This window comes from Megalobrama amblycephala, linkage group LG17 (genome assembly GCF_018812025.1).
Source record: "Megalobrama amblycephala isolate DHTTF-2021 linkage group LG17, ASM1881202v1, whole genome shotgun sequence".
In the NCBI taxonomy this organism is placed as follows: domain Eukaryota; kingdom Metazoa; phylum Chordata; class Actinopteri; order Cypriniformes; family Xenocyprididae; genus Megalobrama; species Megalobrama amblycephala.
This window is the reverse complement of record NC_063060.1, coordinates 8861933-9006111: the sequence shown is the minus strand read 5'-3', so window position 1 is coordinate 9006111 and position 144179 is coordinate 8861933. Positions and strand designations below refer to the sequence as shown.

Sequence of the window (144179 nt, the reverse complement as noted above, 5' to 3'; positions counted from 1 at the left end):
TTACTACTAGGAAAGTGGGTGGCCTTGTGGATTAATGAATCTTTAAATGAACTCATGGGACAGGTTAGTTGGTCAGGTATCATGAACTGAGAGTCTGTCATGTGTTCAGGTCCAATGAGGTGCTGTACCAAGTATTCATCGCAGCCTTTTCCTGTTCACCGGCTGAAAGACTTCACACTGCAGGACTCCACCATGACCTGCAACATAGAGGCTGTCATGTGAGTAACAACTCTGGTTCTGTCTTAAATATATTAAAATTACATGTCTGGGATATTAATGTTCTAATGTGAAAGAACAATTTGTGATATCTCTAATACTTAATCTAGAACATTCTCTCTCCTGCAGATTTGACTACAATAAAGGACAGACTGATGAGCATTACACACACATTTATGTTTCTTAAAAACAGTGTATATATTGAATGGCAGTGAGCACAAAACGTAACCTTAGTTGTGATTAAACGGGCAAACATAGTACTGACCCAGTTCAAAGTTTTGTAATGTAATTATTTTTTAATGTCTTTATCTCCTCATGCTGAATATACTGGCTGTTTCGCACAGGGAAAAGAATTGAAAGTCAACCTAATGTCTAAACTGCCCTAAGCTGAACAAAGCAAGTGTAACATAATTGATAATAACACATTGTTTACAATTTATTTTTGTAATTAATAAATTAATATGTTGTTCAACAACAATGTGTCTTTTTGTTTTGTCTGCTATTGTTTCATCTGCAACATTTCTAATAAAGGTTTGAAGTGTTTTCTCAATACTTGATGTGCACAAGGTTTCTCTGGCATTACAACACTCTAAATAAATCTATACAGCAGTACACCTGGGGAAGATAGAAATATGTTTAACCTTTAGGTGAAAGTGAAAAAAATCTTTTAAGTGGAGTTACATATGAATGTTTGAGAGGACACACACAGACAATAGGTGGCAGTATGTATCCACTTGCCAGTAGGTCAAAACCCAACAGCCCCAAAAAATGCTTTTAACCTTTAAAGTTTTTGAATTATTGGAAAATTGTTTAGTGCTTGCAAAAGCATCAATGTGGAGCTTAGTAGTAATTACTTTGGACTTTTTAACCAACTGCTTCCAGAATGTAATACTAGGAAAGTACACTTCATCAGTCTTACCCTGATGTTCCACAGGGATGCGTGTTGTGTCCCCTGCTTTGTGCACTCTTTAGTCATGTCTGTCAACCTGCCCATGTAACAAACACCATTGTAAAATTTGCTGATGATATAACAATCATTGGCTTGATCACGAACAATGATAAGTATACATACAGGGACGAATTACAAAATCTGACAGCCTGTTGCATAACAATAATGTCATCTTTAACACCAAGAAGACAAAGGAGATAGTGGTGGATTTTAGGAAGACAAGGAAAATTGCTTATAAATGAAGTGGCTCTGGAGATATAGTTCTCTGTTTTAAATTCTTGGGGTTGAACATTACAGAGGATTTTTCTTCAACTACACACACCTCCACGGTCATAGGAAAAGCACAACAATGTCTTTATTTTTTTGAGAAGATTAAAGAAGGTAAGATTGCCTCGGACACTTCTTGTGAACTTTGTGCAGTGTAGAGTGTATCTTGCATCACATCCTTTTATGGTAATTGTACAAGAGAGGAACAGAGGGCTCTGCAACGAGTTACCAAAATGGCAAAGATATCATCGGCACACGGTTACCATCAGTTGAGGACATTTACTTGTCCAGATGTTGGAGCTGAACTCACTAACCCTGCACACTTCCTCTTTGATCTCCGCCCTTCTGCTAGGAGATACAGACAATTTACTGTCCTACTACAAGACTGAAAAATAGCTTTTTATTTACCAGAGCCGTACAACTACTTCCTGACTGGTTTCCTTCTGTAAATTATATGGAATTGCATATAATGGAATGTCCGTGGTGGCTTGACAAAGTTTGATTTAATCAGATCAACATAATATTTGTTCAGTCTAATCTTAAGGCCTTAGTGAGGTTACATTGCAAAGATCTTGAGTTTTCATTAAATAGCGTGTCCGTGGCGTCCTGACAAAGTCTGATGTTTCGCCATGAAACAGGAAGTTGTTGTAACTCAGCCATACTATCTCCGATCTGCTCCAAACTTGACATGTTTGAGAAGAGTCCTGCCCTGAACACATCTATATGACAATATTCAGTTATAGTAATAGCGCCACCCACTGGCAACAGGAAGTGATGTGTTTAATACTGTGATGCACTACTAGCAACATACTAAAATATGCAATTGAGTGTTAAACATGCTACAAACAGTCTAAAACATGCTACCAACACTTAGCTGAGTGCTGAAGCATGCTATTATCGTCATGAAACAGGAAGTTGTTGTAACTTGAGCATACAATGTCCAACATGTCTCAAACTTCACATGTTTGATAAGTGCCCTGGCCTGAAGACATCTACTCACCAAAATTTAGTTATAGTCATATTGCTACCAGCTGGTAGCAGGAAATGTGGCAAATACAAATTACTGATGATGTCCTCCGATATTTATATACCTAAATGCATATTGCCCACCGTGCTCTGTTTTCCTAAAGCCACCGGGTGGTGTTGGCAAGGGTGCGAGGGCCCTTTCATCACTGCTTGCAGCTATCTTTCTTTTTTTTTTTTTTTTTTTTTTAGTTTCCATGGTTAAAAAAGGAAAAAGGAATGGACGCAAAAGACTTTTTCTGCATTTGTCATCAAGGTTTTGTATTGTCAAGTACTGTTCTTATGACTTTCTGTTATTTCGTATCTCTTGTGGTTTTGGAAATTTGCCTGTCATTTGGATTTCTCTTTTGCCTTGCCCTTTGGATTATGTTTTGTGGATTTTGTTCTTACAAATAAAGCTGCACATGGATCTTTGTAAACCTAGTGTCTAAACAGTACCCAGCCGTGACACTTTGATACACAATACCACCACAAAGTAGCCAAAAAGGTACTTAAGTACAGTAACTAATTACATTTACTTACTCAAATATTTTACACCTCTGCATACAACTACTGAACACTTCCTTACTGGTTTCCATCTATAAATTATATGTAATTGCACTGCACACTTTAAACAGTCTGTTGCTTTTAACTGTACTAACTGTTTTATCATATGTATCTTTTTAAAACTTTTAATCTATATTGACATTTTTATATTTATTGTTGTGCATTTTATCTTTTTTTTAAAGCTGTTGTTTTATCTGAAAGTTTGAGAACGTGGGATACCAACAATGGGACAATAACTTGTGGCCTTGAAACAGAGTAAGTCTTTAGCTTTTACTCTGTTCTTCCACCAGATGTTGCGTAATTGGTTAGCATGATCACAACCTGCAGGGTGACAGGTCCAAACTGGAGAGCTGTTGTCAGCATTTTCATAAAACATCCTTGTTTTATGAAAGAGGTTCTTACAAGTTCCTATTACATAAAAAAGGATCAGCATGTAAAAATACACTGAATGATTTGTAAGGGATTCGTCCAGTCAGCAGGTCCTTATTGCAAAATAACCCAGTCAGGGTAATAAGGACGCAGCCACAATGGTGGAACTTTTGCAGAGGCCTTTGTGCAAAGTCTTGGCCTTACTTGACCAACCTGATGCCAATGTTGAGCATGCTCAGCACTGGTGGTGACATGATTCTGTAGCTGGATCCTCAGGAGGAGAAAGTCCTGGTTCTTGCTGGACACCCTGGGGTGTCCTGAAGCCTTCTTCACCACAGTTGAACCTCTCTCCTTGAAGTTCTTGATGATCCAATAAATGGTTCTTTCAGGTACAGTATTCTTTGAAGCAATTTCCTTGCATTTGAGGTCATTTTAATGCAATGCAATGATGGCTGCAGGTCTTACTTTGGAGGTAACCCTTTTGTAGCAATCAGTCTGCTCTTATAATCCATGTGATATGGTTAGTAAATGATGTTAGCTGGTCATTTTGTGCCAGGGTCAAAAACAGTGAAATTTGGGGGGGTTTTGGCCAATGAAGTTTATTGCAAAATGCATCTTATGACTATTTTCACAATAGAAATCTAGAAAATAATCTAGAAATAATGTGAATCAATACCACAACAACTGAGGCAGCAAACTTTGCAAAACACAACATTTGTCACAAAATTGCATTTCTTTTTCTATCCTCTCACATTTTTAACCACGAAAATGTGTTCTGTGTGAATGGCCTTAGGAACTCCCCCCATACTTACGGTGAAGCTTTGAAACATATGCAAAACTTTAGGTTCAAATTGAACCAATAATTCAGAGTGCCTACACATCAAATGCCTACATATGTGAATTTTGATGGGTTGATCATGAACCATGCCTTCCTTTTTTCTTGTCCAAATCATTTGCTCTTTCTTGAAGTGACAGCCACATACATACAACATATAGAAAGCAATTCACCTCCCAAGATGAACAGCAATGTTTTATTGTTCATTTTACTAATATGGCTTTATAACAAAAGAGATTCCTACTATCTAAGGAAATAAAAACATAGGCTATATATAATGAATGAAAGTCAGTGACCTCTCAGATTCTGGGGGTCAGTTCATTTTACCATAGCCTATGTGGCTGATACATTTCAAAGAACAAATGACATATTTTGAAACAATAATATAAGCATGAGGTGTGAGGCTGTGAGGCACTGTGCATAAACAGTGGTTTAATTCTGTGAAGGTACTAAAGGGCATGGAAGAAGATGAGAGTGATGTGGTGTCTCAGGATCATAACATCATACAACATGAGTGTTACATTTTGGCTTAGCACTTTGTTTCCGTGTGGGATTATGCTAATCACACTTCTCTGTCTGAGAAAGAAGTTACCTGTAAGTTGTCCAATATACCACCTCTGAGTGTTGGACAAGTTAAGTCTAGACTACACAAAGTGAATGCAGCAAAGGCTCCTGATGGCATCCCTCCTTGTGTTTGAAAGACCTTTCTTGAGGAGCTGTTGCCGGTGTTATGTGATATCTTCAACTCATGCATGCAACATAATATTTATCCAAAACAATGGAAGGAGGCTATAGTCAAGGCTGTTCCTAAAAAAGAAAAGACCAGTTTTCCAGCAGATTATTACAAGATTTCATTACTCAGCTGTGTTGGAAAGGAATCCTCAGAGATGCCATTCTGGAGGACCACCACAACATGGGTTTATGGCGAACAGATTTACAGACACTGCTCTGATTCAAATTTTACAACACTGGCATGAAGCACTCAACAGCAACCCTAAATTGGATAGCTTCTAATGGGACCTGGGCTGACTCAGAAGGCCTTGGATTCAGTGGCGGAATGGAGACAGGAATTTACATTGTAAATTAATGGAGCTAAGACAGTGGACATGGTCATCAGTGCCAGGAATGAGGAAAATATTCCCTGCCCTTCTTCTCCTGTTATTTCAGGACATGTAATTAGCAAAGTTTACACCTTTAAACTGCTTGGAGTTCAAATTTCTTCTGACCTGTCATGGGAGTACATGATTATGAAAGTACGTCCTAGAATCTACTATCTTTGTGTTGATAAAAAAACAGGTCTCCCTTGTGATGTTTTAACACAAATATATTTGACTTTAATATGGCCAGTTCTTGAGTACGCTAGCCCAGTATGGGGTGGACTACCTAAAGGTCTCTCTGATGAGTTAGAGAGGGTTCAAAAACATTGTTGGATAATAGGTATTCCAACATACTCCCATCACTGATTGAGAGGTTTAACGAGGCCAATATATATACTTTTACTAAATTTATTAAAGGGGACCTATTATGCCCCCTTTTACAAGATGTAAAATAAGACTCTTATGACCCCAGAGTGTGTATGTGAAGTTTTTTTTTATAGCATGTTAAAATTGCGCCATTGAGCAAAAATGCACAAAAAAAGCAAAAGCAAAATGAGCAAAAATGTGCCATTTCAGCTGTGTGCCCTTTAAATGCAAATGAGCTGCTGCACTCGGCCTAACTGGGACACACTTAACGACTAGCTGAAACATTCTAAGACTGAACTCAACACACTATATGATTTTAAATGCTGACTATAAACACCGACTGAATGCAACCAGTTCTGACTCAGTGCGTTTGGGCATGATCAGTTGTAAGTCAAATTACATTCATAATCGGCCTTACAATCGTTAAGTGTGTCCTCGGCTTAAGAGGGCGGAGCTTCAAGAGCTCATTCTCCAGTGTCAGGATTCAGACAGGACACACTATAATGTCAGAAACTGCAAGATGGGTATAAACAGAGGTCAGAGCCAGCTCCAAATGGGCAAGTCAGCTCCAAATGGGTGGGACTTCAAGTGGGCTGCTCCAAGTGCTCCAAGCTCCAAGTGGGCTGCACAATCTTCCAGAGGCTTTCGATTGGTTTACAATAGGCACAAACCCCACACCACTAGTGTATTATATGCACGCCATAAAAAGAATATCATATGCAAGACAAAATTGATTGATATATATTCTACGAGAGTTACACCCGTGTACTATATGACGTTTCTTCAATGCTGAAATTGAACAGCATTAGTCACATGATGATGACAAATAATTGTTATAAATGACATTTTAACTATGGAAAACATTAAATCTGCATTTTTCATTAGCGTGATTTTTTCCCCAAACCACTTCAGTGGAAATCCCACCCTGGAGACGATTCTAAAGATTTAATGGGCCGTGTCAATAACGATTGCCTACACCCAACCCTGATCCCTAAACCTACCCATCACTGTAACCTCAGCCAATGAATTTAGTTGCAGAGCGGGATCCTGTTTGTGAATTCCAACCCACTTGCGGCAAAAGCTCCTCCTACTTGGAGGTGAGGCCCTCCCTCTTGGAGGTCTCCGGGATGCAGCGATACCTACTTGGAAACTGCAAATATATGCTGCATGGAGATAGAACAAGTATAGTTTAGTTCAATTATGGTTATAACTTATATTGTCTTCTTGTTTTTATCAACTGAGTTTTATAACGTTTATTGTACTTCACACAAAAGATGAAGCGTCCGTTTTCACTCTAGAGAATCATTGTAAGAGCTTAATAAAACACAGTGCAAGTGTGCATTAATATATTATTCATAAACTCTCTCTCCCCCTTGCATTATCATCAACATACACAGCGAATTACACAGAAAAACTCGTTACAACTAACAGTAAACGAATATATAAAGACCTTATGCCTTTTCAGGTGGTGCTTAATAAACTGGTAAACTTTATATAGAAGAAGAAGAAGTTTTATTTTTATAGCGCCTTTCCATAGCTCAAGGTCGCTTCACATAGTGCTAAACAATACATTTGCACATCCACATACACAATACAAACACATAAGGCCACATATATCTGTAAATCAACTCTGATGAACTGTAATAAAGTGCTCTCACCTTCATTACTGCCGTATCTAGTATCACTATGGAGGCTGTAAGCTGGATCACAAACAGTTTACTGATTTATCCTTGAGTAACACATTTTTAGCACAGTCTCTGTTTTGTATTGTCCCTTTGTATTGACATTCATTCACAAAGAAGTCCGGTGTGAAATGATTCGCGCAGACATTAACACATTTCGGTAGAGTTGAGGGAGTGTTTTCTTCGCAAACAAAATTGAATCCACCTCGTCTTCAGTGGCTCAGATTTCGGGATTAAATGGAGAGAGCTATGTGGATTAATCCATCCAGCTACAGAACACCAAAAACTCTCATCAGTGCAGCAATGGCGGACTGTGTACAAACTCACTCAGGGCAGTTCTATGTTAAAACGGCAGTGTCTGTCAACATTCGTGGGCGGGGCCTGTGGCTAATGTGACATCACATTGCCAGGGATCTGGAAATGGCTTGTTCTGAGACACTGCTTATGATTTATAGGGATTAAAAAAAAGGGGTGGGTGGGTGGATTTTTATCACTATAGGGTGGTTGTGTAAACACATTGCCATCACACATCTATGTCCAAACACCATGCAAAAGTGAATTTTGCATAATAGGTCCCCTTTAAGGACAGTTCATCACCACTTCATTGTTTCCTGTCTGTGGCCTCCAACACCTACTGCAGTGCAGGAAATTTGCCATGCCCAGGAGTAAAACAAAAGACATGAACTTTCTTTTGTCCTCAACGTGCTCTTAAATTGCTTTACAAATAAATTTTAGGTGTTTGTATGAACACTATTTCTGATTTTTTCCCCCTGTGTATTTGTGCTGTATTACCTCACATAAATTAATGATATTATTATTATGTCTGAATTATTTTATTTTACTTGCTTTTTAATTTGTTTTAAACCAGTTATATAGTGGTTGTTTTTGAGTATGTGTTGTGTTTGACATATTTCAGGGTTTGTGCTGCAATATCCTGCCTTGACAAACCTTAAATAAAACTAAATTTTATTAACAACAAATTAACAGTGATTATCAGCTAGGACACTTTAATAAATTGACACATGATCATTATTTTTGTCAAGATATTTATTTCGTTCTTCATGGGTTAAACATAACCTGCAGGGTGAAGGGTCAGTGTCCATATGGCTGGCGAGCAGCTAGTTGTGGTTTTGTTCAAAATAAATTTAATTAATAAAAATCATAAAAATCAAAAAAGATCATTCTACTCTTCAAAGCTCTTCATTAACTGAATGTGTAATGCTTTTGCTATGAACATTTGTGTGAAGATGTGTTTTTGTGTGTGTGGTGGTGTGATAGTTTCCTTTCATGGAAAGTTGAAGTTTTTAGAATCAACTGCATCAAAATGAAACTGAATCGCTGCATCAAAGAATAAACCAGCTATTCTTACCAGAACAGAAAGCTGCTAAAATGTTGTTTTGTCACCATGGACTAATGGAGAAATTAATGACTGATATCTGTAACTAAAAATAACTGTATAACTGTATATTTTTTTAATTGTAATGCAAAATATTACAATATTATATTGTTTCAGTAAGAATAAGTAAGAATATTATAGAATTAAGTAAACATAAAATCTACTTAAAACTAAAATTGTCAGAATATTACATGCAAGCAATTAACAAAATGAACACAGGATTATCAGATAAACTCTACAGTATAGTGAGTGCAGCTAAGTTACTAAATAATATGCAGAAACTGTGTTGTATTATATAACAAACTGACACCTATTCATTTCAGTCACATGACTTTTCCTGCTCATCCACCACATTTATGACCATCAGAGAGGCAAAATACTGTAATGATGCTAAATACAAAAATAATTTCAAAGTCATTTGTTTGATGAACAAATATTGCAATTAATAAACTGTATAGATGTATCCCCTTTATAACATGTGGAACAATGGAATTTACAAAATCATTTAAAACCAACATATAAAACCACTGCTAGAGAAAATACAGTTATTCACCTTTGGATTTTTACTTTTGTCTAATATCAAAACAAGGACACAGACTCAACTCATTTTCATTTGAGATGCATTTTAATAGATAAGCTGTATAAAACAAGCAAAGAAAGGCTATGTCACATTACTGTTCAATAAAATGTAATATTTTATAATAATGTAAATGGCAAGATTACTGTTAATATTTTACATCATTTAGAATAATTATTTTGTTAATAACAAATTAAGATACAGTATATTAGAGAGATCTGTGATTAACAGTGTAATGTTAGAATAATGTAATAATTGTCATTCTTATCAGGACACAGATAGCAGATTGTTACAAATCATAACATATAAGATTGGATTAGCTCAGACTGTTAGAATGATATATGTCATAATCTGATTTATTAATAGTGAGTTTTTATCCACTCTTCCAGGGCTCAGTTTCCACTAATTTTTTATCATAGCTCTTGTCCATCAGGAAACGGACCTGTACTCCGGGTGCAATAGCCAATTCAGATTTGAACTGATAAACATCAAAATTTTCGGTACCATCCCCCATCTTTTCAAAATTCACAGCATATTGATATGTGCTGTAATATTTATGTGCTTCTTGTGAACTAGTGTAAAACCCCACCCATGAGTAGTAGAAGGTAGTGTCCCAGTCTGTGAAAGTCTTCTTGATATAAAGCCGAGCACAGGCTTTACCGTCTTTGGTGAAGAGCTGCAGACCGGCATCATACATCTGTATTTTTATAGGGAGGACATTGTTAGCATCATAGAACTCTGGTTCATAAAAGAATTCTGGATCAGACCAGGTTGATGAGGGTTTAGGCCAAAGATTCCCTTTGTCACAAACTGATGTCACTTGTTGATTTCTCTCCCAGGGCGTAGTTTGTGCTAAAACATTGTTATATTTTTTGTCCAGCAAGAAGCGGATTTGAACTCCAGGAGCAATAGTCAAACTGGAATTGTACTGGTAAACATCATAATTGTCTGTGATATAGTTATTAATCTTTGGAAACTTCACGGCATATTGATATGTGTAATAGTCATCATTTTCATCTTGTGAACTTTTGTAGAACCCAACCCACGAATAATAAAGAACATCCTCCCATTTACTGAAGGTTTTCTCGATGTAGAGTCGAGCACAGGCTTTTCCGTGTCCAGCATAGAGTTGCAGGCTGGCGTCAAGCCCTTTTATTCTAGTGGGGATCACTTTGTTTGCTCCATCAAACTCTGGTCCATACCAAAATAATGCATTGCTAATATATGATGTGTAAAGTCGCAGTCGGGGTTGGAGACCAGCATTCAGGGAGACAGAAGTGTCTAAAGCCCCAGATGATTTATGAATATCAAAATATTCTTTCCCGACCTGTGTAGGATCTTCATTAGGATCACTGGAATAAGTGTTTTGGCAAATATCAATGTATATATAGTTATTGTTTTTCATTATGTCAGCAGGTATATTCTCCCATATAAGTTTTGCATAACCTTGTGTAGTTGTTTTAATCTCTAGTTTAATTCCCTCATATGCATTGCACTGGGGATAGGGTGAGCGTTTCATTCGGCGTTTGTTCAGTGTTGTACAGACGTTGCTGCTATACCCTGTTTCTGTCAAAAACTGACGGCATCTTTTCTCTTCTTCTTCATCGTCATCATCATAATGTTGTGTTGTTCTGAAAATAACATTGTCATTGCAATAGGATTCTCTTATCTGCAAGATCAACTCAAGATTGATCTCATAAGTCTCATTAGGATTAAAGTCATTCGAGCCAGGGTTATGTGCTGTAATAAACACCCTGAATATCCTGCGTTTTGTCTTATTGTCCAAAGAGACCATAAGCCTGTCCATGTTTCTTTCTTGTTTCTCTGTGATGGTGTTATATCTCTGCAGATAATAATTCAGCACATACCTCGGGAATGTATTGACACTAGGACCACTTAGTTTACCAAAAGAATAGTAAGTCTGCCCAGGGTTCAAAGGGGGAAGAAGTTCCTCTCCATTTCCAAAATAATGGAATCCATAGGCGTTTTGATTAGGAGTAAAATTCAAATGGAATTGATTGTTTTGATCAACATCTACTCTTTGGGCAAACCAGAACAATAACTGGAGTCCATGACGTGGACTAGCACTTCCATAGCCACATTTTTTCAATTCATTAATATTGTTAATTTGGTCTTTCACAGAAGAGACGCTCGCCAAGAAGAGGCAGAAGAGCAGAGCTTTCCTCATGGCACCCATGGCAAAACCTTAATCAAAAACAAAACATTGTAAATCAAATATATAATCTGTAAATATAACTGGATCACAAGCCGTTTAATGATGGCAAAATGTTGTATTTTTATATTGAATTTAAGATTTGAATACAATCTGAACAGGAAAAAATGCTATTTTAATGCTTATACTAATCAATATTAACAATAGAACTTCATCACATTATTAAATTTTTATGAAGGTTCTTATAGATGCATATTGCATTTTTATGGAGAGCCAATTTGGGACTCTCATCAAAAATAGATAGAGCCACTCTGTTTATACTTTTTGGGGCATCAACTTACAACTACAACACAACTTTAATTTTAAATGTCGAAAACACATTAACATGGTATCCTGTCATTGGCAGTATAAAGACAATAGTTTAATAACTTTATTTTGGCCACCATTTAATATTTTAGAATATAATATTTCAGTTATTTCAGTAATATTTCAGTAAATGTAATTCATAATTACATTTTTTCTCAAATTCTTTTAAGATATTTGTAATATTCAGCAGACTTAAATTTAAAATGATCCTACCTCAGATGGACAGTCCTCAGTGGAAGAGCCTCTGCATCTTTCACATCTCTTGTGTTTTTATTTATACAGTATGGAGGAGGAGGGTGTTTACAGCAGGGCCAGGGTGTGTCTGCAACGGACCTAGCCTGTAAAAATGTCCCTAATAGTAGAGTCATTTTCACCATAATGAAAAATTCTGTTCTGAATTCCAAGGAGTTCTTCTTTACTATAGAGACAACATGTCAGTATAGAATATGCTTGAAATATGAGACATGCTGTGTGCAGAAAACAAAGAAAAATCAAGGTAAATCACTTGTGAACAGAATATGGCTATGTATTGTGTCATTTCTCAAGTTGTTTATTGTGCTGTAATTTTGACTTTTAAAAGAATTTAGTTCACAGGGACACAAATGCCTACAGAAACCCAAACCCACCTAAAAACCCAATAATTCTATACAATAGTAAATGTTATTCCTCGCATAGGCTATTACTGTTTTCTTTTACTGCTTTGTTTATCTCATATTAATATAAAGAAGTATTTTGATTTACTATAGATTTATTTACCACGAAAAGCATAAGAACGCTAAATTACAAAGAAATAGAAAAAAATCAAAGCAAAGACCTTCACGTAGCATCAGTGCGAATTGTTTGATAGTAGTTCTGATGAGCACCGCTGGGGGGCGCGCATGCTGCAGCTCCCTCCTCCGCCCCGGATGACAGCGCTGTCCACAGTGTGCGCGTCCTTCCGGTTATGGGATAAATTGCCTTGGTGCGGTGTTTTTGATTCTTTGAGTGTGTTTCAACGACCTCAGAGTTATGGCATGCAAATGCAAGGAGGATTAAACTGGATTTAGATGCATTTCTTTGCCTCGATCTGGCTGTGTCATTTAAAACAGCCACTGGCTATGTCTAACGTGTTAATAACCCAGCTGAGCTGCTGAAGGTACGTCTGAATGATTTATGATTAGGCTAATGCTGACTCTGATGTTAGATATCTAAGCATGTTTGTCACTAAATCAGTTTTTGAAGAGACGATATTCCCATTAAAAGCCGTCTTTAATACCACTGTCGTAACTTTAAACTGGAAAACAGCTTGTCATTTAAGGACTAATTCGTTTTTAGGTTCATGTTTTCTATTTATATACTGCTTTAAGTAGCCTATCATTTATACTGTATGCAGGAACAAGCAAAGGCAATGAAGCTATGATAATGGTCAGTCTTTTGATGACTTTTAGTCTTTAAACGCAAAGATTATGACAGGTGTGATTGTTACAGCATGCGTTTCTTAGTATCAGCAGTGAAGTCGATCTGGTTGCCATGGAGACGGAGACTGAGCACCATTCACTGTTTGTGGACCCGGACTTTCCTGCTGATGACTCCTCAATCTTTAGTGACTACATCACGCCTCTCTCCAAATTGTTAGGTGATGTCACGTGGCTCCGCCCACAGGTAACATACTATAGTCATTCTTTCATTCGTTTCCAGTGAGCACACATGAAGACCTTCTTTAAGAACTGACTTTCATTTAGCTTGGTGTCTGTCACAATTATAAAGACTCAAATTCATCAAAATAAAAGTTTTGTGGCTTTAAGTGGTTTAGCTTTAAAGGGAATTTTCAAAAATGAAAATTCTGTCATAATTTAATCACCCTCAGGTTGTTCCAAACCTGTATAAATTTCTTTGTTCTGTTGAACACAAAGGAAGATATTTTGAAGAAAGTTTGTAACTAGGCTGCTTTGGGGCACCATTGACTTCCATAGTAGAAAAAAATACTATGGAAGTCAATGGTGCCCCCAAAACAGTTTCCCACATTCTTCAAAATATCCTCCTTTGAGTTCAGCAGAACAAAGAAATTCGTACAGGTTTGGAACAACCTGAGGGTGATTAAATGATGACAGAATTTTCATTTTTGGGTGAACTATCCCTTTAAGACTATCTGTGCTAGAGTACCCCAAAAAATATTCTATTTCAATAGGAAATGCTTAAGCATATGGGAAAATGCACTCATTAAGTGAATTCACTGGGTTTGTAACACTATAGATTGTCACAAACTGGCTTAACAGTGTGTGTGTGTGTGTATCTCCCAGGACATCTGCAAGCAGCCTCAACTCTTCCCCAATGACCCTGTGGAGGCCCACCCAAAGCAAGGCATTCTGGGAGACTGTTGGTTGCTCTGTGCCTGCTCCATGTTACTCAAGAACCAGCATCTTCTGAACAAGGTGAACACTGTCATGTTTAATGTGTGAGACGTTTTACCATAAGTAGAAATAAATCCCACACTCAGCACTGCTCCCCTCAGTCTGCTGGACTAGTTCACTTTAAAATGAAAATTACCCCAAGTTTTAATCACCCTCAAGACATACTAGGTGTATATGACTTTCTTCTTTCTGATGAACACAATCGGAGATATATTAATAAATAAATTGTCGCTGTGTGTCACTAGTCTCTGTACTGTGAAGATGATTGTGAGTTTTCCCAGCGCTGTTGCTCTAATGCTATTGGTAGACTGCACAGCTGGCCATATCTTTAGAAAATGCGATTCACAAGTGATATGTAAAACTAAGATATCATTCTAATTTGACTAGGAATTAGAATTAAAATTAAATTCTGCATTAAATCTTTAACCAGATTAACGATCGATCAATCTACGAATTAAACTCGCTTATACTGTCAAAAATTAAACGTCATTCGAATTTGACATGATCAATTTTCTTGTCCCTAATAATCAACATAATGCAGGGGAAACTGTAATATGAACTGCAGCAGTAATTATAAACATCATATAATTAAAGGGGGAATCAAATCCAGTGTTTGGAAGTTAGTCGGGCCGAGTCCAACAACAATGTCAGTTTCTTTTTCATGCATCATTTATCATATATGTGGTTACAGTCGAATCATATAAAACAGTGAAATCACTCCTGAACTTTGTCCTGTTTTGCCTGCTGCACTCGAGACTGTGTCATGAGCTCCACAGACAGTCTTCACTCCTATTGGTTGTTGCTTGTGAGATTTGCTTCTCATTTGCATAAAGTTGAAATTTCTAAACTTATGTCATGTGCTTGTGTTTGTTATCAGGTATTTCCACCGGAACAGCCATTGTGGGATGAGAGTGCTTATCATGGTGAGTTCAGGTTCCGGTTCTGGCGTAACGGGCACTGGATAGAGGTACGGGTGGATGACCGGCTGCCCTGTATCAATGATACTCTCTGCTTCTCACGATGCCAGAGCCCCAGGGCATTCTGGGTAGCACTTTTGGAGAAAGCATATGCCAAGTATGTGCTGGTACAGAGACATCTGTGAAATATAAAATATCATTTTGTTTTGATGTTTGAACTAAGACCAAGTCATAATAATTGAAGCATTATTAACTCTTCTTCATACTAGGCTACATGGCTCATATGAGCGTTTGTGGGCAGGCCAAGTATGTGAGGCAGTGGTGGACTTGAGCGGAACCATAGTGGTACGATGGAGTCTAAAAGGGGCGGAGTCACCACAACAGCCCAACGACACCCAGACTCAACACACAGTTAATGGGACGAGTCTTTCTCAACTTTCACTGGAGCTGAAGGAGCGATGTGCCATCAGCTGCTGTGTCCACAGCGCCTCCACAGGTGAGAGAGAAAAGTAACCTCTGAATTTTTTCTCACCTAATTCCCCATAATCCCAATCTCCAAGCAGAAAAAGCGGAAATGAAAATTTTGAATAATATCAGTCCATGAATAATGACACTATTGCCTTCTGTAGAGCTTCTTTACAGCTGAAATTTAATTCATTTAATAATTGATTAATTTTGCAACATTAACACTGTTATTTACCTGTTTATTACTGTGAAGGTGCTTTGATATAAATGATTGGTTTGATATGCACTTTATAAATAAATGTGACTTGATGTGATAAATAAGTAACTGTTGTTTGACACAGCCAGGCAGTGTTGTTTTAATATTATTACTGTAATATACAATTATAGTTTTTTATAATATTTGGAATTAGATTTTATTTTTATATTTTCAGTTTTCATTTTAATGTTAACATTTTAATAATTTTGTCATTTTTATTCCTCTTTTTTTCTTTTTCTTTTTTTTTTAAATATTTCTAATTATTTTTATTTATTTTTATTTCAGTTTTAATAATTTTAGTACTTCAATTTAAGATTATTTTATTTCAGGTTGTTGCCAAGGCAACATATCTAATTTTAGTATTTTTTTAAAAAATATTTTATTTCAGCTAATGTTTGTTTTATTTCAATCAGCAAAACTTTTGTATAATAGTTTTAGTTAACAATAACACTATTTGGGAATGATTATAGATTTTTCACAGCAATAGTTAATAGTTAGGGTTAGATTTTAGAATGTCCCTGTTTTATACCTTGAATTTTTTGCTGGTAACTTTACAATTCACAGAAAATCTTTTACAAAATACCACAGGAAGTATTAGAGGAAGGTGCTTCTTCCTTATGGAAGTTTCACATAGAAGTATTTTTGCTAACATGCCTCAATGTTTTAATGAGTAAAATGTTGAGAAATATTGCAGTATTCATTTATGCAATGACAATGTAAGAAATGATCTGCTAGTACATTATAAGGTGTTTTATAAAGAGTTACTTTTGCCTCATTTTCCTAGCTCAGTCAGGTATGATGTACTGTATTAGCTGTAGTAATGGGTTTGTTCTTTTGCCCTCTCTGCAGGGGTCCCAGAGCTTGGCCAGTTCCACGCCATGAGTGTGATGGAGTGGACAAATGTGACAACGACTACAGGTGAACAAGTGGAGCTGATCAGGATACGAAACCCCTGGGGGAGGAAGAGCTGGGCCGGGTTCTGGAGGGAGAGGTATGGAGGGAAATACATGCAGAATGATCAGATACTGGTCCATTTTTTGGTTTATTTTGTGTACAAAGTACCTTATATTCCATATATGTATTATAAATAGATGTTTTTTTTTTAACAATTTATTATAATTGTAAATTTTCATATCTGTTTAGATTGATTTAAATATATCTAACACAATAATAAGGGTCTTCATAGCAATTTTTTTTTTTAATCTATTTTACTTTTATTAGTAACTTCAGTGCTGTGTGTAGCCGGAAGTCATTCTTTTATAATGGTGAACAGTACTATTTGAGCTTTGTATGCGTTGACTTATTTGAACTTCTGCGGTTAGACTGAATGCAACTGCCAGACCTAATCAAAATTATGATGTTATTGAAGAACAAAGTGATAATTAACAATATTTTTCCACTAAAATTTTATTCTTTAAACTCTACTTCTGTAAAATGAGTGGTTATGAATAATTATGTTTGAAATAATTATTATACCTTGATTGTCTCTAGAAACTAGAGGCTACAGTGTTTTTCTTTCAAAATTTTTGGTGGTCATTTGTTTTGTGTGGATGGATAACATTATTCTTTTTACCATATGAATAAATATAGGAGAAAATGCTTCACAGCCTATTTGAAAGTTCCATGCGACAATCACACTCAAATGCAGTGTTGGGGGTAATGCATTACAAGTAACTTGTGATTTGATTTGTAATAAGTAACTTGTAATAAGTTACGTAATTAGATTACTTTTTCAAGTAACTAGTAAAGTAACGCATTACTTTTTCCGTTTACAACAAAATATCTGTTACTTTTTTAAATAACTAACGCAAGTTACTTTTTCACATTTATTGACTGACAGCTCTCCTGTCCCCATGTTGAGAGAAACCGAGTAAGTGCAGTGTAATTCTAGACTAAATGTGAACATGCAACATCTTACTTGCACAAAAACATTCAGTATTCCTCGAAATGAATAAAAACAGTGAAATGCAATCTCAGAATTTTACACAAACCTGTAATAATTAAATATATTAAAATACACAAATATACTTTGTTTTTAATCTCACTTTATTAATTAACCAATATCTTTGCTGCTGACCTTCAATGATACAATTTAACCATACTAATAAGAAGGAACTACTTTAGATTTAGAAATAAGAGTGTTGAACTTCCGTCTCCTGTATCCTGTTCTTCTTTAATCCAGAATGAAAGCACAACTGAAAGGTTAGTTTGAGCTGCGCCCTATACTGTACAGGTGTAAATATGCATTTCCTTCAGCCTGAGGCTTATTCATTTCACCTTTGGTTTGAAAGGACCTTAACTTTTGCCAAAATTAGAACTTTTTTGTTATTAAAAAACAAACAAGCAAGCCCAGCCCAGGTGAGAAAAAGTAATGCAAAAGTAATGTAACACATTACTTTTAATAAAAAGTAACGCAATTAGTTACTTTATTAGGGAGTAACACAATATTGTAATGCATTACGTTTAAAAGTAACTTTCCCCAACACTGCTCAAATGTTGGCGATAATGGAAATGCAGCTTCTGTCTGAGAGGTTCTGTCTGTCTCTCTCTACAGCGGATCAGGATGGGATTCTCTGGAGGCCTCCTGTGCTCAGGCTCTACTGGGCCGCACGGCAGCGGGGGAATTCTGGATGGACCTGACAGAATTCCAGCAGGAATTTGATGAGGTCACTGTGGGCTATCCCATCAGTGATGCAGGACACCTCCAAAGCATCTACACAGGTACTGGCTATACATTCTTAGAGCATTTACATCACCAGACCTTTTCTGTTTTATAAATTATATATCTAGTGAATAATTTGAAAGTTTAAAAATAATAATTTTTTATATTATAAAATAATATTTATATTAATGTGTCATTTCCCTTCATGTAGGAAGCTTTCTAATCCACAGCCACCAGATTGGAGGCCGCTGGGTCAAAGGTCACTCTGCAGGCGGTTGCCGAAACAACAGCACTTTTAGCAGCAACCCTAAGTTCTGGTTGAAAGTGTGCGAGAGAGGAGAAGTGTTGCTGTCTTTGCTTCAGTACGGACGCCCTGAACAACCAGCAGAGGGCGGCACTCGGCAGCATCCACACCTCCAGGCCATTGCACTACATGTGTGGAAGGTTAGAAAGTCACAAAACAATCATTTTTGAGTGATTGAACATATTACACTATGTCATATGTTGTATTTAATATATTTAGGTGGATAAGAAACACTTTAACTTGGTACGGACACTGAACAAGCCTCCGATTGTGTCACACACGCATGCGTATGATCGGGAAGTGGTTGTAGACACTCACCTGAATCCTGGTTTTTACCTGCTGGTGCCAAGTACATTCCTGCAGGGAGCAGAGGGCCGCTTCCTCTTGAGAATTCATTCATCCTGCTCTACCTCTCTCAGGTCATTGCACAAAGACATACTTACTGTACTGAACCTCTTGTACAGTTCAAAAGTTTGGTGTCAGTAAGATTTTTTTAATGTTTTTAAAAGAAGTCTCTTATAGTTACTATTTTAATATATTTTAAAATGTAATTTATTCCTGTGATTGTAAAGCTGAATTTTCAGCATCATTACTCCAGTCTTCAGTGTCACATGATCCTTCAGAAATCATTATAATGTGCTGATTTGGTGCTTAAGAAACTTCTTATTATCAATGTTGAAAACAGTTGTGCTGCATAATAGTTTTGTGGAAACTGTGTTTTTTTTTTTCTTCATGATTTTTTAATAGAACATTCAAAAGAGCAGCATTTATTAAAAATGAAATCTATTGTAACAATATAAATACTGTAATTTTTGATAAATTTAATGCATTCTTGCTAAATAAAAAATGTAATTTCTTTAAAAAAATCGTACTGACCCAAAACTTTTTAACGGTACTGTATAAATATACTGTATAGTAATGACACCAGTTATTAGTGGCCATATCAAACTGCATCTAGATATGCGATATGATGCAATAAACCATCTTATTGGCCTGCTTTTTTCTCTCCAGTGTGATGAAATCAACTCCTCCTCCTCTTCAGCACTGTTCAGAGGGTGAGTGGGAAACCATCAGCTCTCATGGCTCTTGGTCTGTTGGTTCTACTGCTGGAGGAAGTCGCAACTTCGCCACACATGGACACAACCCCCATATACCCCTTACTGTGACCTATGACCCTGGAGGTAACAACATAAGGGTCACTCTACGCCAAAACAGGCCAGAAAATGCCCTCCATGCCATCGGCTTTCATATATATAAGGTCAGTAATTATTCATTTCTAATAATTTTCGAGGCATTTATAATATGACTAAACTGCTAAAAAGCTGAGTTGTGTTTATTGTGCTAAAAGTGTTCAGTTTTAATCATAATTGTTCTAGTATTAGTTTGGTGAAGGTGTCTAACATTCAATATTGATTATTTTTTGGTATGCCTTCATGATATTTTAATGTGTCCAGGTACCTGACAGTGGTTCTGGCTTCCTGTTAACCCCTGGTTCCATCTGTCCTGTGGTTAGTTGTGTACCTCATGCCCACTCCCAGGAGGTCAGTGTGTTTTGCCATCTACAGCGGGGCGAGTATGTCGTAATTCCCTCTACCTACCAGCCGGAACTCAGCGCTCACTTCACTCTTACTCTTCTTCGTAGGATACATCGGTAAGCACTCTGCCTACACTCTGTAGTATGAAGCCTCTAAACAGACATGGTAATGAAAAAAATATTAGATGGGTGGAAAAACGCAAACGCAAAAAGAACACAAAAGCATTGAAAGCACAAAGCAAGAGCGGATGTCTCTTTATCATAGCTGAAGCAAAGCCAAATAAAGCTTAACAGAAAAAATAAAGTGAAGATGAAGAACGAACGACAAGGAAGAACAAAAAATGAACATACAGTACACAAATATATATACAAGCAAGAGTTGGTTGTTAGTCGCCAGCAGCACAGATGACACTCAAACCGCCCTGTTGCTATTGCTGGCATTACAACAACAGCATATCTTGGTTCTGTGAAACAGCAAAACCAATATTACTCATGTATGGAGCAGAAAATACACAACCTCTGTGTCCATTTTCAGGCCTTCCTGCTGAGGTCTCTTCAATGCTGGAAATCTTTTCTAATATTGACAGTCCTGAAGCTCTTTCCTGATCATAACCCTTCTTTTTCCAGTGATATTCATCTCACCTTTTCTCTTTTGTAATGCCTATCAACCTTCTCTTTTTCTTGCTCGCTGCTGATTGGCTACAAGTTGTGGTGTTCGGTCCAGTCCACTCTCAACAGCATTTCTCAGAAATCACTTGTTGCACCTTTAAAGGGCTTCTTACTACACAACATTCCTATTATGTACAAAACCTGGAAATGTTAGGGAGTTTTAAGTTTTTGATTAAGGTCATGAATGTTAATAAAACCTTGTGTATATAGCCATTCTTCAATAAATGATGTTAACTTGCTGTAATTAGAATTTAAAAAGACCAATGCTGTACAGTGACAAATTAAAAACAAAAAACGGGTACAATATTTTTTCATGTTATGAAATTTTTGCTGCTTGACATTGCTGGATGTGAATCTTTGGCTCTGATTGAGTAAAGTGCTAATGTTGTCAACCTCCTCAGGAAAGCAATGCAGAGTCAAGAGCTTCTGGGCCATGCCGTGCAGGAGGTAACAATCTTTCTCATCAATCTCATTTTCAGTTCACATTCAAGCCATGAGCTTTTAGCTACTAGGGCTAGTGCAGCTTTAAATAAAATTAGACTCTAAATAAGAAACTAAAACTGCTAGTAGGTGGCGGTAAATGTCTTAATGGTTAAGTCGTTCATTCATTCATTCGATTCATTCAAACGGCTGATTCATTCAGGAGTGAAATAAATGGTTCTTTTTAGGCTTGTTGGATTTGAAGCAGCGCTACACAGACTGATCAGTGTATGACATCGAAGTACCGTGAGAGCGATTAGAGAGCAGATGGCTGTGTTTGCTTTTGATTCGCTTTGGCTGTACTTTGATGTCATACACTGATCGGTCTGTGTAGCGCCGCTTCTAGTCCAAGTCTTTTATGAATGGTCCGCTGAATCATTGGTTTCACGGATTCAGAAATGAAAAACACTGCTGTGCATTGCGCAGAGATGAACAGTTCTGCTTTGTCTTTATATTTTTATTGGCAAAATTGAACAAAATTCACAATAAAATAACACAATATTAACTTCTTATTTACTGAACTGTTGTATAAAATCAGTATTGCATTTGTACTTTTTTTATATTGGCTATGGGACAAAAACAGCACTCGTCTAATAGTGCACTCGCTACTCGTGTGATATTGCTTAACACATATGATCTAAATATGAGACAAAAACTTGAAAGGGGCATTTTTGCCCCCATGTCTTGAATTTTAGTTACATTCTAACCATATTCTACTGGCTTCATCATGCAGTGAGTTGTTGCCCTGCTTCATATTCATCATCAATCAACTGTATGAAATGTTAGATGAACTACATAGGTCTGGGGCGGGGCAAGTGCGTTAAAGGTGGCCTAGAACTTTTTTTTAAAAGATGTAATATAAGTCTAAGGTGTCCCCTGAATGTGTCTGTGAAGTTTCAGCTCAAAATACCCCATAGATTTTTTTTTTTATTCATTTTTTTAACTGCCTATTTTGGGGCATAATTAGAAATGAGCCGATTCAGGGTGTGTGGCCCTTTAATTCTCGTGCTCCACGCGCCAAGAGCTCGCGTTTGCCTTAAACAACATAAAAAAAGTTCAAACAGCTAATATGACCCTCAAAATGGATCTTTACAAAGTGTTCGTCATGCAGCATGTCTAATCGCGTAAGTACAGTGTTTATTTTGATGTTTACAGTGATTCTGAATGAGTTTGAGGCTATGCTCCGTGGCTAACGGCTAATGCTACACTGTTGGAGAGGTTTATAAAGAATGAAGTTGTGTTTATGAATTATACAGACTGCAAGTGTTTAAAAATGAAAATAGCGACGGCTCTTGTCTCCATGAATACAGTAAGAAACGATGGTAACTTTAACCACATTTAACAGTACATTAGCAACATGCTAACGAAACATTTAGAAAGACAGTTTACAAATATCACTAAAAATATCACGATATCATGGATCATGTCAGTTATTATCGCTCCATCTGCCATTTTCCGCTATTGTCCTTGCTTGCTTACCTAGTCTGTTGATTCAGCTCTGCACAGATCCAGACGTTAATACTGGCTGCCCTTGTCTAATGCCTTTCATAATGTTGGGAACATGGGCTGGCATATGCAAATATTGGGGGTGTACACCCCGACTGTTATGTTGAGATTCACCTGTTCTTCGGAGGTCTTTTAAACAAATGAGATTTATATAAGAAGGAGGAAACAATGGAGTTTGAGACTCACTGTATGTCATTTCCATGTACTGAACTCTTGTTATTTAACAATGCCGAGGTAAATTCAATTTTTGAATCTAGGGCACCTTTAAATGCTTTAAAAATTTAAATGCATTATTTTTTACCATAATTAATTAATCAATCTAATTAATGCATTAATTTATGTTTATATGTTTTTTTCCCCAGCCTGCTAAATAACTACTTATTTGCTTATCTGTTTGTACCATTTCTGTAATTGACAGCTCTGTATTTTGTTGTACTTCCACTGCTCTCCACTGTAAGTAGTTTCATGGCAGTTAATGTACCATTAGTTTTGTAATATCTCTCTTCTTTCTTTCCCTTTCCTCTCACAGGTCTCCTGTATCTCTGTGATGAGATGATAGTCTGGGGAAATGGATCAGATGCTCATGTTGAGATGAAAGTACCTGAGAGGGTGTGTAGCATGTAGCCCGAGCATAGTCTTGTCCACTAGGAGCCGTTGGTGCAAATCACTCACCACAAACTCCCAAAAACCATCAGCAGTGGATAGATCATGGTATATAACTTGTAGGGATTTGTCACACTGGTCGACTATTCTTCCAATAACCACTCCCTTAGAAACAAGCCAGATCTGGGTCATGTGAATCTGAAACCAGCCTAATTATACAGGATTAGTGGACTAGTGGTTCAGGCAACTCTGTCGCAAGGTAACTTGGCACATTAATATAGCATTCACTGATGTGTGATTTTACTCAGAATATTGTGTTGGATTGATACATTTTATAAGATTATTATAAAAAACTTTTGTTTTAACTGTAATGTACTATAACTATGTATTGATGTCAGATTTATTTATTATGAATGATCACAGATTTATGATTAATGATCTTTTCTTTTGGTTTTTGTCCAAGCTGCAAAGCAAAGATGAAAATAATCAAATGAAAAGTACCTTTTATTTTTAAGTATTTTGTTTACTAGATTATCTAAAAACAGACATTACCATGTGGTTATTTACTTTGTTGAATTTCCAGCTAAAATTTGTACTACTTTATATTTAAGGTTACTGTGATAGATAGACCAGAAAGAGAGAAATGCAAAACAGAATCAGATTGTTAGAAAAAAAAGGATGCAGAGGATGAATAAATATGGGGGTGTTATTAGCAAAAGAAGGGTAGACACTGATTGAATAAAGAGTCCACGGCTCTTCTGAAGCTCCAGCTCTCTCTGAAGTGTGCTGCAGAGTTGGAGCGCCTCACGCAGGCACTGCCCCGTCGGCCTCCATGAGCGCTAATTGTTTGTGTGTGTGAGGATCCGCAGGCCTGTTAGTGCCGCGCTAGTGATGAACTTGCCGCCCTGGTCCAGCCCTTGGAGCCGCCACACAATGACTCGTTATATGAAGCAGATATACTGTTGTGTGTGTGTGTGACCCTTTCCTCCTCCTGTGCGTGTCTGTTATGTGTGTAGCAATATTCATTAAATTATTTTGAATTTAAATACTTGAATCTTACTTTATTTGTCATTCCTAAAACAAATAGGATTATTTACATGCATATAAATGAGAAGTCTATATACAACTTTCTTGTATAAACTATTCATACTTTATGTAAACAGTAATTTTATGTAATTTTATCATCTGTTCCCCAAAGACTTTGCTTACACAACATTACATGGCATTACTTGGCCTTATAAACAAAAAAGATGTTACTTTTTTTAATATGTATTGTCATTGTGGGGGAAATGCAAAATACTTCATTTAATAAATCATGGATAACCTTTAGCCTTTTTTTTTACATTATCTATTTACCAAAATGTTTATTAGATTAGGATAAGTTCCACTCTGCAACAAAATACAGATATTCACTAAGTGTACAGCGTGCGCGTCACCTACCACGGTGTTATGCGCGCGCCCGCCACCACCACTAGTGCGCGCCGCCGTTGCTGCGGAATTGACGGGGCTGCCGTCGGCGCGAGAGCGGATATAGACACTCACCTAGAAAATAATGAACAACAAATTTGACGCGTGAGTAATAAAAACAACGCAGCACGTTAGTGGGGTTTAGCCGTGCGTGAATGCAAACGCATGCGTTTCAAGTATCTCTTTAACACGGAGAGAGAGAGAGAAAAGAGAGAGGGGGAAAAGAGGTGTGTCTAGAAGCTTTGGCATGGGCTGGGAGGGTCACTATGTTTAGTTGCATGATTGGACTCCTACGTTTTGTGGGCAGATGGATTGTGTTTTAATGCATGCGGTGAATGCAGCATGCAAATAACCTCTTATAAAGCCAGATCTGCATGCACAGGGCCTCCAGGCCGAGTACGGATCACCGGGTTAGGCGTGTGTGTGAGCAGCGGGGGCAGGTGCTCTGCGACCCGGGCTCAAACTCTGCAGCCTGCTGGAATGACATGTGGGGCTGTAGGCTGCGTATAAACACGCGAGGGGTTGTGCATAAGCGAAGCACGCTATACATGGCGAGTGAATACGAAACTACAGTAGATAATCATCTGTTACATAACCAGCGTATTTTATTATGTTTGCAAACTTTTCATGCGTGACCACTGACCATTATAATTGCAGGGTCAAATAAGGTAGTTTATTCTGTCTCTGCAAACTCAGACAGGGCCTCTGTCCTCTGTGTAATAAAGCTGACGATTATAACAGAAAAGTACAGTGGGTGTTATAAAGGACGTTACAAAAAGTATGTATAAGTTTAAGCTTTAAGCGACATATTTATCCTTTATAACATACTTTTTATATAACATATTATTACCATTTAAAATATGTTTATATATATATATATATATATATATATATATATATATATATATATATATATAATTTATTCCTGTGATGTAAAAGCTGAATTTTCATTATCCCATTACTTCAGGCTTCAGTGTCACATGATCCTTCAGAAATCATTCTGATATTATGATTTGCTGCTCAACAAACATTTATTACTATTATCAATGTTGAAAACAGTTGTGTACAATTTTTTTTCAGGATTCTTTGATGAAAAGAAAGTTCAAAAGAACAGAATTTAACTGAAATAGAAAGCTTTTGTGACATACACTACTGTTTGGGGTCAGTAAGATTTTTTTTTTTTAAGAACTTTAAGAAATTAATACTTTTATTCAGCAAGGATGCATTCAGTTGATCAAAAGTGACAGTAAAGACATTTATAATGTTACAAAATATTCTATTTCAAATAAATGCTGTTCTTTTGAATTTTCTAGAATCCTGAAAAAAATGTAAACAACATTAATAACATTAACATTAATAATAATAATAATAATAAATGTTTGTTGAGCTCCAAATCAGCATATTAGAATGATTTCTGAGGCATCATATGACACTGAAGACTGGAGTAATGATGCTGAAAATTCAGCTTTGCATCACAGGAATAAATTACATTTTAACATATATTCACATAGAAAATTGTTCTTTTGAGTTCAGTTATATATGCTTTAGTTCCTTATTGAATTATGAATTATTGCTCTGTTTGATTGAAGCCACAGTGATAAATAACATTTTGTGGTTGAGTGGTATTGAGAGTTTTGTTTCCATTTAAGCCTGAAAGATGATGACAGTGGAGATCACGACCAGGACAACGGCTCACCGAAAGACGGGGAGAAGGAAAAAAATGACGAAGAGGAGAAGGACTCTAACACTACCAAAAGAAAGGTATATGGATGGATGGATGGATGGATGGATGGATAGATGGATGGATCAGGAGTGATAGATAACTGTGAACTGCTCTACTTCTGCAGGCCGTGGTCCCAGGGGCCGGAGAGCACCCTCTTCAGTACAACTACACGTTTTGGTATTCTCGTCGTACACCAGGACGGCCGGCCAGCACACAAAGCTACGAACAGAACATTAAACAGATCGGCAGCTTTGCTTCGGTAACCTCATGCAAGCAAACTCACATGAACATGTTAATTCAGACCAAAGTCCCTTTCAAGGAAAGTCTGTTCACTCTGCGGCCATATTTTACAACGCCTCGGGGCAGCTATTTCAGGCATCCAAGACCAAGTCCTATCTATTTGAATGGGGGAATCCTGAAATCTCTTGTAGAGGTCAGGTGAACTCACAATTAAATAACATATTTCAAATCAGCAACAAAACCTGACCTGAACCGTACCATAAATGTTGTTTCTTATGCTAAAATAGCATTAAAATCTCTTATTTTTCAGGCTAGAAGAGCCAATGCGCATGTGCAGTCCTAGTCTCAGGTTTCTATAGGAACCCGAGCCTGTAACGGCAGCTGCAGTGACGCAATGACTTTACCAATCAGCGATTGGCTCTTTTACTTAGTAAGCGGGACCTATTCCACCATATTGTGCGTTGCAATTTCTCCCATTAATAACTGATTGGAGTGAACAGTCTTTCTATATCTATAGTTTTTGTATAGACTAAGTCTAAATTCAACCCCCACAGGCCTTGCGGTAGGTCACATGATTGACAGTTCAACAGCTGTTTTATGTTTGTAGGTGGAGCAGTTCTGGCGTTTTTATAGTCACATGATCCGACCGGGTGATCTGACTGGTCACAGTGATTTCCACCTGTTTAAGGAAGGAATTAAACCCATGTGGGAGGTGAGTTTGGTCAGATTATATGTATGTAAGCAGCTTTTCTAATGGCAGCTAATAGAATTTCTATTGTATTGGATTGTATAGGATGATGCAAATAAGAGTGGAGGTAAATGGATCATTCGGCTGCGTAAAGGCCTGGCGTCACGCTGCTGGGAGAATCTGATCTTGGCAATGCTGGGCGAGCAGTTCATGGTGGGCGAGGAGATCTGTGGGGCCGTTGTGTCTGTTCGCTTCCAGGTAATGCAGTTTACTTTGTAGGACAGGAATTGATTTGATGGTTGGATCATTGTGGTTTGCTATTGCTCTGATGTCATGTGAGTGAGAGGTTTATCCCGCTCTCACGCTAATAAACACATCATCAGAGAATAGAAGAGATGACACTTCAAGAGGGAGGAGAAATTATTTCGATTAAAGATTATGAGGGCACATGCATTTAAAAAATAATGATGTGCACAGATGAATGATGTATAATGATTACTGCAATGTTCCATACAAAATTAAAAATTGTCAATTTTGATTTCATGGTGACTTTTAAAATCGAATGACTCCCAAATATATAGTATATTAGCATTTTACTAATTCTGTGTTTATGAGTGCAGCTGTTATATTGTAAATAATAACAGTGTTCTGTATTGAATAAATATTTGTGTTTGTGTTTGAAGGAGGATATCATTTCTATCTGGAATAAGACAGCCAGTGACCAGGCCACCACTGCTCGCATTAGAGACACTTTACGCAGAGTCCTCAACCTGCCTCCCAATACCATTATGGAGTACAAAACACACACAGACAGCATCAAGTGAGTTACTTTTATTCAGTAAGCAACAGTAAATACATTTATAATGTTACAAAAATTATAATTCTTAGATTCTAATTCTTTATAATTCTAAAAATTATAATTCTTATAATTCTAAATTATTGTTATTTTAAAATTTCTATTCATCAAAGAATCCAGAAAAAAATGTTTCATGGTTTCCACAAAAATAAATACAACTGTTTTCAACATTGATAATAAGAAGAAATGTTTATTAAGCAGCAAATCAGCATTTTAGAATGCTTTCATTCATGTGACACTGAAGACTGGAGTAATGATCCTGAAAATTCAGCTTTGCATCACAGATATAAATTACATTTTAAATTAGCTTTGTTGAGCAAAAGATACTCTTTTTCAAAAACATCAAAAAAATGTTACCTACCACAAACTTTTGAATGATAGTGTATGTGCATATATTATTAAATAGTAAAAACTGTTATAAGTCTATCAATTACAATAAATATAGAGTTAAATAGGTGAGAGAGCCTTAAACCAGCAAACTATGCATAAAGCTTGTCATGTGACCATCATACCATATATGACTGTGAGATGTATACATTTACTACATGTCAGACAATATGAGTTTTATGTCAAATTAAAGGGTTAGTTCACCCAAAAATAAAATTTTCCCATGATTTACTCACCCTCAAGCCATCCTAGGTGTATATGACGATCTTCTTTCAGACGAACACAATCGGAGATATATTTGCAACTCAAGACATCCAATGGTTATGAATGGGGGCCCATATTTTGAACAAAAAAAGCATCCATCCATAATCAAATTAATCCATACGGCTCCAGTGGGTTAATAAAGGCCTTTTGAAGCAAAGCGATTTTCCTAGGTGTATATGACAAAAAAATATATTTTTGTAAGAAAAAAATCTATTTTTAAAACTTTATAAATTCAAATAACTAGCTTCTGGCGGACGACCATATACATACTGCGCAAGTCGATTTGTGCGGAAGAGCAAACTTTGACCCGGACGCAATGACAAATGTGGAGGAGAGAGCAAAACAAAACACCGGTCATGAATTAGAAGTCTAAAACAAGAAATTTTAAAGAGAAATTTTGGAGGATTTCGATATAAGAGAAGAGGAGCTTAAGCTAGTTATTTGAATTTATAAAGTTTTAAATATGGATTTTTTTTTTTTACAAAAACGCATTGCTTCGCTTCAAAAGGCCTTTATTAAAACACTGGAGCTGTATGGATTACTTTGATTATGGATGGATGTTTTTTTTTTTTTTTTCAAAATATGGGCCCTCATTTACAACCATTATAAACCTTGGATGACTAAGGATATTTTTTAATATATCTCCAATTGTGTTCATCTGAAAGAAGATAATCAGAGACACCTAGGATGGCTTGAGGGTGAGTAAATCATGGGATAATTTTCATTTTTGGGTGAACTATCCCTTTAAGTCAAATGCATTAGTAAATAGTTTTTTTCTTGTTTTTATAGTTTTGATATACTTGCATAGTATTAATATATATATATATATATATGTTGTGTGTGTGATCTTTCAGAGCTTGGGAGGATTTCCATGGTCTAGTGAATGCAAGTGGAGGCCGCTAGTTTTTCATCCAGAGAGTGTGTGACGGGTATAAACTCACGACTGACTGACACATTATCACTCGCACTGGAGCTGCTCCATTCTCATTAGGAGATTCCCATCATGTTCGTCACTGTGTAAAAGTGTTACTTTTTTCTCCTCATCTAGATTATCAACTTAATTTTCCCAAGGAAGAGGACATTTCCGAGGATGATAACCCAAAATTGATCTGTTTTTAAAAGAAAAACAAAAGGGACGTCATGAAAAGGGTCAGCATGAGACATTTTTTATTATTGAAGACTTCTGGCTTGTGTTTTTATAATCATCCAAACACCACATCACCTGAAAACTCTCACAGAAGAAGAAGGAGCCAAATCATCACCATGCGAACGAATGTTTTCCAGTCATCCATTAGGCTGAGCTATCAGAGCGGGACCACATAGTTCAGCCACTGTGACATGAACTAATGGCTGGAAACTGCCACCGTTTTCCAAAAAAGAAAAACAACATGCCCTTGTGTAGTACGGTCACGTACTCACGTTTACCTGAGTTATCATCTGAATAATTAAGTCTCGTAAAGATGGCCCAAGCAGGAAGACAGAATTCATTTAGGTCACATTATTTACCAATGAGGGTGCAGGTTGATGGGATATTTTACTATAGTGCAGTATTTTAGCTACAGTGTTGAGTTGTTTTAACATAGAACTGTTGTACAAAAAAAAAAAAAGAATTATATTTCTAAGTGTATTTGGAGAGATCTATAATGGCAAACTTTTTATTTCTCCTGAGTTTGAGAGAGTGTAAACCCAAAGGACAGTGCCCTACCAGGGATGGGTGCCATGCTGCCTGATTCACTGTGCCTGGCCTTCGCCTCCGGCAAAACACTGATTTCCAAGAACGCTCAACATCCGCTGGAGTCGTCGACACTGGAGAAACGACTCTATTCATAGGACTTCAAGCCCTGTTTTAAAAAATCACTCGGACATTATTCAGATATCCTAACTAACAAACACTGATAGTTAAAGGGGGCTGTGGATCAACACTTTATACTGCCTGAAATTCAGTGCTGGTGCTGGACAGTTGTATTTGAGGTACATAAAAAAGTGGAAAGGAAAGGGTGTTTTTAATTATGATTGATCATAGCAATAAATGTTGATTATGCATCTGCTGCTAATTTTCAGCTCTGGTGTGACTCTGTTTTATTGGTAGTAAAGAACATTAATTACACGTACAGCCCTGCTGATGCTACCTGCTCTTAAAAAGTTCACATCTAGCTAGGATTTTGATCTCTGAAAATGTCTAATTCCTGTCACTCTTACTGAGGACTGAATCTGAGATTTTTTTAGCCCATGTCCTTATCTAAAATATTTTTTCAGTAAATTTTGTTGAAGAAAAAGGGCATTTTTATACATCAAAATATCTTATTTTTCAAAATATCAAGGGCCACTTCAGACTAAAAACTTTGTTAAAGGCTGGAAATCCTCCATATGCCTTTTACACAAGAGTCCAATATTTTCAAAACATTTTATGATTTTCACTCTTCTAAGAATCTTTACAACTTGGTTGATTCATTTGAAAAGATTTTAATGAAGTGAGACTTGATTTAGTTGTAGAATTTTTTAATCAAAGATAAACTTTACAAAGCTTTTTTTTTATGTTTTTTTTTTTATGTTATTAAAATATTTAGTTTTTTGTTTTTATATTTTAACCTAAGATTAAATTCTGACAGCTTGTAAATTAATGAGATTTTAATAATATAACAGACTACTTACATAATATACATAAAAATATCAGTTGTCACTCTATATCTCTCAATAATATAGTGTCTTAGTGAGATGTTATTTAAATGCTTGGTTTTATTATCAAAGCTCTGTAGATTTTATTGTAGTGGAAAAATAATGCAATGCAATACAATTATAATAAGAGATATACAAATAAGCATTCCTGAAAAGCCTGGTGCATCACCTTTGATACATAAGATTTTTCTAAAAAAGTTGCTTCAGTCCAGTTAGTGTTCATCTTGAAATATTACTAACAATATAAAAGTTATTCTTATATTTACTTTATTTAAATTAATAAAGATTTCAGAGCAAAAAAATATACATTTTAGAATTACACTAAAAGGCCTTTTACTTGCTAAAAAAGTGTGAACTAGCAGACGACAGAAGGCATGCAGTAGATCGCGTACAACAGGTTTTTCAGCAAAGTTTTCATCACGATAATTTAGAAGCCTTAGAAATGTGCATATTAAATATGATACTATAGGCTATATAGGGTAAATATGTTCTGTAGAAATTAATACTCAACCTTTAAATCCTACTTTAGTGTGTTTAGTTTGCAGAGAGGCCCTGTACAGGGATTCTTGATGTGCACTACACTGTACAGTTCAGAGCTTTAGAGAGTTCTATGTTTCTTGCAGTTTTCATAGAAACAATGCAGTGCTCCATCTTGATATGAGTCACCATAGTTTTATATTTGCTGGGTTCACACTTCACTTCAGAGGTGAAGCAGATGTCTTTTATGTCCCAGAAACTTTACCATTTCCACTTAGCTCATCTCAAAGAACATATGATTCTGCAAACAGAAAAAGATAAACGATAAAAATGTTACATATTAATAAAATACCAGCATCTGTGTGGTTAGCTTACCAGCAGGAAGGTAGCAGCTAGTAACAGCACTTTGGTGTTCAAATTCATTCCTTCGGGTACTGAGAGAGAAAGAGATGTTCTTAATCACTACTGAAGCTGTAGCTACTGAATTTGAAATAGTCACACTATTATCAAAAATAAACTGTAGTTGTAAAAGAATCCACAATTAATCCAGTAATTAGTCTAGTCTATCAGCTATGTATCTGGATGGTAGGCCTATACATGCTTCTCTGAGTAAGAATGCTGGTCTAATATTAGTAAAATTATACAGCTAGCAAGAATGCTCGTCTAATATTAGTAAAACTATACAGCTAGCTGGCTAGCTAGAATACTGGTCTAATATTAGTAAAACTATACAGCTAGCTGGCAAGCTAGAATAACTGGTCTAATATTAGTAAAACTATGTGGCTAGCTAGATGGTTAGCAAGACTGCTGGTCTAATATTAGTAAAGCTATACAGTTAGCTGGCTAGCTAGATGGTTAGCAAGACTGCTGGTCTAAAACTATACAGTTAGCTGATAGATAGATGTCAACTAATTCTTATTAATTTGTAACTACACGTAACTCTCATACTATTAGGAGATTGTTGGGTTAGTAGAATAAGTTGACATGTAGTTGCAAAGTTACTTACAGGTGCTGGTCATATAATTAGAATATCATCAAAAAGTTCGTTTTTTTATTGTAAATTATTTTTAAAAATGAAACTTTCATATATTCTAGATTCCCTACATGTAAAGTAAAACATTTCAAAAGTTTTTTTTTTTTGTTTTTTTTTTTTTAATTTTGATGATTAGAGCTTACAGCTCACGAAAGTCCAAAATCCAGTATCTCAAAATATTAGAATATTTCCTATGATCAATCAAAAAATGGATTTGCAAAACAGAAAAGTTCAAGTTCTTTAAAGTATGTTCATTTGTGCACTCAATACTTGGTCGGCAGCACATATTACAGCAAATGACTTGCTCCTAGCACAAATTACAGCATCAGTGAAGTGTGGCATGGAAGTGATCAGCCTGTGGCACTGCTGAGGCACTATTGAGCCTTCAGATCATCTGTATATTGTTGGATCGACTGTTTCTCATCTTTCTCTTGAAAATATCCCATAGATTCAGGGGTCAGGCATGTTGGCTGGCCAATAAAGCACAGTAATATCATGGTCAGCAAACCACTTGGAAGTGGTTTTTGCACTGTGGGCAGGTGCTAAAGTCCTGCTGGAAAAGGAAATCAGCTTCTCCATAAAGCTTGTCAGCAGATGGAAGCATAAAGTGCTCCAAAATCTCCTGGAAGATGGCTGCATTGACTTTGCACTTGATAAAACACAATGGACCAACACCAGCAGACGTCACAGCCCCCCCAAATCATTACTGACTTCAGAAACTTCACACTAGACTTCAAGCAGCTTGGAATCTGTGCCTCTCCAGTCTTCCTTCAGACTCTGGGACCATGATTTCAACATGAAATGCAAAATTTACTTTTATCTGAAAAGAGGACTTTCGACCACTGTTCACTGTCCAGTTCTTTTTCTCCTTAGCCCAGGTAAGATGCTTCTGACGTTGTTTCTGTTTGAGAAGTGGCTTGGTAGTCCTTTTCCTGAAGATGTCTGAGTGTGGTGACTCTTGATGCGCTGACTCCGGCTTCATTCTACTCATTGTGAAGCTCTCCCAAGTGTTTGAATCGGCTTTACTTGACAGTATTCTCAAGCTTGCAGTCATCCCTGTTGCTTGTACACCTTTGCCTACCCAATTTGTTCCTTCCAGTCAACTTTGCATTTAATATGCTTTGATGCATCACTCTGTAAACAGCCACCACATTCAGTAATGACCTTCTGAGACTTACTCTCTTTGTGGAGGGTGTCAGTGATTGTCTCCTGGACCATTGCCAAGTCAGCAGTCTTCCCCATTAGTGTGGTTTCAAAGAACAAGAGATACCCGGAATTTATACTGTAGGGATGGTCATTTAATGAAACTCAAATGTAAATATTCTAATATTTTAAGACACTGGATTTTGGACTTTCATTAGCTGTATGCTCTAATCAACAAATTAAAAAAAAATAATAATTGAAATGTTTTACTTTACATGTAGGGAATCTAGAATATATGAAAGTTTCATTTTTAAAAATAATTTACAATAAAAAAAATGATCTTTTTCACTATATTCTAATTATATGACCAGCACCTGTATAGTTAGAAGAATGTCTGAATATTAAACAGCACAACTGTTTTCAACAATGATAATATTTCACAATATTGCTGTTTTTACTGTATTATATGATACAAAAAAATATGCACAAGAGACTTCTTTCAAAAGCACTAAAATTCTTACAAACCCCAAACTCGTGAACGGTAGTGAATACAGAAACGTGATGATATATAATAAGGAAATATTTAAGATTCTGCTGTATTTCTAGGTCATTAATTGTCATGTTGATAACATAATGAGTGATGAAATAATTTTTAAATGTTAAAAAAAGGAAGAAAAAAAAAAAAGAAAAAAGAATGAAGTAGACCACATGATATGAATGTGGATATTAATCTTACCATCCAGTCCAAAATACTCATGATCCATGTTACATTCCTCATTATATCCAGGCCACCTCTTCCATATGCGCCCAACACTCTCACCAATAGTGGAAACCACCTGATGCCCTCAATAAATGAGAAAAGAGTATGGGAAGGGTATGTAAATGGTGTGCAATACAGATGGACTTCTGGACTGTTTCTGACCTGCAGCTCTTGTTCAGAAAGACATCGTGTGTTGCAGCAGGAACCCTGGATCCTCACGGCCGAGACGCCCTCGGAGTCACAGACCTCGAAATACGGTGTGAACATACTCCACCTGACAAACACCTCAGAACTTATACACACTCTTAATGCAGAGGATTTTGTTGTAGAAGAGAGTTTTCTCTGGACTGTTAGGCCTAGTGAATGTTCATGTGATTTTATAGTCTGATATAACCTGATGCTGAAAGGATCTAGTCAAACAAACATGGCATGGTCTTTGTTCATGGCTGCCCTGAGAAGGAGGTCATGTTGATGGTTTTGCACTACAAAGTTTAGCACATCTCTCCCTATTCAGTCTGAGAGAGGTTACCGGAGGGCTTTTTCTCTGACGCAGTAAATACACAATGGTGACCTTATCTGACCCTGCAGAATAGTTGGCATCATGATGAAACATGATGTGGATGGCTTTGTCTGCATAATAGATTTACAGGAGTACCTCATCCATTACACAACAGTTCGATCCGGTCGACTAATTTAATTGGACAAGCAGCATTCCAATATTGTTATCAAACACTGGGATGTTCATATCTGTATATCCTGTATAAACTGCAGTTAAATGCTTATCATGTCGATCGGATGGCTTTTTCCTGTCTAAAAGTAGGTGATTTTTTGCAGTGTGGATTCCTAACTTTTTTTCCCCAGCTGAACCCCTTTGACACAAAATATATTCTTTGAAATACCCCCTTAAATTTGAAGTTAATATTTCAATAATTTAACAGCACATCTGTGTGTTAATAATACTAATAATAAAGTATACTGTTATATTATATTATTTTTTTACTCTAATTAGTGTATAAAAATGAAGACAAAAAAATTACTATTGTAATAATGCAATTGTATTTTAAACATTAATATATCATAATTATAAAATAATTTTTATTTTACACAACAAACTACGTACAATAGTAATATCTCTCAAATTCTTCACTTTCAGATGTTAAACAAGTGTTATTTTAGTATTACTGACATACTATTATAGTTATTAGTATATATATATATATATATATATATATATATATATATATATATTATGAATTTGTTTTTAATTTTGTATTTTCTGTTTTCATTTTCATTTTAAAGTTTTAGTAATTTTGTTGTAATTTTGTAATTTTTATTAGTTGAGGTAACACTTTATAATAAGGTCCCATTAGTTGATGTTAGTTAATGCATTAACTAACTGTAACATTTGTCACAGTATTCATCTTTGTTTATGTTATTTAATAGAAATACATTAATACAACTTGTTAGTTCATGTCAGCTCAGATTTATTAAATATTAATAGATAGAACTTTTGACTTTAATAATGTATTTGTAAATGCTGAATTTATTAACTAAGATTAATAAATGCTTTAGAAGTATTTTTCATTGTTTTTGGTGTTAACCACTGTAGTTAACCAATGTTAAAAAATGGAACTTTATTTTAAACATGCCGAGCATCAGATTAAATCACTGCAATTTGATCATTTTATTTGAGTTAATTATGTCCTATATGATTATTTTAAGTTTACATTTTTGTGATTTAATGATTTAATTAATTATTAGCTTCTCATCAACTACATGTGACAAAGATCTGGTTTGCTGTTGATGAGTACCTTTGGTGAACTGTCCCAATAAACTCTCTCTCTGGTGTATAAGCACTTATTTCCATCAGGCAGCAGCCGAGCCAGCACATCTCCGCTCTCAGGGGCCTCTCAAACAGGAAGACACATTCTGCGTCCTTATCAAAGCCTTGTAGTGAACAGGATCGAGCTGGACCACAGCATTGCATACACATGCATGAGCTCTCTAACAGAGATGGGGAAACACAAAAAGAGTTTTTGTGGATGTATATCAGGTGTATATCAGTCTACATGTGGCTTGGAGACTGTAAATAAGAGTAAAATCATCTTAAAATGCCTCTATTATGTTTTTCGGACACAAACTTTTATGTAGTTGTGTAATAAATTAAGTTACTGTTTCCTAAAAGAAAAACTGCTTCTGAACTGCCTGAAGCGAGTGGCCAGTAATTCCGGTCTTACTTCCTGTTTGAACCTACGTAGGTTTTGCATAATGCCAGCCTATGGTCTTCATTGGCTCCCTACGAACAACGCCTACTTTGATCCTCAAACATTGTAGTTGGAGCTGAGGCCTGGAAGAGATTGGTTCATGCTGTTGACATATCAAGAAGATGCTTTCTACTGCAAATCCACTTTGCAATGACTTCCAAAGAATGAGGACTCAAATTGATTTGGTAAAACTGGCGCTATTGTTATTGTTCACATCACTTTGTATCAAGTGCTGAGGAAGCCTCTGGAGCTGAAATTCAGATATGGTAATGAGCGTTTCGTTTCCGACATACACTGTAAGCGGTAGATCAATCACAACACACTGGGCCATCTGACCAATCAGAGCAGAGGCTCTCGGTAAGGAGGAGTTAATTATACTAATATTTACCTTCCACAGCCACAAAGAGCTGATCACTGGTTTCTGTGGAGATGCTGTATGTTCTTCGGGCGACGCACTGTGGACCTGAGACATTACATAAATGTAAACCTCCATTAAACCTTTTTATATTTACACAGGAAATTGTATACTGTGAATACTCAAACTGTGTCCAAGCTATTCCACATCATCCAATAAAAATACATTAGTGACAAAAAGTAATGTACAGAGGGGGTGTTGGTTTTTTGACCCTACAAGCTCAGTTAAATGATCAAAATACAAGAGAAATATTTTATATTTTTTAAATATTTTAAATATGAAGGAAAAACAAAACACTAAACTTGGCTAAGGTATTATTTATCTGACAAAATTATTTGGCAAAAAAGGCCAACTACAGCTACGGACATCACTTTTAGTATATAATATTATATTTTATTATTATAATATGTCGATCATGTCTCATTAAAATTAATAAGAAAAAGCTTTTGAATCATTTTCTGTTTATAGAGATAATACAGGAACCTTATAAACTCACAACCTTTTAAAGGTGTTATTTTTTTATAAAAAAAAAAATAAATAAAAAAATAAAGTTTTATTGATTTTATGGATGTTTTATTCACCTTGTAGTTCTGGTCTGGCATTAATGTGGAGTCTTGTGACTGTTCTCAGAACAGACAATTTTCCCAGTTTTTTACCCTCACTGTCCATCTCTTTCCCTCCAGGTCCCTCGTCCTCTCCTCTCCTGCCTGTAGGCCGGAGCACAGGTGTGAGGTCCTGGCTGTCTGAAGTAGGTCTAATCTGCCTGTGGAAAGCTCTGAAGAGCATGTCAATATGTCTCTCCCTTTCCAGACCAAAGGGAAGAGGCTGAGCGGTCACAGATGGGAAGGCCTGATCGAGAGAGAGAGAATGCAGAGGTAGAAACATTGCATTTGAAATTTAAAAATAATAGTCAAATGTCACTGAAAATCTGTGAGAATTGCCATTTAGGACCTATTTTATTTTTTATAATACGATGCATTTCTTGTGTGTGTGTGTGTGTGTGGGGTGGGGGGTGCAGATCTGGTCCACTATGATTTGCTGTCAGAGAACCCTTTAAAATTTCAGTACCGACTAGGTAGTTGTTTTTAACATATTTTTTTTTAGATATTTAAGATTTTAAGATGTTTTTTTCTGTGCAGTAAGCATTTCATAACCAAGATTGTTTCATAAAACTTGCAAACAATAAACTATAAAAAATAGCAACAAATTTAAGAAATTTAATAACTATTATTTAATAACATTACTTATTAAATATTAAACATCAAATTATTTATTTTAATATTAATATTAGCTAAGCTGACTCCTTTTATACACTTAAGTTGACTGAGTTGACTGATTTTATACACTAAAAGACCAGAAAATAAATAAGGTCAAATGTATTTCTCTCTCTCTCTCTCTCTCTCTCTCTCTCTCTCTCTCTCTCTCTCTTTCTTTGCAAACAGCTTTTTAGGAAACATGAAATAATGAATAAATTAAATAATATTCAATCGTGAATCTTTTTGTTTCATTCACCTCTGTATTTCTAGATTTACATCTTTCCAGACAATCCTTGAAGATTCCATTTATTTTCCTTTTAATATAAAAGTTTGTGATTAAGCCATAATAGGGCATTTGTTGTGTAACTATGCTAAGACATTCGTCATTAAAGGGATAGTTCACCAAAAATGAAAATTCTGTCATCATTTACTCACCCCCAAGTTGTTCCACACCTGTATGAATTTCTTTCTTCTGCTGAACACAAAAGATGATATTTTGAAGAATGTCAGTAACCAAACGGTTGATGGGACCCATTGACTTCCATAGTATTTATTTCCATACTCTGGAAGTCAATGGGGTCCATCACCTGTTTGGCTACCCATATTTTCTGAAATATCTTATGTGTTCAGCAGAAGAAAGAAATTCATACAGGTTTAGAACAACTTGAGGGTGAGTAAATGATGACAGGATTTTCAATTGTGAACTATCCCCTCAAGACATTAACCAATACCAATAGAACAGAGATGAGAGATGAATTCTTACCATTTCAGGTTCTGAGCTTTTAGGGGCTGTTGGGCAGGTGCAGTATTGATGAAATGAGGGCTTCCTTTACTGAGAAACAGCTTCCAGACAAGCTTCAAATACTGTGTGTTAGTAGTTCAGAAGCTAGTCCTACACCACACACCCCCCTTCTGCCCCACTCTGTCCTTCCCGGATCTGGTCTTTGTCAGACAGAAAAGTAGCAGTCAGCCATGTAATTAAGATCCTCCTCAAGTTAGTGGGGGGTGGTGGAGTGATATTACATAAACTGAAACAATTCACATGATTCCATGCAGAACATCATCCTTTAGCTCTAAGAAAATGTTATCTTTTTTATTTTATTTTCAGAAAATCATCAACTGTTGAATCACTACACAATATTAAAGCTGACTGACAAGCAAATAATATCACATTCATAATTATGAACTGATCAAAGTCATTTTATGTCTCAGATGGCTTTAGATCCAACCAATTCTCTTCTCTGGAGACCTTGAATCACTTTCAGTAGGCCTGCAGCACAAACTGAGAGTTCCTTTGCCACAGTACAGCAAAACTGTTGGCTTTTTATCTCCGGAGTATCTTCAACAAAGTCCTCCAGCTTTTCAAAGCTGCGCTTTCTCTGAGTCTTGTGTTCAGCCTGTGATGTCTCCAGGTGAGATTTCAGGTAGGTATTTTTTGGGGTCTCCAGGGAAGGGCTGGGATGGCGCCTGGTTAAAATGTCCCATGAGGAAGATTCCGATGGTGCCCAGTATAAACAGCAGCGCCATGACGATGAAGCACATCCTGTCAATCACCCTGGCAACCAGAAACCATTCTTCATTTTCCTGCAGAGCGAGAAAAAGGATGTTGGGAATGCAGACGTCAACAGGTTTTTCTGGGATTGGAAAGTTAAACTCTAACACAAACAAACTGATGTTTATTTTGTAAATGAAAGACACATTCAGCCTCATGTTTAAAGAATTCTGGAAAAGTGACTCACACTTTGAAAGTCATTTCGATGCTTGGCAGTTTCTGCAATGTGTTTACAGGAAGACACACACTGCTGCACTTCTAATGAAGCCGAAGCCAAACTGGATTCCAGATCCTGTGCTGTGTTTCCTCCTAGACCATTTTCTGAGGTCAAACCACAAAACAGCAAATTAATGCCTGCAACCATTTGGGGTAAAAAAAACAGCAGAAAATGTTATTTAGTTGTATTTAATAGGAAACATTTTATTTAATAATATATCGTTATTTAAAATGTTCAACATTTAGTATTAATATTTTTTATATATTATTTATTATAAATATTTATATACTATTAAATACCAGTGTTATTTTAGTTTAGATTTATTACGGTTTATTAATATTTTGAATTAGCTTTTTTTTTTTTTTTTTTTGATTTTTAGTTAATTTTATTTTTATGTTTAGTATATCTGCATTTTAAATATTTCTCTTCAGGTTTAATTTATTTTTATTTCAGTTTATGTTTTTGTTTTATTATTATTAATATTATCATTTTCCATTTAATAACTTTAGTGCTTCAAGGTACACTTTTTTTCAGTTTATTGCCAAGGCAACATTTCTAAAAGTTTTCATTTCTCAAGTTTTTCATTTAATTATTTTATTTTATTTTATTATTTTATTTTATTTATCAATGTTTTAATAGTTTTAATTTGTTAATGATACTAACCTTATTGAATACAATAATTATTTTAAAGATATTAATATTAATATTAAATTAATTTTTTTTTTTAAAAAAGTATCTTATGCTAAGGCTAATTTATTTGGTCAACACTACAGTAAAAAAAAATTATTGTAAAAAAAAAAATAATAATAATTGTAAAATATTACTACAATTTAAAATAAAAGTTTTCTATTTTAATATATTTTAAAATGTAATTCATTCCTGTGATGCAAAGCTGAATTTTCAGCATCATTACTCCAGTCTTTAGTGTCACATGATTCTTCAGAAATCATTCTAATATGATGCTTTGCTGCTCAAGAAACATTAATATCAATGTTGAAATTATCAGTTGTGCTGCTTAATATTTTTGTGGAAACTACGATAAATTCAAAATTCTTTGATGAATAGAAAGTTCAAAAAAACAGCATTTATTTAAAATCAAAATCTTTTGTAACCTTGTCTTTACAGTTACTTTTAATCAATTTTATGAATCATTACAGAATAAAAGTATTAATTTCTTTAAAAAAGAGGAGGTAACCTTACCAACCACAAACTTTTAAATGGTAATGTATATAGTTTGTTCATAACTGTTCACTCACGTATTTTCTCCAAAGTGTTCTTGAGCAGCCCCTTCCTCTCCTTCAGTCGACTGAACATCAGCTCAGAGCGTGCTGTTCTGAACATGTATTCATCAGCCTTTGCTATTAACCCCAAAGAGCTGCGTCTCCTGCGGCGAAGCGGGGTGCCGTTACCCAGGGCAAACATTTTAAAATCCCCTTCCTCCTGCTCAGGTGTCCAGCGCTGCATCGTCATCCTCAGTAGACGGGGAAGGATGTTCAGCAGGACCTGAGTCACCCCAAAATGGAGGGGAAAGTGATTATAGACCTTAGCACTACATGTATGCATTTGGCAAATTTATGCTTTTAGCACAAAGTGATTGCATCAAGATGTACACACAGTACATTTCCTGGGAATCAAATCCAAGACCTTCACGTTCCCAGCATCATGTATAATAATAACTTACTCATTCTTTCCTTATGGATTGGACAAAAAGCACAAAGAGGTTAGACAGTTCTGTTGTACCTTTCTGATGGTGTTGCTCATGGGGTGGGTGTTTGGAGTTCGCAGAGAGACGTTCAACACAACCACACAGTTCATCACAGTTATTGTGGTCACGGACATCACAAACATCAGATACCTGCCAAAAAAAAACACATATTTCTCAATGGGGGCTGGAACAGCACGATTTCACTACCTGAATTAGCTCTTATGCTAACCTTTTCTATAAACCACAAACACACAGACAGTCTACATAGCACATCCACAGATCTCCCACAATCTGTTCACTAAAAAATGGCAAGCACTTTCTCAAACTGCCAAGCTCTAATCTGATTGGCTGGTTTGAAATATGAGCAAACTATCTACCCGTGTTGTGGGTAACGCATTTCAAGTAAAGTGAGTTACGTAATCAGATTACTTTTTTTTAAGTAATTAGTAAAGTAACACATTACTTTTAAATTTACAACAAAATATCTAGTTACTTTTCCAATTTATTGACTGACAGCTCTCCTGTTCCCGTGTTGAGAGAAATCGGGAGTAAGTGCAGAGGTGTTGTGTGTGCTGTGTAAACATGATGGTTATTCTAGACTAGTTCTAGACTAAATGTGAGCGTGCATTTACTCATTTACTTCTTCTCCTGCATCCATGTTCTTATGTATTCCAGAATGGTGGCATGCTGAAAGGCTTGTTTGTTTGAAATGTGCCCTCTATTGTACAGGCTTGAATTTGCATTTCCTTCAGCCTAAGGCTTATTCATTTCACTTTTTATATATATTTTAAAATGCAATTCATTGCTTTGATGGCAAAGCCGAATTTTTAGCATCATTACTTGTAGTGGAAATTTTAAAATGTGCATGTCTCCTCCAAAAACACTATCAAGGTTGAATTATGTATTCTGAAATTCTGAACCTCTGTTGTATGATTTGTGTGAAACTTTAAAGAAACCTTTCACCTTTGGGGTCGTTATTTTTTGGTTGGGAGGCAAGGCAACTGAAAAGGATGACATAAATAAGAAAGCAGGGGTTGTCACATGAAAGGTGGAACAGAGTTTTTTTTTTTTTCGTGGGCAGAATATGGGTGAGAATAAGGTTTCAACCTTAGAGATTAGGGGTATAAGAGCAACAGAGAAAAGCTGTTATCTATCTTTCACTCTACCAGCTCTCTTAGAGCTTGTATGACTGTCTGATCTTTCTTGCAAGAAATAAATTTTTAAAAGACATTTGGATTGAGTTTGTGTTTTACACAGTGAGTTTGGTGATTTGTTTATTTTTGCCACAACATTACTCCAGTCGTCAATGTCACTCAGAAACCATTCTATGATGATTTGATATTCAAGAGAAATTTCTTATTATTTTCAATGCTGAAAACACTTGTGCTGCCTAATATACTATTTTTCAGGATTCTGTAAAGAACAGGAATTTCAAAAGAACAGCATTTATTTGAAATAGAAAACTTTAGTCACAATGTAAATGACACTTTTGATAAATGTAATGCACCCTGGCTAAATAAATGTATTAATTATCTTACTGACCCCAAACTTTTGAACAATAGGCTACTGTAGGCGTATGTTTTATCTTTTATTACATACAGGCCACCTACACACTGTAAGTTTCAGGAGTGACAACCGCATTTAAATGCGGGAGTGAATCCCCTAAATTACATGTGTGTACGGAACACGACTCACTCTCGAAAATGCGATGATTGACAGCTTGGAAACCATAGTGACGTTCTGGCGTCTCTCGTGTTTGGTATCCGTTATCGTGACCAAAGTAATATTAAAGTGACAAAACACTCGTTATTTTCAGCAATTTAACTAAACGCACTAACACAGTCGACGGAGGCGTCGTGTTTTGTTTATGCTTGTATAGCCAGTTTCACACAGTGCGCCGCTTTCATTCTGTGTTGCCATGGTCACTCATTATAAGCTTGTTGTTTAAGCTCGTCTCATAAAGCAAACGGGTTTATTGAGTTATTAAAGTGAGCAGACATGAATCGCGATTTTCAGCATAAAGCATTTGGATAGGCTTGTGCTTTCCTTGTGAATCGCCGCGCATACACGAGAGACACACGTTACACTGGTGTCATTAACAACTAGTTGTTCAGTTCGGTTCCGTACACACTGCATAGAATTTCTGTAAATGCGGTTGTCACTACCTGTATTTATCGGGAGTTAATACGGTTGTAACTCCCGTATTTTACTGAACTGTGTGTGTACAGAACGAGATTAAGCACTAAAAGGTGAACTGACAACCGAATTTAGCTGCAGAGTGTACGTGGCCACATTGAATACAAGTTTACCTAAAACTGCTGAAAAAAGGTGTGATGAGTGAATAAAAGCACAGACTCACTTTCCAATGAGAGGAACAGCCTGGGAGGTTTCTGGCACTTTCTTGGCGATAAGGAACAGGAAGACAGTCTGACCGAGCAGGATTGCAATGGTCATTGTGCATTTCTGTCCTCCAGCTGACAAAAACAAATAATTGAATCATCAATAAACACGCAGATCATAACCCAGTCAGTCAATTGCCACTATGAACAGTCGTAGAGAATGAGGGATTCATTTCATAACTAAATGTCTCATCATTTGATTAAATAGATCTCTTACTGTAAAAGTTACTAATTCACTTCAGTTTGATTATCAAAATGCAAATGAATTAATGTTTATCATCAAATGGATGAAAACATTTATTCACAGGTTTCTCCATCCTGGTCAATGGCCCTGCATGACATCACTAGACCCACTTCATGTTTAGTTCATTTCTTCTGTAACTGTTGGATTTTGACCATGACATCTGTAGCATTTGCTATGGAGTCTGACCTTTGGCCGGCAGGAAGTAGACGAGTAGCCCAAGAGATGAGAAGAGGACACAGGGCACGATAATATTGATGACGTAGAACAGGGGTTTCCTCTGGATTATGAGGAAGAAGATGATCTCCTGGTGCTCCAACTCATCTGGGCTGTATCGATTATTCACTATCTTCTTAGCAGGACGGTGCTTAATAATCCATTCCCCATTCTCTGGCCAATCAGGGCACAGGACACAATTCATGTTAATGAGCATAATGATAATACTAATTATAGTTTGCTAAGGCAAACGCTACTGTAACTATTCCTACTTGTAATCAACTCTGAATCAGCTTACAAAACTGCCAGCTTTTCCATATATTTAAATAAATATATATAATATAAAATGAAAATAAAAATTTTAAAATAAAAAAAATTGCTGAAATTTCACTTTTTCACAGTGACTTGACTTTATATATACATATATATAGTCACTGTGAAATAAAGTGAAATTTAAGAAAAAAAAATGCTGTGACCACACTTTTAAAGGGATTCTTCACCCAAAAATGAAAATGATCCCATAATTTACTCACCCTCAAGCCATCCTAGGTGAATATGACTTCTTACAGACGAACACAATCAGAGTTATATCCTGGCTCTTCCAAGCTTTATAATAGTAGTCAATAGGGCTCAAGATTTTGAAGCCTGAAAGAGTGCATCCATAATAAAATAATCCATACGGCTCCAGGGGGTTAATAAAGGCCCTATGAAGTGAAGCAATGGGTTTTTGTAAGAAAAATATCCATATTTAAAACTTTATAAACTATAATATCTGGCTTCCAGCAACAGCCGTACACAAGTCTAGTTCCGGCGGAAAAGTGACCTCTGACCTGACGTATGACGAAGGATGAAGGAGTAGCATAAGCTTAGGTAAGAGAAGACACCTCTCACGGTTCAAGCAAAAAGGGCTGGGCAACAAACTCAAGCTCCTCTTCTCTTATATCGAAATCCTCAGACAATTCTCTTAATTCTTGTTTTAGACTTCTAATATGTGACTGGTGTTTTGTTTTGTTCTATCCTCTGTGTTTCTGGTGTCCGTCAATACGTCATGCTTCGGGTCAGAAGTCGCTCCTCCGATGGAACTAGACTCGTGTACAGCTGTTGCTGGAAGCCAGTTATTATAGTTTATAAAGTTTCAAATATGGATATTTTTCTTACAAAAACCCATCACTTTGCTTTAGAAGGACTTTATTAAACCCCTGGGACCTTATGAATTACGTTTATCATGTGCCCTAGATTATGTTTTTAAAAGATGTAATATAAGTCTAAGGTGTCCCCTGAATGTGTCTGTGAAGTTTCAGCTCAAAATACCCCATATATATTTTTTTTAATTTATTTTTTTAACTGCCTATTTTGGGGCATCATTATAAACGCACCGATTTATGCTGTGGCCCCTTTAAATCCCGTGCTCTCCGCCCACAAAGCTCGCGCTTGCCTTAAACAGTGCCAAAGTTTACACAGCTAATATAACCCTCAAAATGGATCTTTACAAAGTGTTCGTCATGTATGCGGCGGATTATGTGAGTATTGTATACTGTTATATTGTTTACATTGATTCTGAATGAGTTTGAGGCTATGCTGTGTGGCTAAAGCTAACATTACACACTGTTGGAGAGATTTATAAAGAATGAAGTTGTGTTTATGAATTATACAGACTGCAAGTGTTTAAAAATGAAAATAGTGACGGCTCTTGTCTCCGTGAATACAGTAATAACCGATGGTAACTTTAACCACATTTAACAGTACATTAGCAACATGCTAACGAAACATTTAGAAAGACAGTTTACAAATATCACTAAAAATATCATGATATCATGGATCATGTCAGTTATTATTGCTCCATCTGCCATTTTTCACTGTTGTTCTTGCTTGCTTACCTAGTTTGTTGATTCAGCTATGCACATCCAGACGTTCTGCCCTTGTCTAATGCCTTTCATAATGATAATGTTGGGAACATGGGCTGGCATATGCAAATATTGGAGGTGTACATATTTATGATCCCGACTGTTATGTAACAGTCAGTGTTATGTTGAGATTCGCCTGTTTTCCGGAGGTCTTTTAAACAAATGAGATTTATATAAGAAGGAGGAAACAATGGAGTTTGAGACTCACTGTATATCATTTCCATGTACTGAACTCTTGTTATTTAGCTATGCCAAGATAAATTCAATTTTTCATTCGAGGGCACCTTTAAAGCTTGGAAGAACCAGGATATTTTTTAATATGACTGTGTTCATCTGACAGAAGATCGTAATATACACCTAGAATGGCTTGAGGGTGAGTAAATCATGGGATAATTTTCATTTTTGGATGAACCATTCCTTTAACCAATTAGCAATGCTTTGGCAAACATCCACAACCCAACATCATTGTGGTGCCAAATTTATGGTAAACAGACACGATGCAACACAGCAGACGCATTTTTCTGACATGGACAGAAGTAGAATATAAATGTTAATTTTACTAAAGAGGCTTACAGGAAATTACTGACTTTCACAGCAGTTAACCGCAGTTAACACCCAACAACTGAATTTTACAGAAAGAGCAATGACTTGACGAAAAATAAGGCCCTACATGAGGTTTAGTACCAGTAAAAGCTTCTGGATCGATCTCAATCCATTCCATAGTGATGTTATCCTCATCTGACAGCATCAGTTTAATTTCATTGGAATTGTATGTCTGAGACCTGCCAAAGCAATCAGAGTGAAACCCAGCATAAAGCTACTCATCCTATTTTCATGTATTTCCACTAGTGCTATCAAATCGATTAATCGCGGTTAATTGCAATGAACCACATATAACATAATAGTTTGTAAATATACACACACACAAACTTTTATGTTAGGTGCGATTAATTGCGATTAATCTATTTGACAGCAATTTCCACCGGTCACCACTGTCGGACAGACGGATCAGCCGTACCTGAACACCATGCTGCAGTTCTGCCAGTCGAAGGGGAAGTAGTTGACTTTGATGCCACAGGAGCTTCGGTAGATGGCAGGGGGCAACCAGACCACGCTACCGTCTGGATCTATCAGAGCGTTAGTGTAAAGCGCCACCTCAAAACGCCCATCCACACTTTACACATAGTACACACACAAAAAAAAGGTGTGTCATATTGGATGGGCTAAAATACTCAGATTTGTGAAAAGGTTTCAAACATAACAACTAAAGATACAGTGAGATGATGATCATGATGATGATTTTTTTACTTTTATTAGTGATTTGGTTACATTTTGTGTATCTGCCTGTTGGATAATCTGCGCAATCAAAACAATCTTCAATAATTCAATCACTCACTTGTTCTCCAGGCCCACATCGGGCAGCCAGATGGCTTTAGAGGGAAGACGCATTCGGGTGATGTTCTCATAGGCCTCAAACCCTGTCCTGTTAGCCCAGCGGAGTCGATAATCACGCCATTGCTAGACAGAGAGAGAAAGAAAGAAAGAGATTTTGCTCTGAAATCACTATATACTGGACAAATACACAAATGCGATTTGTCTTACCATCTCAATCCAAACGCAAGTGGTGAGGGTCTCCTCTTTCTCATTCTGAACATGAAAAAAGATGATAAACCATAGTGTCACATATATTTACACATATATTTACCTTGTGTAAACACAGACAGAGCTTTACCAGAGAAATGAGGTTGGTGAGGGTCATCTTGATCTTCACATCAGTGATGTCACCGTAGTGCTCCATAGGTCGTATGTTTTTGTTGTATCCTACCATTAGATCTCTGTGCAGAGATCCCTCCAGATTACAGACCACATCTAAAACAGACAAAGGTACAGCATTATACTGTCAATCTAATCCATCATTTTATTATTCGTGAAAAAAAAAAAGAAGTTATTGTACCTTTGTTAAAAAAAATCAAAAACTTGTTCAATTAACTAAATTAAATTAAGCAAAAGTTGCAAAAAAATTATGTTTTGTTGAATAAACTAAATAAATCTAGGTTCCTGTGTCAGGTACTAACTAAAATTTCAAATCATGACAACTTTCAGAGTGTTTGGCATGGTAATGGGTATGACATTGTTGATAGGTTTGGTCTTGGCGGAATAGATCTGCTACGCTGCTGCTGCTGCTGCTGCTGCTGCTTTTATTCAAGTACGGGACACGACACGTTGCTGTGAGCAAGTAGACATGCTGCTGCTGTACAAAAGCGTACATGAATTACCAGTATCAGATCTACAGTATACAGGTGGAGTTGGGGAAGTTGGAGGGTTTCTGAAACGCACTGCTCTGCAAAGGCAATGCTACCAAAGTATTTTGAAGGCTGAGCACACAAGTTCATTGGCTACTGATACAGCATGAAACCAATCAGCTGTGCCCTATAGATAACGATGTGATTACGAGCAGGTTGAGTTAAAGGACCTATTAGTCTGCGCCATCTAGAGTTTCATGACAGAACTGTGTTAATACTAACAACTACAACTTTGATTGTTTTCATTCTGTAGTAAAGCTGAAGTACAGTAAAATGGTCTGATGTTAATGTTTTTTTTTATTATAGTTAAACACGACCTTTAATGTAAAATTGTTAAGAATTGCATAAAGCACAACATGTGTTTTGAACTTAAAGAGCTAAAGATGCAGCTATTATTTACATTTAAAGGGAAAGTTTAAAGGTGCCCTAGAATTAAAAATGGAATTTATCTTGGCATAGTTAAATAACAAGAGTTCAGTACATGGAAATGACATACAGTGAGTCTCAAACTCCATTGTTTCCTTCTTCTTATATAAATCTCAAGACCTCCAAAGAACAGGCGAATCTCAACACCGACTGTTACGTAACAGTCAGGATCATTAATATGTACGCCCCCCAATGTTTGCATATGCCAGCTCATGTTCAAGGCATTACACAAGGGCAGCCAGTATTAACGTCTGGATCTGTGCACAGCTGAATCATCAGACTAGGTAAGCAAGCAAGGACAATAGTGAAAAATGGCAGATGGAGCAATAATAACTGACATGATCCATGATAACATGATATTTTTAGTGATATTTGTAAATTGTCTTTCTAAATGTTTCGTTAGCATGTTGCTAATGTACTGTTAAATGTGGTTAAAGTTACCATCGTTTCTTACTGTATTCACGGAGACAAGAGCCGTCGTTATTTTCATTATTAAACACTTGCAGTCTGTATAATTCATAAACACAACTTCATTCTTTATAAATCTCTCCAACAGTGTAGCATTAGCCGTTAGCCACGGAGCATAGCCTCAAACTCATTCAGAATCAATGTAAACATCCAAATAAATACTATACTCACATAATCCGATGTATGCATGCAGCATGCATGACGAACACTTTGTAAAAATCCATTTTGAGGGTTATATTAGCTGTGTGAACTTTGTTTATGCAGTGATAGAGTCGAGCGCTCGGGAGGGGGCGGAGAATGCGAGCAATTAAAGGGGCCTCAGCCTGAATCGGCACATTTCTAATTATGCCCCAAAATAGGCAGTTAAAAAATTAATTTAAAAAATCTATGGGGTATTTTGAGCTGAAACTTCACAGACACATTCAGGGGACACCTTAGACTTATATTACATCTTGTAAAAAAACGTTCAATGGCACCTTTAACAAAAAATTAAAATTCTGTCATTTACTCAACCTCAAGTTCCAAGCCATTTATTCTTACCCATATTCTTCAGAATATATTCTTTTGTGTTCAGCAGAAGAATGATATTCATACAGGTTTGGAACTACTTGAGTAAATGATGACAAAAATTTTCATTTTTGGGTGAACTGTCCCTTTAAGGCACACTTAATAATGCCTGAATGCCTTTGCATTAAGTAACAAAATATAAAAAGCAAGTGGTATTTAAAGGATAATGCAAGCACAATTTCAAGATTGTAAATGATAAAAAGATATATTTTGTGCATAATAATTTGAAATAAAAATATGAAAATCTACACCAACAGCTGACATCATTCATCCACTAAAAATCTTGAGACCACTTTAAAAGTAAAAACTAATTGATCAGAAAAACGTTAGTTCTTGAGTTCTTTTGCATTTATATGCAACTTCCTTGAAATTTTTATAATGCAATGACATTCATACATATATGTGTCAAGTGTGACTTGTGTCCAAATAAAATTAATGGGTAATTAAAGGGCTTATTTATTCCTAGGGTTCAAAGTTTTTAGGTTTTTTTTTTTTTTCCTCAGAACAGTCTTCCTCTTGAACTTTAGTCTTATGTGTATATGCACGCATTACACCTTCAGAATTAAACGTTAAACAATCTCTTATAGTATTAACATTTATAGACATGACAAGTTTTATGCAATGCTTGTGTAGAGCAACAAAGATTTAACACCCTATTTAACACCCTGTTTGACAAGCTGACACTCACTAACTTTAACACTTAACATATAATAGCAGAATATGATCATGTGTATGAGAGACCAGTGATGCCATAAAGGATTTATTCTGCCAGAATTTAATTACTTTTCCATTTGCTTTCTACAACACATTTTTTGTGACAATCTGCATTGTCACAATCTGGATTAGTTCACTCAGTAGCTGGATTTTAAAATTAAGCTTTAGAACAAACCCATGAACTCAGAAAAACAAATCGTCTAACCTGAGAAGAAAAGAGATAGGAGGGACCATAACCAGACAGATTTTGATGGAGAGTTCTGATCCATGTCTGATATCCTCAAAGAAGCATTAGTGAAGAAAGGTTCTCCAGCATCTGTTCAGTATGTGAGGGAAACACAGTTGTTTAGGAACAGGAGGAGTTACGGGAAAAATAGGTGTGGTTCCAAACTTGAATCCTCATTGTTATTTTCAGAATGCCCACAGTCTGTGCCCATGCAATTCCTCACATTGTCAGCTGTCACTATACACACATGCACTCGCACACACACACACACACATATATCAAAGACCTCAAAGCGAGGTCACAGGAACTAGTTGTATTCTCTCTATCTGTCTCGATTTCTTTCTCTGATGTAAAGCTGAAAGATAGGGTAGGGTTACAGTATTTCCCATAGGTCAGTGCACAGATGGTGTCCCAGGAATGATTTGTGAATGGACGTGTGTCATCAGCTGTCCTGTGTTCATCACTGTCTAATGATCGTTGTCTGTGGAGACAAAGAGGATCATAACACCATACATTCCTTCATTTACAAACAGAAGTTGGTTTTACTTCCAATGAAGATCTTAAGATGTTTTAGTGAAGATATTATGCATGTTAGAAAACTAACAGTCTTCGGTTTTCTGGAATATTTGAGTGTGTGAGGAGATCTGTGAGCTGTACTGTGGATAATGAGGTGCTAATGGGGATCACATCCTCTAGTGTATTATTTTAAACCTAATGACATCTCTAATGGCATAAAATTATGGCAGCTGCACTTAGTCTAATGTATGTTTTAAAGGTGTCAAGAATTGAGAAATCAAATTTTCCTTGATCTTTTGACATGTAAGAGGTCATTGTAGTATAAAACATCTTGTAAGTTTCAGAACTCAAAAAAAATTCCTCGTTAGTCGAAAAAAGCTGGACAGAAAACAGGATAGAAAATAGCTTATTATTTCTAAATTCAGATGCTTTTTATGTAAAAATATTGATAACATTATAAGTGGACCCCAGAGAACATGCATAAAATAAAAAAATGCAGTTCATGACCCCTTTAAGATGAGATGGATTAATGATACCTGCCCATTTTTCTAGTAAAGTCTTTTACTCTCAACTGATTTGTTAAAAATATCATGTGTTGCCCCCTGCACCACTACAGTCCTCCACCGTTAAGTGTTGAGGTTTATTTTTAATACTTTGGAATTCTGGAATGATGGATTCTAGACTGCTTGTTTGTTTAAGGATCAGAGATACAGGCCTTATTCAATTAATTCAATTAATTAATTCAAAATTATTCCATGGAATAGAGTAGAGTAGAATAGAATACTTTGTTCCATCTGGTACTACTGTTGACTGAGATTGCCAAGAGATGGATTAAAATGGGATTCTAAAAAAAAGTGTGGGAGGAGCTAGTTCATCTAATCTTGTCAATCATTACTCAAGAAACAGCTGTTTGCATTACTAGTGTGCCAGTTCTTCTGGCATCCCTCTATCATCACATCTAATGCATCATTTCTATTCATTCATATGTCCAGGGGAGCTTTCAGTACTCAAATTGAGTCTCAAATCATACTCAAGGATTATATAAACATGCAAACCCATGAAACTGCAGTTGGTTGGCACTAAAAGTAGATTTATATTGCTCTGAATAAACTACTTAAGCATACTTCTTCAAGGGAACATAATAGGTGGGAACAAGGAGCTGCAACTGTCAACTACCAAATGACAATGCAGCATGGAGTATTTTAGTGTCCTTTAGGATCTTCTGAGTGCTCATTCTGAAAGCCCAAAGGATTGTCATCAGCTCCAAATAAAGAATCTGCATGACTTTGTCAGTAATTCAGAGACACCTGTCACAGAGCAGCACAATTAGCACAGTTCCCGTACACTATAACACCTCATAAATGCTCAGAAATTAAATCTGAGCCAAACAAAAAAAAGCCCCCCTGAGTTTTCCAGCGCTGCTTCCTGCTGACAGCGATGTTCAGCTGTCACAAGCTGCCAGTTCAGTGGAAGTAAACAAGCCTCTAAATAAGGCGATTTCTCACAGCAATTACTTCCCATCCCCAGCTAATAAATCTGAAATATGAATGTTATATGAAAGTTAGTGACAGTGCAAGGAGAAATATAACAGTAGCAAATAAAAGAAGGGATAACAAATACAACAGGATGAAAAAATGAGAATGAACGGCTGGAACGGTGTGAAATGCATGCCTGACAAGAACATAAATAATAAAAAGACAAAATGTATAGTTAAATCTTTAACTTCATTTCATTTTTAGAATTTTAATGATTTGTTTTAATATAAAAAAATACAAAGTGTTACAAATAAATATATAACAAACATCAAAAATAATATCTGTACAGTTTGCAGCTCGGACAGGAGGATCAACCTCTGTCCCTGCCAAATAATTTAAGTCAGGTTGAACATAGTGTCAGCATCATTCCAGTCTCAGGTCTAGTGTAGTGACCAACTGAGACCAGGAAAGTGTCAGCTGTCCCGTGATGACACTAGAAAGTATGTCCCATGCAATAATTTCCATAGCAGCACATGATGTCACATTAGAGTTTAGGATGTCACAATGCTCAGTGTCTGGGATTCCATTACAGCTCAAGTATCATTTCAGCAGAGTGTATGAGTGTGAGCGAGTTCATCTTATGTTTTGAGAGCATCAATGGCGACAGCAATGATGCGTGGCATGCTGCGGTAAAACGCCTCGTTCTCCAAACCCACCAAGCTGTAAAAGGTCAAAGGTCGTCCACCAACAGTGGCCTTGATCCGTGACTGGTACAAACCACGTTCATTCTTAGTATTCAGGTCAACCAGCACCTGAGATGAAAAACACACACGATGAGATATACGGAATGAATTAAAATACAACACCAAACATAAACTACATAGATAGAACATCACACAAACATTACCATTCAAAAAGTGTTTTTTTTTAAAAATGTATACTTTTTTTAAGCAAGGATGCATTAAATTGATCAAAAGAGACAGAAGATTATTATAACAAATATATGCTGTTTGAATTTTCTATTTTTAAAGAACCCTGAAAAAAGTATCGTAATTCCACAAATGCGGCAATGGAAGTGGCAAGTTTTGCGCGTGATCTGCTGATATGCAAAATAAAGAACACAGACGCAGTCAAATCATTTACATAATGACCAACACAATCTACCAAGAGCAGTGCAAATTAGCATTAATTATTTGCAAATTAGCGCAAATAAGCAGAGCTGATGCTCATTAGGTGTGGGTCGACACAGGCGCAACATGTTACATGTAATCTGACAAACACGTACATACACATATATAGGGCCAACATGGCTTGGCAAATATGTTCGGATAACGTCTTCCTCTGGTATTCCAAAGAAATTAATACGAGTGGAAAATATTTTATTCCTACCACACACTCTCTGTTCTCTGTGGCGTCTCTTCCTAGCAGCGACAATTGCAGCCATGTCGCAAAATGGGTTAAGTCATGATTTTTTGGCGTTAAATAATGGCGCAAATACCAGTAAATTGACGAAAGAAAACATCAGTAAATTGCGTTACGTGATTCATTTAAATACTGTCCTCCCATAAATTTTGCGTCTGAAAGGGAAAATCCTACAAATGCATATGCAATAAGGTCAGCCTCCAAAACAACTCAGTCCACGGCTTTTCAGCGCTAATTTTGCACTGCTTGTCTTTAGTAAATAACGACAATAGTTTTTTAACGCCAAAAGAGGGTTTGTGCTGGCACAAGCTTAAAATCATCGTAAAGGCTGTTGGCCTTTACGATGATTTTAAGCCTAAAGGATTAGTTCACTTTCAAATTAAAATTTCCTGATAATTTTCTCACCCCCATGTCATCCAAGATGTTCATGCCTTTCTTTCTTCAGTCGAAAAGAAATTAAGGTTTTTGATGAAAACATTCCAGGATTATTCTCCATATAGTGGACTTCAATGGCCTCCAAACGGTTGAAGGTCAAAATTACAGTTTCAAAGGGCTTTAAATTATACCAGACGAGGAATAAGAGTCTTATCTAGAGAAACCATCACTCATTTTCTAAAAAAAAAAATTCAAATTTTATACATTTTAACCATAAATGCTCTTCTTCTCTATTAGAATTCCAGCAGTGTAGACGCTGCTAAGTGTATTACTGCCCTCCACAGGTCAAAGTTTGAACTAAATTGTCATATACAATATGCTAGTGCAAGTATATAAAAATTAATTCAAACTTTGACCTGTGGAGGGCAGTAATACACTTAGCAGCATCTACACTGCCGGAATTCTAATAGAGAAGAAGAAGAAGAGAGCTAGTTCAAGATGAGCATTTATGGTTAAAAACGTATATCATTTTTAATTTTTTTAATGGTTTCTCTAGATAAGAGATAAGGAAATTTTAATTTGAAAGTGAACTAATCCTTTAAAGACCAAAAATGTCCCCACAAGGCCAAAGACCCAACCCCCCAAACACACACACACACACACCTCCTGGAAGATCATGTTTATGTTGTTGGATGGAACAGCCAGGATCCAGTTGTACATCTCTTTGGTGGTGCTGACCAGCTGAGCTGATTCAGTTACTCCTGAGCAAACTACAAAACACAGAGAACAAACCCTTAAAAACAGATTTAAAGCTTATATTCTTCAATATGAATATGAATATTAACCTAATATTCCTTTTCAGATTGCAGCTAAAGTGTTCCATAACAAAATAAGCTAGATAGAACTTGTTTTATTGCTTGAGAATATAAATAAAAAATCTGCTAAAGATTAATCAAAAGAGAAACTGTACCTTTGTCGTTGGCTCCTCGTATCAGTCGCTTGTGCAGGTCTCTCTTTCTCCTCTGCAGGAGCTCTGAAACAACAACAGAAGCGGATTTTGGTTTTTATTAGACTGGATATTCATGATTTAACATCATAATACTCAAATACTACTGCTACTAATAATAATGTCTTAATTTCTTTGCTTTTGAAAGTTGGTCTAAAACCACAGAGAAGTTTGTGAGACAGTTTGTGCAGTGCTGTGCTACAGTCTCCATGCATGAAATAAATATAGATTAATGTAACTGAAAATAAGTTTTTTTCTGTATAAAAAATCAGAAAAAAAAATCATACCACTGATAATGTCAATTACCACAGAAAATAGTCATCCCTTTAAAAAAATAAAAGGGGCGATTTGAGGGTTTGTATTTTTGTTAAATCACTTTCATAAATTCTTTATTTAAAATATGCATAATTTGAGATGTACAGTGGTCTAAATTGTCATTGTTGTGGTAGGATGACTGTTGTAGGTGAAAAAAATTCTAGTTATTTCAGAAAAACCTTCAGATTTTTCTTCCGTATATACTGCTACTAAATTTCTTGTTATTAAACATTATCCTGTTTTCCTCTTACTTTTAAAGAGTGGCTGTTGAAGCTGGGGCATCTGGGTAGGGACAGAGCGTTTTTCGAGGAGTGAGTCAGAAGTTTCCAGGGTCATTGGTTGTGCCGAAGGTTTTGTGGATCTGGATGTTGGATATTCTGTCATCACCGGAAGTCCTGTGACACTTTCTGTGCTGCTTCCTCTGAGAGCTTTATATATCAGAGAAGTCCAACTGCTAACTGACAATACAGGCTCCCTCGAATGGACGCTATTATCCTGTTGCTGTTTTTCAGTCGTGGGAATGGTGAAATCCCTCTGAAACAGTTGGTGGTCCAATTCTGGTATGACAGGAATGCGCAATGATTCTAGTTTGGAACGCAGGGCAGTAATGGAGGAGCGCAGCGCTCCGTCGAGCAGCTGAAGAGGTGCTTTTTCACTGTCCTCATCCTGAAACTTTCATCAAAAAAACTAATTTAGTAAAAGGATTGTTCATTATCTGAAATATGAAAAGAATCATGCCATATTCACACTACTGTTCAAAAGTTTGGGGTCAGTAATTTTCTTTAATGTCTCTCATGCTCACCAAGGCTATATTTATTTGATTAAATATACAGTAAAAACAGTAATATTATGAAATATTATTACAATTTAAAATAACTGTTTTCTATTTGAATATATTTTAAAATGTATTTTATTTTTTTGAGCACATCTGAATTTTCAGCATCATTACTCCATTCTTCATTGTCACATGATCCTTCAGAAATTTCTTAATATTATCGATGCTGAAAACAGTTGGATGAATATTTAAAATTATAAAGGTATTTACTGTCATTTCTAGTCAATTTAATGCATCTTTCTGACCCCATTTTTTGAATTGTAGTGTATTTTTAGTTTATTGTTAACTAACGTCTGTGTAAAACAAACAAAAAATCAAGCAAACATGTTGCTGTATCACAGATTTTATCTGAAATGAGAAAAGCTTACTGGTGTGAAGAGTTGTTGCTCCTGAGACAGGTTCTTTGAATTCTTTAGTTGTTTGTGTTGATCCAGATCTTCAGCAATGCCTCTGAGGTAGCTTTCCCAGTCGTCCACCAGGGGGCCCACTTGCTGGAATAGTGCTGGCAGGCCTACCTGCTCTTTGAGAATAATATGTTGGTTAGAATAACAATATGGAGAATGATGTATATGATGCATATGAATAACAATATAGAGAATGATAGGAATGATTTCCTGAAAAATACATTTTGGAAAGCATTGTATATCTTCTCCTGAGCCCTTACTGAATGTACATTTAGGGTGCTTTCAAACTTGGCTCGATGGCCTGGTCCGAACCCGAGTTTGATTGTTTCCCCCTCCCCTGCCCCAACTGGATTGTGTTCACATTTTATTATTTGGGTCTGAACCACAGTGCGTTTGCATCATCAAAGCTGCAGCTGTTTACCCCTGTTGCTTGGTAATGTCGATGCAGGAGAAGGTGGAAAAAAGTCATAATGTTGCGGGTTCAGAGTTCATAGAGTTCAGAAAACAGCGTTCACATCATCCAATTTTGCAGAATCTCATTGCAGAAAGTTTTAATGGCTCTACCTGTTTCAAGTGCATTTCTGCGTCTTCGTGGCATATGAGCAGAACTGTACACATTCTCCACCAACTGAGGAAGAGTCTGAGTGAAGAAGGTCAGATCGACTTTATCTCTGATATAGTCATCGGCCCTCTGAAGCAAGTCCAGAAGAGTCTGCAGAAAGGAATGTAACTCTGTAGAGAGAAAGACATTGATACTTTTATTCAGAAAGGATGCATTAAATTGATCAAAAGTGAAAGCAAAGGCTTTTAAATTGTTATTGTTAAAAGTTCTATTGGAAATAAATTCTGTTCTTTTGAACTTTAAATTCATCAAAGAATTATCATGATTTCTAACTGTTTTCAACATTGCACCAAATCAGTATGTTAAAATAATTTCTGAAGGATCATGTGATACTGAAAACTGAAGTAATGGATGCTGAAAATTCAGCATTGCCGTCAAAGGAATAAATGTAATTTTAGTATAGAAAAATAGACAACAGTTATTTTAAAATGTAATAATATTTCACTGTTTACCGTTTTACTGTATTTTTGATCACAAAAAAATGTAGCCTTGGTAAGCCAAATATACTTTCATCAAAAAAACTAATTTTGAACAATCCTTTTACTAAATTCAGCATTGCCGTCAAAGGAATAAATGTAATTTTAGTATAGAAAAATAGACAACAGTTATTTTAAATTGTAATAATATTTCACTGTTTACTGTTTTACTGTATTTTTGATCACAAAAAAATGTAGCCTTGGTAAGCCAAATATACTTCTTTAAAAGCATCTAAAAAAAAAAAAAAAAAATCTTACCAACTCCAAACTTGAATGGTAGTGTACACTGCAAGTCATAGTTTTGACATGAGTTAATGTATGATTAAAATTTCCATTAAAATTTAATTTCAAGGCTTAACTTTGAAAGAATTCTCTTATGCTCACTGAGGCAGCATTTATGTAATCAAAAATACAGTAAAAACAGTAAACGGTATAATATGAATTTTTGTACAATTTAATTTCATAATTTTTTTAATGAATAAATGTTATAAGCTATGTTTCCATCACCCTGTTATAATGCGCATTTTGAAGTAATGCATCAGAAATGCGAATTTTGAAGAAAAAAAAATCCCTAAATTCGCAAAAAAGTTTTTACGCTCACTTAAGGTGGTGTTTAACTTGTGTGAAAAAGAGTTAATGCGAATAACGGGAGCTGGAAATGCATTTGCAAATTAAATAATGATGTAGTGAACATTAAACCCACGTGACTAATTGGCTATTTCTGCTGATGGTGTTTTATTTACTGTTGGTTACTATGTTACCAATACCACCATCAACTGCATGAGCAACTTCGCACCAAATTCGCATTTGTGAATTTTTTTTTTCTTTTTTGGTGAAACTGGAAAAGATTCACTTCACGTTTGGATGGAAACCCAGCTATAGTAATGGATGAGAAGCCATTGAGTGCCCAGCATTCATGTGAACTCCTTAAATATGGTTTAAAAGCATCCCAGGATTCACCTTCTCATTGTGCAGAGCTAGAATCTAGAATATTAGGTAGTTTTTGATTTCTGATTTTTGGTGACTATATAATTCCCTTATTTCCATTGCTGTTATTTCATTGTTCGATGACTTTACTATTATTCCAAAATGTGGGAAATAGTAATAAGAATAAAAAAAGAGTATGCACATCCAAACTAGCAGTTCATTGAAGGTAAATTGTTGATATATATATATATATATATATATATATACACATATATATATATATATATATAAAAAGATGTCTGGATAACTTACGACACTTCTTAAATCGGCTTTGGCATTTGTCCTGAGCGAGACGCTGACAGGCAGAGGAGTCGAGGGTCGAAGAGCAGGACAGTGTGTAGAAGTGGCAGAGTGTGCTGAACTCTGACATCTGCTGTTCCTCAGACAGCTCAGTTGTCTTAAGCAGCTCAGGACATGTAGGCTCTCGACTCCCGAAAGACTCTGGAATTTGGACAATGGAATGTAAAATGCTTTTGCAGGCTTTTCACAGAGCAGAAAGTGTGGGAGGGTTTAAACCCATGGTGGTACAGATATTCTTTGTTTCATTAGTGTGTGCAACACGTTGAGTTACTCACTCTGTATCTCTGTCATGACCCAATCAGAGAAGGCGGTGACCCGTGTGTAAACGCCAGGCTTTCCCCTCTCTCCACAGCCATCACCCCAAGAGGTGATGCCAAACAGCTGAAATCGCCCTGATAAACGGTCCTGGAAGATCAACGGCCCTCCAGAATCACCCTGTACACATGCACACATGTACACATGACAAATTCAAGTCAGATTATTGTAAACCAGATGCAATGTTTATAAAGCAAATATCATCGCTGTCTGACAGAAATCTTTGTACCTCCATATTTAGTTTTTATTTTGTTCATAAATCATCCTTTTAATAAGATGCAAGTCACCCTTTACATCTGTCTGTGTGTTTTGAAAATATGTTACCAATGAAAAGTTGAGGTCTTGGACATACAAGGTTTCTGCCCCACAGCGACGATATTATGTTTAATGCAGGTTTGTATGATAATATGGACATACCTGGCATGAGTCAATGCCCCCAGACAGGTACCCAGCACAGAACATGGTATTAGTGAGCAGCTCCTTCCCCAGAGCACTGCGACAGGTGGTCTGAGAGAGGAGGGGCACCTTCGCCTCCATCACCACATCTGCAGCGGGACCATCTACACACGTACAGAAAATCAAGACAAACATAAATAGAAAACACTTTACAGCATTTTAAGCCAACATTGTGTGCTGTTTTGCTAATACATGAGTTCAGCAACATATTCTCTTACCCTCGTACAGAGAGCCCCAGCCGGCTACTAAACAGGGTGTGCCAGCCGGTGGATCGAGGTCAGAGGGCAAGCAGACAGGTGTGACCCGTTCAGACAGAATTACTGGAGAACTCAGCTCCACCAGAGCAATGTCGTTATTGAAAGTCTTTGGGTTAAACTACAACAGGAGATAAGGATGGGACATGGAAGAGACATTTAAAAATAATAAAACTCTGTATTAATTTATTTATTTAATTAAAAATGCATATATATATATATATATATATATATATATATATATATATATATATATATATATATATATATGTGCATAAAGCAGGGATTTTTTTGTTGCATTTACCTTCGGATGAGTGATGATGCGATTGACTTTCATGATCTGCTCATCAGGGTCAGTTTTTGTGAGGTCAAACTCTCCCACTACAGCTGTCCAGTAACTCTCACTGCGGCTCCTATTTGGGAAGTTGAATTATTTTTAAAAAAAACTGACACTATATTATTAGTTAATATTATGAGCAACTTACAAGTGTGTGTATTTCTGGTATTTTACAACAGCTTCAAAGGTTGCTCATCTATGTGTTTTATAAAAGTGCACAACAATTTCATGTTCTCAGTAGAAAAATTATTTTAAAACAAATGTATCTACAGTACATCACATAAAACTGATATCAATTCTACAATCAAAAAAGACATTAAAGATTGCAAAGATTTTGAAGTGGAAAGGCAACACACTATCTCACTTCACATGAGAATTCATGCTCTTACCCAGCAAAGCAGTGGGCAGCAGTGAGGACCCAAGAGCTGTCTACCAGCACGCCTCCACACATCAGAGCCCCGTTCAGCCGCAGGTTCACCAGCCATGGCCAGCTGCCCAGAGGGGCGGGAGATCCCCCCATGATACGAGTGCGAGGCTGTGTCAGGTTTTGTGTGACGGAGAAACGTTGGCCACACACAGCTACATCAAAATCACATCAAAGATGATTAGAATATAACATAATATTAACCTATAGATAATAGCCTATAGTGTCAGTTTTTTCTTTAATATAATTGTATTCATTTATTAATAATATGTATACTACTAGTCCAGTAAATCATTAGGATTATTAGGATACAGTAAAATGGCAAAATTACAAAATATTATTATCATTTAAAAGAACTGATTTCTATTTTAATAAACTTAATACTTAATATAGTGTAATTTATTCCTGTGATAGTTAAGCTGAATTTTTTAGCTGCCATTACTTCATTCTTCAGTGTCACATGATCCTTCAGAAATCATTCTAATATGTTGATTTGGTGCACAAGAAACATTTCTTATTATTATTATCAATGTTGATAACAGCTTTTGCTGCTTAATATTTTTGTTGAATCAATTATAAAAAAAATTCAGGATTCTTTGATGAATTGAAAGTTCAAAAGAACAGCATTTATTTGAAATAGAAATATTTTTGTAACATAAATTACATTGTTCAAACCAGAGTCAGACTTTAATGGAGAGACTCAGGAAGAAGTTACAACTTGAATGCAGCTGGATGCTTCTGAACAGTTCTCATTTGATACAACTCATCGACCAGCAGTCCGGTGTAAAATGACAGCATAGCAACAACACTCTTCTACAACAACTCTTCCTCTTCTCTAAAGCAGCCCAACATGGCCTCACCCCCTTTGTTGCGTGTTCTCGGGGGTAGGGTTTATGTAAATTTTAGGGTTAGTGATGCCCTATCCCGGGAAGAAGCTCACTGTAGTTCCTACCAGCCATTTGTTGTAGCCCTTAAACAGCGAATTGATTAAAAGAAATGACTTTGCAGATGTTTTTTATGCTCTAACAGCAACATTAAACACTAACTAAAGTTAAAAAAGTGAAATCATAATCAACCACCCCCTTAAAGCATCCTTGCTGAATAAAAGTATTCATTTAGGCTTTCCAGTAAAATATTAAGCAGCAAAAAGTTTGACTGGTAGTGTAGTTTTAAATAATCTACAAAAAATCTTCTGTTTTTAGGAACAATATTTGAATGTTCGCAGTATGCTTACATAACACAATGAACTTTTTTATATTTCAAAAGACATCTTTAAAGGTGTTTACCCTGTGCCGTGGACTGTGTGGCCGGCTCCAGGTTCTGCATGGTGTTGAGCAGACTGCACTGCAGGACACGAGCACTGCAGCTCTCTCCCATGACTCTGACGCACATGTCTTTGTTCACCTGTGCAGGTGTGCAACGGCGTTTGTAGAAGCCACAGGCCTGACTCAGCAGCCAGCTCCTCTCGCCTTCATCAGCTTCCTGCTGAGCGCGAGAGATGACCTCACAACTCGGCTCCGACTGCGTGTCCTCTGAAGACGCTATGGAATTACCAGCATCATCATTATCATCAAGAGTCCAAGAGTCCTTGTAATGAAGCATGCGTGTATTCAAGCTTACCACAGGCGCCTTTTCGCTGTCCACAGTCCTGAAACAGACAGGGCACACACCCTCTGCAGCCTGCCTCAGCTTTGCTGCGGTCCGACACGGCAGCATCTACGGCAGACAGAGCGCGGGACAGAGCGGCCTCCATCACTACTGTTCCTCTATCAGAGAGCGCTAAAGAAAGATATGTAGGCAAAAGTGAGTATATGCCTCAAAACAACTGTTGAAAACATTAAAAGCAGGTACAAAACATGAAATATGACACATTCATCTTCAGTGGAGAAGAAATTTGTGCAGATTTGGTCTTTATGTGATTGAGAGATGACATACGCTCTTAAAAATAAAGGTTCTTTACTGGCATTGATGGTTTCATGAAGAACATTTATCTTTCCATTCCACAAAAGGTATGACATTCTTTATAGTGGAAAAAGGTTTAGGTATCTTCAGTTCTTTTAGGAACTGTTCAGTGAAAGGTTCTTTGGGGAACCAATGGTTCTTCTATGGCATTGCTGTGAAATTCCCCTTTTGGAACCTTTGTTTTTAAGAGTGAATATTTGGTTCAACGATAAAATGGTCAGATATATGAATACAAACAAATACAAAAACTAATACAAAACTACAAGGCAGAGAGAAAAGGAAACATCTGCACAGAAAATAAACAGTCTGAAATAGATTTCTACAGTAAAACTAATCAAATCCATTGGGAATCTCTCAACACGACAGGCTGTGTGGGGTACTTTATCAGTCATGGTTTTTCCATCAGGACAAGTGAGCAAACTCATGTTCAAAGCAGTGCCGAAGACACCAAACACAAAGTTCAAACACACCGAACATCATTCAGCCGTCCCCTCTTCTCAATATCCCAAAGAGAGAGAGACTTCAAAGCTGATTGAGACCTTAATTAACAGCCTGAACTATGGCCTCTATGGTGACTACACTAAACTCCTTTACACAGTCTCACTGTGGCAGCACACAAAAGTTGAGGACTGATTCTTACCAACAAAAATACTTCATATTTACACTGTGGACAAGAGTAGAAGTGTTCAATTTCAATCAAATGTGCGAATATGTAATGACAATCTCAGAGTATGAGATTTGTGGATAAAGATCTTGGATATCATATCTCAATGAAAGGATAGGCTTTAACATTTAAAACAATATCAAAAGATCAATATCAAACCATTTTGACATGCAAATCATATTAAAAGCAGCATAGTGGTAAGAATGCTACAAAACAAGCGATTCCTCCTAAATAGACAAGCTAAACAGAGATGACTCTCCTTTAGATGGAAGAATCTGTCAAACGCATGAGTGTAAATGTCTTTTGAATATGACACATGCTTATAACAGTCAAAAAGTTTATACTTAGAGAAACTCAATGTCAAAAGTCCAAACAAGCTGGAGCTCTGGCATCTCTGCTAACAAAATTCTTACATTAATGGAAAGGCTTTTCATGTTTTGGTTAAGTGTACATGTTTTTTTAGAGAAGTTCTACGCATTACCATTAGATTGGTTAGACGCCACAGTGAGAAACACCCAAATGTCAAAATATCTGGCCTACCTTTGAGCGAGCTCTGTGGCATTCTGTACACCTCTCTCACCGGTGGCGCTCCACCACACCAGCCAATCACCATCAACAGCAGCAGTGACATCACACCCATGACTTCACTTCACCTGTCCACAGGTGAGTCTTCCAAGAGAAAACCGTATTTTCTAACAGCCTTAAGAAGTTCCACTTTTCAAAAGCACAGGCGCATGGACACAACTCCTTTCGCATCAACGGCGAGGGGCGTCTGTGTAGTACGAGTGTCTCCCGCGTCCTAACTGGCTTAGCTTTCTCCCACACACCCTCTCGGAGTATGTGTTAGTGACAGAAGCTGATGGAACAATGGAAGCGCATGGAGCAGCCCTGCAGATATATGCAAGAGCACTGGACCACTCTCCAAGGGGGTGGGCATCAGGGCCAATGCACTCCCAGTTGAATTCATTAAGACGATGAGAGCAAATCACGAGGAACTTGCCAAGGCTGGAAATGATTTAGTTCTGTGGTGAGAGAAAAAGAGCGAAAGAGAAAGAGAGCTGGATGGGTAGGGGGCGGGTTGTTTGAATTCATTAACATTAGAGAGAGACAGAGAGGAGGGGGTGAGAGAGAGTGAGGGAGAGAGAGGGAGCATCTGTCATTCAGCCAATCTCTGAATGAGAGCATTGTGCTCCTCCCTGAGAGTTCAAAGCCAGCGAATGTGGCGATCACAGGCACGCCGACCTCCTTGATCACTTTCACGCTTTTATGTGCTCCATTAAAATATTGTCAGTTCAGATTATTGCATCTTTCTCAGCTCAGCATAGCCTCATTGCATAAATACATACAACATTAAAAAACAACAGCTCATCATTTGTTTACTCGTTACTGCCTGAAGATTCGTAGAAAAGTTTGTGTTTTGCTTCCTAATTTGTTGGACAGTCACAGAAGCTGCTTTCCAAAACTTTTTCGAAAACAATTTCAGTGACATTTCAAAAAGCAAAATCAAGTTCAATGTTAATGTCATATTTGTCCTTTTTTAATAGTTAATAGACAAAAATAGAATTTGATAGTATCATATTACTAGAATATTGGCTGTTTATTAGTACTTCAAAGCACATATTAATGCCTTATTTTGCATTACCATATTATACATCCCTATTCCTACCCAATACCTAAACTTAACAACTACCTTACTAACTATTAATAAGCAGTAGGAGTTTATTGAGGCAAAAGTTGTCGCTTCATAACATTAATGTTGAACCACTGTAGTCACATTGACTATTTTAATGATGCCTTTACTACTTTTCTGGACCTTGATTGTGCTAATGACGTCGCTTTCTATGGGGGATAAAAAAACTCACAGATTTCATCAAAAATATCTTAATCATTGTTCCAAAGATGAACGGTCTTACGGGTTTGGAACAACATGAGGGTGAGTAATTAATGACAGAAATTTCATTTTTAGGTGAACTAACCCTTTAATAGTTAGTAAATAGTGAGAATTTTACCCTAATCTGAAGTGTGACCAAAAAACATACTATGTGTTAATCGGTACAATAAACTGTTCCCTCATAACTAATAGATGAATCATCACAAATAATTTTTTCATTATAAATTTAAACAACCAACAACAGACCTTTTTGACTCCAAGGCCCACCAATCTACAACAATATACTTATTCCTTTTCCAGTTTTACATGAATTATTACAATTCTATGGGCGAAAATGCCTTGATGATGCCAGTGGTCAGAGGAGAATGGCCAGACTGGTTCAAGCTGTTAGAAAGGAAACAGTAACTCAAATAACCACTCGTTACAATCAAGGTCTGCAAAAGAGCATCTCTGAATGCACAAAACGTCAAACCTTGAAGCAGATGGGCTACAGCAGCAGAAGACCACACCGGGTGCCACTCCTGTCAGATAAGAACAGGAAACTGAGGCTACAATTAGCATTGCGCACCAAAATTTAACAACAGAAAAATGGAAATATGTGATGGCTATTTCCAGCAGGATAAAGTGCCATGTCACAAAGCTGAAATCATCTCAAACTGGTTTCTTGAACATGACAATGAGTTCACTAGACTCAAATGTCCTTCAGATTCACCAGATCTCAATCCAATAGAGCACTTTTGGGATATGGTGGAACGGGGGATTTGCATCATGGATGTGCAGCCGACAAATCTGCAGCAATTGTGTGATGCTATCATGACAATATGGATTAAAATTTATGAAGAATGTTTCCAGCACCTTGTTGAATCTATGTCATGAAGAATCAAGTCAGTTCTGAAGGCAAAAGGGGGTTCAACCTGGTACTACCAAGGTTTACCTAAAAAAGTGGTCAATTAATGTTTTTCAAGAAAGTGGGAATCCTCGGAAAACCCAAGTAAAAGAAAAAACACTTGTTGAGTAAGAAATATTTTGATTTTCAGTTGTTTTTGCCTATTTTAATGTCTTCCAGAATCTGGCAGTAAGTTCTGGAAGATAATTTTTATTCCATATCTGCAAGATGGATTTTTCAGGATAGGAGAGGGACTAAAAATGAACTCCCACACCTTATTGCCAGATTCTGGAAGATAAATTCTTCAAACAGTGGTACAAGAGGATGTGGTGCTGGTTCTTCAAGAGTCACTCTCAATCTGTGTGTCTATAAAGCCTATAAAAAAACAGTATTCATGTATTTTACAACACTTCAGCTTATGATTCTAACCTAAGTCTCTAAGATCCTGACACCCTGCACTTTTGGAGACTCCAGGTAGGTTGTAGCTCTGGAAAATGGTGGCGCTGGAGACTAAATGGTTCCTGATGGTTTCAAACTTAATTCTTCACCTTAATTCTTAATTCTTTTGCAGTTAACATGTGTCTTTTCTTCTCCACCTGTTTTTGTCTGACCCAATGAGCTTTTTGCAGTCCATTGGTCATGCCTTAAATTTGCAATTTCAAGTATTGCATTAATATTGCATCCTTCTCACGGGCATTTAATAATTTTCGACTTTTCAGTCTGAGTTAAATCTCTTTTTTTGCTCATTTTGCCTGTAAAAGAAAACCTGCCTAATAATTCTGCACATGGTGTAGATCATTATTATATGGCTAATGGAACACTACTGGTACACTAATGTTGAATTTTAAAAAGTATATCTATTGTTTTATTATTTGAAATTTAATACTGTATATGTGTGTGTATGTGTGTCAATTGTTTTGCTTTTGAGCCATTTTTAATACAAATTTGATATTTAATGCAATGAAATGAATACACATTTAAGTGTGTCAAGTGTGAGATGAGACAAGTGAGACTTAGTGGCCTGATTCATGAAATAATGACACATGACAATTGAATAACTGTTCTTCCCTCAAATAAGGCAGGACATGACAATCAGAACAAAGCGAAACATAAAGGAGCGAATGCACAGCCAGATATGCTCTTCAATTTATCAGTGCTAATGAATGATCATTTTAAGCTGTCACATGGTATCAGGTTGGTAGCGTCTCTTTGATGTGGACTCATGACAGGCTTTGTAAAGAAGTGTGGAGAGATTAGCGAGTCCAACTAAAGGACAAGACAGGAACATTGTGTAAAGTACGTGTGCTGAGTCTGCAGTCAGGATGAGAGACCCAAATTGGAGTCATCTTTGAGCCAACTGAGCACCCGAACACAGAGAGGGCAGGCGGAGCGGCAGGCCATTTTCAATGTGCCGCACACAAGGCCTATACTGTATGTACGTGTGTGAAAAAGAGCGACTAAGAGAGAAAGACCTCTTTGAAATACAGCGGCACACGAGACAGAAAGTGTGGGTGTTGGTCAGAGGAACAAGACAAGAAGGAAACAGGCATCAGAGGGTGAGCAATATTTAAGAGTTATGCTGGTGAACAATGTTTTAAAATACTCAAAAAAGACAAAAAAGTAAAGAGATAACAGGACAGAGATTAAAATATCAAAAAGAAAGAGGGACTTCCAGAGCAAGAGTCTCCCTATCTCACGTTCTCCTCCTCTTTTGGCATGCAGAATAAAAACAGAAGCCGACAGTGTGTTCCAGGCGTTCTATGTGGCCCCTGCACAATGGTTTGGCCATCCTACTGCCAACTGAAGCACTGAGGGATGGCATGGAAGAAAAAAAACCAAACAGGCGGCTGGTCTCCATTCATCTTTTGCCCCATTCCCTCCCTTCGCCCTGTTGCTCTCTTTGATGTTCCCCTGATTAATCTGCCCTCCGCTCCCTACAGTTTCTCTTGTCCACTTTGTGGTGCTCCGCCATGAACAAGATGCTGATCACAGTGCTAAAGGCAAAAGCGTGATTCAAGGAAAAGTTCGGGAGAGAGCATGTGAGGATAATTTTGGATCCAATTCTACAGTGTTCGGTTAGAAAGAGACAGTGTGATCATCAAGACTAATAATCAAGACTAAAGATTACAGACAAATTCATTTTGAAGCAAAGTTCTGGGTTAATCTTATATATATAGACAGCATGCCATTGATTACCACAGAAATTATTTAGAATTTTTCCTTAGTGTGTGAAAAGCAAACAAAAAGCATGTATAAAGTAATGCACTTGTATATAGTGGTAGTCTGTGGGGCAATGTATTAGGTTTAGGTGTGAAGCTCAAATTTTATTAACAGTAATACCAATTATTTCTTTCAGAAAATGTGTATTTGAATTGTAAAGGTGTCCTTTTATCCGTTCTAGTATGTGAAAACAGGTTTTGGATTAAATGTGTTAGTTGTAAGCAGTCCTTTGTGGATTGTTATGTCCTGTTCTGGTTTCCTTGCCTGTTTCAGTGCAGATGTTGCTGAGTTTACTGGCTTTATGTAATAGGAGTCAAAATATTGGATTAAAAAAGTTATTGAGCAGTTTTATCACAATTGTGTAGTCTTAAAAGGTATGACATTTAAGTTTTGTGTCTACTTGTGGAATAAAGTGTATTTTAACATTCTGGCCCAGTGGTTTACCCCACAGACTTACACTACCATTAAAAAAGAAAAATATATATTTGAAAGAAAAAATTTATATATTTATTCACCAAGGACACATTAAATTACAGTTTCTCCTTACCAACAGTTAATTTCACATCCAAAATGCACTAAAATTAGGTTAAAACTTACATTTACACAAAATGTAAGAATTAGACTGACAACACCCGTGCCTGAAGAGCAGGGATGTCCAGGTTGATAAAAGCTGGCCTCCACACAGATGTCTGCATTAGAGACTCCGCTGGACCAAGTCCTAGAGGAGGCCATACCTCTAGTGGAGTGGGCCCTCATTCGCAATCCATCAATCCATCAAAACTGGCAGGCCTTTAGTGCGGCCTCCGAAGCTGATAAACAGCTGCTTTGATTGGCAAAACTGGCTAGAGCACTCAATACACTCTGAGAGCCCTTAACATTGATGAGGTGCCTGTTTGCTTGCCACAAGGGGAAGAGCTAACAGCGCAATCACCTGCATTTCTAAACGGGGTAGAAAACACTTTTGGCACAACCCTTTCTTGACCTAAGGACCACTTTACTGTCGTTAAGGCCGAACTCCAAACAGAAAGTTTCCACAGATAGAGCCTACAGGTCTCCAACTTGCTTGACTGATGCTAAAGCCAGCAAAAGAGCAGTCTTGAGCGAGAGGGACTGAAGATTCAGCCTCCTAGCCCCTATGAGAAATTTAATGACCAGAGATCAGAGTGTGGTTCATCGTGATGGCTGTCACATACATACACTCTGAGCATGGAGGGGGCGTGCCCCCCTTCCAACAGTTCCTGCAGGAACGTGAAAACTGACACAATCTCGCAATTAGCAGGGTCTAGATTCCGAGCTGAGCACCAGCTAGAGACCATTTCTGGCAAATTACTCCTCCTGCCTGAGAGAGGAGGTCCCTCCTCAGCGGTATGGGCCATGGAGGCGCTGACAGCAGTTGCATCAATTCTGGGAACTAATGCTGGTTTTGCCAGTGTGGTGCCACGAGGGCTGAATGTTTCTTCCCTGATCCGTCTGAGGAGCTGCGGGAGCAAGCCCACACCCCTGTAGGCTTGCTCCCGCAGCTCCTCAGACAGATCAGGGAAGAAACATTCAGCCCTCGTGGCACCACACTGGCAAAACCAGCCTTAGTAAGGCGTAAAGGCGCAGACAAGGCCACTTCTGGGCCAGCCATCCATTTCCTTCGAGAAATATGTCTGGCAGTGGGAGTTCTCTTCCATCGAGAAGAGATCCACATCTGTCGCCCATGAGGCGAAGGCTATTCTGCCGTTGGACTGGGTGCCCAAACCCGTCTTGGAGGCGTCTGTCACGATAACTTTTCTTTTGACAAAAAGAGCCCAGCGTTATCCCGTTCTGATAGAAAGGGGGCAATTTCTAGTGGACCAAAGCCTTGACACAGCCATGGGTCACTCTGAGGAGGTGCCTCAGAGGCATGGAGTGGAACATGGCCTCTCAGCCAAAGCTGAAGAGGTTGCATGTGGAGCAGGCCTAGCGGAACTACTGAGGAAGCTGCAGCCATCAGGCCCAGGAGCTTTTGAAACTTCTTGAGAGGGATAAGAGACCCCAAGCCGAACAAGGCTGCCAAGCTCCTGAATAGAATACTACCCCCAAGAACGAAAATTCATTGCCTGCAGAGCAGCGAGCTCTTGCCAATGTTGACTCTGAATCCCAAGTCGCTCAGATGACTGAGGAGCAGGTATCTGTGAACGCATAACTACTGTCTCGATTAGGCTAAAAGCAGCCAATCTTCAAGGTAGTTGAGTATATGGATCCCCATCTGCCATCAGAGGGGAGAGTGTACTTTCACTTCGTAAAAGTACACTGAGCCAGAGAGAGTCAGAATGGAAGGACTATATATTGGTAAACCACACACTTGAACGCGAATCCCAAGAATGGTATGTGGTGGGGGGCAAATCTGCACAAGGATTTGTTTCGTGGTTAAGGTTCTGAAAGGACATCTCATGAAGGCATGGTTCAGATATCTCAGATCGTTCAGATCTTTCTTGGGAATGAGGAAGTAGCGGCTGCAGGCTACAGGCTGCATCTTACGCTGGGGCGGGAGAGTGGTGCCTGACACAGCATTGAGGAAGGGAAATGCTTTGTTTATAAGAATGCAAAAATTTTGCTTGATATATTACAGGCCGCCTCTCCTCTTTGAGGAGGAGGAATGCTCTTCTCATGAGAATGTAAAAAATTTGGTTCACTATCACAGCGATAAGAGGTTTGGGTGTGCACACTGGTGGGGCTGGACCAGAACCGGCAGCAAACACAGGGTTTGCAGCGCCCTGAGTTGAAGAGGGGACTGGAAGACGGGCACGTTTTGAGGGTGGTCTGGACTCTGTGAGACTTAACCCTCTCTTCCTCTGTTCTGAGGTATCCCAAGAAGCTGACTGCTTTGGCTGCACAGGGTCCAGCTCTAGCTTGGGGCAAGGCATGGAGACATGGCTTGACTTCAGGCTCAGCTTTCGGTTAGGGCTGGATGGGCACTGAGGCTTGCCTGGGTCACTGTTGAGTTGGCAGGGCTGTTCTGGAGCGACAGGAGGCTGTGGATGAGCTGGATCTTTTCAGCAGGAAGTGCTGCATAGCCTGTGATGACTTCAGTGCCGTGATATAGCTGCAAAGCCGTCCACTGCAGAGCCGAACAAGCCCGACAGGGAGATGGGGGAGTCCAGAAGAGCCAACCTGTAGAGTATCTTTGATCTCCATCAAATTAAGCTATAAGTGGCACTCCAGCACCACTAGGCTGGCTACCACTAGGCTGGCGATGACTAGCACCACTAGCGACCAGAGACATTGAATCCAATTCATCATTAGACCAGCCAAAAATGAGACCAAGCCGCTCGCGACAGATGAGGGGTGCTGATCTTCGCGGGTGAACAGCATGGGAGACACATCACGCTGAGAGGAGAGCGAGGCACAGAGGCACTGGGCCGACCTGAGCTCGCAGCTGCTTTGCTCCTCAGGCCGGCGTCTGTGTTTGTTCTTTCACCTCAGCTCGAGAGGGGAAAACGAGCACACTGAAAAGTACAATCCTGTCGAGCAGCACTGCGAGGCTCAGCTTCTCGCAGTGTGGGCAGCTGGCACAGCTCAGGCATGAGACACACTCAGTGTGCTTGTCAAAGAAGCCCTGCAAACACTGCATTTGTGGCATTTGAATTTGCTCTTTTAGATATCACCAGATGACTGCAGAGTCTTCTTTGGACAGCGAGATGATCTTCGCGCTGAAGGAGAAAGATTCTGATCTGACAACGTCCCAGTGTGACTGATATAGGCAGTCAATCCCGCCCCTTTTAGCGGGCTGAAATGCTATTTGTCTGTACACTTGCATGAACTAATCAGGCTTTAGGATTCAGAGAAAACAAGAGTTTACCCCATAAGCGTCAGCTAACTGATGCAATGCAAGTGAACCGTATAGAAAAGGAACTGAATAAGATTACCATATTGTAATATCCCATGAATATCCCAATACCATAGAGAAATATATTTTGAATCTAAAAAATTAAATACTATCAAAACAATTAGATGTAGCTGAACACCTAAACAGGTGTCAGTATTTCAATTTCATTACCATCAAGACAAAAGGGGAAATCTTAGGAATAATTTTGTACTGTAATGTAAACATGGATAATGTTAAAGTGAATTACAAACAGCAGAGAGTGTCATTCTTGTTTTGTAAAGAAATTCTACAAAAGAAAACATTGTATAATGCTACCTGTTGTGAGTGTTTTTAGGTACGAAATTTGGTAGTTTTAGTGCATTTTGAATGTGAAATTAACAGCTGTGCCAAGCTGTAAATTGGAAAGGAGAACCTGTGTGAAGAGTTTTGAAAAAGTGACCTAAGTATTGAGAAATGTGTCCTAGTGATTGAGAAAAACCCCCCCAAAAAACCCCCAGCATATTAGAATGATTTCTGAATAATAGAGACCAGAGTAATGGCTACTTAAAATTTAATTGTGCTATTATAGAAATAAATTACATTTTAAAATATATTCAAATAGAAAACTATAATAAATTAATATCTCACAATATTACTGTTTTAACTGGATTTTTAATCGAATAAATGCAGCCTTGGTGAGCATACACTATATTGCCAAAAGTTTTGGGACATCTGCCTTTACATGCACATGAACTTTAATGACATGCCATTCTTAATTCGTAAGGATAAATATGGAGTTGGCCCACCCTTTGCAGCTATAACAGCTTCAACTCTTCTGGGAAAGATTTCCACAAGGTTTAGGAGTGTGTTTATGGAATTTTTTGACCATTCTTCTAGAAGCGCATTTGTGAGGTCAGGTAGTGATGTTGGCGAGAAGGCCTGGCTCGCAGTCTCTGCTCTAATTCATCCCAAAGGTGTTCTATCGGGTTGAGGTCAGGACTCTGTGCAGGCCAGTCAAGTTCCTCCACACCAAAATCGCTCATCCATGTCTTTATGGACCTTGCTTTGTGTGACTGGTGTGCAGTTATGTTGGAACAGGAAGGGGCAATCCCAAACTGTTCCCACAAAGTTGGGAGCATGAAATTGTCCAAAATGTCTTGGTATGCATTAAGAGTTCCTTTCACTGGAACTAAGGGGCCAAGCTCAACCCCTGAAAAACAACCCCACACCATAATCTCCCCTTCACCAAACTTTACACTTGGCACAATGCAGTCAAGCAAGTACCATTCTCCTGGCAACTGTCAAACCTAGACTCGTCCATCGGATTTCCACACAGAGAAGCATGATTTGTCACTCCAGAGAACATGTCTCTACTGCTCTAGAGTCCAAGTCAAGTCAAGTCACCTTCATTTATATAGTGCTTTTCACAATAGACATTGTCTCAAAGCAGCTTCACAGTGACAATAGGAAAATTATTATCAAGCTAATGTTGGTATTTGATTGAATCACTTCCGTTGTAAAAAATGTTAATTATTACTTTAGGGGGCACACAAAGTTTGGAGGTCTCTAGCTATTGATTCTGCAGAAAGTTGGTGACTTCTGCGCACTGTGCACCTCAGCATGCGCTGACCCCGTTCTGTGATTTTACGTGGCCTATCGCTTTGTGGATGAGTTGCTGTTGTTCCCAATTGCTTCCACTTTGGTATAATACCACTAACAGTTGACCGCGGAATATGTAGTAGTGAGGAAATTTCATGAATGGACTTATTCCACAGGTGGCAACCTATCACGGTACCACGCTTGAATTCACTGAGCTCCTGAGAGCGACCCAAGCAGTCTGCATGCCTAGGTGCTTGATTTTATACACCTGTGGCCATGGAAGTGATTGCAACACCTGAATTCAATGATTTGGAGGGGTGTCCCAATACTTTTGGCAATATAGTGTATGAGACTTCTTTCAAAAAATTAAATAACTGAGGGACAAATGATTTTCTGTGGTAACTGACAGCATGTCAAAGTTTTACTTGTATTTAACCCAGAACATTTCTTTGAAAGAAATCATTTGTGAGACAACAGCCAAGGCTAATCGCGGAAGACAACACTGTCCTTATGCAATTAAGCTCTAGTTGCGTGAGTTGAAACTTTCACAGACTGCTACTCATTTTCTCTTTCTGCTGTAAGGACAAGCTTTGCGTGTGTCGTTGGTTGAGCCCTGAATCAGTGAAACCACTCATGTCGTCACAGCCTTGGGGTCTGACGCACAATTGGAGCCAATGAGAGGGCAACTTGAGTTTGTGTGTGTGTGTGAGAGAGAGAGAGAGAGAGAAGTTGTCGGCCTTTTCAAAATTACAGGGGGTAACACAGGGAGGTTACATAAAGACATGGCACACACACACACACACACAAAAATACACCCAAACAATCCCTTCACAATACAAAACCTGCACAACCGTACTGTTGAATAACACACAGGTATTGTGTACTACTTATGAAACCATTTGTCTCTATTGTCTGGTGCAGAGAACAATTGAAATGTGGGTCAGTGGGCTGAAAAAAAATCAGCTCCCAACATTTCAGTTTGAGCAATTTTTTTTCCCAGAGAGCTTTTTCTGCGTGACATGCACGACCCCATTAGCTCCCTTACCAAACACTTTCAGAACACAACCTCAGTGAGGAAGACATCTGTCTGTATTAGATGTTTTTCTCACTAAGGTTATAATGTTAGTCAGGTTGTTTTGTGCAAAAAAAGAAAAAAAAGACGATAATCTTTAAGTCTCTTAAACCTTTGTGCCTTTGTGACTTAATTCAAGACAGTTTGCTGTTGGGTCTATTATAGCTAATGTTGGGTTTGCTGTCAGGCGAATGTTGGGTTAAAAATAAGCCCTGTCTGTGAAACCAGGCCAAAGTGTTATGGTTGGATTGAAGCGATGAATTTAAAGTCCCCCTGTGGTGAAAATCAAGTTTTTAATGTTGTTTATATGTCTATCTAGTGTTTTTAACATGCTTTAAGACAAACCATGTGCAAATTCATAAGTCAACAACACCATTGCTGAGTATTTTCTCATTAAAACTGCAGTAAATCAAAGACAGTCTCAAACCTGAGCTTTGAAATCGCTGGTGTTCCTGACGTCACAAACTACCAATCACATCAAAGTGCCGGCGGGCTTTATCATTTCATTAACTGACCACATAAGGGAGTCTCAAAAGAAGGTTATCCCTGTATATTTTTGTGTTGATATGAAAAATCGGGTAGATTTAGCAATATGGCGGGTGTATAATGCATATTACAATGTTATGATGAACTATATGCCTTTTTCTACTGACGTTCTGAATTGTTCAAAGTGTTTTTAAGGATACTGATTTTTAGAAGGCAGCTGTCTGACGTGTGAATGTGAACATGGTTTGTGTAACATTAGCAACACATTATTAGCTGTTTGATAATGTAGTCAACCAAAACGCTAATCATATTAATTAACGTTATGTGCCTGACGCTGTAAAAAGCGATACCATTGTGCAGCGTTTACCTCCGTAAGTTGACCGAGACACAGAGTGGATCTCGTCTGAGCTTGTGCGAGTGAGTGGATCATAGATCCGTGTATATTAAATGAGGCAAGAGTGTAGAGTAACATTCAAGCTATTTTAAGGCATTACGATTTTTTTTCACAGGAAAAAATGTTTAAATATGTAATTTTGGTGATCAAAGATGAGTTTTAAGGGATAAAATTATTGACTACAGGGGGACTTTAAGAAAGTGTGCTATCCATTTGAAGGATATACAGAGTGGCCTGATGAGTCACTGAAGTCTGACTAGTACAGGATTTAAAGAAAATGTCTAAAATCATGATGATCAGAGGACAGACCCACCTCTGTGTGCAAACATGGTGGATTTGGAGATTTTTCTGGAAACACCATCACACTCTGTCAAGATGCACCTCCACTCCAGACATCATACTGTCACGGTGACCACACCTACAAACACACACACACACAGAACAGAAAGTGACATAAAAACACAGTATAAAGACACTTTCAGTGTTGCAACACACAGCTCAAACACATTCATTGCATAATACTTCTCCTGAACATACATTCTTACATAAATGCTCGCAATGTTCCTCAGTTCCTCAACACAATCTGTATGAATGTCTCAATCAACGCAGACCTCCATCACAAGCTATTGATGGCACTACTTCACTTTCCCTGGATCACATCAGCATCTCAGCTTCTATCATCACATCCTTCAGCTGATCCTGCTGCAGCACTGCATATAAAAAACAACATACAGACTAAAACATCTACAGGTATGTATTTAGTGCAAAAAGACCATAAGGCCATCAGTGACACTTCAGTACAAATAATGTTTAAAGATTTAATCAAATTGTTGAGCATTTGTAAGGTCTAAGGAGTATGCTATTGCACATGGTGTTTTAAATAAAATGTAAAAACATATTCTATTAACCGTTTTGACAATAAAAGGTAAAAGCCAAAAACCCTTGAAACCCTTGAAAACCCTTGAAACCCCTTTTTTTCAGTTATTTTGAGTTAACTGACGATACAGCATTGGCATCTACAGGAATTGGACGATGAATCTGAAACACTGGCCAATAGTGTTGGAGGATTCACGTCTATATATGAACGGCTTGGTGGCCAACCAGAACATAGCTTTACAATATTGTAATCCACATAACATAATGGGAGACATATCAATGTTTAAAAGAGGACAAATTGTTGGTGTGCGTCTCGCTGGCACATCTGTGACCAGGACAGCAAGTGTGGTGTATCGAAATCTGGTATCCAGGATAAAGTCGGCATAACACCACGTACGACGAACCACAACAGGAGTAACGTTAACTGTCGACGCAAGGTGAAGCTGTCTGAAAGGGACGTCCAGGTAACCTGTAGCCTATTGTATCCAAAAAAACATAAAAACCACAGCTGCCCAGCTCACTGCAGAATTAAATACACACATCTGCTCTGTTTCCACCAAAACTGTTCGTCAGGAGTCAATATTTATTCATGGTCGGGCTGCTATAGCCAAACCTTGGGTTACTCGTGCCAAACCACAATGCGAATAAATCAGTCGCATATGCGACCAAATTTCAGTAGAGACGACTAAAAATTTATTTAATTAGCCAATGGCTGGTGAATTATACGATTACAGTCGCCTAAAGAAAAAAAAGCGCAAATATAATTTCATTGAACTTTACACACTGGCTACGTTTACATGCACCCAAATAATCCATTTGTAATCGGACTGACGGCTCAATCGGATTGAAAAACGTTCATGTAAACACCTTAATCGATCCGACTGAGCTCGATCCGAATGAAATTTCGATCGGATTGGAAGGGGTGGTTTATTCCTTTTCTAATCCGATCCAACAGCAAAAAATACCATGTAAACGCTTGAATCCGACTGCTTTCTCAATCGTATTCAAAAGTCTCTGTAGCACATGCGCAGCAATGTTGACAATGCATTATGCAGTACGCAAGTTCACGTTCACGTCTTTAGTTGTAAAGATGTATGCCAAAAGGCAGTGGCATATGTATCCATTCGTTATAATATTGGATTTTTTTCCGTTTTAAAACAAGAAGGGGAGCCAATGGATATCACACAAGAAGCAACCTGCAAACTTTGCTCAAGAGTTATGCCGGTGAAAAAGTCTTAACCTCGGTCAGTAGGGCCTATTCACCACAAAAAGTGAAAGTAAAAAGTGACGGAGATGTCTGACGCTGCATTAAGCATCTCTCAGAGACGAATTTCAACATAAAATGGTAATAACGGTATACAACTGTCTAAATTTATTTCATTATTTCTCTTGTGGCCGTACATGGCTAGTGAAACAAATGAGAATAATAGTATTTTGTGTAAACAGGTTGTTTGAGTGTTTGTCAGTGCTGCGCTTAATTTTCATTCATGACAATAATGTCATATTATATCATTGTATAAGACCTAAAAAAAATGTTTAAATCATTTTCAAAGATAGCAAATAGCCTAATCTTATATTATCCTCAGGGCACGTCAGTTATGCAGTGATGCGCTATGAAATTATTGCGGGACAAATTTATTATAATATTAATTTAATAATGAAAGAAAGAAGCCTAACAATAGTAATGTAACATGCCTACATTAATTGGAAATGCCAAATCTTCTTAATATTGCCTAGGTTTGATGCTTTTGACTATATCTGGTCGATACATGATCGTCTGTTGACGTAACCCGGGTTACCGCAAGTGTGATTGATATGACGTCACACACGCAGAGCGCGTGCGCAAAAGTTTTAATCGGAATGTATATAAAACACATATAAACGGATATTTAAATCAGATTACAATGTTTAGAGTACATGTAAACAGATCTGCAGTCGGATTCAATTCATTCAGATTGATGAAAATTGGTGCATGTAAACGTAGCCACTGTCGCTTAGCTGAGAGCGCCCTCTGTCGCTTTCTCTCACACATGCGCACTAGGGATGGGCGATACCACTTATTTTATTTTCGATACTATACTCATACTTTCAAGGCCAAAATCGCCGATATCGATACCGATACGATACCTCTAATATGAAATTATAAATTTAAACATTTAAATTATTGAATTATTAAGAGTACAATGGGTTATGATACCCACTTAACATTATATTTGAAAGGCATTTTAACATTCAATTTGCCTTAATTGCAGTTTATTAGATTATATTTTTGTTTACATATGGTGAAAATGTTTACTTGGTAAATCATGGAAAATGTACAAATAAGCCTACATGCCTAGCTGAACTATGGTCACTGTAGTAATGGTTCATTTTCATAAGCTGCCAGTGACAGGCTGTTGCACCCATAAAATTAAACATTTGTATTCTGACAGAACATCAATATGAACTTTTAACGTTCGGTTTAAATAAATGTAATTGCACAAACTATAGGCAACTATTTCATCTTGTTTATTGTGAAATAACTAATAATAATAATAATAATAATAATAATATATTTTTCTGTCTTCTGTTAAGCATTGTTCTAAATGGTTTCTTACGATACTAAAGGCAGCCCTGTTTGAATGTAGTGTCGGCAGTGAGCGAACACTCTCTGTGATTGATTGGTTCTGACTTGCAGCATTTGCGTGTTCAGATGAGCAGGAAAATACTTCTACTACAAATTATTCGCTAACATATGTTATTTGTCCAATCAATGCATATTGTATGCATTAAATTTATTGTTAAATAAACAAAATAACTGGTAATAAAAAACACGTTAGTATCGATATTTTAATTTGAGTATCGATACTTTCAATACTCTACACCAGTATCAATATATCGATACTTCATATCGATCTGCGCACTCACCAAGAGGAAGAGAGAGCAACTGCAGGGCTCGGTGACAGAACTGTCATTGTCCCAATCGGACCAGTGCTGCGTCATCGTGAAAGTTTATCATTTGCAGGCGTTTTTAAGCCTTGCCAATTTAAACATTCAAGCGCAAGAACTCGCACATCCGAAGCGTGCACACAGAAAGCCACGCCTGACAGCACGTGAATACTAAATTGAGATCTCTTTTACATCTTCTTGCGGTTGAACGGACAATTTCACACAAGATTGTCAAAATGCCCATCTTGCCAAGTTTCCTAGTAAACATAGTCGGGTATGTCTTAAAGGTCCCGTTTTTCGTGGTTTTTGGAAGCTTTGATTGTGTTTATAGTGTGCAATATAACATGTGTTCATGTTTCGCGTGTAAAAAAACACAGTATTTTTCACATAATTTACTTATCTGTATACCGCTGTTTCCACTGTCATAAAAACGGGCTGATGACTTCCTTGTTCTATGAAGTCCCTCCTTCAGAAATACGTAACGAGTTCTGATTGTGCCAGCGGTGTCACAGACATGTGGGGGAGGGGGGTACTGTCACAGACACGTCAGGTTCCACCTCACTCCCTTACCCACGCACTCAATCACCAGCCTACTAATCACCGCCACCTGCACATCATCACCGCAGTCATCAGCACCAGGATAAATACCACACACACACTCACACACACTCATTGTCCGGTCTTGTTTGTGATACAACCTGTTGTACGCTTACCTTCAAGGACTCCAAAGTGATACTTACCTGTCTCCATTGTCTCCTTCATCTCCATCGTCTCCTGATCTCCTCGTGTGCTTACCTGCCTGTGTGTGAGTGTGTTCGTCTGCCAGCTCCAGCGTCTCCTTCCAGTATCATCTGCATCATAAAGAAAAGGACAGTATTACCTCTCATTCACCTTCAAGATCATCGTATTCACCAGTCTACTCACCTGTTTCTCTGCTGATCCTTTCAATAAACTGCATCATTGCTTTTATCTCTGCCTCCGGTGTCTCTGTCATAACAAAAGACCGGACCATAACAGCTATCGATCAGCATGAGCCATCACGACCTGTTCCAAGAGCTCGTGGACGCATTGCGACGAGCACTCACTCCACAACCACCGTCACCGTCACCTGTATCCACCGCCGCGGCTGCTTCCGCATCCACCATCACCGCTGCTTCTCCTACGTTCACCGCCAGTCCCATGGCCAAACCGGCGCCCTTCTCAGGATCGGCGGAGGACTGCAGCGGATTCCTCCTTCAGTGTGAGTTGGTCCTGGAGATGCAGCCGCACTTCTATCCCACCGACACGGCGAAAATAGCGTTCGTGATTTCTCAACTGCAAGGTAAGGCCCTCCAATGGGCGGATTCTCTCTGGGCTCAGAAAGGACCAGTTATCAAATCCTATGCTGCTTTCGTTTCTCACTTCAGAGAAGTTTTCGGAAAACCCCTGACTGATTCAACCACTGGTGAGAAATTGTATAATTTAAAACAAGGAAACAATACGGTTAACGATTATGCCTTGCAGTTCCGAACGCTCGCCGCAACCAGCGGATGGAACGAACAAGCCCTCATCACCACCTTCCGACAAGGTCTGGAACCCAACGTGCGGCTGCATCTCGCTGCATACGAGGACTCCATAGGACTCGAACGTTTCATCCAGCTCGCCATCCGAGTGGGTTCTCGTATGCAGTCGTGTCTCCTTGAGCACCAGGGCCAGCCACTAGCCAGCACTCTCCTCCGTCGGTCCGAACCCGTCAGCTCTCCAGAACCAGCCACCGAACCCATGCAATTGGATAACTCCCGTTTGTCACCCACAGAAAGACAAAGAAGGCTGACCCTGAATCTGTGCTTATATTGTGGATTGCCTGGGCATGTCATCTCTGCATGCCCAACCCGTCCTCCTCGACCCGTGGTGAGTGCTATCATTCCCTCTATCCAGAACATGAAACCACTCACTACAATTGTAAACCTTACTGCTGCTAATGTTTCCGTTCCAGTGGTGGCACTCCTCGATTCAGGGTCAGCAGGAAACTTCATCTCCGGCGCCCTCTGTCGACACCTCGGGCTCAAGACCTCGCCGTCTCCGACTCACTATCAGATCAACTCCATCACGGGCAAACCCCTGAGCCGTAAGACGGTTCGCCATGTCGCTGGACCCCTTCAACTACAAGTGGGTATCTTCCATCAAGAACTCATCCATCTGCTGGTTCTGGAGGAGTCCACCGCTGACGTGGTTCTAGGGCGCCCGTGGCTGGAGCCCCATAATCCCACCATCTCCTGGCGCACGGGCGAAGTCCTGAAGTGGGGCGACCACTGTTTCTCCAGCTGTTTTCCAGACCTTCCTGTTCCAAGATCTCCTCCATCCAAGAACCTCTCCATCAATGCTACCTCCATCGAGAGCCCTGTGGAAAAACGCTCCATCGACATACGTCCCGATTACGCCCCCTTCAGCGACGTCTTCTGCCCGCAACACGCCTCCAAGCTTCCTCCACACCGGCCATGGGACTGCGCAATTGATCTGTTACCGGGTGAGCCAGTGCCTAGGGGACGCATCTACCCCCTATCAGTGCCGGAGGAGAAGGCCATGGAGGAATACATCAAAGAGGCCCTTAACCAAGGATACATCCGCCCGTCTACTTCCCCTGCTGCTTCAAGCTTCTTCTTCGTGGCCAAGAAGGACGGAGGCTTGCGGCCCTGCATCGATTACCGGTCACTAAACAAGATCACAGTCAAATTCCGGTACCCACTTCCCCTCGTCCCAGCGGCCCTGGAACATCTCCGCGGTGCCACTGTGTTCACCAAGCTGGACCTCCGCAGCGCGTACAACCTCATCCGGATACGCGAGGGGGACGAGTGGAAGACCGCCTTCGTCACGCCCACCGGTCACTACGAATACCTCGTGATGCCGTATGGCCTGGTCAACGCCCCCTCCGTATTCCAGGATTTCATCCATGAGGTGCTCCGGGAGTTTCTCCACAAATTCGTGTTGGTCTATATCGATGACATCCTTATTTACTCCCGGAGCTTGGCCGAACATCGCCACCACGTTGCGGAGGTCCTCCAACGCTTACGGCAATACCATCTGTTCCTGAAAGCAGAGAAGTGCTCTTTCCACCAGCCCTCTGTCCACTTCCTGGGATATGTGATTGATCACAGTGGCATCCGGATGGACGAGGGGAAGGTATCTGCCATCCAGAACTGGCCAGCTCCAAGCACCATAAAAGAACTCCAACGATTCCTTGGTTTCTCCAATTTCTACCGTCGATTCATCAAAAACTACAGTACCATCGTCAGCCCACTCACCATCCTCCTCCGTAAGCAGCCCAAGTCTCTGTCCTGGTCCCAACCTGCCACAGAAGCTTTTGAAACCCTCAAGAAAGCCTTCACCACCGCTCCCCTCCTCGTCCACCCCAACCCGGACCTACCATTCGTCGTGGAGGTGGATGCCTCCACCACAGGAGTGGGAGCGGTCCTGTCACAGCAGCAGGGGAATCCAAGTAGGCTCCATCCATGCGCCTTCTTCTCCCGCAAGCTCAACCCGGCGGAGGTGAACTATGACATCGGGGACCGTGAACTCCTGGCTGTGAAACTCGCCCTTGAGGAATGGAGGCATTGGTTGGAGGGGGCCAATCATCCTTTTCAAGTACTCACCGACCACAAGAACCTCGAATATCTGAAAGCCGCCAAACGACTCAGCCCTCACCAAGCCCGCTGGGCAATGTTCTTCTCAAGATTCCATTTCACCATCTCATACCGACCTGGCTCAAAGAACCTGAAAGCCGATGCTCTCTCTCGTCTCCACGCTCCAGAAGAAAAGAATGAAGAACCCAAAACCATCCTGCCTGAATCTATTTTCGTCAGCCCCATCGAATGGTCAGAAGAGACCTTACCCTCCTCCAATGCCTCCTCACGCACTCCGCCGGGTTGTCCCCAGGGCTTGCGCTACATCACCAGGACACGACGCACTCCACTTCTGCACTCCGTTCACACTTCACTTGGCACTGGTCACCCGGGGGTCAATGAAACCCTCTCGCTGCTCAAACAGCGCTTCTGGTGGCCGAACATGGCCAACGATGTCAGGAGGTACGTGCAGGGCTGCAGGGAGTGCGCCATCTCCAAGAGCCCACGCCATCTTCCCACCGGCAAGCTCCATCCTCTGCCCGTTCCTGAGAGACCCTGGTCACACCTGGGAGTAGATTTTGTCACTGATCTCCCCGAATCTGATGGTAACACCTGCATTCTGGTCGTCGTAGACCGCTTCTCTAAAGCCTGCCGTCTTATTCCCCTGGAGGGTCTACCAACAGCTATGGCCACAGCAGAGTTAATGTTCAACCATGTCTTCCATCACTACGGAATCCCCGAAGACATAGTCTCAGACAGAGGACCACAATTCGTCTCGCGGGTCTGGAAGGCTTTCTTCTCCCTCCTGGGTGTAACCGTCAGTCTGTCGTCTGGATACCATCCTCAGTCAAACGGGCAGACGGAACGGAAGATCCAGGAGATTGGCCGCTTCCTGCGTACCTTCTGTCACGGCCACCAGGACTCCTGGAACCAGTACCTGGGCTGGGCCGAATACGCCCAGAACTCCCTCCGCCAAGCTACAACAGGATTAACACCTTTCCAATGCGTGCTCGGCTTCCAGCCCCCACTGTTTCCCTGGGACGGGGAACCATCCAACGTTCCTGCTGTCGACTACTGGTTCCGGGAGAGCGAGAGGGTATGGGACTCAGCTCACCACCAGCTGCAGAGAGCCCTGCGCAGGCGCAAGACGACAGCCGACCTTCGGCGCTCCCACGCTCCAAACTACCAACCGGGGCAGAAGGTCTGGCTGTCCACCAGAGACATCAAGATGCGCCTGCCCTGCAAGAAGCTGAGTCCCCGCTTCATTGGCCCGTTCACCATCCTTCAACAGATCAACCCTGTCACTTACCGGTTACAACTCCCAGCACAATACAAGAGAATTCACCCAACATTCCATGTTTCACTATTAAAGCCTCACCACCCTTCTGTTCTTCCTCCCACAGAACCTGACGTGGCAGCCGTCGAGCCCCCCCTTCCACTCATTCTGGATGATGGAACAGCCTACGTTGTACGTGAGATTCTGGACTCCCGGCGCCGTGGTGGTCTTTTAGAGTATCTGGTGGACTGGGAGGGCTACGGCCCCGAAGAACGCTCATGGGTTCCCAAGAATGATATCCTTGATCCTGCTCTGTTACAGACCTTCCACACCAACCACCCAGACAGATCTGCCCCACGACCTCGAGGACGACCACCACGACGTCGGGGTCCACGGCCCTCTGGAGCGGGCCGTGGGAGGGGGGTACTGTCACAGACACGTCAGGTTCCACCTCACTCCCTTACCCACGCACTCAATCACCAGCCTACTAATCACCGCCACCTGCACATCATCACCGCAGTCATCAGCACCAGGATAAATACCACACACTCACACACACTCATTGTCCGGTCTCGTTTGTGATACAACCTGTTGTACGCTTACCTTCAAGGACTCCAAAGTGATACTTACCTGTCTCCATTGTCTCCTTCGTCTCCATCGTCTCCTGATCTCCTCGTGTGCTTACCTGCCTGTGTGTGAGTGTGTTCGTCTGCCAGCTCCAGCGTCTCCTTCCAGTATCATCTGCATCATAAAGAAAAGGACAGTATTACCTCTCATTCACCTTCAAGATCATCGTATTCACCAGTCTACTCACCTGTTTCTCTGCTGATCCTTTCAATAAACTGCATCATTGCTTTTATCTCTGCCTCCGGTGTCTCTGTCATAACAAGCGGTTCCTATGTTGTGATTCGACAGCAGCTTAGCGCTCCTTGCCCGGAAAGGTCACGCCTCTTACCATAACGTGGAGATGCACGCACTCAGTGTAATTGTAAACATGTCTTTAATTTTACCCTATCAATTTGAGCCGGAATCAGACCCGGTGATTGGACTGCGGGATGAAAATAACAGCGTTTCGACGACATGGCGACAAACACGCTCTACAAACGCAACTCTTGTGTATTCCTGTGGGCGGAGGTTAGTCAAAAAACTGTTTTAGTGACGTCATTAAAGAAGGAAGTAGAGGGATGTAGTCCAAACTGGCCTTTCGATGTAGGCCACTTCTGTTAAATACAATATCTCGCTTGGCATTGAACTTTGAGCTTTAAAATTTTACAGATTTTATTTATACTCTAACAACAACATTACACACTAACTAAAGTTTGAAACATGGGATCACGAAGAACGGGACCTTTAAGTGAATGTAAACAATCGAGAAAGACAACATGTGTACAGTATATTGGATCCATGCACTGTCTTAAAGCGACAGCAGCCTAATATTTCTGCTGCTGCCTTTGTTTTTAATGTTAATCAAACAAGACTCACTGCAAAAATCATTCAATGCTTTTGACTGAATAACTTTTGTAACTTTATATTTCATCTATATTTAATTTAAAAAGTGAAGACTGTTTAATTTATAAAGTGTAGACTATTTTACATGTAGAATTTTTCCATTTGCATTGTTCTTGCATTCTATGTAAAAACTCTAGTGAGTAAAATAAAAAAATTGACTAGCCATAGTGACTCGAGTTTTAATGTGTCCGTAGGGGGTTTCATTGGTGCCAACAGTGCAAATCTTGGGCTGTGGCCAATGTATTGTTCGCTGATGAGTCCAACTTCTCTGTTTTTCAAACAATAATTCCCTAAATATTTTTGAGCCACTTTGAGGTATTTTGGAAGAACAAGTCAGAAAATGTTTTCGTCCACCAGCATCATGTAGTAACCTGTCCACTGTTCTGGAAGAGGAATGGCTCAAAATCCCTCTGGCCACTGTGAAGGACTTGTATCTGTCATTCCCAAGATGAACTGATGCTTTATTGGACGCAAAAGGAGGCCCTACACCATACTGATAAATTATTGTGGTCTAAACCAAGTTGTTTCAGTTTCATTGTCCAACCTCTGTAATTTTTTTAACTGCCATTGTCATTGACCTGTTTTTCTGAGCTTCTGACAAAGAATGTGTGAAGTGCTGACAGTGACAACACAAACAAATTGATATATATAAGCAAAGAAAAAAAGGGGGGGGGGGGGGGGGGAAGAGTAAACATCATACAACCTATAAGAAGGCAGAGTATATTATATGATCTGCATGTTTACCTTTATAATCATTATAGGTGCCATCGCCATGAAGGCGCCATGATAGGTGTAGTCGGGGCGATACGCACGCATACGCCGTATGCTTACTTTTTGCTCAGGGCTGTTTGCGTATTACGACTTCTAAGGATCAGTATTTGCGTATACCCACTTGTTTTTTGCTTCGAAAGTCCATAAAATAATGTCCTGTTAACTTCTCCTTTAACTGTGTGTCCAATGCTGTTGTGTAAAGTCGCGATTCTTTGTTGTAATTGGTGCATGAGCACTTCTGCCATTCTACCTTTTCCCCGCTCATCATCGGCTAAAACCCAGGCTTCACAGTGCGTGTTCGCGCTGCAGTGAGAGATCTCCGATCAAAGCCGCTCGGTGTTTTGAGCGGTGCATTGAGCGCAGTTCTCTCACTGCAGCGGTCTCGGCGTGAGAAATGGTGGTGAGGAAATAAGACTATTAATTAATTATATAGCCTACATCATGCGTTCAGAGCGTTTATAAGCGCTAAGTTCCCGTACAAACTGAAAAGACCATCAGCGCAAATGAAGCCTTGTTTATTTAATGTATTAGTGCGCGAATCAAACGCGAAACATACTAGGCTGCTACTCTGAATCGTTAAGCTCCAAAAGTTTTATAAGATTTCCACGAGCCATCCCGACACTGATGATAAAATTTGCGATCCATTTGAATTCTATTGAGAGTTAAACACTTTGAAACGCTATATAGAATGTCAAACGTGATCTAGACTGATGGACAAAATTAACAAAAGTCTGAAAAGAGGACAGACATCATCTTGCGCCAACAATTATTAGGGAGCTTTTTAAACTATTCATGACCCACCCTTACTAGAATTTATATAGTTTTATTGTAGTAATTATGGTAAATTTGGCTAACTTGTAGAATTTATAACCTATTAAGAGAATTCACTAGATTTATATTACACCTGTGACATCTTCTGTTGTTTCTATAGGCTATGTGTAGGTTGCTATTTTTCATAACAAATGCTTTGATAATGGAAAATGATATAGTTTGACTTCTTATAACACAATGAAGTAGAAAATTCTGTCAAACTGATAAGCTTACATAGTCGTAAATAAAAAAACTGAGTTTACAGAAGTTACCGGGAAACAGCTCTATTTCTGCTGCTCCATAAGCGACACCTACTGACAGAGAGTGGTTTAAATTTTCATTCAGTGAATATAATTCCAAAGCAGCATGTTTAAATAATAGTCAAACTGTAAAGCATTAAAATGTCAACTAATTTTAGAATGCACTGTATTTATTTGTTTTTAATTCTGGGTAATAGTACACCACTTATTTTTTTAGGACTACACCACTGGTTAGGATATGTCAACAGCGCCTTCTACCGGACTATGACGATAGTAGGTATATTGCCAAACCATTTGAGTGGTAATCTGCCAAACCATTGCCAAACCATTTCGTATAATCTGTTTTTAAGTGATTTTACCTTCTGGCAGAGTAAACACGTAGGCTACACTCCAGGAACCTTCCAAAACTAGTTTATTATGACCAGTTCTGCAAATGTGTTCGCCAAGAAAGATGAAAATAGACTTGAAGATTAATATTAGAGCAATAAATCATTGTTGGAAAGCCAGTAAACTATGAGAACTTGTGAAAAGGCAAGCTTCTGTTGAACCCACTATTTCTATTAAATCAACCAATTAATTTTGGTTTACAGCTGATTTCACCTTATTTTCAAATAATCAGGCCCTGTCAACACCTTCCCGCTGAACAGCGCCAAAATGCCAGACTGTAAAAATATAATCTTTAAAGTAACATTTGTTACACTGTTAGTCCTGTTCGAATTCAATAGTTTAGTCTGTGTTTGAGGGAAGTAAAAGCTTTGCGTGAGTTCATAAGATCTAAGCGCATGCGCGTTATAGTTTCCACTTAGAGCTCGCTATTGATTTGAATCTGCAAAATAAAATAATAGTAATTATTAAAAAAAATGCATGATATTTTTTATTTAGTACTGTCCTTTCACATAACAGATGTTTACATATAGTCCACAAGACAAAATAATAGCTTTTTATAATAAATAATACATTTTACGCTTGATTCTTAATACTGTGTCATTACCTGGATGATCAACGCCTGTTTTAATTTTTTGTGATAGTTGTTCTTGAGTCCCTTGTTTGTCCTAAACTGTTCGTCGTCATATCTGAAGTGCATCCACAACAGATGTTTATTTTATTAAAATAATACAATTTGATTTTATTTGCATTTTTATTTGCATGATATTGCTGAAGCATTAAGCATTGTAATAGTAATTCCCCTTTAATTGTTTTTAATCTAATTATTCCTTCTCTGAACTCACACGGCAAAATGGGGCACAAAAGTGATGGAGCTGTCCATGGTGCTGAATTGACGAGCTAACGCTAGGTCATTTTAAATTATTAATATAATAATAATCTGTTTTTGGATGCCTCGTGCCTGATCTTGCATAGGGTATCGTGTGAGTCAGCACCAGCCATTCTGATTGCAATATTTTAACATGAATATTAACAGATTTTAGTTTTTCTTTTTCTTTTTTACGAGTTGTCTCCCTCTGGTGGACCTTTTAAATTCAAACCAAATTAGCAAAGCATTTTCATTTTACAGAGCCTGACCAATAAAATGTCAAATCAAATTTATTAATCAAATGCACAACAATGCAGCATGCAGCAGTAATTGTTGATGGAATGAATAGGCCTATTCACGCTGCAGAAAAAGAAGAAACAAAGTATACAAACAATAAATAAATATAGGCTAACTTTTTAAAATTAAAAGCAAACTAAGCTAAAAGTGTATGTGACCATTTAACAATGACTGAGATTATAGGCTATTTAATACATAGTTTCTCATTTTATGTTGACGTGCAAGCTATTTGGACTTTTGGCTGAAACCTCAGTTTACTGTGACATTGCCAGTGTAAAAATTTACATTAGCCTATATGAAATTAGTTGTGATTTCATTTTTCAGCTGATACACTGATAAGATACAAAGTTTGGAGTGTCACCCTGAACAGAGGCCCATAATGTAGACCCTGCAAGAAGAACTGTTCATTTCACACGACGCAGAAGCTCGGTATAAAATGACAGATGTAAATCACAGAGACGCAGAGACTCCTGTAAGATGCATTAGTCCTTGTTTCCCTGCGCGTGCGTGAACGCGCGCTGTAGTGAAGTGTGTCTCGCGCTCGAGTCCCTCCGCCCAGAGCGTGATGGAGAGAGACCTGTAACACGTCACCGTCCGAATCACAGCAAACCGGCCAAAAATCTGGGAGCAGCTCTTCAAGTAAGTGAAAACCCGACGTGTACGTAAAGTGCATAATTTTATCATTTTTCAAACTGAACAGAACAGTTCAGTCGTTGTAATTTGTATTATTTGTTATAATCATACGGACTCAAATGATAAGTGCATGTCTATAAATAGGATAATAGTTGATACATTTATGAAACTATACTTTTCTCGTCAAAATTAGAAATTAATTGAAATTATGTTTATTCCACGGCTTCATTTTCTGTTACCGATATGATTCTCACCAATTTGATATAGGCTAAACATTTTCTGAATGATCCAGTGATCAAATGATAAAAAGACTTGGAAAGTAATTTTAGCTACTTCCTCTAATCTTTTTTTATATATAATTTAGTTCATGTCCTTTTCTTTATTTCTGTAATGACAAAGCTCTAACGCTTGAAATCACTATTTTTTTTCTCTGTACAAATTTCATTACATTTCATTTAAAAAGTGTGCAGCAATGTTTTCCAAAATGAATTTAGTAGCAAGATATGTTTAGCTACAACTCAAAGTTAGCAAGTCAAAAGAGTATCTTGAATCCTAATAAGAGCACTTTACACACAATCTAGCATAGTGATTGCTTATTTATTCTATTTTTTTTAAACCACATTTGATAATAGTTACTATTGTCAAAGTTTACTTCTGTTGCATCAACAGACTGTTTATGTATTTAAAACCAAACAGTGAGTTTGTTTCATTCAAATAATAATGAAAGTTCAACAGAAAAAAGTTGTGTGAACTCAAAATTTGTTTGTAGTAAGCCAAACTTAATTTAATTGAGTTGCAGCAGATTTCTAATTCCCAGCATGCTTTGCGTCAGACTGTTTAAGGAAAATAAAAGTGTTATTTTGTGTGTTTTTGCACAAGATTAACATTTAAGTAAACAAACTCATTTTTTACTAAGTTAGTAGAACTTACATTTTTTGTGACAAGTGGGGTGGGGCCGAGAGCCATGAAAGCGGAGCAACGCCAGTGTGTCTCTCAATAACAATCACATCACCGGCATCCCTTCGCTCCCACAGTTCTCAGTCTGGCCCTCTCATCATAATGTTAATTACATACAGTTCATTTACATAAACATCACATTCAGATCTTGGTTAAATGATCGATAGCAAATAACACATGCTATTATCAAAGAGACTGTCATTATATACTTGCATGTATATAATCAAACAACATACAGAATATATGTGATCTTAAAAGTTTTGTAGCCCATCCGCAACCTAACCACAGGCTCTACTCATAACCCTACAAAACTAACACTAACTTAAGTCTCCCTATGTTAATCTTGTGCAAAACACGGGCTCTTGGCCCCACATCACAAAAATTTTAAGTTCTATTAACTTAAAGTATTCTAAACTTATTGAGTTGTACGGTGTGTATGTTCTGTCACCATGATTTTGGCAAATCAGACATGTTCCTGGATGAACATATTTTGTTGGTCCTGGAACAACATTCCTGTCCGAAAATTTGAAGAGTTTGGTTCCAAAACGCGATAAACGCCATTTTCAAAAAAATTGAGTTTCCGCCAAAATCAGTATTGTATCTGGTTGGTATTGAAAAGTCATTTATTAATTTTGCACAAAATGCGATATCCATCGTGTTATTCTGTCATGTTTTCTCCCTTTCTTTCCAAAACGCGACAAACGGCAGTCTCCTTTTTCTGTAGAATGCGATATATCCACTCAACCAATCACAGCACACCATTCCACCCACTGTAAACATTGAAGGCTTTTTTAAAAAGCCTTTTTTAATACCAATGTACTCGGCAAATGTGTTTATTTAACCGTGCGGTGGCGCCAGATACTCTTTAATCGGTAAGGACAAATAATTTATAATATTAACAAGATGACCCGTTAATTCACTTTGGGAGCGACGGCTGAATGTAGTTTTAGTAAAATGCCTGTATAAGATAAATATTGGCAAAGTTTAGACTTTGTGAATCACCTTACTTACAATATATGTGAATCACCTTACTTTGTTGTGTATTTTCAATTTGAAAAATAACTTTTATATTGATGGATTAATTGCATTTTGAAAAAAAAAATGTCATGGATTTATTGCATTTTGGGAAAAAAATACTAAGTTTTTATAATAAACTGAATTTTTAATAATAAACTGAACTAAAAGATGCTATGTGAAAGTTTGAAATAGAAAATAGTGGTTTTCATCTTGCCACTTTCTTGGTAAAGAAAACTAGCCTGACTACGTCAGACTTCCTACTTCCGCTCAATTTCATTTCGCTTCTGTACTCAGTCTGATACAGCGTCAGAGCTTTCTGTTTGCCACCGGTCTGGAAACAGCCGGGCCAATCAACGAACAGAGGGCGGGCTGAGAGCCGTGACGTAGATGCTAAGCGCCGAGTTTTACATTGTAGGTTAGAGAAATCGAAAACCGAAACGACCGCGGAAATGGGAAACGAGACACGGGATGCAATTCGCTCTGTTATGGAGAACATTCAACTCTTTTTCAAACTGAAGCCAGAACAAGAAGAGTGTTTACAGCCATGTTCACTCCGGTATTTCGCTCGCATCATCATGTGTTTACAACAGGTTTACAGTGGAAGTTCAATCATAGATTTGAGTTCGATGCATGATGTCTGTGCTTCGATGCGGCTGTACAGGAGCATAACATACGTCATAACTAAACGTATCTGATTGGCTTACGGGTAACCAATGATTTTAAACTTCAGACAAGCGCCCCCTAGCGAGAGAGAAAACACTTCTCTATTATGCCATTCCAGACTCTGTCTACGAAGCAAAGTGAAGTAGCAGAGTCTGGTATTACCAGGCTAAAAGAAAACACCTTTTTACTCAAATTAATCAAAATGGAGTTATTGCGTTTTGGAACCAAACTCTTCATTTAGTCTTAACCTTATCCCTACCCCTAAACCTAACCCTATACCCATAACTTATCCCTAAAATCAGAGGGAAATGATAGGTGAATAACACTGATGTAGAAGCACCTAACCCTGGTTGTAAACTTGACATAAACTGTAAACTTATCCCTCAAATCTGATTCGTTATTTGGAATGTTGTTCCAGGATCAACAAAGATGTTGTTACTTGGTAAAATCACGTTCACCATATACTGTATGTTCAGTGTGCTTCACATATTAAAATATGTGAACCACATCTATTTACCTCTTCATTCAGTTTTCTGGTGATATTTTCTCTGTCATCTTATAAATGTAATCGCTTTTTACAGAATTGCACTACTCTTAAACTATCAAGTGGATGATTCTTTCTATTATTTGGCTGAAAAAGAAAATCTGACTCCATCAGGTCCATGTAACTACAAAATAGACAGCGTCATATAGTAAGACAATCAAATCTTTCCACCTTCATTTGCTCTGTTGCCTTTGATTTCTGCATCTACCTGTGATTTACTCAGCAATGCGTCTTGCATATTAAGTGTTTTTCAGTGTTGTAGCATTGTTCCATGTGCTTGATACCTAATATAAGACATTGTAAATCACCATTTTTTTTAAAAAAACTACACAATTTATCTAAATGCATTTAGAAATATTGTTGTGTGCAACAATGTTGGCCAAAATACAAAATATTTAGTTGCAAGACATTACTACAACTCAAAGTCAGCAAGTCAAAAGTGAATCTTTAATCTCAATAAGAGCAATTTACTCGCGAACACTCACCAGTGTGATGATTGTATTTGTGTGCGCTTGACATTTAATCACGGCACAGTAAATCTCAGTAAGTGGACCAATGTCCAGGTGACAGGTGTTAGTGCACCTTTTTCAAGGAACACCATGTGAGACCTTGTGCACAGAACAAACACCACTGCATCCTCATTTACTAGTGTTTCATATGGATTCTACATGCTCAATATTTATTTCCCCCTTTAGATTGATCATTGGGCAGAAAATGATAATAGTAATTAGACCGTGGATTAGACATCTGTCAGGGTTTAGGTGTCATCAGGGGAATGATTTTGAAAGATTTCAAATTTCCTAATTCATGAAACTCTGTCCAAATATTAGCATCTGTACCTCTGCAGACACAGCAGGCTGTTGACTCGAGCATTACGCTTGCTGCTGGAGTTTGTATGCATGTGCTGAAGTGCTATTGACCAATCTGTTAATGTTTGACACGTACATTCCCACTGTGACAGGATGAGTGTGGTCCGGTTGCCAGGCAGCATGTGGGGTGGACACATCTAGTAGTGTGAAGGAGAGGTTGTGTCTGCTCTTAAAATGTTTCATGGTTGCTGAAGCAAATAATCCAATGGAAATTTGCTGCTACTGCCTCTGATATGTTGTCTAATATTTGGTTTAGAAAGCTTATAAGTCTCTTTTGTACCGGCCCATATTTGAAATAGTCTTAACACTGATGTTTTTTTTATTTTATTTTGGTTAATATTTATTGTATTTCAAGTAATGGAAAAAAGTAAAAGGTATTGGTAATTTTCTTCCAGGACCAAATCTGTTAAGTTTAAAACTCAAAGAAATAGGGGTAAACACCAGTGGAAAAATCAATACTGAAAATTCCTTCATAAGTAGATTGGGCCCTATTTTTATGGACTTTTCTTAGGGAGTAGTTAGTAAGTGGCATGATTACCAAAGTCAACATGTTAATTAAATGAAGCGTATTAATGATCATGTTTAATATTCTTAAGGGATCTTGTTGCTGACATCCTCTTAACAAGCATAATTAACTTATACTGATGATGTTCTCTTGAGGAAAATGCCAGGATTGAAAAACCGTACCACATGGGCACCACTTTTGCTGAAGACATCCCACATCACTTCCTGTGCCAACGGCTGCTCTCTGGGCATTACAGCTCATCTGACATATGTGAATACTGATCCTGAACCGGTGGAGGGTAAGAGATCACGCACACATACACTCTCAGAAAAAATTTTGCAGAACTTGTACATTTGGGGTACAACTATTTTTCACTGAGGCAGTACATTTAAAAGGACAACGTTGTACTTTTTTATCCATACAAGTTCATAGCAGTACCTTAAAGGAATAGTTGACCCCAAAAATGAAAAATGACCCCATAATTTACTCACCCTCAAGCCATGTGTATAGGACTTTCTACTTTCAGCCAAACAAAGTCTGAGTTATGTTTAATAATATCCTGGCTCTTCCAAAGTCCCTTTAAGACAAGTCATTTCACTCTGCAGCCATCATTGAAACGCCTCTCAGGCATCCAAGTGCAGCTCCTATCTCTTTGAATGTGCAAACATCAAATTCTCCAAAACTGTTTGCCAAGCTTTTGATTACATTTCATATTTGAAATCATCAATGAAATCTGACAACATCTGTCTCATAAATTTTGTTTCTAAACGCTCAAATCATGACAAAATAAAATTATTTTTCCAGGCTGGATCAAGCTAATGCACATGCACAGTCCTAAATGCGCATCTCCTGTGCCTCATTTCTGAGGCGCGCGTCTGACTGTTTCTGTAGGAACCTGAGCTTCTAACAGCCGCTGCAGTGACATGATGATTTTACCAATCAGCAATTGGCTCTTATTTAGAAGGCGGGACTTATTCCACCATATTGCGCGTTGCACTTTCTCCCATTCAAAACAATACGAGTGACGCGTGTTGTGTTATTCTATTGTCTTTGGCTCTTCCCAGCTTTGTAATGGCATTGAATCGAGTTTTTGAAGCTCCAAAAAGTGCATCCATCCATCATAAAAGTAATCCATACGACTCTAGTGGGTTAATAAATGCCCTCTGAAACGAAACAATGGCTTTTTGCAAAAAAAAAAAAAAAAAAAATCTATATTTAAAACTATAATCACTGGCTTCCGGCAATGGCTGTACGCGCATTCACAAGACAGTCGAGTTCTGGCAGAAGGGTGACCTCTGACCCAATGTATGACTATCTAGCCAACATAAGACATCTAATTCATGACCACCTTTTTGTTTTGCATTATCCTCTGCGCTTCCGCTTTCATCAGTTCTCACCTAATCTTATGCAACGATTACGTCATACATCCTACTTCGGGTCAGAGGTCACCCTTCCGCCGGAACTCGACTCTCTTGTGAATGCGTACACGGCCATTGCTGGAAGCCAGTGATTATAGTTTATAAAGTTTTAAATCTGGATATTTTTCTTACAAAAAAAAAAACAAACATTGCATCGCTTTGCTTCAGAAGGCATTTATTAACCCTCTGGAGTCATATGGATTACTTTTATGATGGATGGATGTGCTTTTGGAGCTTTAAAAACTCAGGCACAAGTCATACACACCTAGGATGGCTTGAGGGTAAATTATGGGATCATTTTCTTTTTTGGGTGCACTATCCCTTTAAGAGTTAGATTAAGCATACGTACTGCAAGTTTTAGTGGTTTATAATGTAAAAAGTTGTCCTTTTAAGGATACTACCTCAGTGAAAAGTTGATGTACCCCTACAATTAGGTACAATTTTTGCAAAAAAAAAAATTTTCTGACAGTGTACTCAAGAACATTTCAGACACATTGAATATATAAAAGGTAAGAAAACAAAGACTTGTCATCAATTAACTGCCGTAAAATAACAAAACAATGTCCCCGTCACCTGCACAGGTGTGTTTGTGTATCCTCTGGGGGAGAAGGAGGTCGTGGTGGGTTTTGAGGCAGTGGTGTCCGGCAGGCTGGTCAGTGTGGAACTCCAGAGCCGTGCGGACTGCTGTTTGGACTGCTGCCCAGGATCGGCACTGCACACGCAGTGTGGTCACAGCAAGGAGTGGGGATGCTGTGGAGGAACAGGTCTGGAGATACAGTGCTCCAACGGTGAGCGTTTTAAGGCCAGTTCACACCAAGAACTATGATTATAAATATTATAAACTATAACAATAACTATATCAGCGTAGACACAAACTGACAATAATATTTTGTTTGTTATAAGCAAATTTACATGTCGTCTGCTGCTTTAAATGCTCAAGGTTTGTAATACCGGGTAGATTCTGATTGGCTGTCAATGTTTTTGTCATTCTTCAACTGGAAAAAATCATTCTGATTCTGAAAAAGATTCCAACTATATTGTGTTGTCTGTGTCGACCTGTGGTGTGGAGTTATAACGATACTTCAAAATGTATAATTACAGTTATCATTATAGTCAAGGTGTAAACAGGCCTTTATCCCACACAAGGATGCCGGCGTCCTGAGATTGTTGTTTACTTTCACTGCAAGCTATTAATGTGACATTCTTATTTAATTTTGACAAACTGTAGGTCATTAGGATTTCAATATTGGACCACTGTTTATGATAAAACTCGGTTACGATGACAGTAATTTCTTCATTAATGTCACGCACACACGTTGGGTTTCCATGTTTTATGGGGACTTTCTATAGACATAATGATTTTTATACTGTACAAACTGTATATTCTATCCCCTTCACCTAAACCTACCCCTAAACACAACCCTCACAGAAAACTTTCTGCATTTTTACATTATCAAAAACATCATTTTGTATGATTTTGAAGCTGTTTTCCTGATGGGGACCAAAAAATGTCCCCACAAGGTTAAAAATTTCTGGTTTTGCCAAAACATCTTGTCCCCATAATGTAAGGTTTACCACATACACACACACACACACACACACACATACACATACACACACAGGTTTGTTTTTGTGAATTGTGGGGACATTCTATAGGCGTAATGGTTTTTATACTGTACAAACCGAATTTTCTATTACCCTACACCAACCATACCCCTAAACCTACCCATCACAGGAAACTGCACATTTTTACTTTCTCAAAAAAAAAAGTATGATTTATAAGACTTTTGAAAAATGGGGACATGGGGTAATGTCCTCATAAGTCACCCTCTCCTTGTAATACCTATGTCATACCCATGTCATTATACACATTTGTGTCCTGATATGTCACAAAAACGCACACACACACACACTTGCTTGATGTTCACATTAAAGGTGCCCAAGAATGCTTTTTCACAAGATGTAATATAAATCTAAGGTTTCTCCTGAATGTGTCTGTGAAGTTTAAGCTCAAAATACCCCATAGATTTTTTTTTAATTAATTTTTTTAACTGCCTATTTTGGGGCATCATTAACTATACACTGATTTTTTTCAGTCGCCGCCCCTTTAATTCGCACGCTCCCTGCCATTTACAAAGCGCATTTACAAAGTTCACACAGCTAATATAACCCTCAAATGGATCTTTACAAGATGTTCGTCATGCATGCTGTGTGCATACATCGAATCATGTGAGTAAAGTATTTATTTTGATGTTCACATTTGATTCTCTATGAGTTTGAGGCTATGCTCTGTGGCTAAAGCTAACATTACACACTGTTGGAGGGATTTATAAAGAATGAAGTTGTGTTTATGAATTATACAGACTGCAAGTGTTTAAAAATGAAAATAGCGACGGCTCTCTTGTCTCCGTGAATACAGTAAGAAATAATGGTAACTTTAACCTCATTTAACAGTATATTAGCAACATGCTAACGAAACATTTAGAAAGACAGTTTACAAATATCACTAAAAATATCATGTTATCATGGATCTTGTCAGTTATTATTGCTCCATCTGCCATTTTTCGCTGTTGTTCTTGCTTGCTTACCTTGTCTGTGCACAGATCCAGACGTTAATACTGCCTTTCCTTGTCTAATGCTTGAACATGGGCTGGCATATATGCAAATATTGGGGGCGTACACCCCGACTGTTACGTAACAGTCGGTGTTATGTTGAGATCCGCATGTTTTCCGGAAGTCTTTTAAACAAATGAGATTTACATAAGAAAGAGAAAGCAATGGGGTTTGAAACTCAATGAATGTCTTTTCCATGTACTGAACTCTTGTTATTCAACTATGCCAAGATAAATTCAATTTTTCATTCAAGGGCACCTTTAACATATTGGTCCATTTCATTATGACAAAGGTGGAGGAACTGCCTCATTATGGAAGTTATTGAAAGGTTATCTAAGCTAAGAAGCTAAGAGAAGCATGGCAAGACAAGTCATCTTCATTGCTGTTCTCTTGAAAAACTGATCCCAGATAAAAAAATGCAGTATTTTCTTTCTATTGTCAGAGTTCACAGTTCACAAGCACACACTACAGAAGTGTATTTGGTGTTCTCATAAATCTTGTGTTCTCTCTTTATAGTGCTTTGTACTTATAGAGTCTGAAGTGTGCAGGCAGCATTCATTATTATAGAGAGCTGTGTTGGCTCTGTGCCTGCTTTTGGATGGGGTCCTTACATTAATACACAAATATTTCAGTTTAGGTTTCTGTGTTTCAGAAAAGGCTTTTTTGAGTCTGAATTCTGAATATACATTATTATTTTGTGTTTTGAAACATGTTAAATTAAAACCTGATATCCCAAAAACATTTTTTTTTTTTTTCAGATCTGTGTTAGATTGTTGCACATTTTTCATTTCAGGTCATCTGTTGCTGGATGAGGACCTGGATAGGAGCACTTTTATTGTGAGCACAGGACAGATTGGACCGCTAGAAATTGTGTCAGTTGTCATCACTACCACCCTTGAACTTCCTACACTTGAAAATGGCGCAATCCGCCTGGTCTATCCCACAGTGCTCACACCTATAGTCAGAACAAGGATTCAGCCAGGAAAAAGTGAAAGTGGGGGGAAATCAGAGGAGAACAGGTAAAGTTAACCTCTTTAATTCATTTAATCCCTTTATTGTTACTACTATTAATAATTACAGTGGTCATAAAAAGTATAGAAACACATAAAGGGTTAGTTCACCAAAAAATGAAAATTCTGTCATCATTTACTCACCCTCATGTCGTTCCAAATCTGTAACACAAATGAAGATAATTTAAACTAAACCGCTCAATTCATATGGATTAGTTATATGATCTCTTTAGGATTTTTTGAAGCGTCACAGTGGTAGTTCAACGGAGGGACAGAAATATCAGATTCATTAAAATATCTTCATTTGTGTTCCAAAGATGAACAAAAGTCTTACAGGTTTGGAACGACACAAGGGTGAATAAATGATTAAAGAATTTTCATTTTCTGGTGAACTAGCCCTTTAAAAATGTTTACATTTTTAAATTCAAGCTAAACATTAAAAAAAAAAGAAATCTGTTCAGTTAAAAATAATAAATCAATAGATGTGTTTAAAACGAAGACAAATAGTTCATAGTTAACTGTATATGTTTTAAGGCCACTGTATATTCAAATTATTAAAACATATGTAAAAACAAAATACCCTACCATTCAAAAGTTTGGGGTCAGTAAAAATGTTACAATCTAAAATAACTGTTTTCTATTTTTATGTATTTTAAATAAGCAATAAGGTACTCGAGGCTGTGCTGTATCATGAATAAGTCACGTCTGAAGGGGTTGCAGGCACTTATTCAAGATACAGCACTAGCCTCGAGTACCTTATTGCTTTTATAAAACGGTTACCACACAATACAAATATTAAAGCCAAAAAATATGTATCAATGCAACTTTCATGAAGTAAAAGCCTTCCTTCCGCCGGAAAAATAGTCCCTGACCATGAACAGCAACAGAAGTTACATTATTACGCCATTAGATGGCGGCAAAGACTGTCTTTATGAGAGTGTCAGTCAGTAGTGAAGACTTTTACATTGAAAAGACTGAATTGTTTTGAAAACGGAACAAGACGCAACTGACAAATACTTTGACTAGGGTTGTAACGATATCACGGTATGAGCACGTACGATTATCATATCGTGTACATTTGCTTACTTACGGTATGGTAAAAAAAAATAATAATAATAATAAAAAAAATCAAGACGTAGAATTTCACTTGCGCATAGACAACAACTTTCCACTTCACTAAACTTGCTCCACACTCAACACATACAGCAGACAATGTCAGAGACAGAAGTTGCTATCTCTATTCTCTGTGCCCCGTTGAAAAATAAGTTACAATTTGCAGTATGGGAATACTTTAGATATAGAAAAACAAACGCGGGGCTGTCCTCGAGTGTAGGTATCCAAAAACAATGCGGGCGCAAAGTAGGCCTACCTGCAAAAGGAGGAAACACATTAAATATGTTGACCTATATTCGAGAACACCATCCGTGTAGCAGGATACCTCCCTGAAATGACTTTTTGCAGGTTGGGATGTCTGGTGTAGATGCAGGTATGTTCCGTTTATAACTTATGATATGCGTGATGGAGAGGGAATCCCGGAATCCAGTCATGAAAATGGAATGTACAGTATACATTCAGCATGTCAGCGATGTCAGGTAAAAACGCGCGATTTGTTGGACTGATGAATAAAACGAAAGCAGAGCTGTACAATAAATCAGATCGCGACATGGTCTAGGCGAGGTCTTTGAATATTAAACGCAAACAGACTGCTGTATAAATATATCTGTCTGTTTAACGTGTCTGCCTGTGTGAATGAGCTGCGCTGTTTAGTGTACTACATACTTAAGTATGCGCGGCGCTCTTATTGTTTTTAAGTGTTTGCCGTCTCGTTATCAGAGGACATGAACACAAACATATCCACGGTTGCTCTGAGATAGCGCTTAATGAGCATTTCATCATTTTATTTGAGAAAAACCATTGTCAAATACACTGAAATTCAAAGCTCTTCACTACATCCCCTCAAAATAAAACACCGGTTTTTAACTTTAAGAAATTGACAAATTTATTATGATTGTTAAATAGAATGTACGTCTCAAAATAATTATAAAAAAAGTTAATTTAATTTCATTTCCATCATTTTTGATAATATTTGTATTAAAAAAATAAAATCCAGAAGAATTAAGTCAAAGCAGAATTTCTGAATTTTAATTATTAATAAAAGTTGTTCAATTTCTAATCCATAATAATTTATTAATGTTAAATGTATTTGATTGTTTTTGATTATTGAAATCTGAATAGAGAAAACAAACATTTTAATTAATTTATTGGTCATTTTAATTGATGATATAAATAAAAATTGATTGTTTAATACCGTATACCGTGATATTTACTCAGACGGTTATCATACCGTGGAAATCTCATACCGTTACAACCCTAACTTTGACTAGTGCTGTCAGTCACGGGAAAACCCCTTAACTGTTCAAAGGACAAGATATTGCAGCAGACATATATATAATAAACTCGCTCACTTGATACTCTTCTACATAATACAGTAAGCTTCAATGAACAATTTAAATTGAGAACAAACAGTTTACGTTGCTAAGAGTGGTTGCTAAGGGTGTTGTGTAGTGATACACACAACCGTTGGGTGAAGCGATCATAGCCGTGTTTTATCGTAAATAAAACACAGCTATTGACCAATCAGAATCAAGGACATGAACTAACCGTTTTATAAAATGTTTTATTCCTGTGATGGCAAAGCTGAATTTTCATCATCAATATATATTATTCAAATATGCTGATGTGGTGCTCAAGAAACATTTATTTTTATTGTGTTATCTTCAATGCATTTTAAGGGTATTTATTCGATAAAACGCCCTTACTTTTCGCTTGATAATCAGATTTACACCACCTGAATAACAAATGATGAAAATTGTGGGTTTGACCTCCCAAGAATCCTATTTAACGTCTCTCCTTCAGCCCGACTACGTGCTTTGGCAGTGTGTCTGGGAAGCAGGAGAGGATGCTGGGAGTTGGGCAGCAGTGCACACATGCTCTGTTCACCAGCTCTGCCACAAACCTCTCGCCTTATCAGCTCAACTTCCAGCTGCTGGTTCGAGGAGCCTGTCTGCTGGCCGGTAACATTTATATCTTTCTGTCCAATCTATAAAACACAAGTCACAACAGCAAGAGCTTAAATGTAAAAGCAGAAAAGTTCTAGAACGATGACATCTGGAGGAGGAGACAAAAATGGCTTACCTTTTACCTGTTTCTGTCCCTCACAGAAGGACAAGAGCCCCCTTTTAAGAGCGATTGTACATTCATGCAGGTCCAGTTTGTGTTCTGAAATAATCCAGTTAGCGTAAAACTTGGCACGGACATCAGTGATTATGATAGACATCAGTGAGTCTGCCAGAAGGAGCCAAACATCTGTGAGGGTGTGTGCAGAGTGAGAGAGTGTTTGGCTCAGGCTCCAGGCCACTAGAACAGAGGAAAGAGATGGAGACAGGGTGATATAGAGTCCTAAATCATAGTAGTGACACTGTTCTGCTCCAGAGGAAAGTGGCCGCTCTGTTTTAGCTGTCTCGACTTTAATGGACACTGAGCAGGACACTACAAATAAATGACTTTTTGAAAACTGAACCATGGTAATGTAGTATTTATTTTACATATACCTTGGTAATATCATGAAGTACTATGTTTGGAAAACCATATATAATAAACTGTATATAAATATATTGTTCTCACTCATTACCATAGTACACTAATCTTCAAAATTTTGGGGTCGGTAAGAATTTGTAATGTTTCTAAAAGAAGTCTCTAATGCTCACCAAGTCTGCAAATATTTGATCATAAATATAGTAAAACAGTAATATTGTGAAATATTATTACAATTTAAAATAACTGTTTTCTAATTTAATATATTTTGTAATGTAATTTATTCCTGTGATGGCAAAGCTTAATTTTCAGAATCATTCAGCGTCACATGATCCTTCAGAAATCATTCTAATATGATGATTTGGTGCTTAAGAAACATTATTATTATCAACGTTGAAAACAGTTGTGCTGCTTAATATTTTAGTGGAAACCACGATTAATGTTTTTAGGATAGTCTTGTGAATAGAAAGTCCAAAAGAATTTATTTGAAATCTTTTGTAACATTATAAGTCATTACTGTCACTTCTGATCAATTTAAATTTGAGTTAAAGTATTCTTTCTTTAAAAAAATCTTACTGTCCCCAAACTTTTAATTGGCTATAGTATTTTTAAGTACAATAAATAAACCAAAATAACATCCATTTTTAAAAGCATTTTTGTAAAGCCAACAACTTTTAACGTTTAATGGATATGTTTTGTATGCCTATCTATATTTATATCAAATGTAATTCCTTTAAATGTCATCTTCACTACACCCAGATAATCAGGATCAGTCTTCACTTGTGAATCTGTTTTATCATAGCTTTCGTTCCCTGAGGTTTAGATGTCAAAGATTCCCACCAATAATACTCTTTAATAGCAACTAATCAAATCAGTGCTGAAATGTCATGTGAACAGACTCTGTAACCTATTTTTATGCCATCTCTGCATTTCCAGGTCTGGAAAGCCCCACCCATGCCCTGCGTGCGGACGCTGACCCCAGTGCACAGTCTGCGTCTGCAACCTACATCACCCTGGCCGAGGAGCATCCATGTGACCGACATCTGGAAATAATACTACACCTTAGCGGTGAGAGCCAGGCTTAACATGTTAAATCACTAACTTGTTGGCAATTCTGGGAACACTTCCGCAGATTTTTTCTAGTAATGCATGTCATATAGCCAATATCTGCTTGAATGCAGAAAGACCAAAGTCTCCAAAACTGTGTTCTGATTGCATTTCAGTAACATATTTTGATATTTAACAATTTTGATATTTCAAAAGCAGCAACAAACTCTGATGTCATCATAAATTTAGTTTATGCAGCTCAAATTGTCCTACAAAATGTATTTAGGGTTAGCTAATGCAAATGTACACTTTATACCAAATAATACGGCTGATGCCTTTAACAGTAAGACAACAGAAACCAACTTACTTTTCTACAGTTGCCAAACTGAGCATTGCAATTTTCTCCCATCCATTTTTCTATGAGTGATCAAAATGGTCAGCTAAATAAATCATAAACTTCAGTGTTGTGCCAAATCCTACCCTTCTTGGACACCAAAGCATTACTGACTTCTTTTGAGTACACTATTCAGTGCCTGCCCCGGTCAGTAAGATTTTTTATTTTTTTTTATTTTTTTAGGTTTTTGAAAGAAGTTCACCAAGACTGCATTATTTGATCAAAAATACAGTAAAAAAAAGTAATATTGTAAAATATTATTACAATTTAAAATAACCTTTTCAACTTTATATATCTAAAAATGGCATTTATTCCTGTGTTGCAAACCTGTTTTTTCATCAGCCATTACTGCAGTCTTCAGTGTCACTCGATCTTTAGAAATCATTCTAATATGTTGATTTGGTGCTCAAGAAACATTAGGGCTTTTCACACTGCGCTTAATCCAGGGTTATCGTCATTCTAAACACTGCTTTTAACCCCGGGTAAAGGAATGAGCAGGGTTAGCACCTCTTTTGCAGTGTTAACCCCGTGTTGCGGTGCCAAACTTGTACAGTGTGAAACGATGCAGTTTTAGAATGTTACAGTTAGACGCTTAGCAACAGACAACCATTCGCGTACTCATATTTGCCTGCTTTGGACAGTCATGGAAACTCTGCGCATTTCATGTAAACAGTAAATTCAGCACTTGAGAGGAAAAATTTCAAATACTGACAGAAAACGTGACAATTTGAGTGAGGAGGAGTGAGGTTTCATTCTTACCTTTATAGTCTGATATGTCCATTCAGTATAAACTTGATAGTGTGAAACGTGAACCAAGATAACACAGGATTCCGTTTAACCAGAGTTTAGAATAACCCAGGGTTAACTACTTCCAGTGTGAAAAGCCCTATTTCTTACTTGTTGCATCAGTTGTTCTGCTTAGTATTTTTTGTGGAAACTGTGATGCGTTTTTTTTTCTTTTTTTTTTCAGGAATCAAAAGAAGAGCACATATTTGAAATAAAAAAAATCTTTACTGTCTCTTTTGATCAATGCATCAATGCATTAATGCATCCTTGCAGAATAAAAGTATTCATTTATTTGAAAAAAAAAAATCTTACTGACCACAAACCCATCATACTTTATGCAGTTTAGCAGAAGGCTAACAAGAAAAGCTTTTTGATCAGCTAGAACAAAATATGACCATAATGCATCAGGTTTTATAAATGGTTACTTCTTGAAAGGGGGCACAATTCCATCAATGTAATCACCTGCAAGTTACTGTTGCCTACAGAGCCTCACAGACCAATGGTCATCCTAGAGAGGGGCCGGCTCACTTTTAGTGAATACGAGCAGCAGATCCGTGCTCGTCGCGATTTCATTCGCTGTGCCCGAACGGAAGCAGAGTCTGAGAAGAGGGTAAGATTACTTGTGTTAAAACACTTGCATTGCTGACTTCATATTGATTGTCTTTTAAGAACATCATTACAGTATTACTGTACTTATTTGTTACTGCATGTGTGCCTACCCCAGCTGGAGTTCGTGCGGAGACGCTATCATAAGGATCTACTCTTGAACCCAGTCCTGATGCTTAACTTCTGCCCAGATTTGCTGTCAGAACCAACAGAACTGCAGCAGGCCAGCAGAGAACTCATCTTCCTCATTGACAACAGCAGCACAATGACACAGCACAACATCAACAAGATCAAGGTTCTTGCAATCTTCTGTATGAGCAGCTGCTCAACTGTGCAGTGACATGCCAATTTTTTCTCTTAATTGATTCGGTACATACTTTTTTTTCTCAAACTGTTGTCATTGTTATAAAGCATAGATCACTGGTTCTTAATCTTTGTTGCCACCAGAATTTTGTTTTGTAAAGCAATTTTCCACCTACAAATGTTGAAACAAACAAAAATTAAAGCTGCAAGCAGCATTTATCGGGGTTCAAGCTTTTAAGATCTTTATGCCATTTATGGTGTTAGGTTCTAGGCCGACACGAAAGCATTTAAGATTTATAGGCTTTTGGATGGGGATACATTTCTAAATGATCCTGTTATGGCTATCCAAATGATAAAGTTCAACAGTTTTTGATAATTATTGACATAAAAAATCTAGAGAATTGTACTGCAGTGGTTTTGAGGTTGAGAAACCTAGGACCTTAAGGCAAATTTATAGAGAATGAGGAGATTCAACATATGCTATGAATATTGTTTATGTGTGATACGTAGCACCACCCGGTGGCTGATTTATTTCATACTTCACACAGACCACTAGAGTCAAGAGTCAAATAGGTCCACCAAGTTTCGTTTTGATCGGCCTCCGTTAACCTGGTCAAACAGGATTTAAAACTTCTTAGGCCAATGGCAGCCATGATTTTTGAGAGATGCGAAGGTCCTCATAGACATTCATGGCACCTTCGGCCAAGACACTGCATGCCAATTTTCAAGTCAATCGGATTAACGATTGCGTAGTTATTAGCCATTTTCATGTTTTTCTCCTGTTATAGCGCCACGAAGTGGACAATCGCTTTTCCATCATGGCAACTCGGACAAGACAGTGCATGCCAATGTTCAAGTCAACTGGACTAACAGTTGCGTAGTTAAAGCAGTTTTTATGTTTTTTCGTATTATAGCGCCACCAAGTGGTAATTCTCTGCAATTTTTTTGTATGACCACAGAATGAACTTGTACATGAGTATACCAAGTTTGGTGAAAATATCTCATTTCGTTCAAGAGTTATAACCATTTAAGTGAAAGTGGCCCTGCCTACTTCGAACATTTTGGCGTCCTGTCACGAGGGTGAATCACAGATCGAAAGTCTTTTAATAACTTTTGCCAGGAAGGTCTCTAGATGATGTATATCAAGGATCATGTGAATTGGACAATTAATTTTTTTTGCATTGTTGATCGCTGTAGCGCCCCCTATTGGCCAATCGAGGCCATACCTTGTCAGGCTTTCCCCAAATTGAGACCTACCATCTGGCCAGTTTTCAAGCCTTTAGGCCTTACGGTTTGGTCTGCACGATCAGTTTTACGGCGCAATAATAATAATAATAATAATAAAAATCCTTACAATCACAATAGGGTTTCAGCAATTTGTGCTTGAACCCCTAACAATGAAAGGATTCCACTCTGAATTTGCAGTATTATGCAAGTTGAAAATAACCATAAATGTTTCTTTGTGCTTTCATATTTTTGATAGGAGGCGATGTTGGTGGCAATCAAGAGTCTGCCAAGCCGCACCATGCTGAACATCGCTGGCATCTGCTCTACAGTCAGGCCTCTTTTCAGCTCCAGCAAGCCCTGCACAGATGTGAGTCAAGTCAAGACACCTTTATTTATATAGCGCTTTATACAATACAGATTATTTCAAAGCTGTATCACAATAATAAACAGGAAGAGAACAATCAATGAAGCAAACTCCATCAAATATAAGACAAATTCAAATTTTGCTGTAAAGCAGCTCTACAAATAAAATAGTGTCATTATTCAGCTCAAGTCAGTTCAGTGTTGGTTCAGTCCAGTTCAATTACTGTAATGGCAGGTTCAGACTACACAATATTCACATGAACCGAATCCCAGACCACCCTTTTTAGGAGTACCTGGTACGGTTAACGGGTGTGCAATAGAGTTCAAAAAACAGCGTTCACATCATCCAAATTAACCAAACTCTGATGTTGTTTGAACCCAGGTGAAAGCAAACTAAAGTTCATAAATTATGAAATGAGTTCAGTTCAGATATAAGCAGCTCTACAGAAGACACTTTGAGACAGTTAAAGGTGCCCTAGAATTAAAAATTGAATTTACCTTGGCATAGTTAAATAACAAGAGTTCAGTACATGGAAATTACATACAGTGAGTCTCAAACTCCATTGGCGTGAGCAATTAAAGGGGCCGCAGCCTGAATCGGCGCATTTCTAATTATGCCCCAAAATAGGCAGTTAAAAAAATTAATTAAAAAAATCTATGGGGTATTTTGAGCTGAAACTTCACAGACACATTCAGGGGACACCTTACACTTATATTACATCTTGTAAAAAAACATTCGATGGCACCTTTAAAGGGATCACCCCAAAATGAAAACTGTCATTATTTTCTCACCCTCATGTCGTTCCAAACTCGTAAGACTTTTGTTCATCTTCAGAACACAAATTAAGATCTTTTTGATGAAATCTGTCTGTCCATTGACTGACTTTGCAACTGACACTTTGACACTTCAAAAAGATCATAAAGAGATCGGAAAACTAATCTATATGAATCGAGCGGTTTAGTCCAGATTTTCTGAAGAGACTCAAACATAAGCAGAGGCTCAACCGACCACGAATAACACACAAGAACAAGCCTCTTCCGGAAGCTCAAACATGCTGCGTAACACAAAAGAGACTACACTGGTTCTGGATGTGAATGAGATGGTTGATGTTTACCTGTGAGCAGTGTTGGGGAAAGTTACTTTGCATTACAATATTGCGTTACTCCCTTAAAAAGAATCATTGCATTACTCAAGACATAAAAACGTAGATTGGTTTAATTTGATACTAAAAAGTAAGACTGATTGCCCATTGACTAACTGCTAATTGGTCATACTAGTACTTAAGTCACAGTCTTAACATAATGGCTATGTTTATGCAACTGGCCCCTGGTGATAACAATCTCTGTCCAGGTCGCTACTACTAGTTGCCATGACGCTGCAATATCAGGTTCAAGCAGGTCCAGGGTCTGGCAGGACAAAGTGTTTTAAAACAACGAGAGCCATATGGCACTGTCATGCATTTTACAGCACGCAATGATCAAAAACAAACTTGTTTTGCTCCATTATGCACCACTGCTCTACATCTCCATCACACAGGGCTTCTCTAGAGTTTTTCATTTCAACTTAAGCTCTATGAACCATATTTAATTTTTAACAAATTTTAAAAACAAGGCTGTGGTGGGTAGACGTTAACACTGAAAATAATTTGTAGATGCCTCAGGTGCTGTTATTTATGATAAAGTTATGTTTAACCTTGAATATTTCTTTAAAACATCACCGTTTATTGTATCAACACTAAAGGGAAATCTGCAATTCTCTCCCTCTGTCATTTCTCAGAGCACAGTGACTCAGGCATTGGAGTACATCCAGAAGATGCACACAGACCAAGGTGGTGCTAACCTGTGGGGGGCGCTGTCCTGGGTTTATCGGCAGCCCGTCCACCGCAGCTGCCCACGACAGCTCTTCATCATCACAGCCGGAACCTTTAGCAACGTAGGCCGCGTGTTAGAACTGGTCAGGAGGAATGCCTGTAACGTCAGGTAAAAACTGTAACGTTTTGTACCATTGAAAACACTATGCCGAGTAACACCAATACTATAAAATAATACAAAAATGTATCTAAACAGAACAGATTCTTATTCTGATCAGAACTTTTATTACCTGTTTCAGCAAAAACAACAAAAAACATCTTATTATGGGTAAAAGGCTGAAAACCCAGATAAAACTCATTATCCATATCAGATAATCCACTCACACCCATTTTGCTGGAAATGCTAAGATTGCAAAGTAATTAATATCAATGTCAAATCCTGCGAGAAACACATTTAAAACCAGCTAAACACCTTTCACTCCAGTACATTTTATTATATTTATTATATTTCGATTTAGCTTTTATTTGTACAGTTTTAGTAATTTAGTACTTCAACTTAAACATATTTTATTTCAATTAGTTGCAAGGCAGCCTTTGTAAGTTTTTCATCAAATATTTATATTTCAATTTATTCCTGCTTTGTTTCAATTTTAAGCTAACATCTTTCAGACCAACTTCCAAAAAACAGCTCAACACATTTCACTCCAACCTTAAAACTAGCTAAACACATTTCACATCAGCAAACACCTTTACTGGATTCTTCTACACAGAATAAAAAGTGCAATGTGAAATTCTGCATTATTATTATTATTACTACCACTGCTATTATTATATTACACCAATTAACAAATCCCCAACCAGCTACATAAAATAAAGCAGTAAAATAAAATTAGAACAGAATAATAAATAAAAAAACACAAATACATTATTGAAAAGGAAATAATAAAATAAAGGGGGGGCTCAGCATAACTGTCTATGAGTCAGTCACCGTGATTTTGCCAAGTAAGACATCTTTCTGGATCAGCATATTTTGTTAATCATGGAACAACATTCGTCTGAAAATTTAGTCCTAACCCTATCCATACTCCTAAACTTAACCCTACTTATAACTTACCCCTAAAATCAGAGATTATGGTGAATAACACTTATGTAGAAGCACCAAACCCTGGTTGCAAGCCTAAACTTGGCATAAACTGTAAACTTGTCCCTCAAATCTGATTGGTTTATTGGAATGTTGTTCCAGAATCAACAAAGATGTTGATCCAGGAACATGTTGTACTTGGTGAAATCATGTTAACCCTATAGAGTCAGTATGTTATCCAAAAGGGATGCAGAAAATGTCTAGGTTACTATTCCCTGAGGGAGGTATTTACTAATGTTAACGTCAATGACTGATGAATTGGGATCTCACTTGAGAGCCCAATCACCTTCGAGTGGTAACAGAACAAACAATGGTGAGTGAGATTCGCGACGCGAGCCACACCCCCGCTTCCGGGTATATAAAGGCAGCATGCAAATACTCACATTAAGTTTTCTGCTGTGGAGCCAAGATGAAACCTGTACAGCAAGGTATGGGAGTTGTGGTGACAGGAGTTAACGTCTCCGAGAACTGTTCTGAGTTTCTTAAGCTCTGCATACGGTCCACGTACAGACGCAGGGCACGAACAGGACAAAGCATGCAAAGGCTGGGTCTGCTTCCTCCGGGGGCAACGCTTGCAAATTCACCACCTGGTGAATACCATGCCAGGGTCTCAGGATTAAGTGAGAGTCAGCCGGCCCGAATTCTAAGCACGCTTCGTTGACCGAAAATGCCTGCAGGTCCCCCACCCTCTGGATGGATGTGAGCGCAGTCAGGAGCGCCGTCTTAAGGGACATGATCTTTATCTCCACTGACTGTAAGGGCTCAAAGGGTGCTCTCTGTAGGGCCGCTAAGACCAGAGAGAGAGGTATGAGGTTTGGCAGAGGAGGATTCTGTGTCCTGGCACCTCTCAAGAACCTGACCCAAAGACTTACCATCTACTGCATTGTGATGTGTGGCAATAGCAGCAACATGCACTTTCAGGGTGGAGGAAGACAGTCTTCGCTGGAAAGAAAGCACAACATTGACAGGGCATCTATGGGGTCTTCCCTGCGGGAAGAACACCAAACAATAAAGAGGTTCCACTTCTAAGCATAAAGGCACCTCGTAGATGGGGCTCTCGCTGAAGTGATAGTGTCAACTATCCCCGGAGGTAAGCCACTTCTCCGCGTCCTGTCTAAAGACCACATGTGGAGGTTCCAGAGATCTGGACATGGTTGCCAAATGGTGCCATGTCCCTAAGAAAGAAGGTCCTTCCTCAGAGGAATCCGCAGGGAGGGGCTGTCACGAGGAGCATCAGATCTGCCTCCAGCACAGGTGGGCCAGTACAATGCAACAATCAAGACCTGTTCCTCGTTCTCCCTGACCTTGCACAGTGTCTCACTGGAGTAAACGCATACTTGCATACCTGAGTCGCTTCTGACTCCATAGGAGGAGATGGCAGGTGAGTTGCGACATACGACGGGAGCATAGACCACCTTGACGGTTGATGTACACAGCGGTCGATGTGTTGTCTGTCATGTTTGCCACACAGTAATGGAAGTAACCTGCGCAGGGCAAGTTGTAATGCTAGCAACTCAAGGCAATTGATATGCCACTGCAGGTGAGGTCCTGTCCAGGAGCCTGCTTGGCCATTGCATACAGCACCCCAGCCTGTGCTGGAGGCATCTGGTGACACAACAACATGCCTGGACATTTGTTCTAGGGGCACTCCTGCCCATAGAAAATCAAGGTCCGACCATGGGCTGAACTTACGGCAACAGATCGGAGTGATTTCCACTCGATGTGTTTCACGGTGCCATGCCCATCTCGGGACTCGGCCATGAAGTCAGTGCTGAAGTGGTCTCATATGAAGCAATCCGAGCAAGTGACCGTGGCTGCAGATGCCATATGCCCCTCGATCACTGCAAACCAATCTTGGGTGCAAATGCATGTGAGAATGCGTTTCTGCGTCAGCATCTTGAGCGGGAGCTTGTGAAGGGCCTGGTTCAAGACGCGCAGATCCAAGATTGTCGTAACCCACTGTCTTTCTTGGGCACAATGAAGTATGGGCTGTAAAACCCTGACCTCATGTTGGCTGGAGGGACCAGCTCTATTGCGTCCTTCGGCGGTAGGACAGCAATCTCTGCAGTCTGACCGTCCAAATTATCTCAGCTGAAGCTGAGAGAAATAATTTCATTCTACTGTGGTTCACATTATACAGCACAAAGTTTCCCCTCTCATAAAACACTGACTGATATTTAGAAAGAAATGCTCTTCAACAAACACAGATACACACACACACACACACACACACACACACACACACGCACACGCACGCACACATATAGCTTTCACTGTACTGGAACACAGACTCGTTATTGATACTCAGTCAAGACATTTAAAAGCCTTCGACCCAGACGGAGCAGACCTGAATTCCAAACAGCTTGTGTTGTGTGTGTGTCGTCTGGCTTCTGTTTCCCTTTAGACATTTAATTAGTGAAATGGTCCAGATTATTGTCAGGGGAATACTAAACATATTCCCTTTTCTCTCACTCTCAATCAAGCACACTGTCAATCCACTGGAGACAAACATGTATGTCTTGAGTCATGAGAAATCCTTCTTGAAATGTTCTTATAGAAATTAAACCATACAGTCTACATGCCTATATATATATATATATATATATATATATATATATATATATATATAGACAGAGAGAAAGAAAGAAAGAAAGAAAGTAAAAAGAAAGCAAGCTTGCATTTAAGTACCTTTTTATGACTTGTTTTTGGTGTTGTTACAGGTGTTTCAGCCTGGGTCTTGGTCCTCAAGCCTGTCGAAGGCTACTGCAGGGCGTTGCCAAGGTTACGGGAGGCAGTATGGAGTTTCTCAGTGAGGAAGAGAGGCTTCAGCCAAAGGTGCGAGAGTGCACAGCGCCCTCTACAGGGGCCAGAGACAGAACCGCTATTATCAAATCTGCTTTCATTACATGCTGAGGACCGTTTGATTTAAAATGTGCTTTTACGGAAGTTAAAAAAAAATGTTATTGTTTGTTATTGTTATAGAAGTACAAAAGGTTATATTATCAGGGATGTGATCAGTTTAGAAAAAAAATGTTTTTCTCCATTCTAAGACTACCATTCTATTACCATTGCAATAATACTATAGTATTATAAAATAAAACACACGTCTTTAGAAGTAATAATAATAATTATTAGTATTATTTTTAAAAATTATATTTTTAAATTAATTGTAAAATTTAAACAAATCAATAGATATATTCAATATATCCATATATTACTATTGCAATAATACTGTTGTTCTACAAAATAAAAAAAAGTATTTTGTAATAGTAATAATTATTATTATTTTATTTTACAGAACAACAGTACAGTTAATTGAATAAATTAATTGTAAAATTTAAACAAATCAATAGATATATTCAATATATCAATATATTACTATTGCAATAATACTGTTGTTCTACAAAATAAAAAAAGTATTTTGTAAAAGTAATAATTATTATTATTTTATTTTGCAGAACAACAGTACAGTTACAATACTATTATTTATGGCTATCTTAATTTCTTTATTACTGTAAAGTTTTTATTTTGGTAAAAAAAAAAATCTTACAGGTACCTGAAAACAATATAAAACTAGCCAAACTATTTAATACCTATGTAGATCTGTAGAATGTAGAATTTTGTGAATAATGGGCATCTAAATTACAAAAACGTGCTGTGGCGATACCATGATAAATGATGGCATTACATGGTAAAACTTTAGTACCATGGTAGAGAAATTCTTGTGCCATGGTATTTACATTGAACTCTAAAATACTTATAAGTATTCCATGGTACTTGTACTTGTTTAATATACCATGGAAGTACAGTGTTACCATGTCCAAAAAAACATGGTAGTACCTTGAAACTTTCTGTGGAAATCTGCAGAGCTTTCTTTAAAAAAAAAAAAAAAAAAAATGTTGTTGTGTATTTATTAATGTTTCAATTATTCTCTACAGTTGGTTAAATGTCTAAAGAAAGCTCTGGAACCCGTATTGACGGATGTACGGATTGACTGGTATGTGCCGGATAATGTCGAGGCCCTTCTCTCACCAAATGAAATTCCTCCGCTCTACCCAGGCAGCTGCCTGATTGGCTACTGCACGCTCTATGACGTATCTGGATTCAGGACCCAGAAAAGTGAGGTGAGAGGCTGTACATCACCGTACTTTGTTTCTTCTGTTCAATATATGCCAAATGAAGTGTTGTTAATATAAACTATATGCATTCAGTTGTATAAAGTCTTGCATAAATTTGTGTGTGTAAGCAGGTGAAGCCTCATGCATACAGAAGCCACCAACGTGATTCAGCGGGGTCAGTTTTTGAGCTCTCTCCCTCCACTTCCGAGCTCCTTCAGCCTCTGGTTCCCCCGGAGGAGCGCGAGAGAGATGCTGTAAAAGAGTGCGGGGTGGAGGGAGACTTTGAAGAAGCATTGAGGGAAATTTCTCGAGAAATCTCGTCGGAATTCTCCTGCGCACATGCCACCGATAATGCTGTCAGCCCGGGTAAGACTATGGGATCTGTTTAAGATTTAAGTGCATTGCATTGTGGGATTGCACATAATGTACTCAGGTTGTATGTAGTACAGTGGTTCTCAGCCTTTTTCACTTCAAGGCCCCCCCCTTACTTACAATTTCCACCTGATACAATATTTTAGAGCTTGGCATAACTAGAAAGATGTATAATCATAGTCATTGTATAAAAATAAGCAAATAATCAGAAATGTCTTGATTTTTACTTGTTTTAGCTTATTTTAATGCTTCTTTTTAGCTTTTTTTTTTTTTTTTTAAATAGTTTGAAGTCATCTTGAGGCCCTCTTGGGAATTTGTTGAGGGCCCTGGTTGAGATCCACTGATGTAATAGTAGTGCACAGTATACATAATGCATAATTAAAGGGATAGTTCGCCCAAAAATGAAAATTATCCCATGATTTACTCACCCTCAAGCCATCCTAGGTGAATATGACTATCTTATTTCATACAAACTCAATCAGAGATATATTTAAAAATATCCTTAGTCCTCCAAGATTTATAATGGTTATGAATGGCTGCCCAAATTTTAAAGACAAAAAAATTAAAAAATTAAAAATGCACCCATCCATAAAAATGGGTGCCGGAAGCTCATTATTTTACTTTATAAAGTTTTAAATAAGGATATTTGTCTTACACAAACAAATCGATTCACTTCAGAAGGCCTTTATTAACCCCCTGGAGTTGTATGGATTCGTTTTTTTATGGATGGGTGCATTTTTTTTGTCTTCAAAATTTGGGCAGCCATTCACAACCATTATAAACTTTGGAGGACTAAGGATATATTTTTAAATATATCTCTGATTGTGTTCATCTGAAAGAAGATAGTCATATTCATAGGATGGCTTGGCTGAGGGTGAGTAAATCATGGAATAATTTTAATTTTTAGGTTTAATTAATAATTTTTAATTTTTATCTCTTTAAAGCGATAATCCACCCAAAAAATAAACCTGTATGCATTTTTTCTTCTGTGTAACACAATGTTGGTAACCAATCAGTTTTGGTTCCCATTGACTTTCATTGTATTTTTTGTCCATACAATGGAAATCTCTAGGAACCAAAACTGTTTGGTTATCAGCATTCTTCAAAATATCTTCTTTTGTGAAAGAAAGTCAAAACGAGAATGAATAAATGATGACTGCCTGCTGGATGGATCATTTTCACTTTAAAAAAGTAGTAGGAGCCATTTTAAACATAACTGTTATCTACAGGTGGCGACACTGACTACAGCACCGGTGATGTGCGCTGGCGTATTCAACAGGATTCGTATGTTCAGGATCAGTATGTGTTGACACACTGTTCTCTGAGCAGTGAGAGGGCCTTCTCGTCTGTTTCTCCCCAAGCAGAGAGTTCTGTGCTGGGCATGGGTTCTCTGCCACATGGCTTGGAGAAAATGGAGCCCACACAGGGTAGAGGCCTCTCGCGCTGGGAAACTCCATGGACTCAGAACGCCACCTCTTCAGGGGACACAGATTCTACATCAGGGAAGGTGACAGCAGCAATAACATTTGTATTTAAGAATTCACTTAAAGCTGCAGTCCGCGATTTTTGGCCCTCTAGTGGTTAATAAACAGAACTGCACACGTCTTGCGGAAGAACGTTGTAGCCGGAGCTACTTTTCTCTGTGTATGTCTATGGCGAGTCTCGCAGTTACTGTTACCAGTTACCAGAATATAAACACTTATTATAAGTGTACCATAATGATTCAGGGTAAGACAAAAACACGGATTGGAAAATGGATTCATGTTGTACATTATCATTATATAATTTTTGTAAATTTTGAACACAAAAAACGTTACGGACAGCAGCTTTAACATAGAGTAAAGAGAGTTTAACATCAATTTACATGTGCAGTGCAGTACCAGTAATCTAAAATACCCTGAAAAAGAAATGTACACACAAAATAAAATGAAAATAAAGCAAATTTAAAGCTGAATTATTCACACATTAAAATAACTCCTTTAGGTAATTGCCAATATTATATTTTGCAATTTATACTGGACAAAGCAGTAGTTTTTGAAACAGTATTTTGACTGTTTCCAATTTTCCAATTAAAGTATTGTTGCTGTTAACTTGGAAATGGACTCATATTGAAATGCCCACAAGACTATGGGATCTGTGTAGATTTAAGTGCGTTGCATTTTGGGATATCACAAAATATGCTTAGGTTGTATGTAGTAGTAGTAGTAGTAGTAGTAAATTCACTATAGTTTAAAAAATCTTAATAAAATATGACAAGATCTGACAAGAAAAAATAACCTTAATTATGTCAGATAACACTTAAGCAAAACATGGTCAGGTCAAAGTGAATAATTTTTGGTTCCAAATTTTTAACAATTTTACTGGTAGTCCACTGTATGAAGAATTTTTGGGTATAATATGTCACAGTTTACTTTATTTTGCTATCCTAACTTACATATATAGAATTACATTACTATAGTGTCCTGCACCCACTAGTAAAAATATATCAAAAATGTCTGAATAATTTTTGGATTGACTATGTTTCTGTAGGCTGGCAAGCTCTTAGACCGTGATGAGTCTCGTCGCAGGCAGAGGGCGTTAGCTCGCTCTGCTCTGGCTGGCCGAAGTTTCTCATCTCCGCAGGGTGACCTGGACATGCACCGCCTGAGGAGGGCACTAGAGAGGGTCTCATTTGAGCAGGCCCTGGGGGGCCGGCTGGAGGAGAGTGACACAGACACCCAAAGCACTTCACGAGGAGGTTTATCCCGCCCCAGTCTGACTGACTCCAGTGAGGGAAAACAGTCTACAGTCATATACCTTTATGAATCAACATAAACACACAAATGCATATAAAATATGGTCCAAAAATTAAATAATCTTTTTCTTTTCATCTACCACTGTCTGTCCAGATGGCCTCCTGTTCCCTGCTTCCCCACTAGACTGGGACACCTTCACCGATCCTGAATGCCTGTTTTCAGCCGCTCCTCCATGTGAGTTCCAGGCTCCAGGGGCCCAGTGTCGCTCAGTGATCCATGGCAAGCTGGGAGGACGGCCCGTATCCTGGGAGGTCCATGTGGATCTGTCCCTTTTGTGGGACACTGAGATCTCAGCAACCCTGCCCACCAGCACCGGGGCCTGGGATGAGATTATCCACCAGCTGACCGCACAATCTGTCATCACAGACTTCGAAAACATGGCGGAGAAAGAAACAGATATTGAAGTTGAAAGAGGTCTGATAAGAATAAGAGTTAAAAACAAAATATTTAATATTTAAATAAATAACAAAATATCAGTTTCACTGTTCCATTCACAGTTTCTGTTGTTTGGATGTGTGTTCTTTTACTGATATGTACGTAGGTCCTTGCAAGCGGTACAGAATGAAAGCGATCCAGACCAGCAAAAGCTGTGGAATTGTCTGCATGTACACAAGCTTCACCACCACAGACACCAATGCACGACGCACAGGTACACACAAACAGCACATGTACACCACACGCAATCTCACATAAAGACTGTGACACGAAACAGATATGCTTATCTAACAGGTACATATTTTATTGATGAAGGTGAATTTCATTTCATGTGTGTGTGCCAGGTGTGCGGTTTGGGACAAGACACAGTTCTCATTCTGGCAGCAGAAGACAAAAGTTGTGCTCAGTGGGATTTAGACGCCCCCCGTCCAGCAGAGGCAGTGAAGAGACAGAAGATACACACACCTCGACAGGTATCTTATCAATTTTATATATATATACACAATGTTTTCATGAGCATCAGATCAGCATATTAGAATGATTTCTGAAGAATGGAGTAATGATGCTGGAAATTCAGCTGTGCCATCACAGGAAGAAATTACTATTACTAATATTTTAAAATATATTCATATAGAAAAAAAATATTATTTTAATTGTAATAATATTATTTTGTAGTATTATTTTATTTTTATTTTTTATTTTATTTATTTTTTTTTTTTTTTCTGTTTTTGCCCACAATATGCATAAACAGAGCAAGGCTCAACAAGCACATCTTTAAACACCAACATAGATACCTGAAAAGAAAACTCATCTGAAATACAAAGACAAGAAACCATGAGGCTATAAAACAATGGGTCTCATTCACTAAGCATGCATACACACAAATTTGTGTGTAAGATATGCATAGGAACAATTGGACAAATCATGATTCACCAAAAATCTTGTACAAAAAAATCATTCTAAATTTACGACAAAATATAGGAACAACTGAAAGCACTCAGACGAAAAAAAGAGCGCTTACTCTGTACAACCTTATAATCATGTTAAGAAGTTATATAAATATTAATTTTCATCCAAACAAGACTATAATTATATTAAAGTATGTTACATCAATTGTATTACATAATCAATATATAAAATTACAACCCGAATTACAGAAATGAAAACTGAAAAGACTTTCAGATCACATGAGCTAATATTTTATTCACAATAGAACATAGATAAAAAATGTTTAAACAGAGAACTTTTACACTTTTATCCACTAAATGAGCTCATTTCAAATTTGATGCCTGCTACAGGTCTCAAAAAAGTTGGCACAGGGGCAACAAATGGCTGAAAAAACAAGAAATTTTGAAAAGATTCAGCTGGGAGAACATCTAGCAACTAATTAAGTTAATTGATATCAGGTCTGTAACATGATTAGCTATAAAAGGGATGTCTTAGAGAGGCAGAGTCTCTCAGAAGTAAAGATGGGCAGAACTTTGAAAGAGTGCATAAAAAGATTGTGGAATACTTTAAAAACAATGTTCCTCAACGTCAAATTGCAAAGGCTTTGCAAATCTCATCATCTACAGTGCATAACGATCATCAAAAGATTCAGAGAAACTGGAGAAATCTCTGTGCGTAAGGGACAAGGCTGAAGACCTTTATTGGATGACCGCGGTTTTTCCAGAAACCACTGTCGGTAAACACAATCCGCCGTGCCATCTGCAGATGCCAACTAAAGCTCTATCATGCAAAAAGGAAACCATATGTGAACATGGTCTAGATGCGCCATTGTGTCCTGTGGGCCAAGGTTCATTTAAAATGGAAAAGTGGGAAAAGTGTTCTATGGTCAGACGAGTCCAAATTTGACATTCTTGTTGGAAATCACGGATGCCGTGTCCTCCGGGCTAAAGAGGAGGGAGATCTTCCAGCATGTTATCAGCATTCAGTTCAAAAGCCAGCATCTCTGATGGTATGGGGATACGTATGCTTGCATGTTTTGGTAGCCACTATGAATGCAGAGAGGTATATAAAGGTTTCCCGACGTCGTCTATTTCAGGGAAGGCCTTGTGTATTTCAGCAGGACAATACAAAACCTCATACTGCAGCTATTACAATCTTTCACCTATAGAGAAAAATATGTCAAAGATGACCACAAACTCTTCAGCAGCTGGAAACCTATATCAGGCAAGAATGGGATCAAATTCGAACACCAAAAATTCAGAAACTCGTAACCTCAATGCCCAAATCTCTTCAAACCATTTTGAAAAGAAGAGGAGATGCTACACCATGGTAAACATGCCCCTGTCCCAACTATTTTCAGACCTGTAGCAGGCATCAAATTTAAAATGAGCTCATTTTGAGCATAAAATTGTAAAATTTCTCATTTAAACATTTGTTATGTTATCCATGTTCTATTGTGAATAAAATATTGGCTCATGTGATTTGAAAGTCTTTTTGTTTTCATTTTATTCAAATTAAAAAAACGTCCCAACATTTCCGAAATTCGGGTTGTATATAATAAAATTATTAAATAATACAATTTAATCAAAAATACATTTCATCACACAGTTATTATGTTCAGCTGCAAGGTTTCTGTGAATAATGCAGTGTATGTACAGCTGGTTCATGGGAGGTCTGTAATCTGGGTCTGTATGAAAGGTGTTTATTGTGAGTATGGCACGCTTGGCATTGCTCGAGGATCAGGCGACAGCACGTCTTTAAACAGCGGCATTTGTCAAGAAAGAGACATAAGACTAAAGAAAGCGTGCGCAGAAAGCCCTTATATGGACATGGTTTGGGCGCGTTTTATGCAAATGACTAACCTTGTGCACATGGCCGCTCATTTACAATACTCCAAAATAAGAACGAGTTTAAGAACAAATTCATGTGTGATTTTTCGTGAGTTCTGTGTGTACAAATATGAAATAATCCACGCAATTATTAGTGAATAAGACCCAATGTCTTTGCATTCTGTTCAGTGCAACTCTGAATTTCTGTTCTGTTTTCTTGGACCCAGACAGAGAAGATACACCTGCATCCCCTTGTAGCATGACATCCTGGGATAGCAGTGAGTATAGGAGAAAAAAAGAATGCTTTAAAGGGATAGTTCACCCCAAAATGAAAATTGTCATCATTTACTCACCCTCATGTTGTTTTTGACTTTTGTTCATCTTCGGAACACAAATGCAGATCTTTTTAATGAAATCTGAGAGATTTCTGTCCTTCCATTGACAGTCTACATAACTACCACTTTGACAGTTCAAAAGGTTCATAAAGAGATCATAAAACTAATCCATATGAATGAGCGGTTTAGTCCACATTGTCTGAAGAGACACGATGGCTTTAGATGATGAACAGATTGAATTTAGGCTTTTATTTGCATATAAACATTCATCAACACACACATCAGTTATGGTAAATGGAAGCTCAAGCAGTTATGCTTGAAGTGCGAGAACCAATGTGGTTCATTATTGTGTTACACAGCACGTTTGAGCTTCTCCAAGAGGTTTGTTTCTGGCACGTCAAGCTGTTTAAGTTCGCTGATCAATGTTTATATGTGAATAAAAGCCTAAATGAAATCTTTTTATCATATAAAGCAATCGAGTCTCTTCAGAAAATTTGGACTAAACCGCTCAATTCATATGGATTAGTTTTACGATCTCTTTATGAACTTTTTGAAGTGTCAAAATCTCAGTTGCATAGCTGTCTATGGAGGGACAGAAATCTCTCAGATATCATATCAAGTGTTACGGTTTGAAACGACATGAGGGTGAGTAATTAATGACAGAATTTTCATTTTTGGTTGAACTAACCCTTTAAGGTGCGGTCACATGACAAAAAAGGTCTAAGGTCTAAAGTGTAGCGATGCATTAAGCATGAAGTCAGTTTCAAACCAAGCAGCTTTCTGTTGGTCAATGCTGTGGAATTTGAGAAGGAAACGTTTTCACCGAACAACAGTGCGACCGCACCTATTGATTATACCTTAAAAAAATGATCCAACATTTCAATGGTGAATTGTGGGAGTAATGATGAAGGTGTGTCTTTCAGGCACGGGAGGGAGCGTCAGTCCATCAGCGGTGTCGTCTCGCTCTCAGCGCTCTGTGGAGAGCTTCTTCGGCTCCAAGTCAGCACTGACCTGCATACGTATCACAATTTGTAATCATTTTAACTTGATATTATGCTGTCACACCAAATTTTGTTGTGTTCTCCAGGTTCAATCTGGGAAGACTAAAGGGCAATAGTGGAAAACAGGCTCCTCTCAAACCTCACTGTCTCTCTGCAGAGACCGACAGACACATAGAGACAGACACGCCTGACTACTTGCCGTTGGTTGGTGTAATTGCATACTGTCAGTGCTGGGTAGATTACTTATAAATTGCAGTCTGTTACTAATTACATCATTATGAAAATTGTAGTTATTAATGGAATCTATTAGATTACTTATTTTGACTACTTTTCGATTACTTTTGACCTAACTCAATTATAACATAGATTTGAATGGGATTTTGTGTACCATATTGATATTAAAAATAAAAAATAAAAAAAATGGAGAATGAAAATATAGTATATTCCACTCTTTGTTATCAACATCATGGAATTCATTAAACCTTACATGCCATAACTGATTGAGAAGTGCTTATGTCCCCAAATTTAGAAGTATGGATTGCAAATTAATTTATATGACTCAGTTACTACCCAGTATTGAATATTGATTTAAATAACTAATCAGGGGTGCGTTTCCCGAAAGCATCGTTGATGAACCACGCTCGTAAGTCCCATTGAACTCTATTGGTAACGACGGAACTTGCGACCATAGTTCGCTTCGGGCAACGCGCCCCAGAACGTAAAGCCAATGTCACCAACTTTACTTTTCGTGTCCCCACAGGTGCGCCTTCAGTTGGCATCAGGTGCGTTTCTGCTGTCTGAATCATACTCCGAGTGCATCCAGATCCCTCTGGACCGCCTAAAAAGAGCGTCCCCATACCTGAGCCACCGCAGCAGTCTGAGCCCACCTTTCCATTGTACCTCACCGCCCACCACCGCTTCATCTAGACACATGCGCGAGTCTTGGTCCAACCCTTTGGAGGAGGGGTCTCCAAAATTGGTGGGTGGAGTCCCGCAGGCTGACAGTGGGCGGGGCTCTGAAGCGGACACATGCGAAGGTCCACCGTTGGATCCGGCAGAACCTCATGGAGAGAAACTGGAGCAGATGGATGTAGAAAGCTCTAGTTGGGCCACGGCGGTAGCTCTGGCCTGGCTGGAGCACCGCTGCGCTGGGTTCTTTGTGGAGTGGGAACTGGTGGCTGCCAAGGCAGATTTCTGGCTGAAGTGTCAATCGCTAACAGAGGGTGTCGACCTGGTAGGGTTGAGGGCAGCAGCTAGGCAGCTTTTTCTACTGTTGCGTCACTGGGATGAAAATATCAAACTGAACGTGCTTTGCTACAACCCCAATAACATGTGAGGAGCAGACCTCAGATGAAGTTCTTGGGTCTTTAATTGAATTTAACCCAGAACTCACAATTCAACTTTATAGCAGAATAGAATTCATTGAAGGTGTCCTTCAAAAAGGAATGGAGATAAAGCTGAATTATGAGTTGGGTTTCAGTTTCTCTCATGCCCAGACCACAATACTGTACAAGCTTTGCCTTAATTTATGGGCTTCAGTTTAATTATGCAGTAGAATGTAGTTCACTGTTATCAACTGCAGGTCTGACAGCACTTTATGCTAGCAATAGCAAAATAGTATTGGATGCTTCATAAAACCAATCACAAACATAAAGAGCAGGCCAAAATGACACATTCTTGCCTTAACTGACACTACCATTCAAAAGTTGAGTCAGTAATTTTTCTTTTTTAAAGTAATGATCAGCAAGGATGCATTAAATTGATCAAAAGTGATGGTAAAAAAACATTTACAATGTTACAAAATGTTGCTTTCAATTCATCAATCCTGAAAACAATTCATCAGATTCCACACAAATATGACGCAACTGTTTTCAATATTGATTATAATAAGAAATATTTCTTAAGCACCAAATCAGCATATTAGAATGATTTCTGAAGGATCATGTGACACTGAAGACTGGAGTAATTTTGCTTTGCCATCACAGGAATACATTATATTTTAAAATATATATTAAAAAGAAAGCAGTTATTTTAATTTGTAATAATATTTCACAATATTACTGTATTTTTGATCAAATAAATGCAGTCTTAGTGAACATAAGAGACTTCCCACATTTTGAATAGTAGTATACTTGCTTGAATTTAATTAATCTATTTTTTGTTAAGTTTTAGACTAAACTGGACAATTTTAAACCATCTTTTTTCTTGCAATGACTGATTCTATCACTATTACAGTTTTGGAGCTGTTAACCATAGAAACAGTGTAAAAACTTGTAAAGCTTGCTTTTAGCCTCCTTGAGATATTTTGGATTTAAGCATTTAGTTCTTCTAAACTTTGCATAAAAGCAAGAGTTTTCAGGTAACGCCACATAAACAATGTGCAAACCATGGGGCTATATTCATGTGCAAAAAATAAAAATAATAACTGTGGTAGTAGATTAGAGATACATGAATGTTATGAAATTATGACTTTTTATTTTCTATCACTTACAAATCTATACAATAAAATGCTCTGAATGATTCCAAATGATGCTTCTTCAGGTTTTAAGATAATACTATTTCAAACAGTAAGGGCTTGATTCCTTCACTGTACATTCAACCTGGTTTCGGCCAGACTTTTGTAGCTGTGAGCCTGGAAATGGAATAATATCATAGACGACAGTTGCATTGTGAATAGCGAGTACACTTTGGATTAAGCAAATGCATATCATGCAAAAAGAAAATAAAAAACTCTTCATTACAGAAAAATTAAAATCACCCTAAATGTGAAGCATTTCAGCCCTCCATCTAACTCTTCACTCTAGAAAAGGAAAAACCATAAAGAACACAACATAATGAAAAAGACCCAAAGACAGTAAACAAACACAGGCACTACTGGAGGTTTATGGTTGCCTTAAACTAAAAAAAGACATGGAAAAGCAGATCTATGCTGTTCCTTTGTGCCCTATAAATGTAACTAGTGGATGCAATCCTGTTGAGCTTATAGTCACAACCCTGCATGGCTGGAAAACAGTTAAAGGGATAGTTCACAAAAATGAAACTTGTGTCATCATTTACTCACCCTCATGTGGTTCCAAACCTGATGACTTGATTTCTTCTGCAGAACACAAAATAATGTATTTTGAGAGTTTTTGTCCATACAATGTAAACCAATGGACCCAAAGTAGTTTGGTTCCCTATATCATTTCTGTACATGCATACAGGTTGTGGAACGACATGAGGCTGAGTAAATAACACATTTTTCATTTTTTGGGTGAACTATCCCTTTAAATTGAAACAAATCCCTGAATAGCTTTGAATAAAGACAGAATTATGAATGAAATTAAATGTCACAGTTGAAATGCAGAGACATTTCGTCATATATGTATACATCAACTGCATTGATATGCTGCATAAAAAAAAATGTTTTTTTTAAATGTCCTTCCAATAAAAAGCCACACAACATTCACATTTCCCACTCCAACATCCCAGACTGAGCATTACATTAGTCCTTAAGAATCCTGAGAAGCATTGTAAACTCTCTGTATCCCCATATATTAACTTCACACTACCTCCATTAAAAAAAAAAAAACCTTGATTCGATTTGAGCATCATACTCAGGGCACAGGTCCCTGGCCACCCATTTGTCACTCCGGTACAGGAGCTTGTAGACAGGTGCTGGACCACAGGCAGGAGCTGGAGGCCAGAGATCGTCCCACACAGCGAGCGTCCCGGTCAGGCCAAGGTTCAGTGGCGTTTAGCCTTGTTCTCTGACCTCTGAGAAGGAAGAGCTGGGGTTGGATTGAGCCACAAACAGAGCAGGATGATGAGATGGCAGACGTGCAGTGATAGAGAGCTGTAGTTGGTGGACGGATACGTGTTCCAGGACAGCTCTATCAGACCCAGAATCAACACCCTAAAAGAGAGTAAAACATACAGGGATGATGGGGGCGGGGGAAGTTGTGATGATAAATTTGTCCTAATCAACTATAATTATTTTTGTGTGACAAAGTTTGATAACATTTTACAATAAGGTTCTGTGTGTTAACATTAGTTATAGCATTAGGTATTATGAACTAACAAATGAAAAAAATTGTTAAAGGAACACTCCACTTTTTTTGAAAACAGGCTCATTTTCCAACTCCCCTAGAGTTAAACAGTTGAATTTTACCGTTTTCGAATCCATTCAGCCGATCTCTGTGTCTGGCGGTACCACTTTTAGCATAGCTTAGCATAGTTCATTGAATCTGATTAGACCGTTAGCATCTTGCTCAAAAATGACCAAAGAGTTTCGATATTGTCGGTCTTAGTACACCATGTAACTACAGAAGAGTCAAGTTTTAAATAGGAAAAATATCGAAACTCTTGGGTCATTTTTGAGCGAGATGCTAACAGTCTAATCAGATTCAATGAACTATGCTAAGCTATGCTAAAAGTGGTTCCGCTAGACCCGGAGATCGGCTGAATGAATTCAAAAATGGTAAAATTCAACTGTTTAACTCTAGGGGAGTTGGAAAATTAGCCTATTATCAAAAAAAGTGGAGTGTTCCTTTAAAATGTGAATTTCTACATATACTAATAATTTAAATTAACACTTGTTGAGGTATTATAAACAAACACCAGAATAATAGTATATTTACAAATACATATTAACCTAGATTAGTTAATGCTGTAAGATTTTTAATTCATGATACCTAATCTATTGATAAACACATGCATACATATACTGTATATACAAACACAACAAGAACAACTAAAAGTTATATGAGGAAAAAATAACACATAAGAACATATCTGTGCTGTACCTGAGAAGGTGGGCAAGCTTCTTGACTCCTCCACTCCACAGCAGGAAGGGGAGCGTATGGAAGTACCAGACATAAAACTGATAATGCAGAGATCTACTGAAGCACATGCCGATAAAGTTAGAGGTGAACAGAACCAGAACTGTCTGTATGATCTGGGTTAAGGATCTGTTTTCATCTAATCAACTAGGACTAATAATGCAAGTCTCAGGCATACCTGGGATACTTAAAACACTTAATCCAATCAATAATATGTTTGATTTAATCAACCATAAAAAGGATATGATCAGCATTGAGCTTCTGTACAGTCTCTTTTCTCTCAGATGGATCTTTTAGAATAGACCAAATACTGTTCCCAGACCTGTAATAAACAATTTTTTAAATGATGCAGTCAGTTACCAAACTATATTCCCAGACCTGTATGCCTTATTATTGACCATAGATTTCTTTCTTCTGCTGAACACAAAAGAAGATATTTTGAAGAATATGGGTAACCAAACAGTTGATGAGCCTCAATGACTTGCCTCAATGACTTGCTAAAAACTATGGAAGTCAATGGGGTCCATCAACTGTTTGGTAACTGACATTCTTCAAAATATCTTCTTGTGTGTTCAGCAGAAGAAAGAAATTCATACAGGTTTGGAACAACAGAATTTTTATTTTTATGTGAACTATCCCTTTAAGGGCCACCTAATGTAAAGTGTGACCTTGATTTTTGTACCTCTTCCATCTCTTCAGTGCGAACAGAAGCAATGTGGTAATATGAGCCAGAAGCAGCGCTAGGTGGAAGTATCGACACAAAAACACATCCTCAGGAAGAAAACGCCAGTTCACCGTCCACTTAAACAGAAACTGCCTGCCCAGGTCAAATGCCCGGCTAACATACCCGACAGGGTTCACTAAGAGGAACGGCAGTCCCAGTAACAGCTGTTAGAAAGGGAGAAAAACAGAGTGGTACATGAAAAGTTAGTGTAAAATGGCAAAAAGACAGTCGAATCACTTAATATGTGAATGTGTTTATTTATGTATTTCTAACCTGAATGACAGCACAAAGAGTGAGTTTGGGTAAAGTTTTCCATAGACCGAACTCACACAAGAGGAGGAAGAGGAGACCAGGAGCGAAGAGCAGAACGTTCATCTTCACAGACACAGCTAAACTGTCCATAGCACAGAGAAATATTTACTTTAAATGTATACACACAGCTGATATGACCAGTCATTTATCAAACAATAATTATTCTTATGTTATGTAGTTTTGGAGTGATCATTTTGTTTTGGAGATCTCCTACAATGGGTTTACATGCATCCAAGCTCAAAAAATACTGAAATTTTCTCATTATGTACATTGTAGCATCATAGCTTTTCTTGCAGTGTTTGAAACGGTTTGATGAAGGATTCAGTCTCTCTAAACCCCTCCTTTCCGAGAGCATACTCTGCTCTGATTGGTCAGATGGCCCAGTCTGTTGTGATTACAACTCACATTACGTTATCTGAATTTAGGCTCCATAGGCTTCCTCGCTATGTAAACATAGTGAAAGAAACAGTAATGATGGCGTCGGTTTAACAGAGCCCTTATCCTTTGAACGTGCATGCAAAGTGCTTTCACAGCACAGAAAACAGTCAACAACACAAACCAAACTCTTCCAGGCCTCACCTACAACTACAGAGTTTGAGGGCAGGTAAAAGTAGACATTGTTTGATGAAGACCATAGGCTGCAGATTTGTTACAAACCTACGTAGGTTCATGCAGGTAGAAAGACTGGAATTACTGACGACTCATTTTAGGCAGTTCAGAATCTGTTCTTTCTTTGGGAGAAAATAACTCCATTTATCATGCACTTTGATCTTTGAAACTTTGCAGACATTTTGCATTCTCAAACAGCTATATTAGTAGTATCTGCAAAAGCAGAAGAGGGGCACTTTAACTCTTTCCCCGTGATTGACAGAAATTTCCGGCAATCCATGTTTTCACTGTTATACGGTAGGGGGTGTGATTTAAAGCAGAGGGTTGGTTCTTTCCTTTGATATACTGTATATACAGATATTCATACATCAAAATATTCTGGGGGCCATGAAATTTTTGTAAAAATTATCAAAAATGCTGGTGGTGAATGAAAAAAAACCCCCAAAACACTGGCAGGGGAACAGTTAAAAAAAAGTCTGATATTCTCCAATAAAGTTTAATTCATATAGCCATCCATCCTTAAAGGTGCCCTAGAATTAAAAATTGAATTTATCTTGGCATAGTTAAATAACAAGTTCAGTACATGGAAATGACATACAGTGAGTCTCAAACTCCATTGTTTCCTCCTTCTTGTGTAAATTTCATTTGTTTAAAAGACCTCCAAAGAACAGGCGAATCTCAACATAACACCGACTGTTACGTAACAGTCAGGATCATTAATATGTACGCCCCCAATATTTGCATATGCCAGCCCATGTTCCAGGCATTAGACAAGGGCAGCCAGTATTAACATCTGGATCTGTGCACAGCTGAATCATCAGACTAGGTAAGCAAGCAAGGACAACAGCGAAAAATGGCAGATGGAGCAATAATAACTGACATGATCCATGATCCATTGTAAATTGTCTTTCTAAATGTTTCGTTTTATATAATATTATATTATATAATATTTTCATTTTTAAACACCTGCAGTCTGTATAATGCATAAACACAACTTCATTCTTTATAAATCTCTCCAACAGTGTGTAATGTTAGCTTTAGCCACGGAGCACTATCACACTCGTTCAGAATCAAATGGAAACATCCAAATAAATACCATACTTACGCGATTAGACATGCTGCATGACGAACACCATTTAAAGATCCATTTTGAGGGTTATATTAGCTGTGTGAACTTTATGCTGTTTATGCTGTTTAAGGCAAGCCCGAGCTCCGTGGGCGGACAGCGTGAGGAATTAAAGGGGTCGCAGCCTGAATCGGTGCATAGTTAATGATGCCCCAAAATAGGCAGTTAAAAAAATGTATTAAAAAAATCTATGGGGTATTTTGAGCTGAAACTTCACAGACACATTCAGGGGACACCTTAGACTTATATTACATCTTGTAAAAAAACGTTAATCTCTCCCTCTCTTCCATCAATCTACGTATGTAGAATGAAGATGTTGTTTCTACTTGCCTGTAAAGGGCACATCCTAGAGTCCAGCGGCCATCCAGGAAGAGATTAATGGCTCCAAATAACAGCATCATGGCCACCGGATCATTAAAGAGACGCAAGACGAAGATAGAGTGAATGCGATACGAAGCACAGCAGACGAAGAAGAACACATATGGAGGAACCTAGAAAAGAATAAATGAACAAGCACTTAATAAAATCAGAACAATGAAAACAATCTTCTGTAAATATCCAAAAACCCATAATGGACCCTTGTCACAGACTGTGATGATGCGTTTTAATGATCATCTGCATTTTAAATCTTGCAGTGTTTTTATTTTTTCATTTAAAAAAAAAAAGGATCTACATTCATAACACTATACTTTGTATTTTATTACCTTTGCATCAAACTACAAAAAACTAGTTAACGCTGCAGTGAGGGTGTTTCTAATACAAAAGTTTTACAATTTTTAAAAAGAGGAAAAAATTTTGAAATTTGTGAAAACACTGTTGTTATTTTTTTGTTGAGGAACACAAAAAAATATATTTAATGTAGTCTCTCATTCACCACTATAAAAGTTTTCCCAACTATGATAACTTCCACTTCTGAGAAAACCGGAAATGTGAAAAGGGTCAATAAAACCAGAAATCAGTAATGTATGGAAATATTAGTAAGGTTTTTGTCATAAGTAGTAATGAATAGTTGCTTATGCTTGAATTCAGAGGTTTATGTCATGCAAAAGTTGTTTAGTTTAGTTTAGATGGTGTTGGATATACAGATCATAGAATTAATACAGGTTGTAGAATTAATGTACACTGTATTTAATTTATACACTATTTATTTATAAATTGTTTTAACAAAATGAATTTTGAATTAATTGCAACCTATATATATATATATATATATATATATATATATATATATATATATATATATATATATATATATATATATATATATATATATATATATATATATATCTTGATTTTTTAAAATTTATATTTATATGACAAAGCTGAATTTTCAGCATCATTACTCCAGTCTTCAGTGTCACATGATCCTTCAGAAATCATTCTAATATGCTGATTTGGTGCTCAAGAAACATTTATTTTCATCAATGTTGAAAACATTTGTGCTAAATTGTTTTAGGATTCTTTGATGAATAGAAGATTTTTTTGCATTTATTTTAAACTGATTTTTTTCTGTCACTTTTGAGCAACTGAATGCATCCTTGCAGAATAAAATTACTAATTTCTTTCAAACCAGAAATCTTACGGACCCCAAACATCTGAACGGTAGTATGTACACTTCAAATTCTCTGTGAAAAGATCCCATCCATTCTTGGGTTAAAAAAAAAAAAAAAAAAAGAAAAAAAAAAAAAGATGACTGAACAGAATTATGTATAATGGTAAATTGGATTTGTATAATATGGGGTTCTTACCTTTTTGGTGCGATGGTAAATGCGGAACACAAGAAGGAGAGTGATGAGGTAGAACACAGCAAACACATACTGACCCAAACGAATATTCTGTCCATGATCGGTAAGATAATACAGCCCTGTGAATATATACACAAAACCAGCTGGATACCTGAAACACAAACAGATACAATCCAGCAAATAATCAGTGGCCAGGTTTTCAATATGTCATTCTCAGAGGTGTACAAGAACACAAGTAAACTACTGGACATCTAAAGGCTGGAACACACTACATGACTTTTGACCCGATTTGCAGTCTGGAGGAGCTGATGCTAGTTCCAGTCTGCAGATTTTGGTCAGTCAGAGTTGACAGATTTTGCAGAAAATTGTGTAGTATATGATAGGCACAGACACCACTCAGAAGATATCAAACATGTTTAATATTTTGAGCTGATTTTAGAACACGTAGTTGTTTTTATTTGTCACGCATCTCCTAGCTACAAGGCGCATGTTTTTGTATGAATTTATTGTGTTCCAAACGACTTGGAAAGTCTGGTAGTGTGTAATGAGGCTTGCTCGGGTGGGTGGGTTGCTTCAACCCACGGACTAAAAAAAGCAAAAACAGCAGCAACAGTGTAAAACTAGCCCAATTCCACAGGAAAACCATGGGCTTGGCAACACTGTGTGTAATTCTCAGTCATTTAGTGTATGATGAGCTTTTTTTCTCTGTAAACATTTAAAGTTGGCACGTGTATAATAAGTTGTGTAGTGTATTAGAGTCTCATTAATGCCATTCTGAACATATGCAGATTTTGTGGAACTCGGCATATTACTATATTCTTATCCATAGCAGAAACAGGTTAGTTTACCCAAATTTCTGTCATTTATTACTCACCCTCATGTCATTTCACACCCGTAAGACCTTCATTCATCTTCGAAACACAAATTGTGATATTTTTGATGAAATCCAAGAGGTATTCTCATCCATAGACCGAAATATAACCGATACTTTCAAGGTCCAGAAAGGTACTGAAGACATTGTTAAAAAAGTCAACGTGACTACAGTGGTTCAACGTTAATTTTATGAAGTGACGAGAATACTTTTTGTGCGCAAAAAAAAAAATTAACGACATATTCAACAATATCTTCTCTTCTGTGTCATTCTCATACGCTGTTTACGTCCAGCGCTTCCAGGTTCTATGTCAAAACAGCGACTCATTATTAGCCGGCTCCTGCGTCAGCATCACACGCATGCGTCGTGCTGCTCATGTGATCAGCTTTGGCCAATACTGAGCCGGCATTCAGACGTAAACACGGAAGACTTCACTGTGCTTACTGCAGCAACTACATAAGGATAATGACACAGAAGGGAAGAGATTGTTAAATAAAGTAATTATTTTTGTTTTGAGAAATGTATTCTCGTCGTCGCTTCATACAATTAAGGTTGAAACACTGTAGTCACGTCGACTGTCTTGATGTTTTTACTACTTTTCTGGAACTTGAAAGTGGTGATTATACTGTCTATGGATAGGATCGGATTTCATCAAAAATATCTTAATTTGTATTCTGAAGAGGAATGAAGGTCTTACGGGTGTGAAACGACATGAGGGTGTGTACTTAAAGGTGCACTATGTAATATTTTCTGTCTGCTAGAGGTCGCTAGAGGTCTATACAAAACAAAGGCGTAGCTTGATGACACCAAGTTTAAGCGTGGAATCTTGGGACATGTGGTCTTCACCTCAACGGTCGGTGGAAAAGAATAGGGATAGGATTTGTTCACAAATCATGTTCATGGATGCGATTATTAACATTACTATAGTATGAAGCAGAGCAGGACCGAGTGTTGTGAGAGCTGAACTAGGCTGCTGGAGCGATTGCGCAACACACGCCTCAGGAGCAGCGGGACTTTTATTATGACACAGTCACCGGCGCCGCTTCCGCTTTTCCGGTCATGAGTATGAGGTAACGCAGCTCTGTTTATCATATTAGATACATTTGAGTGTGTTGAAAATTATGTCATAACGTTACTCTGTGCGTTCGCTCGGTGGCTGCTGTGAGACACTGTTGTGAGACACTAAGATAGATCGATATTAGAATATCATATTAAATGCTGGATGGCTTGTGTTGATAAATGGCATGCAATCAATTTTAAAACGTATTGTATGATGGAGAAAATACTGTATTACTGTTAATAAAAATAAAGCTGCATCTGATTATGCTATGTTAGCTACTTGACAAAATAGAGTTTTTCTCTGAGGCTTGGTAACACATGGTACTCGCAAAAAAATCAAGAAAATTAGACTAAAGACTAAACATGTTGAGCTATATAACAATAATTAGATTTCTGTCTATAAATATATCAAAACAGTTGTCCCCTTGTCTATTAAAACAGGTAAATATTAAAGCGTCTTTGGTGTTTCCATGGTTTCTACAAAATAAAACCGGAAACCGAGGGTAACGCGGGTATGATGCAATTGACAGGCGACTCCTCACACATCCTGGAGCCTTGGTTAAAATTGCAATTTTCTCATGATTTACAAATAGTTGGAAACATTTGGGATATTGTAAGTACTCAAGTGAACAAAATATATAGCACTGGCCTAGTGGTTTTTGTATATTTTACTGCAAAATTCTTACATATTGCACCTTTAAAGGTGCCATATGGAAAATTGAATTTACCTTGGCATAGTTAAATAACAAGAGTTCAGTACATGGAAATGACATACAGTGAGTCTCAAACACCATTGTTTCCTCCTTCTTATGTAAATCTCATTTGTTTAAAAGACCTCCGAAGAACAGGCGAATCTCAACATAACACCGACTGTTACGTAACAGTCGGGATCATTAATATGTACGCCCCCAATATTTGCATATGCCAGCTCATGTTCAAGGCATTAGACAAGGGCAGGCAGTATTAACGTCTGGATCTGTGCATAGCAGAATCATCAGACTAGGTAAGCAAGCAAGAACAATAGCGAAAAATGGCAGATGGATCAATAATAACTGACATGATCCATGATAACATGATTTTTAGTGATATTTGTAAATTGCCTTTCTAAATGTTTCGTTAGCATGTTGCTAATGTACTGTTAAATGTGCTTAAAGTTACCATCGTATCTTACTGTATTCACGGAGACAATAGCCGTCGCTATTTTCATTTTTAAACAGTCTGTATAATGCACAAACACAACTTCATTCGTTATAAATCTCTCTAACAGTGTGTAATGTTAGCTTTAGCCACAGAGCACAGCCTCAAACTCATTCAGAATCAAATATAAACATCCAAATAAATACTATACTCACATGATCCGATGTATGCATGCAGCATGCATGACGAACACTTTGTAAAGATCCATTTTGAGGGTTATATTAGCTGTGTGAACTTTGTTTATGCTGTTTAAGGCAGTCACGAGCTCGGGGGCGGGGAGCGCAAGCATTTAAAGGGGCAGCAGCCTGAATCGGCGCATTTTTAATTATGCCCCAAAATAGGCAGTTAAAAAAATTTATTAAAACAAATCTATGGGGTATTTTGAGCTGAAACTTAAGACACATTCAGGGGACACCTTAGACTTATATTACATATTGTGAAAAAACGTTCTAGGGCTCCTTTAATGACAGAATTTTCATTTTTGAGTGAACTAACTCTTTACAAGGGGCAGGTACAACGGGTATGTATTAAATATCTAGCATGTATACATTACATATGCCTGCTTTTTAAGTAAATATTTTTCCAACTCTAATGGTATACTATATATGCATTCATGTTGATACTTACACCAGCGGCCCCGTGTCGCCCTTCAGCTGTGTGTAGTCATATGTGCCGTTAATAACTCCCTCCACCTCATCCATGTACGCCTTCCAGTCAATCTCTGTATCTACACACACAACATTTACAGCATTAGACAGAGGAATCAAGATGGCACTTGTCTTTTAATCGGCATCACCTTGCATAGTGCGACTCAGTGTCGGGTTGTCATTTTGGCTTTATGGTGCGCGTGACTGACAGTGACACGAGCAGTGCGTCTCTGCACGCGTTCCCTTCCGACCACAGATAAAGAACACAGATTTAATACAGTTTATATTGGAAAGTAGATGTAACCCTTCAGTCTATAAGAAATAAATGAATAAACAACTACATTAACAGCGTGCACTAGTACAGTATCCTATTTGAATAGAGATCAAGCAGTATAGAATGATGCTCTGTTTCTTTAGTCTGCAGTTCCCATAATAAATTGTTGACTTTTATAATTATTCAAGGATCATGTCAGTGATTGATTTCTAGTGCACTTACATGCAACTCTCTGGATCACCCATATGTTAATCACAATTTCCAGGAACCAAAGGACTGCCGTGACCAAGAACGTGTACTCTGCTTTGAACAACACCATGTGTTTGTCCTGCCATATGGAGGAAAGTGTTTTTTGTAATCTTGATGGTAGAGTTGCTGGTTTTTTCTTTCCTGCTGCCATGTTGGTGAAGTCAGCAATTTCGATCACAAACGCGTGTCGAAATCGGAAACACTAAAATGTAAATTAAAAGTCCCTAAGGCAAAAAATGCCATTGAAAAAAGACAGATTTTTCTTTTATGACTGAAAATACGTTTGAAACGTTGTTACTATTTATTTGTTTATTTAACGTATTTATGTGTATACAAATATGTTTATTTAAACTTATTTTTTAAAATTCTGTTCGTTTAAAATGTTTAATTGACTTTTTAATAATAATTATATTAAAGGAAATCCTGCAGAGAACAAACTGAATAACAACAAGCTTACAGTTATCACATAAAGTATACTTAAAATGTGTTTGGCTGCATAAAGTTGTGTCACCAGATTCAGTCAGGCAAACGTCACAGCTACCCACGTTGACGTACCACGTGACCCAAACAACATCGTTTCCGGTATTGCATTGAGGAGGATTGTGTGAGTGTTAAAGGTGATTTTCTGCTCCTTACTCATGCGATTTTCATTTCTGTTGTTTTAGACAGAACTTTAATATTTATTTATGAGTGTGTACATTCGTAATAGCAGTCAAAGCATTAGGTTGAAACCTTTAAAGGTCATATATGGGTCACATTTCATTTTGACAGCCGACAAATGATTCACCTTGTTTGGAGAACTGTTGTTATTGTTATGTATACATTATTGTGGAGGTGTTGGTAGTGTGTTTATGTCAGTTTTCCTTAAATCGACTATAAAACACCCCAAAATCCCACGGACTTGCATTGTCGGAATGTTTAAAAGGGGCAACTGTCAATTCTAATTTAACATACACATACATGCTCTTTTAAGTTGCTCTCTCTTTCTTTTATTATTGCCTTTTTATAAAAAATCCATCCATCCATGACAGCCAGAACACCCTGTCAACACCTCAAAACCTCCAGAAAACCTAGCAATTCCTCAGAAATAGTAACAACAGCCTAGCAACACCCTGTAATCAGAAAAAATGCAAATGAAATAGTGTAGTGAAAATGAATGCTGAATTAAATCCTCATAATTTTTCATGATTCATCCTGATCCTTACATCTGTTCATTATTATTTGAATCTGTGTTCAGTAGTCTAGAGAAGAGGAAGAGGGGGTGAGGTGGAAGATGGAGGATTTCCCCATCCGGACACTGGAGATTGTGTGTTTGGGTTCAAGTGTGGCTCTCTCTGGTCTGTTTTATTACATCTACAGGAAGAAACGCAAAACTGTGGACAAGCTTAACGTGAGTAACAGTGCAAAAATGACAACTTAGACAGCTTTATAGCTCAAACTGTTGCCTTTTTCTTTTCTTTTTTCTTTTTTAAGTGTCTGCTACAGGAAAGGAAAGTGTAGGAGAATTAGAGAAACAATTTTTTGTTCCTGATTGATTGTAAAAAAAAAAAAAGAAAAAAAGAAACTAATTTGTTTTTGATGTTAGGAAGCTCCACTACTGCCACTGGATGAGAAGTTGACAGATCTTTTAAATGCCTCACCGGGGAAATGTCTGCAGTATGTGGTCATCGAGGGTAACCTATATTTTCCACCGTATAGCATCTCAGCTGATCTGTAGAATATAACTCGTTCTCTCTTTCACTTCCACTGCCACTGATTTGCTTTCTGTCTTTCTTTCTCTGTAGGTACAGTTCAGCCTGTAGGGGAACCATTAAGGAGTCAGTTTCAGGAAAGCAGTGTTGGTGTCATCCAGAAACTGGTCCTCCGTGAACACAAGCTTGTGTGGAACAGTTTAGCACGCACCTGGTAAAACCTGCTCCCTTGCTGTTCCATATATATTACTGTTCAAAAGTTAGGGGTCAGTAAGATTTTAGATTCATCTTTTGTAAAAAAAAAAAAAAAAAATGTATTCAGTAAGGATGCATTAAAGGTGGGGTAAGCCATATTTCATAAATGCTGTTGGACATGGTTGATATTTGAAATCAACCCAAACAACCACACCCCTGTCTTCATTGCTCCGCCTCCAAAACTCACCCTCCAATCCTAACCACCCTGCTGCTCGCTGCTGGCAGGCGAGTGCACTAACAATGATGCTAAACACCGCATTCTCTAGCTGTCGTCAGTGCACGGTGGTTTACCTGCACAACTCTCACAAACTGGCCTCTTTTACACATGTAATGCAAGAGTGGATGTCTTGTTTATCACAGTTGACATGCAACAAAATAATGCTCCGCAAAAAATAATACGCAGATTATGAACGAACGACAAGGAAGCACAAAAAATGAACGTACAGTACACAAGAGTAAATACAAACAAGAGTTTGTTGTTAGTTGCCAACAGCACAGCAGCTCCAGACAATCAATGACGTTCAAACCCAGTGTTACTCACATGTGAAGTGGAATCAAAGCAGCCTCTGTATCAGTTATCAGATTTTCCCGCTTAGCTCTCTCCAGCACTGGAAAGCTTTTCTAATATTAAAGGGTTAGTTCACCCAAAAATGAAAATTCTGTCATTTATTACTCACCCTCATGCCGTTCCAAACCCGTAAGACCTTCGTTAATCTTCAGAACACAAATTAAGATATTTTAGTTGAAATCCAATAGCTCCGTGAGGCCTCCATAGGGAGCAATGACATTTCCTCTCTCAAGATCCTTAAAGGTACTAAAACATATTTAAATCGGTTCATGTAAGTACAGTGGTTCAATATTCATACTATAAAACGACGAGAATATTTTTGGAGCGCCAAAAAAACAAAATAACGACTTATTTAGTGATGGCCGATTTCAAAACACTGCTTCAGGAAGCATCGGAGCATAAATGAATCAGTGTGTCGAATCATGATTCAGATCGTGTGTCAAACTGCCAATGGCTGAAATCATGTGACTTTGGTGCTTCGAACAGCAGATTCGAAACACTGATTCATCTGTGCTCCGATGCTTCCTGAAGCAGTGTTTTAAAATCGGCCATCACTAAATAAGTCGTTTTTTTGTTTTTTTGGCGCTCCAAAAATATTCTTGTCACTTTATAATATTAATATTGAACCACTGTACTCACATGAACCGATTTAAATATGTTTTTAGTACCTTTATGGATCTTGAGAGAGGAAGTGTCCATTGCTCCCTATGGAGGCCTCACGGAGGCATCGGATTTCAACTAAAATATCTTAATTTGTGTTCTGAAGATTAACGAAGGTCTTACGGGTGTGGAACGGCATGAGGGTAAGTAATAAATGACAGAATTTTCATTTTTGGGTGAACTAACCCTTTAACGCGGGTCCTAAAGATCTTGCCCAATCATAAACCTTCATTCCAGTGATATTCTTTTGAGTCTCCTCTCTCTTTTTGCAGTCTTTCTTCAAATCTCTCTCTTGCTCATTCTCTCTCGTCGACCGTCATACGCCCCCTAATGCTGACTGGCTACAGGTTTGTTGTTGGTGTCGGTCCAACTAACTTCCAAACAGTGTTTTCGAAATATGGCTTTACCAACCTTTAAATTTATCAAAAGTGACAGTAAAGACATGTATAATGTTAACAAAAATTCTGTTCTTCTTTTCACAAAAAATTACGCAGCACATTTGTTTTTGACCATTTATAATAAAAAATATTGTAAAAAAAAAAAAAAAAAAAAATTTTGAGCACCAAATCATCATATTAGATTGATTTCTGAAGGATCATGTGACACTGAAGACTGGAGTAATGATGCAGAAAATTTAGCTTTGCATAACAGGAATAAATTACATTTTAAAATATATTCAAATTAGGGCTGTCGATTTAATGCTTCTGCGTTTTAATGATTTAATGGCTCATTCATGAATCAGCTATTTGAAGGAATTAATTACTCAATGACTTACTCATTTAGACATTTACCGCCACCTGCTGGCCGTTATTTTTTTTCTAAAGCTACTTTTTGTAATGTCTGATGCTTTATTCATTTAACACAATAATGACTTTATCTTTTGGGGGTAATTTCTCTGCCAAATTTGATGTGCAATTAATTAGATTAATTAATCACCACATTGTGTAATGAATTAGATTAAAAATTTTGATCTCTTGGCAGCCCTAATTCAAATAGAAAACAGTTATTTTAAATTAAATTAATATTTCACAATATTACAGTTTTACTGTATGTTTGATCAAATAAATACAGCCTTGGTGAGCATAAGAGACTTCTTTCAAAAACATTACCGACCCCAAACTTATGAACGACAGAGTGTATACATCAGTCTAACATAGCAATTCTCAAACACAAATCTCATTCACATCCTTCAGGACAGACAGCGAGCGTTTGCTTCATCAGCGTGTGAATGCTGTGCCCTTTAACTTGCTGGGTGTGAACAAGGCGTTTGTGCGTGTGCTCTGCCCCCTGGAGGCCACGGGTCCCAATATGGAAGTCATCCACGAGAAGTTCCACCAGGCCAGCTACGGCTTCACGGACCTGATTGGCCAGTACCTGAGCGGAGAGAAGCCCAAAGGTCAACTTGAAACAGAGGAGATGCTGAAGGTGGGTGCATCCTTAACCGCAGTGGGCGAGCTTATCCTGGACACGGACCGCCTCCCTAAAATCCGCCCACCCACCGACGGCTCTGAGTATTTCTTGAGCACGGAGGACTTTGAGACCCTGCGGCTAGGGCAGGAAGGGCAGGCGGAGATGTGGAGGGTGCTGGCGTGTATTTTCGCATTTGCGGGTCTAGCTGCACTGATGTGGGTGGGACGCAGGTACTACCGGCAACTGAAGCTGCGCTGGGAGCAAGAGAACATGAGGAGGGAGTTTGAACTGATGGGAGAGGAGGAGGAGAACGGCGGGGATAATCTGGAGAACGCTTGCGTGATATGCCTGAGTAATCCACGAAGCTGCGTACTGCTGGAATGCGGACACGTGTGCTGCTGTTTCCGCTGCTATCAGGCCTTACCGCAACCCAACTGTCCCATCTGCAGACAGAACATCAAACGAGTCGTGCCTTTATACCAGGCCTGAGAGACTGATAAGATTCTTCAGTTCCTCTCATAAAACCAACTAATGCATTGAGCAAATAACTAAACATGGTTTAATGTTATACAAATGGACAGTCGTGCTGGATTTACATGTTGAAACAGCCTTAAACTTAAAAACACTGTTATACTGTGAACAGGAAATCTGTAGCGGAAGCAGCTGCACAGATTCCTGAGACGCACTTTAGTTTCACCATTTTAGTTTTCATATATTCCTGTTCTAGTTGATAAAATTGAAAGTCCAAGTTTCTCAGAGCTCTAAGATGTCATCGTTACACAGTTTGGGATGAAATAGCAGGTATTACTGAATATCCTGATAAGCAGATGTGTGTGTGAATGGAATATTTCTTTGACTTCATGTTTATTATTTTAGTGCATCCCATGTTTGGCACTTATCAAATGGTTAGTCTGTTTAAATAAATATAATGATTATTATTATTGTTTTGTTTTTTTTGGTTTTTATAAAAATAATAACTGCAGGTGGGCAGTGTTGGGGAAAGTTACGTTTAAAAGTAATGCATTACAATATTGCGTTACTCCCTAAAAAAGTAATTAATTGCGTTACTTAGTTACTTTTTATGAAAAGTAACGTTACATTACTTTTGTACATATTTACGCCTGTACAGTAGAGGGCGCAGCTCAAACTAACCTTCCAGCTGTGCTGCCATTCTGAATTAAAGAAGAATAGGATACAGGCAAAGCCACTGGAAGGCAAGCCTGCAAGGTTTAGCCAAAAAAGCGTAACGGCTAAAGCTAACGCTCCGCCCCCCGCGGTACGCAGGGAACG

The 144179-nt window shown here is 38.0% G+C and overlaps 9 protein-coding genes across 18 annotated transcripts; 4 read left to right on the top strand and 5 right to left on the bottom strand.

Moving 5' to 3' along the window:
* Window positions 1–9369: 9369 nt before the first annotated feature.
* On the bottom strand, window positions 9370–12198 carry LOC125251073. Its single transcript, XM_048163977.1, has 2 exons — window positions 12076–12198; window positions 9370–11528 (listed from the first exon to the last, which is right to left on the bottom strand). The coding sequence occupies exon 2, from the start codon at window positions 11518–11520 to the stop codon at window positions 9697–9699; it is 1824 nt and encodes a 607-aa protein (XP_048019934.1). The 5' UTR covers window positions 11521–11528; window positions 12076–12198; the 3' UTR covers window positions 9370–9696.
* Window positions 12199–12776: 578 nt separating this feature from the next.
* Window positions 12777–24696, top strand: capn10 (calpain 10). Of its 4 annotated transcripts, none has more exons than XM_048163438.1 (13): window positions 12777–12997; window positions 13353–13503; window positions 14142–14273; window positions 15130–15326; window positions 15439–15665; window positions 16740–16881; window positions 18445–18611; window positions 18764–18996; window positions 19076–19275; window positions 19868–20114; window positions 20311–20507; window positions 21461–21506; window positions 23575–24696. In XM_048163438.1, the coding sequence occupies exons 2-13, from the start codon at window positions 13372–13374 to the stop codon at window positions 23599–23601; spliced, it is 1947 nt and encodes a 648-aa protein (XP_048019395.1). In that variant the 5' UTR covers window positions 12777–12997; window positions 13353–13371; the 3' UTR covers window positions 23602–24696. The 4 variants fall into 4 exon arrangements, with proteins under 4 accessions (XP_048019395.1, XP_048019394.1, XP_048019392.1 ...); XM_048163437.1 differs by having other exon boundaries at window positions 13350–13503; XM_048163435.1 differs by having other exon boundaries at window positions 13344–13503.
* A 376-nt stretch (window positions 24697–25072) lies between these two features.
* eif4e2 (eukaryotic translation initiation factor 4E family member 2) lies at window positions 25073–31327 on the top strand. Of its 2 annotated transcripts, none has more exons than XM_048163440.1 (8): window positions 25073–25220; window positions 26765–26876; window positions 26963–27097; window positions 27686–27790; window positions 27872–28024; window positions 28450–28586; window positions 30128–30202; window positions 30322–31327. In XM_048163440.1, the coding sequence occupies exons 1-7, from the start codon at window positions 25201–25203 to the stop codon at window positions 30174–30176; spliced, it is 711 nt and encodes a 236-aa protein (XP_048019397.1). In that variant the 5' UTR covers window positions 25073–25200; the 3' UTR covers window positions 30177–30202; window positions 30322–31327. The 2 variants fall into 2 exon arrangements, with proteins under 2 accessions (XP_048019397.1, XP_048019396.1); XM_048163439.1 differs by lacking the exon at window positions 25073–25220 and adding an exon at window positions 25266–25342.
* An 871-nt stretch (window positions 31328–32198) lies between these two features.
* LOC125251623 (phospholipid scramblase family member 5) lies at window positions 32199–40259 on the bottom strand. Its single transcript, XM_048164681.1, has 8 exons — window positions 40061–40259; window positions 38623–38890; window positions 38015–38089; window positions 37174–37366; window positions 35525–35636; window positions 35339–35438; window positions 32802–32860; window positions 32199–32727 (listed from the first exon to the last, which is right to left on the bottom strand). Exons 1-8 carry the CDS (start codon window positions 40061–40063, stop codon window positions 32701–32703), a joined length of 837 nt encoding a protein of 278 aa, XP_048020638.1. The 5' UTR covers window positions 40064–40259; the 3' UTR covers window positions 32199–32700.
* Window positions 40260–40381: 122 nt separating this feature from the next.
* On the bottom strand, window positions 40382–52308 carry chrng (cholinergic receptor, nicotinic, gamma). The gene is made up of 12 exons (XM_048164682.1): window positions 52215–52308; window positions 49264–49400; window positions 49134–49178; window positions 48928–49049; window positions 48550–48705; window positions 48216–48313; window positions 45601–45801; window positions 45131–45245; window positions 42807–42921; window positions 42323–42569; window positions 41037–41170; window positions 40382–40881 (listed from the first exon to the last, which is right to left on the bottom strand). Exons 1-12 carry the CDS (start codon window positions 52276–52278, stop codon window positions 40690–40692), a joined length of 1626 nt encoding a protein of 541 aa, XP_048020639.1. The 5' UTR covers window positions 52279–52308; the 3' UTR covers window positions 40382–40689.
* A 2097-nt stretch (window positions 52309–54405) lies between these two features.
* prss56 (serine protease 56) lies at window positions 54406–80645 on the bottom strand. Its single transcript, XM_048164799.1, has 17 exons — window positions 80336–80645; window positions 78306–78470; window positions 78074–78178; window positions 64375–64533; window positions 64041–64295; window positions 62720–62909; window positions 62298–62406; window positions 61958–62114; window positions 61701–61843; window positions 61244–61403; window positions 60921–61109; window positions 59148–59315; window positions 58548–58699; window positions 57596–58016; window positions 56994–57056; window positions 56687–56793; window positions 54406–55038 (listed from the first exon to the last, which is right to left on the bottom strand). Exons 3-17 carry the CDS (start codon window positions 78087–78089, stop codon window positions 54865–54867), a joined length of 2463 nt encoding a protein of 820 aa, XP_048020756.1. The 5' UTR covers window positions 78090–78178; window positions 78306–78470; window positions 80336–80645; the 3' UTR covers window positions 54406–54864.
* Window positions 80646–91744: 11099 nt separating this feature from the next.
* On the top strand, window positions 91745–126655 carry vwa5b2 (von Willebrand factor A domain containing 5B2). Of its 3 annotated transcripts, none has more exons than XM_048162778.1 (22): window positions 91745–91977; window positions 96682–96824; window positions 98526–98732; window positions 101351–101576; window positions 104484–104641; window positions 106098–106229; window positions 107874–107998; window positions 108113–108289; window positions 109781–109891; window positions 111665–111867; window positions 115560–115674; window positions 116778–116963; window positions 117089–117323; window positions 118559–118836; window positions 119859–120096; window positions 120218–120538; window positions 120666–120773; window positions 120904–121032; window positions 123564–123614; window positions 124595–124670; window positions 124759–124876; window positions 125433–126655. In XM_048162778.1, exons 2-22 carry the CDS (start codon window positions 96686–96688, stop codon window positions 126006–126008), a joined length of 3909 nt encoding a protein of 1302 aa, XP_048018735.1. In that variant the 5' UTR covers window positions 91745–91977; window positions 96682–96685; the 3' UTR covers window positions 126009–126655. The 3 variants fall into 3 exon arrangements, with proteins under 3 accessions (XP_048018735.1, XP_048018733.1, XP_048018734.1); XM_048162776.1 differs by having other exon boundaries at window positions 117086–117323; XM_048162777.1 differs by lacking the exon at window positions 91745–91977 and having other exon boundaries at window positions 96581–96824; window positions 117086–117323.
* A 470-nt stretch (window positions 126656–127125) lies between these two features.
* alg3 (ALG3 alpha-1,3- mannosyltransferase) lies at window positions 127126–138509 on the bottom strand. 2 transcript variants are annotated; one of them, XM_048162781.1, is made up of 10 exons: window positions 138279–138296; window positions 137932–138025; window positions 137763–137862; window positions 134012–134159; window positions 132594–132754; window positions 130490–130610; window positions 130175–130380; window positions 129738–129814; window positions 129457–129601; window positions 127126–128567 (listed from the first exon to the last, which is right to left on the bottom strand). In XM_048162781.1, the coding sequence occupies exons 2-10, from the start codon at window positions 137936–137938 to the stop codon at window positions 128399–128401; spliced, it is 1134 nt and encodes a 377-aa protein (XP_048018738.1). In that variant the 5' UTR covers window positions 137939–138025; window positions 138279–138296; the 3' UTR covers window positions 127126–128398. The 2 variants fall into 2 exon arrangements, with proteins under 2 accessions (XP_048018738.1, XP_048018737.1); XM_048162780.1 differs by lacking the exon at window positions 137932–138025 and having other exon boundaries at window positions 138279–138509.
* A 279-nt stretch (window positions 138510–138788) lies between these two features.
* On the top strand, window positions 138789–143827 carry mul1a (mitochondrial E3 ubiquitin protein ligase 1a). 3 transcript variants are annotated; one of them, XM_048162782.1, is made up of 5 exons: window positions 138789–138922; window positions 139543–139695; window positions 139891–139978; window positions 140090–140210; window positions 142673–143827. In XM_048162782.1, exons 2-5 carry the CDS (start codon window positions 139579–139581, stop codon window positions 143376–143378), a joined length of 1032 nt encoding a protein of 343 aa, XP_048018739.1. In that variant the 5' UTR covers window positions 138789–138922; window positions 139543–139578; the 3' UTR covers window positions 143379–143827. The 3 variants fall into 3 exon arrangements, with proteins under 3 accessions (XP_048018739.1, XP_048018740.1, XP_048018741.1); XM_048162783.1 differs by having other exon boundaries at window positions 138803–138922; window positions 139546–139695; XM_048162784.1 differs by having other exon boundaries at window positions 138832–138909.
* The last annotated feature ends 352 nt before the right edge of the window (window positions 143828–144179 follow it).

Coding starts and splice junctions, on each gene's coding strand:
- LOC125251073 (XM_048163977.1), bottom strand. CDS start 11,520: ATGGGTGCCATGAGGAAAGCTCTGCTCTTCTGCCTCTTCTTGGCGAGC.
- capn10 (XM_048163438.1), top strand. CDS start 13,372: ATGGAGACGGAGACTGAGCACCATTCACTGTTTGTGGACCCGGACTTT. Junction 15,666..16,739: donor TGTCCACAGCGCCTCCACAG/GTGAGAGAGAAA, acceptor CCCTCTCTGCAG/GGGTCCCAGAGCTTGGCCAG. Junction 18,612..18,763: donor CCTCCAAAGCATCTACACAG/GTACTGGCTATA, acceptor CCCTTCATGTAG/GAAGCTTTCTAATCCACAGC.
- eif4e2 (XM_048163439.1), top strand. CDS start 25,281: ATGCGTTTCAAGTATCTCTTTAACACGGAGAGAGAGAGAGAAAAGAGA. Junction 25,343..26,764: donor AAGAGAGAGGGGGAAAAGAG/GTGTGTCTAGAA, acceptor TTTCCATTTAAG/CCTGAAAGATGATGACAGTG. Junction 26,877..26,962: donor CTAACACTACCAAAAGAAAG/GTATATGGATGG, acceptor CTACTTCTGCAG/GCCGTGGTCCCAGGGGCCGG.
- LOC125251623 (XM_048164681.1), bottom strand. Junction 37,367..38,014: donor GCTCTTTGTGGCTGTGGAAG/GTAAATATTAGT, acceptor CATCTCTGTTAG/AGAGCTCATGCATGTGTATG. Junction 32,861..35,338: donor TGAGTATTTTGGACTGGATG/GTAAGATTAATA, acceptor TTTCTCTCTCAG/TACCCGAAGGAATGAATTTG.
- chrng (XM_048164682.1), bottom strand. CDS start 52,278: ATGGATCAGAACTCTCCATCAAAATCTGTCTGGTTATGGTCCCTCCTA. Junction 49,179..49,263: donor TCACCAACCTCATTTCTCTG/GTAAAGCTCTGT, acceptor TTTCATGTTCAG/AATGAGAAAGAGGAGACCCT. Junction 40,882..41,036: donor ATCGAAATGACTTTCAAAGT/GTGAGTCACTTT, acceptor CTCGCTCTGCAG/GAAAATGAAGAATGGTTTCT.
- prss56 (XM_048164799.1), bottom strand. Junction 64,296..64,374: donor ACAGCGAAAAGGCGCCTGTG/GTAAGCTTGAAT, acceptor GTAATTCCATAG/CGTCTTCAGAGGACACGCAG. Junction 57,057..57,595: donor TCAACAGCCACTCTTTAAAA/GTAAGAGGAAAA, acceptor TTGTTGTTTCAG/AGCTCCTGCAGAGGAGAAAG.
- vwa5b2 (XM_048162776.1), top strand. CDS start 96,686: ATGCCAGGATTGAAAAACCGTACCACATGGGCACCACTTTTGCTGAAG. Junction 96,825..98,525: donor TGATCCTGAACCGGTGGAGG/GTAAGAGATCAC, acceptor TCACCTGCACAG/GTGTGTTTGTGTATCCTCTG. Junction 111,868..115,559: donor AGGAATGCCTGTAACGTCAG/GTAAAAACTGTA, acceptor GTGTTGTTACAG/GTGTTTCAGCCTGGGTCTTG.
- alg3 (XM_048162780.1), bottom strand. CDS start 138,456: ATGGCAGCAGGAAAGAAAAAACCAGCAACTCTACCATCAAGATTACAA. Junction 130,611..132,593: donor CTAGGATGTGCCCTTTACAG/GCAAGTAGAAAC, acceptor TGCTATGGACAG/TTTAGCTGTGTCTGTGAAGA. Junction 129,815..130,174: donor GCACTGAAGAGATGGAAGAG/GTACAAAAATCA, acceptor TGTTTATTACAG/GTCTGGGAACAGTATTTGGT.
- mul1a (XM_048162782.1), top strand. CDS start 139,579: ATGGAGGATTTCCCCATCCGGACACTGGAGATTGTGTGTTTGGGTTCA. Junction 139,696..139,890: donor AAACTGTGGACAAGCTTAAC/GTGAGTAACAGT, acceptor TTTTGATGTTAG/GAAGCTCCACTACTGCCACT. Junction 140,211..142,672: donor AACAGTTTAGCACGCACCTG/GTAAAACCTGCT, acceptor CACATCCTTCAG/GACAGACAGCGAGCGTTTGC.